Source organism: Eptesicus fuscus, chromosome 11, assembly GCF_027574615.1.
Source record: "Eptesicus fuscus isolate TK198812 chromosome 11, DD_ASM_mEF_20220401, whole genome shotgun sequence".
NCBI lineage: Eukaryota > Metazoa > Chordata > Mammalia > Chiroptera > Vespertilionidae > Eptesicus > Eptesicus fuscus.
In genome coordinates, this window is record NC_072483.1 from 51,627,054 (window position 1) to 51,771,232 (window position 144,179).

Genomic DNA, 144,179 nt, shown 5'->3' on the forward strand with positions numbered 1-144,179 from the left:
TGGACCCAAGATGGCCACCACAAGATGGCCAGCAGGAGAGGGCAGTTGGGAGGGACCAGGCCAGCAGAGGAGGGAAGTTGGGGGGGACCAGGCCTGCAGGGGAGGGCAGTTAGGGGTCACCAGGCTGGCAGAGGAAGGAAGTTGGGGTGACCGGGCCTGCAGGGAAGGGCAGTTTGGGGGGGACCCAGGCCTGCAGTGGAGAGCAGTTGTGGGGGACCAGGCCTGCAGGGGACGGCAGTTAGAGGTGACCAGGCCTTCAGGGGATGGCAGTTAGGGGCAAACAGGCTGGCAGGGGAGGAGTTAGGCATCAATCAGGCTGGCAGGGGAGTGGTTAGGGGGTGATCAGGCTGGCAGGCAAAAGCGGTTAGGGGCAATCAGGAAGGCAGGCAGGCGAGCAGTTGGGAGCCAGCAGTCCTAGATTGTGAGAGAGATGTCCCAGATTGGAAAGGGTGCAGACTGGGCTGAGGGACATTTCCCCGCCCCCCCCCCCCCCATGCACAAATTTCGTGCACTGGGCCTCTAGTTTTATTATAAATTAAAATCTAATAGAGTCAGGAATCAGAATTCCCACATTATTCTATAATACAATGAATCCTTTAATAGGTTCTATCTTTTACCAAGAATATGATTACAAGTTTTAAAATTAAGTATAAGAATTCAGGAAATAAAAGGGCCCTTTGCTGGCCATAAGATACATAACTATGTTTAAAAATACATTAGACTGATATTTTTAAAGCCAGGATTAGTTTTATATACTCTACCCATACTCAAAGAGGTATATTTATTTGACTACATAGTTCCTTTATGCAACTGCAAGAACAAAACCTCTATGTCCCCTTTGTTCTGAGGTAAGGCAATATGTACAATACACGACAGTACCACGTGACTGGAAAGGAAAGTGTGCTAAGAGATTATGGAGAGCTGGCTGGTTAGGGAATGCCTAAACAAAAATACAACACTTGAACTGGGCTTTGAAGGGTTGGTAAGCCTTCAATAAGACAAGGACAAAAGAAAAAGTTCCGGGTAGAATGGTAAAGGCAAAACCAGAAAATTTAAGAGAAAATTAAAATGTGCGTGTTTTCAGTCATCCTACCAAAAATGGATCTCCTCTCATCTGCTAAAGTCTAAGAATGTGGAAACAAACCAGATGCAGTCCATACTCGCAAAGCTCTCACAGGACCTGGGGAGCAGCAGCGCCAGCCCCGCAACAGTGTGTCTGCCTGAGGGTGCTCTGAGCAGCCAGGGAGCGAAGCTGGACCTATGTCACAGTTAGAGCGGTGCATGTTAAGAGAGCAGGGAAAGGGCCATCCCAGTAGGAGGAGCAGCATATGCAGACATATAGACATTTACCTGCAGCTTCTTAGGCTAACATATACCAAGCTCTTAACTATTTGCCAGGTACAGGTATTGAAATCTCACTGAATTCTCAGATACCCCTCTGAAGTAAATACTATCTCCACTTAACAGAAGAGGAAATTGAGACAGAGGAGTCCCAGGCCACTTGTCCCAGGCCACACAGCCAGAAGCTAGATTTCAACTCAGGGAGCCTACTTTCTTAACCGCAGTTTCATCACAGATAACCTATGTGGCAAGGGCAAGCAAATGTGGGAGATCTGCTCTTACCAATTCCATAGTTTGGAGAACAGTTATATTTTTCAAGTCCTAAAAGTTATCTGGAAGGCAGTCAGCCTCAAACATTAAGCATTCAGAACATTCTATGGGAGACACTACCACCTCTATCCTTGGGCCACTAGTATTTCTGGTTGGAAAGTGTGGTGGACTACTAGCATGTCTTCTGCCCTGAACCTCTTAAGAACTTCTCTCCCCAACCCCTTCCTCTTCAACCATGGGATCACAGTGAGGACTGCCACGTTCTTGTATGACCTCCTTGGCCACAATTGATGGATCTAGAGGTATGCTTGTCCAGGCTTGATTGAAGTAGAACTTGGAAATGACAATTGGTGAATCTAGTGAAAGGAGCTGTGAGATGCAAGACTTGGCATCATTGGCCACGTGTTCTCCGCCATATACAGGATGTTGCTGCAGTGGTTGAGGATGAAACCAACAGGCAGAGAGAAGCATCACTGAGAGTTGGAGAGAGCAGGAGTTCTGAGGGAATTTGAAAGTCTAGATCCTGTTGTAGGTCTAGCCACATGACTTCCCTGACTGCATTTAGATCACATGAGATAAACCTGTAGCCTTCCAAAGCCAGTTGGAGTCCTGCCACTTGCAGTCAAACAGGTCTGGAGTAACATACACTCAAATAAGTAATGCACATAAAAATACTCAAAAAATGTGTATAAAACAAGCTTCAAGCAAGAACCACTCTATCACAATGTAAACTGGCACATAAATATACATAAGGTTGAGTCTGATCAGGGAACTCTTTCCTAAAGGTAGTGATCAGCAACCAACAACTCCATTAATGCTGCCAAGGGTTCAATTTCACCCACAGTTCTTGAGACCTTCCCTCTCCTTTGAGCACATAGGACCACCTCGTTTCTAAGTCAAAATGGTACACACGATATGACTCCACGGTAAAGCAACTACTTTTTAAATAAATATGCCAGAATCTAAAGCCAAAATGTGTGCTTTTTCCTTCAAAGCCATCAGCCTAGGACTGTGCACTTGATCTGTGAGGCTGCCCTTTCTCAAACAGCACTGGAACTCCATTTTGGGGACGACCTTCACAGCTTACCACCTGTGCCTCTGAATACTCTTAACGGTACCAACCTTTGCCATTAGAGACCAGAGTAGACTTTTAGAATGAGCCAAAATAGTTAGAGCCAAGGTTGTTGATTAAAGTGAGTAATCAAACTTAGAAAACCACTTGGTATCAGAAATAACATTTGAATATAAATATGGAGATAGATTTTTCTTTCATTATTTACAAACTGCCTCTGACAGGTGATTTTGCTCATTTATGCACCGTGATAATTTTTAAATATAGTTTACCTGCAAAGTAAAAATTTTAAATCTGATTTCTACTACTTATCTAATCAGATCCATAAGTGAGGAGAAGGAAAACCTCTTCTCCCTAAGCCCAAGATCTTAGAATAAGAGCAAGAGGTGTGCCACCAAAACAATTTGGATGTATTATGTCCACCTGTTAAAAAAAATTAATTTGGGTTTTACAGAAACTTCCATTCCAACTTCAACAATACTGAATTACCTGGACTATCATTTCCACCCAAGGGGGCTTTCATTACATTGAGAGATGAAAAGTGACAATATCCAGAATTTTTTCCCCCCTCTAAATATGATCGTTTTCTCATACCATAGCAGTTAAAATATAATCAATGTTTTTCACTTTTTGCCTTTTAGGAAGTTTTGTATTCCTCTATAAGGTATTCTTTTGCCCACCCCATGAGGCCAGTAAGCCTACTGGGGACTCTCTAAGGGCCCAGAGACAAGGATAGAGGATTCTTTTAACTTTTTCAGAAATGTTAACCACTATGGAACACTTCCAAAATCTTTTTTACATATTTTCTGTCAAGTTACAGAACACAGGGGTTGCAAAGCAATCTCTCACATTTCCCAGAAAATAAATACATCCGATTTGGCAACTTACATCAGCGAGATTGTGCAAATATTATTTGTAGCAGTTATTTCTTAAATAAATAAATACAATCCCCGAAAATCTTTTTAAAACATCATTTCAAACGATACAAATAGAAATGTGACATGCATGGCATGGCTGTCTCTTTTACTTGTACTGCTTTCCTGTTTCATATTCTGAGCAAACAGAGAGGCTATTTTCCCCCAAGGGTTCAGGAGGGCATACAATTTCATTTCTTCAGAAAATTGTTTCTCAAGATTTCAATCTTCTTAGCTGAAGATGACAAAACATAATATCAGAAACACTTATGCTTTTTATCTACTATATTTTCAAAGCATAAATAAAAGCTAAGTATGCATTTAAGACAGGTGGATGCAAACTTAGGATTAAATCACATACATATTGCAAAATGGTTTTATAATGTAAATTTTAAAGCACTTACGAGAAGATCAATATAAAAACTAAGCCCTTTAAAATTATTTTGCATTGTCATTCTTATTTTACTCAGGTAGCATTCAATTTTCTAAATCTTGGGGTTAATGAAACAAGTAATAGAAAATTAAATTGGATTTTTAGGAAAAAGGATTCAAATGGACAGCATTCAGCTAAAGCTTCTTTTTCTATTGCTCTGCACCGTGGTAAGCACTATTTTGGATTTCAACCTCATTACACTTCTATTCATAAAGCATGGTATAAAAACTTTAAACCTCAAATGTTTTAAGAATAAAACAAATCATGCATCTATGAAAAGATGAGCATAATGGCTGTTCTGTAGCGTGCCTAGTGCACTTGTCGACTGGTCTTGCACAGCATTAGCTGAGCAATTCCCATTAGCATTAATATGCTCTTAAGTTTCTACTGTCCTATCATTTAAGCAATAATTTGAGGATCAATTCAATTTCATGGGAATTTCACTATTCCAGGCCGGCTTTGTGGCTTTGTGACATACAGAAATTTAGTTGTTGAGACACTTAAAGTTTCATAGTCTTCTGTGGAGTAACTGGACACATACATACATGTATATACCCATGATACACATGTCATTAAATTAATGTCATGGATGAAACCAGATACAAAATAAGGTAGCTTCAGAGATATGGATACCCATCAGCCTCTCACCTTTCTTCTCTCAGCTCCCAGCTTGTTTGCAGACACCATAGTAAATAGGTCATCCAGCAAAATACCAGGGTTGGTCCCTTAAGAGATTTAAGAGACACTTAAAGAATACTTGAGTCTCTATTCCATTCTGGTTGCTGCCTTGGGATAAGAAATTGCCTCTAGAAGGTCTCTGGTACGATACCAATATCTGATCTGAGAGAGTTATCAGGAACTCATTAGCAGAGTTCCCTACATGTAGTAGGTGTTCAATATATGCTTATTGAATTGAAATAGCACCCATGAGATCACCCATGTGATTTACCCAATTAGCAATGAGCAGAAGCATCAAAGGACAGAACAAGAGTCCTGAGTGCTGGGGTTTGGTGGGGGGATGGGGGAGAGGAAGGGCGAGAACAGAACATTTACATCCCACCTGAAAATTCATAATTCTCATGTTAACTGAAAAAGGTTTAGAAAGAGGCTTTGTTGTTTGCTGAGCAAACTATATTCTTAACACTAAAAGTTATCTCTAGTGGCTGCAAGAAGGTTCAGAGAAGTCACTATTAAAAGCTTAGGTAGCATTTTATAGATTCTCTTTCACTGGAACTAGGAGAGGCCCGAGGCATCAGAACATTACACTAAGACTGATAGGTTGTGAGACTTCTGAACTTGGATACTGATAAACCTACAAAATTTTCAGCAAGTCTCCTGGCTTATCTTGGAATCTCTTAGTGTTTTTCTCTTTATAGGTAATCCTGCTCCGACCTTAGTTTAGCTTCCCAGGACAAGCCCTGAAGATGATCAGTTATAACAACCACATAACATGCATAAAGAAAATGAAATAAGCCTATTCTACTATAAGCAATATATGTGTTTCAAAATATATTTGCTTTCTGCAAAATCACAGGACCTATAAGAAAAATAAAGTTAGCAGCAGACTACTCAAAATTTGAGCAATTTTTTAATAAAAACACCAACAAAAAGAATAATAAACCTAATAAAATATTTTCACAGTTTAAAAAAAAAGTCAAGTTAATGTCCTGATCTTAAAAAGACTGCTGTAAACAGAGGAATTTTTACCTTGGGGGGAAAAGGGTATATATTTTGCCACAATAAAAAAAAAAAAGCAGAGAGAGAGAGAGGATAGCTTGATTGATAGCTTGATGGAAGACATAAAAAGAAGCGTTGAGGCTGCTGGTTTTTGGAAACAAGAGCAAAATACCCAAAGATAAGAGAGAATAACACAATAAGACAAAGCACATGCTCAAACTGTTCACAGGACAGTCTATTCCTTAACTTAGTTTTCATATTTGTTCCATATTCTATGTTCTTCCACAGCTTGATGCATTCAACTGTTGTTTGGTGATGCTGGCCTCATTCTCTTATTGATCAGTTATATGAGAGCTAATTCATGCTACAGAAACATACTACAGACTCTACTGGAAAAGCTATTGCCCACATGTTGACGTGGTATTTTGTGAGAAAACATAAGACATCTAAGTGTCCTATATGCATTACTCCTTTAACAATCTAGAAGCAAAAACCTAATCCACATAACCTCCAAGACCAATCTAGCTCTTCCATTTTAGGAATATTCAATTCTGGAGGCTCCACAGCGATTTAATTTTTTAATGATAGGTAAATGATAATACCTGTAGACGATATAGATATAGTTGACAATAAATGTAGGTACTAACCAATGTCCAGTACCTCAAATACAAGAGGAAGTTTTCATAAAGATGGAATGATTTTGAAATTCCTACAAACAAGAGAGCTCAGTCAAACAAGAGGACAGCTAATCAAGTCTTCCATAGGGGATATCTATGCCTTTTGGGAAACAGGTGGCCAAGGTATATCATGGTTTTTAGGTCCAGGAAAAATCTCTTCATTTAAAGACACATTCACAGTAGTCAACACTTTCTACCCTTTGGGATTGTTTAATCAATAAATGTCCAATAGACTGTATTGTGCTCTATTGCGTTTCATCAAAAGAATTTACCCAGGCCTCTTTCTTTTAGGCCCTTCTCAATGCTAAGCAGTTCATCCTTTTAATCTGCTTTATTCAGCACAAAATATGAAACAAAATAAAGTCAGTGGCTGACTTCCATAACTGCCTTTTGTTTTACCTTGTTGGCCCCCTCCTGCCCTATTTGAATAGTACTGTATTCCCCTTCACATTCCATTCTTAGTAAGGTTATTTACCTTGCATACTCAATGAGACTCTACTATATATAATGAATTCTCTTCTCTGAGATATGTCTGAGAGGGCAGCCTATTCAACTACTAAAAGGATTAACCTTTTAACTGAGAGTGTTCTTAAGTCTGGACACAATTTTCATGCTGAGCTTTCAATTACTTAAAAGATGTCACAATAGCACACAGAGGTGTTTACATTTACATATACCAGTACATCAACTTTAAAAATAGCCCCTCATCAACTTTTCAAAATGGCTAGTAAAGAAATCACATTAGTTACTACATGTGTATTGCTCTTGCGTATGTGAGAAATAAAGGTGTACTAATAATGAAAACTGGGAAGTAAAACATATAGTTTTAATGCATTAGTATTACTATTAATTATGCGTGCTAATAAAATACATGGAGGTACAATCCATATAGACCCTTCAAGTTTCCTTTTAGCCAATAATTGTTCTTTTTCTCCTCACAAAACTTTTTAACATAAGTGATAACACTAACTACCTTCATTGCATCTTTTTGTATTCTAATCCCAGATGGGAAGGAGTAACAAACAGAGAAATAGCCAAAAGTCTAGTGGATGAGGAAAAAGCCAAAAGTCAAGTAGATGAGGAAAAAGCAAATGGCTTGGATATTCCACCATTTGGACAATAAATTTGGCTTTACCTCATCAATAGGGCTGTGGTAGAGGTGAGGGGGAGGTGGTTGGTGGTTGTGCAAAAAAAATTTCAGTTACTTATTTAGGCTACATAGGTCAAATGCTTATACTGCATCCAAAGTAATACGAAAAGGAATTTTCATAAATCTTTTTTCCTCTGAAATCCAGTTAACGTTTGCATTATGGCACAGCTCACCCTCAGATTCTCATGCACATCATTACCTAGTCTGCTTGATTAAATGTTTTACTGACCTAAAAAGGATTTGTTTATAGTGGTATCCAAGGCACTGGAGAGCAGATCTCTTAAGTCAAAACAATTTGGACTCGAGTCTCTGGAAAGGAGTAACCGAAAGGAGAATCTCCTCTTGGACATAAACCATCTTGTCCATGTCTCTTGCAAAAGTCCCAGGAAATTTTAGTCTATTTACTCATGTTCTGAAGCTTATGGATTATTCTAGAGAATTCAAATATTTACTGATACCCTACCAACTGCTACGTAATGGGAATAGAGCAAAAAGCAAAACATTCAGAAATTCCTGGCAACATGGATTGCTTTCTCCTAGGGGAAGGGGTACAATAAACAAAGATGTTAGATGGTAATAGCATTGCTATTGAATGTTAGTGATAATAGAGAAATTGTAGACAATTTTAATGGAGGAAAAAAGCACGAAAGGGATATTTTAAGGAGGGTGTTGTTAGGTCAGGGAAAGCAAGTTGATATTTGAGTAAAGAACCGTTGAAGTGACTGTAAGCAATAGGCTAGCCCACTTCCTCTTCATTCTCCTGGGAGGGCCTGATCGCACAGCCCCAAACTACTTCCTTACCTGCCTTACCAAACATCTGGCAATAATGTTTGACAGCAAAATGTGTTGGTAGAAGTTTATATAGAAAGCATACTCTTCGAGAATAGCACCATCACAATGCATGAATTACATACAATAAACAGGAGTCATGAAAACTATCCGGAAAAGCCTGAAGAACTAAGGGAATAGTTGATACCCACCCCAGTATCTATAGGAAGACATGCCAAGCACTGGTATGCAAGTGCTGAGTGCACACAGGATGATCACAAAGGAAGGAAGGCGAGAAGGGCCAGACAAGGCGGGGGACGAGTATGGGATCCTTTGTGGTGCCAGGGCCTCTAACCAAAGGTTAAGTAGAGAAAGGCAGCTGCTCATCAGTGCCTGAATGTCTAGGTAAAAACCAACAAGATGGGAACGGCCATACCCTTCCCTTCCTGGCTTCAATAGAAGACCTAGAAACACAAGGAAAACCAAAATGGAGGTTTCTTCATTCCATTCCAGAATCCCAAATTTCAGAGAAGATAAGCATCAATATCAAGGGCACAGTGTACTGCTAAGAAACAATTCAATTCAACAAATACGCACTGAAACCGTACCATTTGCCAAACCGTACCATTTGACAATACCTAAGTCACAATTAGTCCCTCAGGGAATGTACAGTCCAGAAAGAAGTCTACATCCTTTGCATAAACCAAACCAACGTTTAACATGTGCTCAGAAAAACATTTTGATAGACAATAAATACATTATTTTTCAGTGCTTTCACTGAAAATCTCATTGGAAAGACTAATTTTTTTAATATTTTTTACTGATTTCAGAGAGGAAGAGAAAGGGAGAGAGATGGAAACATCAATGATGAGAGAGAATCATTGATTGGCTTCCTTTATGCCTCCCACTGGGGATCAAGCCCGCAAGCCAGGATGTGCCCTTACCAGGAATCGAACCATGACCTCCTGGTTTATAGGTCGATGCTCAACCACTGAGCTACACAGGCTGGGCTGGAAAGACTAATTTTTAAATGGCACAGAATCAAAGAATTTAGATGCTGGCTTTATAAATTCACTTAGTATCAAGAACAGAAGTATAATTTATATACAGAGCAACTTATAATCATCTTTTCTGCTGTTGTCACAAATCAACTCAACTCTGCATGGTACCCCAAAAAACACAGCCAACAGTGAAAGTGGAGTGAATTTTTGTGCACACTGCACCCTACCAAGTGGAGGAGAAGCCAGCAAGCATTACAATATTCTTTTTCCAGCTTCTAAAATAACTAGAGGCCCGGTGCACAAACATTCATGCACTGGGGCGGGGGGGTGTCCCTCAGCCCGGGGAGCGGGCCTAAGCCATCAGTCGGACATCCTTAGCACTGCCACAGAAGCGGGAGAGGCTCCCGCCACCACCACTGCACTGGCCAGCCATGAGTTGGCTTCTGGCTGAGCTGTGCTCCCCCTGTGGAAGCGCACTGACCACCAAGGGGCAGCTCCTGCATTGAGCGTCTGCCCCCTGGTGATCAGTGTGCTTCATAGCAACCGGTCATTCTGCTGTTAGGGTCAATTTGCATATTACCCTTTTATTATATAGGATAGTTAACATCTCTAATAGTGTTTCACAAAATTAGTGCAACCTAAAGAGTGGTCATCTTACTAAAGGGGTTCTTCAAGATAGTCTTCAGAATATTTAAACAAAAATGTTGCTATGGGACATTTTTACAGGATATTTTAATCATTTAAAGTATTCAAGTTAAAGACAGTGTTGCTAACAAACAACCAACTTTAATAAATGAATAAGACTGGAGGTGGTGGGATACAGTGAAACATGTATGGATCAACCTAGGTTCAAATCCTCCCTTTGCCACTTACTGGCTGTGTGACCTTAGATGAGTTAATGAATTTGTATAAACTTCAGATTCCTTAACTATAGGATGGAGATGAAAATCACCCATTTCAAAGAATTCTTCTAAGGACCAAATGATATTGTGTATATGAGATGTCTTACAGCAGGTTGAGTATTTATGCTGTCAATTATTCTGTCCAGTAAGCCAGGACAAGTGGAACAGGGAAACTGAGACAGATAGCTGAACAAACTGGCAGAGCAATTTGCAGAGATACGGAAGGTCACCTACCTAGATAACAGCCAGGCCTCAGTTGTATTTCAGCTCCAGATCCAGAAAAGCAGCAAAACCAGGTGGGCAACACCAGGACCAGATGCAATGACTGACGACCCCCTGCCCTGACACTGACCAATCAGTGAGGATCGTGGCCCTGAAGAAGCACACCTAGAGGGCTAATTAATATTCTGCTGACACCCTCCCTGAGACCTCCCCTAAGAGTCTGGCCTTCTACCTTCGATAAAGACTTTGATAAAGCCTCAAGACAAAGACCTAGCCCCATGCTCTCCCTCTGGGGAGCAACCCCCACCATTCCCTTTTCCCTCCGATTCCTCCACCTCCTCCCCCGAAGGCATGCATCTCCCCTAAAGGACCCCATGAGGCTTGCAACCTGGGGAGCAATGGGCAGCAGCATGCAGGCTAGTCCCCTGAACCTGGTCCCAAGGCCCCCTTTCCTCTCTTCCCAGAGAGCTAGGGCAGCCCGGCCGAGGCTCTCCTGTTGCTGTGTCTATGCTAAGCCCTTTCTTGTTTTACTGTCCCCGGCTTTAATAAATGTTCCCTCAGGGTCACCTGGACTCACGCTGAGAAATTTTTCCTGCACAAAGTCAAGAACCCACACTCTACTGGTTGGTCCTAGGCAGACCCACCAAGGGCCAGGTCCCCTTTCTGGTAACATTGACTTCCCCAAGAGGGGACCAGTAAGCAATACCGTATTCTTTTTCAGTACATCAGAGTACCCCCAGATACTGGTATACATAAATTGGCCACAAGACAATGGTGGGCCAAACTGCACTAAAATGCATTACAGCATACTGCACTGTGATGATTTCTAAATGTTTATCAGAACCCAGATTTAGGGGATTATTGGGACATCCGTAAGAAGCAGTCTCAGTATGAACTTAGTTGTAAGATTTCCAAAGAAACATATTAAGGGGAAGATCAAAGATTATGATGATATACTGTGTATAACAAAGCAACTATTTATTATAAGACAAAACATTTGATTCATTCTTTTTGATTAAAGAAGTTAATGGGCTGTGTAGGCCTATAGATATGCTTATAAAAGAAGATGGAGAAAAGATGCAAATGTGGGGGGCTTTTATACCACTCTACAAGCTGTGAGCACTTTAAACTGCAATAAATAAATAAATTTAAGCTTCTCAGATTTCTTCCTAATTTTTAAGTTCCTATCATTCATAAACCATTCATCTTTCTTCTTTATTCCAAGGTGAGAAAGGTCTCTATATTTTTACTGCTCAGATACTCACTTTTTTTTCTCTTCATTTTAAATTTGAACTTAAGTCAACTTTTTCCCAAGACTCTGCACATATAAAAATGTTCTGAATTTGGGAATATCTGAACTATTAACTGAACTTAGAACACAGTGATTTTTTTTGTAAGTCATTATTCTAGATTTTTAATTTTTCCTTTAAAAATTAGCTTTGCTAAAAGTAATATAAATTCTTGATATTCAATTTGGAAAATATAGGGGATTTATAAAGATAAAAGTAACTCATATTCTACAATCCAAATATAATTAATTAAATTTTGTTGTATTTCTTTAAAAAAAAAAAAGATCTCATTGGCTTTATTAAACAATTCATGAGGGCAGCATCCCATCTAGCAACTAAAAGGGCCTCTGAGGAATTATACAAAATGGAAGGTTTTTACATGAAGAAGGACGGGGCAAGGGAGCTGTTACATACAAAAGGAAAGATTACTTTTAGGCCAGGACTCTCCTTTGGAGGGGAAGGTAATGGCAAGAAATTTTATCATGCAGATTGGGGGCAGGGGTGAGTGTCAGAGAGTCCACATGACAGATTACCTTCCTGGTGCTTGACCAGAAAATTCCCAACTGGTTCATTAAGATTACATTTCTGGGAAAGGCTGAAACAACAATTCGGTCAGGTAATTAAATCTAGGTTTGGTATCATGGCCTTTAGCACTAGTGCTACCATTGTGGGCCTACGGTTTCCTTCCTCTTTAACTAACGCTCCTTGTCTGTACCCCAGCCCCACAGGCCTTTTTTCAGTTGTGAAAACCCCCAGTGGCCACAGGCCCTATGCACAGTCAGTCCCCTCTATTTGGAACATCTACTCCCTCCCCTTTGCTTATTTGGCTCATTCATTCATTCATTCATTCATTCATGATTTAATCATTCAACAAATACCTATAGAGCACCAACTATGTGGCAGATATTTACGTGCTAGGGGCAGCACTGAATAAAGTTGAATTCCTGTTTACATGGGGAAAACAGGAAAACAAAATAATTGAACAAGTAAATAACTGAAAATAATAATGTCAGGAGTTGAATTTCTATGAAAATAAATAAAGCAGGTTAAAGGACTTGTGAGAGAAGAAGACACCATTGCAAGCGTACCCAAAGAAACTCGCTCCGGAGAGGTAACACCTGGGCAGGGCCCTGGAGTGAGTGAATGAACCACACAGATGAGCAGAGAACACAGCAAGTGCAAGCATGTTGAGGAGGGAACGCTCAAGGATTGTGTGAGGCCCCGCCAGGAACCCAATGTGACTGGAGTGGGGTGGGCAAAGGAAGGAGTGACAGAAAGTGAGAGCAGCGGGATAGCCAAGGGCAGATCAGGTACAGCCTTGGAGACAATGGTCCGGATTTAATTTACACGTGACGGAGAAGCCTGAGAGGGTTTTGAGCAATGGAGTGAAATGATCCATTGTGGAAGAATCCTCCTGCTATTGGAGAAGAGAGTGTAGGAGCGAGAGTGAAAATGGGAGGTCAGTTAGGAGGCTGCTGTGGTGGCCTGGTCGACAGCAGCAGGAGTGGAGGTAAAGGGATTTAGGACATGTGGTTAGAAGGTGTCGTTGGCAGGATTTTCTGATAGACTGAAGGTGAGAGTAGGATGACAGAGAGGTTTTGCCCTGATGGACCTGAGTTCTCAGCTCTAAGATTCTTCCTTAGGGAAGATCTTCTCTGGCATCCAGAGTAGGTGAGGTCTCCTGTAGAGCGGGGGTGCGTTACCCATCCTACATTTTCAGAATATAAAACTGTAACCTGCACATTCCTGTCTTTGTTAGGTATTTTGTGACCCACGCAAGTATTGGTTTGGGTGTGCTAATAAAATCTGCCAGCATTCAGAACCTCTAGTCGGCTCTGGCCTATTTTTTTTTTTTCCACATAAAGGAATGCTCACAACCAAAAATCACACCAAAAAGGTACTATTATTGGCTCCATTTGACTCTTGAGGAAACTGAGGCTGAAAAAGTTGAAGTAACCTGTCCAAGCTCACAGAGCTAGAAGAGAAGGGGCTGGGATTCAAACCCTGGTCCTACTTCAGCTAAAAGACAGCACTTGAGAGGAGGAGTCAGTTAAAGGATAAGCAGGAAGAAAAGATAGGACAAGTTCCTGAGTACACTACTCAACCAAAAATGTAGGCATAAATTTGTAATTTTGTTGTTGTTGTTGGTTTACAAGGGAGGACTTCCCTTAAGCAGCAGGTGAATTAAGAAGGCACAAATAAGGTTATTTTGAAACCAAAATAGGCAAAGCAACCCTGAGAAACCATTTTTGTTTTTAGCTAATACAGTAGTAAAATAAAAAACAAAACCCCAAAACCACCACCAGTGCTGCTGAAATGGTTGGAAAACGAGTTTCTGCCGCTTAGGGAGCAGCTGTATTTTTAATTCACGCTATCTGTCAGTTTGTAATTATACACTTGTGTGGTGATCTGATGAATGCCAGCCTCTTGTACTAGACTGAAAGCCACATGGAGGCAGGGTCTGTGCCTATTTTGCTCTTCTCATGCCCGTGAAGCCAAGCTCAGTGCCCTGCACCAGCAGAAACTCAATTTGTAATTGTTGCATAAAGGGATGTTGTCATGATTAACTTTTTGGAAAGCAATGGGGCAATATATAATAAGACCTATAAGATGTAATATTATTTGATTAGTACTCTCTTGTGGGAAAATATTCAACAAAAGAGAAAAGGAAGGTATGAAGGTACTCAGTTCTGCATTACCTGTGAAGGTAAACAAACAACTAATCACAGAGTCTATGTATGTGGATGGTAATATTCAAAGTAAAACAAAAGAGCATGTTCCCAAATGCAGTCATGCGCGTGTGCAGAAAGGAAACTGACATTTCTGTTGATGGGACGAAACCCTGGAACTGGTACCTGTTAGCAGGTTCTGGACCTGGGCCCTCCCTTGACTACACGGGGAGTTGGAGCCTGCTCTGGACTTCTGCCCCACCGCATCTTGTCTGTGGTCAGCCCAGGAAACACCCATGGCACAGGATGTCACTATTTGTTCCTCCAACCTTCAGTGATTGGTCTTCCCACCTTCATCTACTACCCAATCAGTTAGGGAGCGCTATCAATGGCAAAGTGACTCATCCATCCAACAAACTTTTGTTCAGTGCCTCCTGTGTGCCCGGTACTCTTCCAAGTGTTGGGCAGAGAAATGCACTAAACAGATATAGTCCTTCGCTCATGGAAGTTACATCTTAGCAGAAGAGACAAGACTGTTAATGACTAAACAAATGCATGATGTCAGGCTCCTCCCTCCAGTCTGTCGCCATACGGCAACAGCCTTCAGATTTTTTCCCTCCTCCAATCCCGGTGGCTGACAGTTGTATTTTAAATGGCAAATCAGAGCTGATATGTCCTGATTAATACCACCTCGGCTATTCAGGACATTGTTTAAATTTCTTATTATGCACATATAAGCCCTTCGGGACCCCCCTGCTTACCTCTCCAGCTTCCTCTCCAGGCACCCACACCACCTGCACACTGAGACCTGTCCAGGGCTGCCACCTTTCTTCCGCTCAAATGCTCTCCATCCACCAAACACCTGAAGAAAAGGGGGAGGGATTAGGAAGTACAAATTGGAAGTTGTAAAACAGCCACAGGGATGTACAGTACAGCATAGGGAATGTAGTCGATAATACTGTAATAACTATGTATGATGTCAGGGGTGTCACTCAGTAAGTTACATAAATATGTAACCTCTGTGCTGAGCATCTGAAACAAACCTAATATTTAATTATTAACTGGGGGGAGGGGAATAATAAAACATAAAAAATAAATAAAAATCAGAGAACAACAACAAACAAACAAACAACAACACTGGAGTGCCTACTGCCGGGCTGGGGGCCTTACGCTTCCGGAGAGTTTCCTTCTCTGCGCCCGTTCTGTGGACAAGGGCTGCGCCTCGTTCATCTCCGCCAAAGGCCAGGCGTCCAAGAATCATTCGTGGGGTGAATGTGAGACCTCGCAGGTGTCTGCACTTCCGTGGGCGGCTGGGTGGGCCCCTGAGGAAGGGAGAAGCGCCGCTCTAGGAGCCGCGCTCTGCTCCGTGGCCGGGAGGACTGGGGCGGCGGGGGGGGGGGATGGGGAGGGATGAAGGGCAAATTTGTTGTATCTCTTCCCAGGCTCTTTATATAGAGACACACACATATACACACATGTGTATCCTTGAGACCAGACCTATATATACTGTGTAGCCATATATCTACGTTTCTCTTAATATTAAGTCACGAGCACTTTCTCATATTATTAAAAATACTTAAATGCATTATTTAAACATTCTCCCATTCCTGAACATTTGGGTCATCTATTTTTTTTTTTTTTACTATCATAAATAATCATGTGATGAACCTCATTTTACAATGCACCAGGTTGAGACCTAAAAAGCAAGTTATACAAACTCAAACTCAAGGTATATTCTGAAGGAGAAATGGAAGAGGAGATACTTGGGAAAGGAGTGAGACCAGGTATCCAAGCCCTCAGCGTCCATTTGCCGGAGTAGCAGTGGGGGAGGCGGGGGAAGCTCATCACCACGTGACAGCTGCTCCGTGGTCTGTAAACAGTTACAGGTTCAAACCTCTTCCAGTGACCATGCCCAGGGCTTCAGGTGTTGCAGTGGATAGTAATTGACTCAGGAGTCTGATCACAGTTCAGGTGAGAGAAGCTACAAGAGGCAAGTAGGATCCCACACAGAGTACCTCCTTCAGACACGGTTTGGTTTAAGGATACAGCTGTGTACATATCAATTTATAAAGCATATGAGCTAAAAGGAATAACGACTAGAAGAAAACCTAAGAGAAAACAGTTAATGCATTACAGTGACAGAACACAGTGAAATAGCTTTTCAAATTTTTCTCTTAAAGTTGTGTTTTAGGATTCTTGTATTAAAAACCAAATGAGAAAAATAGCCAGGTGTTGGCAAAACAAACTAATTTTATGACATTATTGCATGAGCAGGAGGTTAATGGGGGTGGGGAGGTGGCAGGGACAATTAAAGAACAAGCTGGGGGTGATGAAGGAACAATATAATATCAAAATTCAGTAACAGATTTTGTGATTCCTTACAATACCACCATTTCATTTTTAAAATTCAACTTCACTAAAACCTGACAAGTTTTAAGCAATTCTCATGTCTAAAGTGATCATTGCTAAAGCTATCAGCACGTCTAAAAACGTGCAAGACTTGCCCTGGCCAGTGTGGTTCAATGGGTTGGAGCACCGTCCTGTGCACTTCTGAGTCGTGGGTTCGAGTCCAGGTCAGGGCACATACTCAGGTTGCGGGGACCTGGTTGGGGCACATGTGGGAGGCAACTAATCATGCTTCTCCCTCACGTGTGGGATCGATGTTTCTCCAATGTTTCCCGCATGTGCTCTCCCCCTCTCCCTTCCTCTCTCTCTTAAAATCAATTTAAAACACACACACACACACACACACACACACACACACACACACATATTCCCCGGGGAGGATTAATAAAATTAGTATATTTTTTTAAAAAAAAACACTAAGCAAAATCCACATGCTAAACTGTAGTTTCATTTTGATACTAATTTTGCCACTAGTATGACATTGCTGCTTTGTATCTGGCATATAGCTCCTGGCCATGGGGATCATTTGAAAGATTCTTTAATGCCCAAAGAAAAGATATGTACGATTCAATTGATTTTTTTTTACATCATTAAGCCAAATATTACAGTAATGCACACAATCTTTGATAGTTAGCCATTATCCTAGAAGAGAGCTACGGCATTCCTGCTCTACTGACTCATGGTCCCCCTTGAAAAGTAGATGAGAGCTAAGTATTCTCTTTCTGGAAAAATGTGCAGGCACACATACAAATTCTGCAGAAAATTTCCAAAGGCGCTTGGACTCCCTGACTCCCTTCGTAAACGTCTATACCAGAGAAATGGTGAACTAACTGACTGAGAGGTGTAGATGGAGATAAAGGAAGGATGAAAAATATAAAAGGGAGTTTTCCTTTCTGGACTCGGCCTAAACTTTTCCTGTTATTTACTTTTCACAGCAGCTCCGTGTACTACAGATTTTTTTTTTTTTAATATCCAGGAAATTAAGGTTCAGAAAGGTTATGTAACTTTCATACAAGGTCAGACTGCTGGAAAGTGGCAGAGTCAAAATGCAAATCTGCTCTCCTGACTTTTTAAGTCCAATGCACATTTCACTTTGCACTTCCTGTCAACTGACTGCTTTTTCATCTTGGGACTTCTCAAGGTAGAATTGAACTGTGAGGCTAAATGTACCTAGTAGACTGTGAGCTCCCTGAGAGTAGTGCTCATGTCTCAGTTATTTTATATCCCCAGAGCCTGATACATAGAAGGTACTCATTAAAGGAGACATGAATGTATAAATGAAAACACTGGTGCAGCAATCCCATAGACAGTGGCAGAAGTTATATGTAGCTGTGTGTTGCCACAACACTAAGGTCCTCCTTGTCTTCACTAAATATTCCTTTACATGACCACTGGATACAGATTTCAATGTATTTTATTTTTCAAATTGATTTCAGAGAGAAAGGAAGAGGGAGAGATAGAAAAATTAATGATGAGAATCATCTATTGGCTGCCTCCTGCACTGCCACCCTACTGGGGATCAAGCCAGAAACCCCAGCATGTATCATGACCAGGATCAAACTGTGACCTCCTGGTTCAAAGGTCGTGCTCAATCACTGAGCCACACAGGCCAGGCGATTTCAATATATTTTAAAACACACATGGTAAAACCCATGTTGAAAATAAATGCATAAATTAGGACTATTTATAAAGATACTTAATTTTTAAAATTTCATAATAAGAACTTAAATGCATTTTTGTTTTTGCAACCATTGCTCTGAAGATGAAAAGTAAAGCACCATTTCAATGTAGTAAAGGTAATTGCTGCATTTACTGCTCATGTCATGTTGATGTATCACTATGTATCAAAGGTCATCCTTCTGTACTCATACATTATCAAATTTGAAAGCACAATATTTGATTCTGACCAACCTTTAAACTGCCCACAATGTTTGTGAAAAATAGATGGAGTTCTACCTTGGGTTTTTTAAAAAAATGAACCTATGTTTCGGAAGCAGAAGGGTCAGGAAGCCAGTGGCAAGGTTAGATGTCAGCACTATGAATCTCATACTGTCGTAGCTTATCAATGAGGTCTAGCACAATGATCACAAGCTAACATTGCTGTATTAATGAAGACGAAGGTCTAAAAAATTAGATAGCACCGACCCTCTGACAGAGGGCAGTGCCTTGTGGGCAATAATGCAGAAATAAGGACATAAATCACTCTTTAGAGACAATAAAACCTATAATGCACAAATTGAATTGTTTACATGTGCATTGGAGGCACTGATAAAAACAGAAGTGTCAGCCATGGCCATGCCTCTTGTTAGTCACCTGGAAAACGGCAGCCTCAAATTCAGCCACTTGATTAGAAGGCAAGTCGTCTGCTTCCCACCTCTGCTCTTCCAACTCCAAGAACACAGCACTGCTGTCCTGACACCCAATTTAGTAGTCTGGTGCCATCCTGACCTAAAAGGAGGGCTGGACAGTCAGGCTTGCTGCAAAGTATTGCTTACAATTGTTTGCTGGGTGGATAAATTGGTCTTATCAGAATCTACTAAAACCTGAGCAGCTGCTGCATGTGGGGGTGGGAGGTGGTGGGGTGGGGTGGGGGGGAGAGGGAGGATGGACAGCAGAAAAGAGAAAATCCCCACTCTTCAGCAATGGTGGTGATTGTAATTAAATAAAGAACAAGTAATTTCATTAAGCCCAGCTACAGGAGATCATCTTATTGGAAAGAAGAAACATCATAGAAACATGCAAAAAGAATCCAGGGCTTCAAAAGCTAAAAGGAAAAAAAAAAAGTGCTGAAAACAATCCACAATGTCCACCCAAAACATGTTTCAAGCATATCAATTTTATTTCAGACTGCACTCAGTTTAGATTATTTTATAAAATTCACAGTATCCTATTCCGAAAATTCATGTATCCTTTGGCTGTGTGAACACTCATAATTGAGAATATGTTTTCCAAAATTTGATTCCTTTTTATTCCTAGAAAAAAAGACTTTTTAAAAAGCAAACCACTGTAACTTCATAAAATGTGTCAACTCTTGGCAGGCAGGCAAAGCCTATAGAATCCTTGCTATAGACAGTAAGGCACAGTTGCTTGTTTCATTTTTATTTTATTTAAAATATATATATATATTAAATAAATATATGTGTGTGTATATATATTAATTTGAGAGAGGGAGAGGGAGAGGGTGAGAGATAGAAACATCAATGATGAGAATCATTGATTGGCTGCCTCCTGCATCCCCCTACCTGGGATCAAGCCCACAACCTGGGCATGTGCCCTGACTGGGAATCAAATTGTGACCTCCTGGTTCAAAGGTCAATGCTCAACCATTGAGCCACACCGGCTGGGCACTTGTTTCATTTTTAGATAAAAATAATGATTAAACTAGGTGATTATAAGTCATAAAATATACCTCACTAATCCATGTTTTAATTATGCATGCCATGTACAGCATACATTGCCTTTTATTGGTTTTTTTTTTACAGCAATTACTCAACTTTAAGGTCTGAATTCTTATGGCCTATATACTGAAAGTGAAAATATTCTTAAATTTTACATATATACATATACATATATACATGTGTATATATATACATATACATATATACATGTATGTATATATATATATATAGTGTGTGTGTGTGTGTGTATCCAGACTCCACCAGGTAGTGTCAAAAAAGCAACTTTATCCAGAAAATTCCTAACTTAACGCCAGCTGTAACATTAATGGGTCAGATATGAGCTAATAAATAAGAAAAAAAGATTTTTAAATACCTCATTCCATAGGTAAGTAAAATGTAGGTTCAGAGAATGAGGAATGTAGGAATCTTCAAGAACAGGAGCTTGGCCCTGACCAGTTGCACAGTGGTTAGAGCACCGGCCTGTGCACCAAAGGGTCATGGTTTTGATTCCTGGTCAAGGGCACTCACCTGGGTAGCAGTTCCATCCCCAGTCTCTGTTGGGGAGACGGCAAGAGGCAATAAACTAATGTGTCTCTCTCACATCACTATTTCCCTCTCTCCCTTCCTCTCTCTAAAAATCAATGGAAAAAATATCCTTAGGTGACAAAACTAACAAAAAAAAGGGGAGTTTGTTAAACAAACTCAATTTATTTTATATATGATTTAAAACCTTACCCAAATGATGGATTCATGTGAATTAGGAAAGAGTTCCTACACTGTAATCTCACCCTAGCATATTGGCTCCTAGGTCATCTCCCGTTCAATATATTCAGTTATTGAACATCTATGTCAGGCACTAAGAATACAAAAACAAATGATTCCTCCCTACCCTCAATGTGCTAACAGTGTCCATACTCTCATATCTTGAGCTAGTCCTCACTTTCTAGTCCCAATTACTTTATGTGTAGGAGTTTCAGATAGAAGCACACCAACCACTAGTTAGTGCTGACCAAGTCAGTTCTACCACATATTTATACAAATCCACTCTCTAAACATGCATGTAGCAGACACCACGCCAGGCTAAAGTTTCATTTTAATTTGTGTTGTTTTGTTTGAGGAGAGCAAGAGAAAATAAAAATTGAAAAACATAGCCCTATCTTCAGTGTTTACAGTCTAATAAGGGAGGCTGACAATAACAAGAGGTCAGGACACTACAAGTTACATATAGTGTATCAAGTGCAAGGGGAACAAAAAGCAAGTAACTGCTTAGGAAAGCTGAGAAAGATATCACTCAGATTACAGATAAAGCTAGGTCTTAAAGGAGAGTTTAACAAGGATAGCATCATATGAGATCAGTGCTGAGCATCTCTCCGAAGTATGGAATACTCATCTGCGATCAGAGCATAAGGGAGAGTAGTGGAAGAGAAGTCTGGAAAAGTAATTCACATTCTGAAGGGCATCCTTACAAACCACCTAAGGAGTCTACCATCCTCAAATGAGCTTTAACATTTTTAATTTATGTTTTAGAAAGCTCCAACAATGCAGGTGATGGATCAATATTAAAAAGAAAGACAAAGGAGCCCATTGGAATTTGCCTCAATTACAAGTTAAAAGTTATCTGGCCCTTTCCCTACTGAATAATTGAACTAATAGGATATTTGCAAAATTCCCCAAACTCTAAAATCTTTACTAAACGACAGCAGTATTTCCCATTCTGTGTGTGCACGTGCATGCATACTATCTACTCAACAGATAATTTATTGTGTCTTCTAGATGCCAGACATTAGGAATGTAATGATGAACAAAAACAGATATGGCTCTGCCTTCATATTATGAAAGAATTTCAAGGGGAGGGTTATGAGTGGAGAGTCTGACAAGTGTTAGGCTAAGAGAAGACGGCCGATGAAGTAACACTTGAGTTATCACAAAAATATGAGAACCTAAAAGAGCATTAGTCTATGTCTTTCGGCTACCAAAGGAGAGAACTCATAGGTAGTGAAAAAGACAAGGACTTGACGATCCTAGGTTCCAATTCCATTTACAACATCCATAAATTAAGAGGTCTTGGGAAATTAATGTAATCCCTGCTTGAATAGAATTCCATCTCCTCACATGGTGATTGTGAGAACTCTAAGAGAATGTACTTGTAAAAGTACCCAGAGCACAGTGCCTGACCAAGAGTAGGTATCTAAAAAATGTTCATTTAATTCCACCCTTTCTTCACCCTTCAAAATCAGACTATGATAGAAATATTTATTTTCACAAAAGTAAATTATTTTTCCCAGTTTTCCTAAATCAAGTGCCAGGGATCTGGTAAAAGTCTTTGGCAGCTGAAAATTTGGCTTATTCTCATATAATCCTGGAATAAGAACTTAAAAAAAACTAATTTATGACGGAGATTTTTGAGAACACTTTTTAATCTTCTCAGAGTGCTTCCAACTTCTACCAAGTTTGCAGCCAAAGAAAAAAAAGGAAGGTATAAATATTTTTTAAATCTAGAGAAAAATACATAAAGCAGAAAATCTAGGTTTTAAAAAACATCAACTAAGATAGAACTATGTATGTAAATAGTGTTTTCTTCTCCTAAAGCCCATGAGTAGCATAAATTAATCCATATACAACAGGACCTCTGGAGGAGAAAGAATGAAAAATGGGCCCTGGCTGGTTTGGCTCAGTGGATAGAGCATCGGCCTGCAGAATGAAGGGTCCCTGGTTCGATTCCAGTCAAGGGCACATGCCTAGGTTGTGGGCTTGATCCCCAGTAGGGGGCGTGCAGGAGGCAGCCGATCAATGATTCCCTGTCATCAATGATGTTTCTATTTCTCTCTCCCCTCTCCCTTCCTCTCTGAAATCAATAAAAAATGTTTTTAAAAAAATGAAAAATGGCATCTAAGTTTCACACAAAGGCAAACTGATAAAGGGCAATTGGGGGCCACCTACTATCAGTAAATGCAACAATTTCTAAAAAGGCATTTTTAAATAGTATTAAAGTATAAAATGTGGATTAATTTCTGAGGAGGAAAGAAATTCAGCTGAGACAATAGTTTATAGACTGATACAATTTAATGTTTTAATCCGGTACTTAATTTTTATTCTTAAGTTTATATTCTAATAAAGTACTTTTCTGTATTTATATATTTATTACCTAAATTCAGAGCCTGAATATATTAACTTATTAACCAGGCAGAGTTTATACATTCAGATGAAATATTTTTGAAACAAGTCAAATTACAAACTGTAAAATTTAGCAGACCATCAATTCACAACCATCTGTTTTGCTTCATCTTTACATATTATTTTTAATAGCTCTTTGTAGCTCATAAACTATATCTAAATCGCATATAATTTTTGAAATGAATTAAAGTTATCCTAGATAATAACACTGCATTTTCTTCCAATTTTCTAAAGCAGCTCTGTTCTCCATAATTGTTTCACAATCTATCCATAATTCCATAAGTTATCACCATTCTTTGACCCATTGTCTAGCTGATTTGCACACAATTCAACAGGTGATATTGGAGAATAATATTGTAAAATAATATTACAAGGAAAAAAAATTTTTAGTTTTAAGAGTTAAGTAGCTGTCAGCTGGAAATAGAAGTAAACATGTTACATTTTAAATCTTAAACGCTAACACAAATACTGACAGTGTAAAATTGTTGTTTCAATATAAAACATCTTGCATTAAGAGAGTTTTGGCTTAGTTGACATGCTATTTATTCCTATGATCTTTTATAAGTCACTTAGTTTTTCTAACACTTAGCATACAGTATTTAATGAATTATTAAACCTCTCATCACACACACTCACACACACACATACACACACACACACACGAAGCTATTAACTCTGATTGTTATATTCTCTATAACAATATTGTGTCCAATGTATAAAATGAGAAAGATCCATTTCAAAAATAAAAGGCATAACTTAACAGCTAGCAAAATTTCTAAACTTGAGTTTTAACTGCAACTTTTTCAAGTCAACAACTATTTATTGAGTGTCCCTGGTCCCTGTGACTATGTGAGTGGGAAAATATTGCAGGCAGAGGAAGAACACAAGGAGTTTGGGGGATTAGAAACACTTTGCATATGCCCACCACAGAATATATTAATGTAGCAAAATTAAAAATGTGAATGTGGGAAGGGGAGAGGGGGGACAGTGGCAGTAGTTGTGGTAAGAAATGCCAGAGGTAATTAGCAAAATTACACAGGCTCTGTAGTAATCAGTAAATTCAGACCTCTTCCCAAGACCAGAGAGGAATCATTAAAGGGTTTAAGCAATGGTGTGGTGGTATGATTCAATTTCTAACTTTGAAAACTCCAGTGCACAGGATAGCAAGGCAAGACTGGAGACAAGAAAACCAGTTAAGAGACAGTTTTGAGATGATGAATTAGAAGGCAGTACAACAGTAATTAATAGGAAAACTTCTGCAGTTAGTTGCCTGCATTCGAATCCCAGATTTTCCACTTACCAACTTGCTGTTTCTACCTGTTTTCTCTTCTATAATCCAGAGATAAAAAATCTTCACAGGGTTATTGCCAAAGAACAAATAAAACAATACTCATAAACAGCATGTTGCCAGGCACAGAGTAAGAATGCTAATGTTTATTATTAATGTATTGTTAGTGGGCAGAGAAATGAGAATATTAACTGGAAGATGTTTAGGAGACAGAAACTGACAGTGAAGATATAGGACAAAGGGGAAAGGAATTAGACTCTAGTTCCTGGCTTGAATAATGGCTCTGTTTGATGAGATGAGAAACACAGGTGGTTTGAAAGTTTTGAAGGTTTGAAGGAGAAAATAGTGTTCATTTTTTGGTATGTTGATAGTGAGAGACATTCCAGCAAGCAGGTGAATGTAGTACTCTGAAGTGAAGGAAACAGATCAAGGCTGGAGGTCTGAGAATCTGAGCAACAGATGGTAATCTAATCCATGGAGGTTGGTGCGAGCCCCTGGAGAAAGGACATGTGGGATGAAGAAACGCTGGCACTAGGTAGAAGCTATGCAACAGCAACATTAAAGGAAGCCTGCAAAGGACACTGAGAAGGCGGGCCCGAGAATAAGAGAACAATAGTGTGAGCACTCAAAACCAGAAGAAAAAGAAGTGTTTCAAACAGAGGACAGTGCTCAGCAACGTCCATACTGCGAAGCAGCAAAATAAGGAGTTTTCACTGCATCTAGCAACAAATTATTCATTCACATAATAAATATGTGTCAGGCACCAGGCCCTGGAGATGCAGTAGTAAATAAGTCAACAAGAGCCTTGCACACATAGATTTTATGTTGAAGATATACAGTAAACTAGTAAACAAAATACTTATTTGAAATAGTAGAGATAAAGTGACATATATAAGAGAGAGTAAAAAGCACAGACCACTTTAGTGAGTTTGGGATAGCATCTCTCTGAGGGACTATCTAAACTGAGACCTAAAGCAGGAAAGGGCTCAGCATGGTCAAAGAATTGAAATAAGCTGCTGAGGCCACAGCATAACACTGGAGGAGGGATGGAGAGAAGCCAGACCATGTTTGTAGATTATGCTGAAGGCATAGTGAGAAAAGTTTAGATGATGACCTGTTAAGCATGTAAATAGGGAAGTTAAGGTCACTGTAGCTAATAGCACTTAGTTGTTTGCTTTTCCTCATTTACACTAGACTTAATAATCAGAAATAGGACATGTCACCACTCTTTCAACCATTAACTGTTTATTACAATATCAGAATAAACTTTTCTATTCTAAAGAATACTAATCCCCTTTTAAATTTCCATATTTATTTCGAAGATATTTCTCATAATATTTGCTTGATTCTATGACTAAATTATATTTCTCTGGGGTATTTTCAAGCAATGTACATCAGAATTTGAATATTTTATAACAGGAAGAATCAGCAAGGTGTTACTAAAACCTGATTAAATTCATCCAAAAAATTTCCATAGAGTTTATATTCTGTAATCTTAGGTTCCTATCTCCTTTATATATTTATATACATGTATATCATAGGTAAAAGTTGATGCAGAAAACATTGGCTTGATTCTGAGCAGCTGAATTATATGTTCATATTGTTTTTTCATTTATCTGCAAGAGGAAGAATTTATGGCCCTTTCCTATTTCATAAGGATATCAATAACATAAAATGCTATTTACTTGATATCTATTATCAGGCACTGAGGTAGGAACATTACATAAATTATGTTTAATCATCCTCATACTAAGACTGCAGAGGCAAAATTTAAGCCCAGTTCTGTAATCTCGAAAAATTGGGTCACTAAACCATGATGCTTCAGACTATTAACAGATTGAGTTTCTTAAAAATACCTATCCAATGTAAGTTATTAAATCATAAACATGAATTTTAAATAACAAATGTCATTTTATTAAATTTTTAATAAACTATGTACAACTTAGAAATATTTTCTATACACACCATTCCTATACATTTCTCCTTTTGTCATAACTTGATTTAAATTTTTTTAATAATGGAGAAGAGAGGTAAAAAACAGAAAAGATAACTACAGTGTTTAAGGTACCAGAATTACCATTCTGGGTCAAAATTTTTCTCAATCTTTAAAACACATATTAAATCCAATGAACTGCCTATTCTCATAGAACTTATGTATCTCTCAAAATTAAAAATTACAAATGGCCTATAGTTTTCCTGAATCAGAAAAACCTAATCTCTGATTAGAACCTCTAAATGTCAGTAGTTCCCTGAATTCAGAAGGTAACAAGTCTCAATAAAAGCATCATAATTTGCCCTCAGCAGTATCTACAGAGTTGTTGTATTATGAGCTCTTCCTACTAAGATTTTTTCAGGTAGCTAAGTCATCCAAGATTCTGTCTGAAGAAGTCTAGATATTTAACAAAAAGAAACTACTGCCAGATCTTTATTTTCCTTAACAAAATACACACAAGAGCACAAAATTCACTTATAATATCATTATTTTACAAGTATAAATAATGCTCAGAATTCAAGTTACAGTCAAGTGCAGAAATATTTCCTATGTTATGTAAACATAAGCTAATTATAATATTATGTGCCTTTGGCCCAGCTGCAAAATAAGAGACATCAAAAAGAAACACTGCACTTGACTCTTCAATTGCATTCTTACTGAGAATTCGTACCAATGCCTATATAGTTAAAACTTTTATACCGCTTAATGTAAATGACTAAATAGACATTTCCCCGCCCCTGGCAAATATCTTGAGAGTAAAACTTCTATCCATTTTTAATGATGAACTATTAAAAATCTTGAGTTTCATTCCTTAAAACAAACACTGTTAGAACTTATTCCTAACCAAAGTTCTTCCTATGTCAAAAATGGATATTATTTACAGGTCACACGTATAAAAAAACAAGAATGCTATCATGTTTGTTTACTTTTAGAATGCAAAAAAAAAAATTCTAAAAGCCAGTGTGGGTCTTTGTACATTCAAAAATATTTTACTTTACTGATATCACTTGCTTGTAGTTTTAATACCTAGTAGATACAATTTTGACATATTGAAATAGCTAGGCAATCTGAATTCAAATGATATCAAGCATATCCTTAGAGAGAGAAAAAAAGCACCACCTAAAAAGCAATAACTGACATCAACAAAACTACAGCTATCCAGTTGAAGGCATGTGGAAGCATTTACTACATCGTCATCAATGATTCTCCACTTAATTCAGGATTAGGAATAGAATCGGGAATAGCATCAGAAATAGAATCAGGAATAGAATCAGCTTTGGGAACTATTGATTTGGCTTCATTCACTGAGGTTTCCTCATTCTCAGTCTCTTCTTGCTTCTCTTCTGGTTCCTCTGTACCAGATGCTTTTTCAATCACTTCATTTGTCTGCTCTGTATTTGTTATTTTGTCCTCTGTCTGCTCTGTAGTGTTAACCAAAACATCTTGTTCTTCTAAAGATTCTGAAAAGACAAAGAGTTAAGACTTCAGGAGGACAAAAATGTTAAAATTGCTAAATAAGGTATATGAATTGGTACAACAGGAAAAAAAAACAATTTGGGGAAAACAAATCCATACTTTATCTAAAGTCCCATATTTTCATAAAATTTAGGAATTTTCATAATATTTAAGAATTTTCCTAAAGATGCATTTGAAAGTTGCATGTCCAATCAAGCAAAGCCCCAATAGAATTATGTGCTGTAAGACAAAAGCCCAGCAAACAAAAAAAATGTATTAAATCTCAGATTATGTTTCTTAAAGAAACTGTCTCCCTTGTGCCAGGCAATCCTGTGAGCAGTGTGTAAATATGTACCTTTGCGTGTATGTAGGTGGTGCTATTTCCCATACTGATTTACATCTCTATTATCCCAGGCCTTAGAAGGTCTATAGACCAAGACCTTACATCTCTATTATCCACCTTTTCCAAAGGCATTACAAGTCTCCCCTCATCCCTCTATACAAGACAAATCCTCAGGATTTAAACCTCTGGGTCAGAATATGCTATATACCTACAATGGTAGGGAGAGAAAGAAAAGGGTCTTTTGTTCCTGTCTCTAAAACGGAAACTAATTAAAGGTCTTGTTCCCCACATGAAAATTTGTTCCCTTTAAACTCTCTAGTAAGTTTCATTAAACTCAAATCTCTTAATAATAATTTAATAATAACAACAATTTTATTATATAAAGTCTCTATAATTCTTTATGTTTAAAGAATGGGATGGGAGAGGGAATGACCAGAGCAGTTTTTATAATAAATAGCAACTAATGTTTTTGCTAGGAAGATAAGGTTAAATCACATCAGCTAAACAAATAAGCAGATTTTCCTACCCTCATAGAAGATCCCTTATGACATACAACAAATGTTATTGATTCAACATTTATGGAGTAAAGACCAGTCTACATCAGTAAAAAGTTCTAGTTTAGTTCCTTATGTAGTACAAAGTGTGTGTGTGTGTGTGTGTGTGTGTGTGTGTGTGTGTGTGTGTGTGTGATATTTTAGAACAATTATTTCTATACAGATATTTTAGAGTCTAGTTTACAGAATTGTAAACTTTTTTCTAATTTTTATATATAGGATGAAGGGCCAAAATTATACAGTTAGGAACATCTGAGTTAATGAGGTTTTACTATATAAAAACTTCATATAACCACAAAAAAAGTAGTAAGGAATGGTTCTCAAATCATATTATATCAAATGTCACAAAAATGCTATTTTTATTTCAAAAGGAATTTAAAATGGCATTGCTGCATCACTTCAAATCTTACAAAAATCCAAAGTAAAAAGCCGTAGACTGACTGAGTTTGTTATTTGAATGTTCCAGTGCACAAAGGGAAAGCAAACACTGCAGATAAAATTCTACGGACATGTACAGATCATTCTGCTACCTGGGCAAGTAAGGCCTTCAATGGAAAACTTCAGGAGTCACCAACCATTTGTAATTCTACCCTCACAAAATTTATCAACAGAATTTTAAGTTATGGTTTTCCACAATACTTACTTGCCAAGAACTTTACAATTTGTTAAAATTTAGTAAGCATTCTGAATCAAACCAATAAAGCCAAACAAAATGAAAAAAGCTCGGAATCCACGACTCAATTCACCAAAACATGTTGAAGTGAACATAGGCCCACATAGTTTGTCAGATTCTGTCAGACAGACTGCCTCAGTACTAAACAAGGGAGGTATCAAAGTCTATAGTTTATCATGTTAAAGCTCTGTGATACAACTATTTTCAGAAACACATCACCACTCAAATCCATTTAATTTTAAAATTCTTGGATTTTAAAAATGTAGTTAATACAAACAACAGAACTACCATACTTAAAATTTTAAATGTCTATAAAGGTGAATTCTAAGAAATACCATGTGCTATTATAATTAGAAAAGGATATTATATACAAAAGATATTATATACTGTGTTGTATTTCACAGAATATATGAAAGACTAAAAAATTGGTAGATGATAGTGCTTAAAAATAATCAAAAAGCCTACTGACTACTCCCATGTTAATTTGCAGAAAAGTAATTTTAATAGCAGTAACACTACAAAAAAACTGGCATGTGCCATGATGCCTATAATACAGGTATTGGCTAGTGTAAATGACATAGATATTCAATGTTTGGATACCAATGCTATTTTATGAGAAGTCATCCAAAAAAGACTTAAGTGAACTAGGTGAGCAAGAACAGAGAAATACTTACCAGTTTATTAACTAAATCGTAGAGCTTTATAATATCACTAGAGGCCCAGTGCATGAAAATTCATGCACTGGAGGTGTGGTCCCTCAACCCAGCCTGCCCCCTCTCACAGTCCGGGAGCCCTCAGGGGCGGGAGGCAACCCGAAGATCAGGGGAAGGCGACACCCCCATCACACCTCTGCTGCTGCCACTGCCAGCAGTGCAAGCCTCAGCCAGCCCTGATTACCTGAGCCTCAGGCGGCCCTGGGCGGCTGGGCAGCCACCATCCAAGGTTTGCCTGCACCTCGGGCATCGGCTGGGCAGCCGCCATCCAAGGCTTGCCTGTGCCTCGGGCGTTGGCTGGGCAGCCACCATCTGAGGTGCAGGCAAGCCTCGGGTCGGCCCTGGGCGGCTGGGGGAGCTGAGGGGACTGGGGGACTCCAGAGGCAGTTGCATGGAGTGGCCAGACCCGCCTGGGGGCGGGCCCGGCTGTGCAGCACACCTGCCGCCCTGGCGGGGCTGAGGGGACTGGGCGCCACCATCTTGTGGCTGTGGGCGCCGCCATCTTTGAGGGCGTGGCAGTCAATTACCATATTCCCTCCTTATTGGCTGTGGGTGCCACCATCTTTGTGAGGGTGTGACAGTCAATTAGAATATTTCCTCTTTATTAGATAGGATTAAGTATATTCTAAAGCTACTGACTTTATTTCTATGAGATAGTATCATTTGCCTAGTCTAATAAAACAATAAATTTTTTCTGTGAAGTTGTAATTTAATGAGATGTCAACATTTGGGCATAAAATACTAAAAGAAAAACCAGCCTTTGGGGTCACACCAGTATAGACTAAAAATGAAACAAAATTATCTGAATGATCTAATTCCATCTATAAGAAATTTTAAAAATCAACTGTTGCCCCATCAGAGTGGCTCAATTGGTTGAGCATCGGCCCATGTACCAAAAGGCTGCCGGTTTAATTCCCAGTCAGGGCACATACCTGAATTGCTTATTTGATCCCCAGTCAGGGAGCTGAGGGAAGACAAATGACATCCCAACCCGCCCCCACTCCCCATCTCTAAGCATGTCTTTGGGTTAAGATTTAAAAAAAGAAAAATGGCATCTGTAATGCCAAGAAAGCAATATATTGCAATGTGATAAGACAAAAATGACCCATGAAATGTGTTCCTTTCCCCACTCGTACCCCTGCCCCATGCCCACCCCATTAATCTTAAGAGATAAACTTTTTCTACCAAATGTAAAAAAATGGCTTCCAGTTGTTTAGGAAAAGCCTTAACTAGACAACTCAAAATCATAAAACAGTGTAATTGTAAAACTAACACTACTGCCTCACCTATAAAGCACACACATGCAAAAACATATAAGAACATCAACTTATCTTTAGTTTTAGTCTAGCTCTTGAGAGAATTTTCTAAGAAAATTAAAGAATAGTCTAGCAAAACAATTTCATATATTTACTTTAAAAAATATATGAAATTTTCACAGGAAAATACATAATCCTATTTAGATTATACCTTTAAAAACCCCTTGTGCTGAGCATCAACCTATGAACTGGAGTTTACCATTCGATTCTCTGTCAGGGCACATGTCTGGGTTGCAGGCTCAATCCCCAGTAGGGTGATCAATGGTTCTCTCTCATCACTGATGTTTCTATCTCTCTCTCCCTTTCCCTTCCTCTCTGAAATATATATATATATTTTTTTCAAACCCTCGTATTTTGGTGAACTCATTTAGATTCTTTATATTTTATTCCTTTTCACAATAATAACAACAAATCTGCCTTGCTAACACAGCAGTACTCACTACAGTCTATAAACTTGCCCATATGAAATTTATTAAATTAAAATAGACCATTTGTCTTTGAACTTGCAGGTTTTAAACAAAGAAGTTTTTAAAAGATTTTTCTCTCTTAAAGAAACTGGCCAACTTATTTTAAGAAACAAAGACATGAATTTCACCCCAAACTCAACCCACAGGCTCAATGAATAAACTTCAATTAAATAATAACCACCTAGGAGCTGTTACATAGCTCATCCTATATAATAAAAGCTTAATATGTAAATTGTCCCCTCGGGTGGTGGTTCCACCTGGAGTTTGACCGCTCGCTATGATGTGGCTGACCACCAGGGGGCAGCGTGGAACATGGAGGGCATCGGCAACACAGCACTGGCAGCAGGCGACATTGGAGGCACTGCCAGCCCTGATGGACCCTAACGAGAGCGGGACCATGGCAGAGTGGAACTGGACTGCGGCGGGATGGTGGAACAGGTGAGCGGGTGGCACCAGGCCAAGGCGGGTGCAAGCAGGGGCCTGATCACCCCACAGATAGTGACCAGCGGTGGCAGCGGGGGAGCCCAGCCCTAATCAATCGCCCCGCAGGTGGGATGGTGGAGCAGGTGAGGGGGTGGTGCCAGGCCACAGCAGGGTGCCAGGCGGGGCTGTGAGGCTGGGGGCATGAGTTGGTGCCCAATCTCTGCAGGCCACCCCGAAAGACCCCACCCATGCACAAATTCGTGCACCAAACCTCTAGTATTCAATACACAAAATACTGCTTATTTACCATTGGTGAACAAATCCATTAGATGAGTAAGAATGTCATTATTAAGCAACTAGCATTCCCGTTGCAGGAAAAATCCTGCAATAGGGTTTCCTGCTGCACTCTACCCCGCCCCACCTACTATCCTCCCTTGTCCCCCGCCCTGCCTTCTCCACCAGCCCCCCTGCTTTTCTCCCTTCTCCGCCAGCCCGCCCGCTCTCCTTCCTTCTCCCCTGGCCCCGCCTCCGCTCCTCCCTTCTCCCCCGGCCCTGCCTGCGCTCCTCCCTTCTCCCCCGCCCCGCCTTCTCCGCCAGCCCGCCCACTCTCCTTCCTTCTCCCCCGGCCCCGCCTCCACTCCTCCCTTCTCCCCCGGCCCCGCCTCCGCTCCTCCCTTCTCCCCCGCCCCGCCTTCTCCGCCAGCCTGCCTGCTTTTCTCCCTTTTCCGCCAGCCTGCCTGCTCTCCTCCCTTCTCCCCCGGCCCTGCCTGCTCTCCTCCCTTCTTCCCCGGCCCTGCCTGCTCTCCTTCCTTCTCCCCCGGCCCCGCCTCCGCTCCTCCCTTCTCCTCCCTTCTGCAGCTCTTGGCTTCTTTCTATGCTGTCTTGATATGCAAATAAGCCACCATCTTTGTTGGGGTAATTTGCATACTTGTCCGGATTGGTTGGTGGGCGTGGTTTGGGCATAGCAAAGGTGCGGTCAATTTGCATATTTGTCTATTATTAGGCAGGATGCTATAAAACTTTTTTTTTTTTCAGTGAAGGTATTTTAGAAAAGAGAATCTGCAGGCCAAAAGATCTCTAGGAATAAAATAAACATGCAAACTGATACTACGGTTAAGTTTACATCTTGAGTAAACTGTACATAATTAAATATAAGTAAAGGTATAAGCTTTATACTAGTAGATCTAGTAAATATACAGAATTCAACAAAATTTACATTATCAAATAGTTCAATATCATAGAGCATAACAAACAATACTACAAATAGAATTTTCTCTAGATCAACAGAATCTAATAGTAACAGTATATTGCTTAAAAGAAAGGAAGAGCAGAAATCAGGTTATCAAGATAAATTTCTACATTATATAAATTTTACTTGTTATTTTTTATAGTATTGATTAGGTGCCATGAGTTTTATTAGCAAGTTATTTCCAGTTGAATAAGAGCTATTTTTTCCTAATGTAATTATATAAAATCTAGACAAATATAACTGAGCAATGAAAACAATAATATTTTTCAAATATGCTAGCCTAAAACCACTGTACTAGTATATTAACAATGTAAAAACTTCATACTCTCTTATCATAGCTAACAAAAAAATGCTATATGTCAGGTATTTTGGATTGCATATTTTTTAAAAGCAAAACTGATAAACCACTTTAATGTGGCTTAGCAGATTCAAGTATTACTGTACCATCCACTTAACCATAAAAGAAACTGAGGAACCTAAAAGCAATTCATTACTTTAGGATACCATACCTAGTATGCTCTTAGATACAAAGATAATCCATAGTCCTAATTTCTTGTGTTTCTTTAATATTCTATTACCAAAGCATTTTCTATAGACAATTCTAAAAATAAAAAATTCTAGGAATTCAAATGAGCAATTAATGGAAGAAGTTTCTTCTAGGTCTCCTTCTTTGATGAAAACTTTCCAAGATATCATATGTTGTTCTAAAGAGTGGTCCAAAAATTTCAAAAGCCTTGTGCCTCATCCTAAATGCAAAATCTTCCAGTAGCAGAATCAAGACACAACTTAATTTCAAAGTTTCACATCACAGATTTTTAAGAAGTCTATTAAGTCTAGATTATTCATATAAATGGTTTTAGAATATTCATTGAAAGAAAATTCAAATGGAAGAAAGTTACCTTTTCATTCCATCTGTAAATTCAATAACTGAATTTTGACTGCTTTTGCTGCTATCAAGGAACTATTGCAATACTTAAAAAATATAAAAATTATAGCAGAAAAGTTGTAGAAATCAGAAATCTAAGCCCTCAATTACATTGGCTGTCAGCATAGAGAATAGGTGATTAAGATAATATGATCTTAATAGTTCAATTTAATCATAAAGATATGCCTCCAGTGTTCAAAACAAATGCATCTTCTCTGTTCATCAAAAATACTTCCAGTCATTTACTAAAGGAATCCAGCTTGAAATTGATAACTGTATATCATAGTGTTGAGATATGAGTCTTGGAGAAAAGTTCAATCTTCTAGAAAGCCAAATAAGTAAAGGGTGCTCATTGCCATTTTAATGAATCCAAAGAGAAGTTTAAAAGTTACTACTCTAAAGACTATCTTAAACCAGATGCAAGTGTTGCTTCAGTTTCTAGCACTATGAAGTTACTAGACCCTGCCTCAAGTTTTGTCTTCACCTATTAATATTACCTTATTAGGGTTGAATATGAGCCAGTTAGACTTCACTCCAGAGATTTCAGACTGAAAATGAGACATCTGGGGTATTGCTCCTCCTAGATTAGATGAGAAGGAAAGGTATAGCTCGGTGCTGTTTGCTAACTATCTATATTGACCTTAGCAGAAAATATAAAGCATTAGGCTCATTATCATGATTTTATTTGTTGGCTGATTTTTCTTTTTCTTTTTGTCCCAACTATTGGCTTTCAAATATTCACTTTCGCTTTCATAAGCAAGGTTACTCATGGAAAGGACTTCAATGTTTCCTCTAGGCATCTTCAGTAAGAAAGTCTTTCATTTCCCAGTTCCAAGAGGGTGCATTGGTGAGGCAGATGATTTTCATGTGACAGCATGAAGCTCAGAGCATGACTTAAGCAAAAGAAAAAAATATATTATGTTTGGAGTTGATGTTGCAGACTTGGAGAAGATGAATGCATTGATTCACTCTTGGAAGTAACAGACCTCTTGTCATGCCTATCTATTCAAATTCCTTTTGGTATTTGTTATTAAGCCCAAAGCCAAGCCTGAGTCAACACATGTATTTTATTATTCAAATTTTTTAAAAAGATATACAAATTTTCATAATAAACTTCTGATATCTGAAAATTCCCTCTCGTATTATTTTTAAAGCAATTTTCCCCTCTCAATGCTTTTATAAAGAAGAAATCAAATACATGTAAATGATAATTCCTAGAAATTAAAAGGATGGAATATTGATTGCTAAATAAACTATGTAAGCTAAACTTCCAATATGAATTTTTTTCTCTATCAGCCATAGCACCAAAATATCATGGCCTGTATCATAATTTTAGCAATCTTCAGAATTCAGAGCTGCTTAACAAACAGCTCCTCACCTCATTATTAACAGCAATAAATAGTTGGTAATTAATATACAGCTCTTCCAACTCATCTTTTCCTTTTTTTTTTTTCATGAAACTTCCTCAAGAATTCCTAAAATAGAATTGCAAGATAAGGCCTAAAATCCAATGAATTCCGATGAACTCTGTTTCTCTAAAATAAGGTTGTTTACATCAAGGCATGTGTCAGCAATGTTAGTCTCACTGATCAAGATAAACTGTTTCAAAGGACTACCAGTCGTATCAACACAGTCAACTAAAGGATGCAAGGATGACTTTCCAATTCCAAGGTTTCCTGCTTGCAGCAACTTCTAGTTCAAGTGGTAAGCACAAACTTATTTTATCAATGTCAATTGCAATTTTTAAAAAATTGTATCTTATAGTTGCTCCATAATTATCATAATCTGCTTCATTTAAATAAATTGGAAAAAAATGATTCCATAAAAATATTACTAGTCAAATCTTCCAACAGTTATTAGAAGAGGTCACTCCATAAACAATGTTTGCCTAGCTATTGCTGGATGCTGCTTAACAAGTTATATTTTAAAACTAAAACACATCATACCAATTACACAGGAGGCTACAGTATCAGAGTGATAAGTGATATATGCATTCTGCAAAATCTGATAAATAAATCCATTCTTATTTAAAAGCATTATGCTGTTATTGTTAAATAGTAAACATTATTAAGAGACAAAACTTTTTAATTAACATATTCATACCTTCACTTATGTGGTTCTCTGATGAAATCACACTCCCTGAGGGCAAGGGGCCAACTGAACTTGAGCCCTCCACAGCCTGCCTCTTCTCAAAACTAAACTCTGGCAGTCTTGGAGCCTGAGGTCTGGTTTTTCTTGCAGGATTCAAGAAAAAACAGTAGGCACACCGAAAAGCTGCAGAGAATTTAAAAAAAATAAAACCACAAACCAAAGAAAACTCAAGGATTAGTCAGATAACTCACAAGATTACTTTTGCAAATAGTCAAAGAACTCTTCAAAAGTTATTTATCCCTAGTGAAATTACATGTGGTTTTAATAATATTATTGCAAGTGTTCTAACCAAAGCTAATTTTAAAGTATACTTTCTAATTATTATTAGAATATTAATTTTAAAGTAGAAAAGATAAGTTATACAGCAGGTTAACTAATAATTGCAAAACAATATTAATAATGACCTAAGTGTATTATAGAAATTACATTTCTAGTCACCAGAGTCATTAGGTATTTTTAAACCCAGAACCTTGCTCATTTACCCAAGAAAGTATAGTATATCATATATGAGAAACAATTAACTTAGGACAAAGTTTTTTAATAGTGGCTACACATGAGAATCATCTGAGGAGCTTTAAAACCAAGCTGATGCCCAGAACCCCACCCCATATCACTTAAAGCAGACTTTCTGTAGGTGGGCCCTGGGCATCATACTTTTTAAAAGCTATTCAGATTATTCTGATACACAGTGAAGTTTGAGAACAGCTGGCCTAGAGATTGTACATTGTTGTGAGAAAAATCTCATTTGTCTTTCCTGCTTTGCTGTGTTCTAAAATAAGGACAATAGCTTGAAAAATATATACAGAGACAGTACCAAAATTAAAATAACATTATATGGGAACAGGCATAGAATAAAAAATTTGAGCATAAAATATTTAAATCTAACTGCCTAATAATTCTTACCAATGTATTCAAATTCTTCTTTCAATGCCATGCCATTATGAGAAAAACACTGCTGACATATAAGGGCATACCTATACCAAAAGGAAAAATAGACTAATTACAAATGCAAACAAAGCCCATGGGAATGGCAACTTTAGCCATCATAGCTAACTTATATTTTAACATAACTAAATATGTCATAACAAACTACATGTTCTTAGTAAACAATAAACAATAACAGTCAAAATTTCAACCATTTTAAAATATAATTTATGCATCAAATTAAAAAAAAAACTAAGCAATCAGTCAAATGAATACAACTTTTTTAAGTTAGCAGAAACATTTGGTAACAGAACACTTCAGTGTTTCCTAAAGTATCTGGGGATGATAGTCTCAAAATGTGTAGTCAGATAAGATTGGAAAAGATGGAACTTCGAGATTCACAATGAGAAGTTTTGTAGTAAAGAAACTAATTTTGTTCAGTTCAACCCAAAGATTAATTTCTGTACACCATAATTCCTGTATTTATCCTAGTTAAATTAAACATCTTCCTCACTTTCTATTTATAGACTCATTCTATTCTTTGTGTATGTACTTAACAAAATATTTGGCCATATTAAATGACATTCTGTTTTGAATAACATGCAATTTATTATGTTAACTTTATCTAGTCCCTTTATTAAATTGATAACATTAACCAATAACCTTGTCAAATATCTACTCTACTATCCTAAAAAAAATTCTTAAGTCTATACTTCGACAATTGCTATATCATAACTCTCTTCCTAAAATTATTGTAAGGATCAAAAAAAATAATTGAAAGAACATTCTGAAAACTGTAAGTGCCAAATACATATAAATTGTCCTCAATGTTATTAAAATTATCACCATCACCAAGTCTAGCACTGACATCTATAAAATTCCATTTCTTATAACCTATCAAGTTTTCACTATTTGTATGCTCTTCAATTTTAAAAGTTTTAGTGAAAAGAATCAATTTCTCTAAAAATAACTGTAGAGTAGTATTATAATATAGTAGGGCTGCAATGTATATATATATTTCAGTATTTTACTTCCATACTTTATCCAAACTCCTACTGAAAAAAAAGAAAAAACTGAATACATACTCTTTTGCAGGGCTATGAAATATTCCATTATGTTTTAAAATAAGGAAAAAGGAGCTACAAAACTACAGAAATCTAGTGCATGCACACACAACATACACACCATGATCAATAAACGTTTTCTTCATTTTCATTTTTTTACCACCCTAGTAAACATTACCTGTTTTGTGGACCATCACCAACTAAATATTCAACAACTCTATCCAAAGCACTTCGTTCTCGGGGGAGAATGGGTCTAGCTAAAGGTGGACCTGGAGGATGAAGACCTGGTAAATAAATAAACACAAAAAAATTATACGTATAAAATACATATAAATTTTAATTCAGTTTACCAAGAACTACCTATGCTTTTTAGAATTTAAATGATTTTAATAAAACAAAAATAACATTGAATATTATAAATCTCTGTAAAGCATTGCATTCAACATATATAATCTATTAAGACATGAAATGATGTTAGGTTCTGTACAAACTAATTTTTAAAATGTCCAGATTCTTAAAAGCTTATGTAATAATAAATTACAGAATTCCACTTTGGACCATTGTAGTCACAGGGGTCATATTTACCTTCCCAACTAAAATATTATGCAAAATATATGATGCAACAGTTTTAAAGACAATGGATAATAGGCAATGTAGGATAAAGATTTCTGACAGACAAAAAGCAAATAAGATGAGCCCTACAATTGCCCCAGCTTGTTGTCTAGAAAGAATTTCCAGGCAACAGCTCAGGGAGGGTAATCTCAGGTGAAGTGAACCCGTCTCCCTGAGATGAGGAGTCAAAGCAGGAACTTTGGGGAAGGCAAAGCAGCTTGAGTTCACAGGAAAGAGTAGAAGAGAATGCAGAGAGCAAAGATTTACAGACTATTCAACAGAGTACTGATTGACACATGCATATGAGGAAACTACCTGAGGACAGAAAAAACTGCTCCAAAGTATTTAAAGGTAACAGTAGCTCACACGGGGCCAAAAATATTGCATGTTTCCATCAGTCAGAGTGGAAAACTTCATAACGCACAGGTCACTGATCAAGTATTCAGAGGAGTTTTGTATAGGAATATAAAAATATCCCATATCCAAATAAGCAGAAAAATGCAACCCATCATGAGAAAAATCAATCAAAAATGACCTTGAAATGACAGTGGTAATAGGATTAGTAGACAAATATGTTAAGACACTTATGACTACATTCCATATGCTTCAGAATCTAGAGGAGACATTCAATGTTAAGTAAAGGCACAGAAAAACTTTAAAAGACCCAAACTGAACTTCTGCAGATGAAAACTATGTCTAGGATAAAAATCCAGAGATGATATGAATAACAGTTTGCATATTACAGAAAAAAAATATTAGTAATTATAAAGATACTAGCATTCCTGTTGCAGGAAAAATCCTGCAATAGGGTTTCCTGCTGCACTCTACCCCGCCGTGCCTGCTCTCCTCCCTTGTCCCCCGCCCCGCCTTCTCCGCCAGCCAGCCTGCTTTTCCCTTCTCCCCTGGGGCCCACACCTCCGCTCCTCCCTTCTCCCCCAGCCTGCCTGCTTTTCTCCCTTCTCCCCCGCTCCGCCTTCTCCTCCAGCCTGCCTGCTCTCCTCCCTTCTCCCCCGGCCCCACCTCCGCTCCTCCCTTCTCCTCCCCCCCGCTTGCTTGCTTCTCCACAGCTTTGCTCCCTTCTGCAGCTCTTGGCTTCTTTCTATGCTGTCTTGATATGCAAATTAGCGCCATCTTTGTTGGGGTAATTTACATAGTCGTCCTGATTGGCTGGTGGGCGTGGCTTGGCTGGTGGGCGTGGCTTGGTCATAGCGAAGGTGTGGTCAATTTGCATATTTGTCTATTATTAGGTAGGATAGCAATTGAAACCATACAAAACAAAACACAAAGACTAAAAATATTTTTAAATGAAAAAATCATCAGTGAGCTATAGAACCTCAAGCAGTCTACTCTAACATACATATAATTGGAGTCCAGAAGAAGAGAAAAAGGGAAAAGAAAGTAATATTTGAATAAATAATGCACCAAAATTTTCCAACTTTGATGAAAACTATAAACCCATAGATCAAATATCAACAAACCTTAAGCACAAGAAGCATAATTTTGCAATAAGACACAACATATTCAAATTGTTTAAAAGTAGTGATAAAAAGAACATCTTAAAAGCAGTCAGAAAAAGATACATTATTTATAGAAAACAGAGATAGGAATGACAGCACATTTCTTATCAGAAAAATAAGCCAGAAGACAATGAAACAATATGTTAGAAATTCTGAGGGAAAACTATTAAATTAGAATTCCATATTAGTGAAAAAAGTCTTTTAAAAATTAAGGCAAAGATGAAGACTTTTTCAGACATACAAACTGAAAAAATTCATCACTAGAAGAATTTCATTACAAGAAATGTTAAAAGAAGTCCTTCAAGCAGAAGGAAAATGACACCAGATGAAAAGAGGAGTACCAGAAATGCTTACCATGTGGGCAGAAATATAAAACTTCCACTTTTAAATCTTTTAAAAGATAATTGGTGGTATAAAGGAAAAATTAATTTTTTAAAAATATGTTTTTATTGATCTCAGAGAGAGGAAGCTAGAGGGGGAGAGAGATAGAAACATCTATGAGAGAGGAACATTAATCAGCTGCCTCCTGCAAGCCCCCCCTACCAAGAATGGAACAGTGACCTCCTGGTCGATGCTCAACCACTGAGCCATGCCGGCTGGGCAGGAAAAAAAAATTTGTTGTGCGGTTTATACCATATGTAGAAATGAAATGTATGACAACAGCAGCACAAAGGCTAAGAAAGGAAAAATGTAAGTATACTGTTGTTAGAGTCTTAAACTATATATGAACTGGTACCCTACCATGTGTAAGTTGTGATATATCAAAGATATATACTGTAAACCCCAAAACATCTCATCGATATTTCTCTCTCTCCCTCTAGCTTCCTCTCTCTGAGATCAATAAAAACATATTTTTAAAAAAATATTTTTTTCCTTTATACCATTCAGTTTGTATGTCTGAAAAAGTCTTCATCTTTGCCTTCTTTTTTAAAAGACTTTTTTCACTAATATGGAATTCTAGTACTAAAATTACACACAAAAGCAATATAGCTAATAAGGCAACAAAATGTATAAAATGGAATCATAAAAAAAATAATCCAGCTCAGCTAGTGTGGCTCAGTGGTTGAATGTAGACCTATGAACCAGGAGGTCAGGGTTCAATTCCCAGTCAGGGCACATGCCTGGGTAGAGGGCTCAGTCCCCAGTAGGGGGTGTGCAGAAAGCAGCTGATCAATGATTCTTTCTCATCATTGATGTTTCTATCTCTCTCTCCCTCTCCCTTTCTCTCTGAAATCAATAAAATTAAATTAAATTAATTTTTAAAAATACTAATAATCCAAAAGAAGGCAGAATATAAGAAGAAAGGTAGCAGAACAGATAAGGCAAATAGGAAAAAATAGCACAACAGAACATTTAACTCAAACCTATACATACCAATTATTATATTAAATGTATGTGGCCTGAACATCCTCATTATGAGGCAAAGACTGACAGAATGAACAAGAAAGCAAGGACCAACACAAGCTACTTACAAAAAAAAAAAAGACATTTTAAATATAAAGACCAAATAAGTTAAAAGTAAATGGTAGAAAAACATATATATACACACACACATATATTAACACCAATAAAAAGAAATCTACAGTAGTTGTATTAATATCAAGCACAGTAGATTTTAGAACAAAGAATATTCTCAGGAATAAAAAAAAAGTAATTTCATAATCACAAAAAAGTCAATTCATCAAGTGGGCATAGCAATCCTAAATATATATGTGCATCATAATAGAGCTTTAAAACACATAAAGCAAAAATTATAGAACTATAAAAAGAAATAAACAAATACACAATTATAGTTGGAGATTTCAACAGCCTTCTCTCAATAGCTGGCAGGACAGCAAATAATATAGTGTTGATAAAGAACAACATTATCTACTACCAACTTGATCTAGTTGACATTTATAGCCACTCTACCCAACAGGAACAGCATACAGTATTGCATTGCTTAATGACGGAGATATGTTCTGAAAAATGCAGCATTAGGCAATTTCATCATTGTGCAAATATCAAATTCACACTTATACAAACCTAGACAGTATATAACCTACTATACACCTAAGCCATCCTATATAATAAGAGAGGGATATGCTAATTATCTGTTTACGCCCTGAGGCGTAACGACCAACTGCATAATGACCAGATCAGGGATCTGCAGGAGGGTGGGGCAGCGAACTACAAGCGGTTGGCCGAGAGCTACAGGAGGGGGCAGGGCAGCAAGCTATGAGGGGGGGTAAAAGAGGGAGGGGGCGGGGGGGAGCTACAGAAGGGCGGCAGCAACCTACTGGTGCACGGATTCATGAGCAGGGCTACTAGTATAGTATAATACTGCCTATTGATCCCAGGCTACAAACCTGTACAGCACATTACTATACTGGACACCGTAAGTAATCATAACACAACTAGAGGCCCAGTGGACAAAATTCATGCATGGGGGGCGGGGGAGGGAGGTCCCTCAGCCCAGCCTGCATCCTCTCACAATCCGGGACCTCTCAGGGGATGTTGGGCCTAAACCAGCAGTCAGACATCCCTCTCACAATCCGGGATGCTGCATGCACCAGTGACCATACTTTTCATCCAGGTGAAAGGCATCTTGCTGTTGTATGGGCAGCTACATTTTTTGCCCTGATTATGAAAAGTAGTACATAACATGATCCTTCTGAGGCAGTAGTACCATTTTCCCCATCTTAAGGGTGTAAAAACTGAAGCAGAGAAAAGTTAATTGGCTTTGTCAGACAGTTATAAGTGTCAGAATCAGGGCTGACCACAAAATGTACAAGCCAGAGTCCATGCATGTCATCGCTGCATCATCCTGTTTTTTCAGTTAGAGTAGCCTTGCCAGGTTTTAATTTTTAAATCTAAGAGACTGTTTCCAATATATAGGGTAGGGTCCCTAGGCCTGGCCAGCGATCAGGGCCATCTGTGGGGCAACTGGCGGGTGGGGCAATTGGGGGCACCCACTGGTACCCGCTTTGGCTGGCGGCCTGGCACCGCCTGCTGGCCGGCCCCACCCCCCAATCGCCTCCCTCTTTTGGTGGGGGGGGGGGGGGAGATGCTCAACACAGTGCATTCGGTCGATTTGCATATTAGGGTTTTATTATATAGGATGGTACTTGTGTATCCAAACACAGAAAGATTAAAAATGGTACACTTGTATAGGGCACTTACCATGAATGGAGCTTGCAGGACTGGAAGTTGCTCTGGCTGAGTCAGTGAGTGAATGGTAAGTGAATGTGAAGGCCTAGAACATTGCTACACACTACTGTAGGCTTTATAAACAATGTTCCACAAGCCCTCCCCCTGTTTTCTTCCAACAGCGTCAGAAATAGACCACTGAAGCTGTCAATGTTTCTCCATGAACAGGGATGTGGGCTGAACTAATTAGAAACATGGAAGAGAAACTGGCTGGATAAGGCATAGATCAGCATAGTAGTGACTTAGGAGGGAGTGAAAGGTAGCCTGAGATTCAGTAAAAATAAGAAATCGGATGAAGACATAAATCAGTGGTTCTCAACCTTTCTAATGCCGCGACCCTTTAATACAGTTCCTCATGTTGTGGGGACCCCCAACCATAAAATTATTTTCGTTGCTACTTCATAACTGTAATTTTGCTACTGTTATGAATCGTAATGTAAATATCTGTGTTTTCCGATGGTCTTAGGCGACCCTGCTAGCAGTTCTCAACCTGTGGGTCACGACCCACAGGTTGAGAACTGCTAGCAGGGTCGCCTAAGACCAATGGAAAACACAGATATTTACATTACAATTCATAACAGTAGCAAAATTACAGTTATGAAGTAGCAACGAAAATAATTTTATGGTTGGGGGTCACCACAACATGAGGAACTGTATTAAAGGGTCGCGGCATTAGAAAGGTTGAGAACCACTGACATAAATGAACATAAAGAATTGTCATGGCAATGTGGTTTTTGGCTACATGTTGTGGTAGTCGTCAGATTAAGAAACTTTGTAGTATTCATGAAAAAATAGAGTTTAACATGGAGAGGGTGCAGAATTGAAGAAATACCTTTACTTTGGAAATACGCTTTTGGATCCATTGACCCTGTCTGGCACAAAGGGCTCTCTCTGGCATTGAACTGAAAATATATGCAAAGTTCAGGGACAGGCTGGCTCCACACTACTTCAGAAAGCTTTTAATAAAGTGGCAGCAGCACTTAATACTTTTTAAGGTAGCACCTGTGGACCTGTCCTTTTACAGGATCGTAGTTCTTCAACAAAGAATTTACAGCAATGTTCTCTGAACACTATCAGCTAGATCTGGGAGGGCTGTGGTGCCCTCTGAATATAGAGTGCTGGGGGAAACAGCTCCTCTATGCTGATACAGGTGAATGGCTGAGTGGTTGGGATATAATCTATGCACTCAAAATTGAGGTTCTGAGAGTGAGAGGGAATTTATTGCTAAGCCCAACAGATATTGTTCCTGTCAAAGAAAAAATTCCTCCTGAACCACATATCCTTCCATTTCTTACAGGAAATTCATCTCCATTAAAATCTTATGGGACCACCATCATATGTGTATGAGGTCCATCACTCACCAAAACATCGTATGTGGCATATGACTATATATTCTTTTCAAGTGGAAAAAAAAAAATTTACCAAAACAGATGATATTCAAAGACATAGGACAAATCCCAATACATTTAAGAAGATTCAAATAATACAAAGTATGTTTTCTGGCCATAACAGATCCAAATTAAAAATAAGCCACAAGCCAAAACCGGTTTGGCTCAGTGGATAGAGCGTCGGCCTGCGGACTCAAGGGTCCCAGGTTCGATTCCGGTCAAGGGCATGTACCTTGGTTGCGGGCTCATCCCCAGTAGGGGGTGTACAGGAGGCAGCTGATCGATGTTTCTCTCTCATCGATGTTTCTAACTCTCTATCCCTCTCTCTTCCTCTCTGTAAAAAAAAAAATCAATAAAATATATTTAAAAAATAAAAATAAAATAAAAATAAGCCACAGAAAAATCTCCAAGTATTTGGAGACGAAATAATTCAGGGTTCAAAGGGAAATTAGAAAGTATTTTTAAATAAATAAAAAACTTTAAAACATCAAATTATGATATGCAACTAAGAGAAAAATGTTATAACACTAAATACCTATAACACCAAACACCTACAAAAGAAGATAAGATAGGTCTAAAATCCATGAATTCAGCTTCCACCTTAAGAAACTAAAAGCAAAAAGCAAATAAAATCCAATGTGAACAGAATAAAAGAAATAACAAAGATCAGAGAGAAAACAAATAAATTGGAAAATACAAAAATAATATAGAAAAGCTAGTTCTTTGAGAAGATCAATAAAACTGGTAAACTTCTAGCCAGACTTACCAGAAAAAGAAAGAAGGAAAATACATAATACCAATATCAGGAATGAGAGAAATGACATAAATCCAAATTGTACAGTTATTAAAAAATATAATAAGAGTATATTATGAATAAGTTTATGCCAAATAATTTTATAAGTTAAATGACAGACAGAATGACTGAAAAACTACAAAATTACCACAACTTGCTCAACAAGAAATAGATAACGATTCAATTTGCTAAAATTTTGTTAAGAATTTTTACATTGCCCTGACTGGTTTGGCTCAGTGGATAGAGGGTCGGCCTGTGGACTGAGAGGTCCCAGGTTCGATTCCGGTCAAGGGCGTGTACCTTGGTTGTGGGCATATCCCCAGTAGGAGGTGTGCAGGAGGCAGCTGGTCGATGTTTCTCTCTCATCAATGTTTCTAACTCTCTATCCCTCTCCCTTCCTCTCTGTAAAAAAATCAATAAAATATTTAAAAAAAAAAAAGAAAAAGAATTTTTACATCTGCGCTAGCTGGTTTGGCTCAGTGGATAAAGCGTTGGCCTGCGGACTGAAGGGTCCCAGGTTCAATTCCAGCCAAGGGCACATGCTTGGGTTTTGGGCTCGATCCCCAGTGAGGAATGTGCAGGAGGCAGCTGATCAATGATTCTCTCTCATCATTGATGTTTCTATCTCTCTTTCCCTCTCCTTTCCTCTCTGAAATCAATAAAAATATATATTTTTGAAATCAATAAAAATATATTTTTTAAAGAAAAGAATTTTTACATCTATGTTCATAAAGGATATCAGTCTGTCATTTTTCTTTTAAAAAAATTAAAATTTTAATTATAAAAGCCGAAACCGGTTTGGCTCAGTGGATAGAGCGTCGGGCTGCGGACTGAAAGGTCCCAGGTTCGATTCCGGTCAAGGGCATGTACCTTGGTTGTGGGCACATCCCCAGTAGGGGGTATGCAGGAGGCAGCTGATCGATGTTTCTCTCTCATCGATGTTTCTAACTCTCTACCCCTCTCCCTTCCTCTCTGTAAGAAATCAATAAAATATATATTTTTTTAAAAATCAATGGAAAAAATATCCTCAGGTGAGAATTAACAACAAAAAAGTCATTAAAAAAATTTTTTTTAATTAAAAAAAAACCAAACTCCTACAAATAAAACACCAGGCCAAGATGTTTCAACCTATAAATTCTAAAAAACATTTAAGAAAGAAATGATATCAATTATATACAAACTTGTCCATAAACTGAAGGAAATACTACTCATATAAGGACAGCATTACACTGACATAAGAAAAAAAATACTATTAACTGATATTTCTAATGTAAATATTTTTAACAAAATTTTAGCAAACTGTACTCAACAATATGTGTGTGTGTGTGTGTGTGTATGTGTGTGTATAAAATAAAACATCATGACCAAATGAGATTTATCCCAAGAAAGCAAGGTCATTTAACATTTAAAAATTAATGTATTTCACTAAATGAACGGATATTTTTTTAAAAATAAAATAAAATCCCATATAAGCATCTCAATTGATGCAGAAAAAGCATTTGACAAAATTCATAATCTATTACTAATAAAAACCTTCAGCTAACTAGGAATAGAGAGGTACTCCTCAACCTGATAAACACTATTTACAAAAAATAAATGATAGCTAATATCATGCTTTCCTCCTAAGATCAGCAATAAGGCAAGGATGTCTGTTCTCATCACTTCTATTCAGCATTGTACTAATAAAGGTTCTAGCAAGTGTTAATAAGACAAGAAAAAGAAATAAAAGAAATCAAGTAGAAAGGATGAAGTAGAATTGTATTCACAATTATGTAGAAAATACTATGAAATCTATAAAAAAAAAACTATTGGAATGAATTTAGCAAGATTATCTATATTAGAAAAACACAGTGGCCCTAATACCGTAACGACCAAAGACCGGCATGGGTGGGCGGGGCTGTGTGCGTGGCGAGGCGTGGGTGGGTGGGTGGGGCTGCGAGTACAGAGAGGCCGTGCAGGTGGGCAGGGCTGAGTGATTTCGCGCCCTGGACTTCTAGTAGAATATAAAATTAATATACAAAACTCAATTGTATTTTTATATATATTAAAAATGAACAACTGAACATAGTTTTTAAAAATACAATTTATAATTTGATCAAAAATATAAAATAGATGTACTAGTACATTTAACAAAATTATGTGCAAAACCTATATACTGATCATTATAAAACATTACTGAGAGAAACTAAAGATCTAAATAAATGGAGAAATATACTGTGTTCGTGTAATAAATTAGGTAATACCAGAAGAGAGGAATGGAGAGTAGGGAGTGGAAGAATAACCTAGAATTTAGTTAATGATCCTATCTAATAAAGAGGGAATATGCTAATTGACCCTCACACCATCACAAAGGTGGTGGTGCCCACAGCCAATAAGGAGGGAATATGCTGACTGCCCCGCTCTCAAAGATGGCGGCGCCCACAGCCAATAAGGATGGAATATGCTAATTGTTGCCCTGCCCTCAAAGATGGAGGCACCCACAGCCACAAGATGGTGGCGCCCAGTCTCCTCAGCCCCACCGGGGCGGCAGGAGCACGGCATGGCTGGGCCCGCCCCCAGGTGGGTCCAGCCACTCCGCATGCCTGCCTCTGGAGTCCCCAGTCCCCTCAGGCCCCTCAGCCACCCAGGGCCGGCCCAAGGCACAGGCAAGCCTTGGATGGCTGCTGCCCAGCCGACGCCTGAGGTGCAGGCAAGCCTCAGATGTTGGCTGCCCAGCTGCCCAAGGCCACGCGAGGCTCAGGTAACCAGGGCCAGCCGAGGCTTGTGCTGCCGGCAGTGGCAGCAGCAGAAGTGTGATGGGGCGTCGCCTTCCCCTGATCGCCGGGTCACCTCCCGCCCCTGAGGGCTCCCAGACTGTGAGAAGGGTCAGGCCAGGCTGAGGGATGCCCCCTCCAGTGCATGAATTTTCATGCACCGGGCCTCTAGTTTATTTATATCATATAAAAACAATAACAAGAATAAAGAGTTACACAAACATTATGAATTGTTACTCCACAATCTCTCAAAAGTGAAAGAAAATTGTCTACAGGAAATACTCTGAAAAAGACAACACAGAAGAAGGCACTGAGAAGAAAGTGGGAGGATAAAGTAAGATGTGATGTTTGCCTTTGTAAAACAAAGAAGGATGAACATAAGAATAATAGGAGCAGCAATGGAGATTTACAGGGAGACCTCATAGAAGCCTTTGAAACAAAATGAGGCTTTGTTGGAACAAGCCTTGGAATACAAGGATGCAAGCTTTACAAATTGACTATGACAAAAACTTTAAAGCAGTCAAGATAGGCTTACGGTAGGAGTATTATATTAATACTTTAAAGAATAAGAGATTTGCTTTGTAAATAATCACAAACCTAAAAACTATTACCAACTTAAAAATAAGCAAATGATGCCAAAATTATAACTATTAGTAAATAAAATTTAGGTTCTAGAAAAATTAGTATTACAAATCAAGTAATTTTTCTGGCTTTATCATATAAGTTATTTGTTTACTTGTACTAACAACATTCAATCATTATCATAACAAAATAAACATTAATGCAGACATTAAGTGTTAACTCTTATAAAATTTTCAACTTGAATAAGCATGCCAAATGAGATTAGAAAGCATTTAAGCCAACTTAACTTTTGCTGGAATATTTTACTTCTACATGTTTAAAATGAAAATGTCCATAATGGAATCTGAATACATAAAACAACAGATTTCATAAAAATATCTTAAAATCCTTACATACTTAGTAACTTTTAAAATAATGCATATTCATCTTCATACTATTAAGGATAACAGTAATTAATACAAACATCAAGTGCAATCATTGTAGGAATACTGGTCATTTTTATATAGCTTGGCAAATTATCAAGTACCTGCTGCTTATTAATTTTCAAACATATGGGTGCCCTGTGGTAATACACATTAAATTGATTCTCTTCCACAAATATGGCATAATGAAAAAAATGAATTATTAATCTTCTCTATAAGAAATCACTTAACTCATTCATATTTTTGGCAATGTTCAACTTAAATACAGTCTTTTACACAGAAGCTAATTTAAAACTTTGGTAAAGTGTTATATTGACATGATCATGAAATTTAGGCCATTATTCCTTCTAACCCTATTCTGAAATGTGCAATACAGTTTTTACTTTATGTAAGTTGCTAAACTTGTATTTCTTTAAAACTAATTAAATATACAACTATATATAATACATGCATTCTCACCAAAACAGTTATTTCATTAAACAACTAAGAACTTTACACAACATGGGTATCTCAAATCAGTCAGATAACAACTGAAAGATAAATAATTTTCAATCAATTTCATTTTTCTCAATTTCACAAAATATATGGCTACCTTAAGGAACATAATTATATGTCAAGTTTCAAAGTATTTTTTCAATAACTGTTTTGAAAAATATGTTTGAATATATTTCATTTACAGCCAGATTTCTTAATGTTTATAAATTAACAGTTTTCTAGTTTTCTAAAATGTTATGCTGCTTTTTTTGAAGGAAGAGCAGGAAAAACTATCTACTGTAATATTAACATTTAGATTGCTTATTGATTTTATTACATAAGTGTCCTGAATACCTGATATCAACTACTGACTAGCCTCAAAATCATTATAAATTATGTTAGTAATTAGTCATAAAAATACCAAAATAATCTAAATTAGAATTAAATATCCTAAAATAGTATAATTTACAATCAAAGTCAAGAACCTGACATGGAAATCTACATAAAATAATGTGACTTGCTAAAGCAATGAACTTCCAAGTCCCAATCACACCCCAAAATAAAATTGCAGGGTAATATAATACGTTACACTCCAAAAATGGGATCTTCCCTAGTGATCCTCCACACTAAAAAAGGAGAATCTGCCCGATCAGTGTGGCTCACTGGTTGAGCATCAACCTATGAAACGGGGTCAGGGTTCAATTCCCATCAGAATACATGCCAGCTTGCAGACTCATTCCCCAGTAGAGGGTGTGCAGGAGGCAGCCGATTATTGATTTTTCTCTCAACATAGATGTTTCTATCTCTCTCTTCCTCTCCCTTCCTCTCAGAATCAATAAAAACATTTAAAAAAAAGAGAGAATCCAAAGGAATGAAATAATAGTGAAGAAAATATGCTAATTTAATGGGACTTCATGCTAAAGTATCTGTCACAAAATACTAAGGTTCTTTGGCTTAAAAAAAGAATACTTTAATACCAGTCCATATTAACAATAGTAGTATTGTACACCACAATAACGGAATATTCTTCCTGAAATATGTTAATTGTCCTGTTTAAAAATATATGTGAAGGGTGTAGCAAAAAGTATAAATACATTCCAAAAGTGTTCTCTTCTATCCCCATTTTAAATAAATCTGGAGCCATTCTAAAGGTGAATATAAAAAGATATGCTATACTGTTGACTACAGAATACTACAAAGTTTTATCGCCATTTAAACAAAGAAGCCATAACAGTTAAATGAGCTCAAGAAATAGATTTCAGTATCACAAGGTGCCAGCTGTAAAGAGTTATGGCTAATTGAATATGGAACTCCTGCTTAATCAGATAACTGCTCTGCTATTTCCAAATGAAATGCCATTTCCATACTGTCTGAAAATGGCCCGTTTTATTGGTAACCAGAGAAAACAATATAAACTGTAAATAACATTAAGTGCTCTGTTTACCCATTCCAGGCACAGAAGTAGCAGGGGATCCAAGACGTCTTGGTAACACATTTGACGATGGGGCTGGAGTAACAGTTCTTTCTGGGGGCCCACCAGGGGCTGAAGTGTCCTTTGTTGGACCAGGAGATACTGGAACTTGTGGAGGAGGGCCCTGGTTAGACCTTACTGGTGTTGGAGAAAGGTTTCTTTGAGCTGCAGTTCGCTGACGAATCTCTGAGAAAAAGAATAAAAAAGTATAAATTACATTTAATTTCCAATATACCACATTAGCTAATACCACAAGTATTATTTACATTTAATTTAATTTTGTGACACCAAAAGGCATCTGTAGGGCCAAAACTGCTTGTAATAAGAAATCTATAAAATGTAACATTGAAAACTGACTATAACAAAGTACTCCATTTCTGAACCTATAAGTCAACTGCATATATTTACACAACAAGCCTTGATCTCAATCCATCTACTAATATCACTTTTCAAAATAAATCCAAGTAAAATAAAATCATCACCCACTGTGTCGTGTCTTTTACAGAGTGATCCTTCCTAATTTATAATGAAGAAAGGAAAGTTTACCAGAATTTAGTGAAAATTGCAAGTTTTTCAAGATAAAAACAATGGTAACTCGAAGAAATTAGTGAATAAGTATATTCTGGTACTATCAAATAATTTATGAGGTAATTAATTTAAGTAGTCATAGAAATGTTGCAAAAGTATTCGTTACTATTAGGTGCCATGCCTATTCTCCTTTACACTACTGCTATTTTTTTAGTAAATTTCTTTTTGCCAATACATTCAATAAAAAAAAAAAAACTTCCGCCGAAACCGGTTTGGCTCAGTGGATAGAGCGCCAGTCTGCGGACTGAAAGGTCCCAGGTTCGATTCCGGTCTAAGGGCATGTACATTGGTTGCGGGCACATCCCCAGTAGGGGGTGTGCAGGAGGCAGCTGGTCGATGTTTCTCTCTCATTGATGTTTCTAGCTCTCTATCCCTTTCCCTTCCTCTCTGTAAAAAATCAACAAAATATATTAAAAAAAAAAAAAAACTTCCTACTCAGCATAAATAATGTATCACCATAAATAAATCTTATATTTAGTTGCAGAAATTAAAAGATTTCTGTAACGGGTTGGCAAATGTGCCATATCCAGGCTGCTGCCTCTTTTTGTAGTTTTACTGAAACACAATAATGCTCTTTTGTTTACATACTGTCAGTGGCTGCTTTAAAAGAGCTGAGTAGTTGTAACAGAGACCATATGGCTCTCAAAGCCGTCCTATCCTATTTAATAAAAGAGTAATATGCAAATTGACCATTACTCCAACACACAAGATGGCTGCCCCCATGTGGTCAAAGATGGCTGCACCCATGTGGACACAAGATGGCCGCCACAAGATTGCCAGCAGGGGAGGGCAGTTGGGAGGGACCAGGCCTGCAAGGGAGGGCAGTTGGGGGCGATCAAGCCTGCAGGGGAGGGCAGTTAGGGGTGACCAGGCAGGCAGAAGAGGGAAGTTGGGGGCAACTGGGCCTGCAGGGAAGGGCAGTTTGGGGGAACCCAGACCTGCAGGGGAGGGCAGTTAGGGGCAAACAGGCTGGCAAAGGAGCAGTAAGGCATCAATCAGGCTGGCAGGGGAGTGGTTAGGGGGTGATCAGGCTGGCAGGCAAAAGCGGTTAGGGGCAATCAGGAAAGCAGGCAGGCAAGCAATTGGGAGCCAGCAGTCCTGGATTGTGAGAGGGATGTCCAACTGCCCATTTAGGGCTGATCCTACTGGGATCAGGCCTAAACGGGCAGTCGGACATCCCTCGAGGGGTCCCAGATTGGAGAGGGTGCAGGCTGGGCTGAGGGACACCCCCCCCCCCCGTGCACAAATTTCATGCACCGGGCCTTTAGTCCTATATAATAAAAGGCTAATATGCAAATCAACTGAACGGTGGACCGACTGGTCGCTATGACGCGCACTGACTACCAGGGGCCAGACGCTCAACACAGGAGCTGCCCCCTGGTGGTCAGTGCGCTCCCACAGGGGGAGCGCCACTCAGTCAGAAGCCGGGCTCACGGCTGGCGAGCACAGCCGTGGTGGCGGGAGCCTCTCCCTTCTCTGTGGCAACACTAAGGATGTCCGACTGCCAGCTTAGGCCCACTGGAACTGGCCTAAGCTATCATTTGGACATTCCCCGAGGGCTCCCAGACTGCGAGAGGGCCCAGGCCAGGCTGAGGGACCCCCCGCAAGTGCATGAATTTCATGCACCAGGCCTCTAGTTTATTACACTTACTATCTGGCCCGTTACAGAAAGTTTTATGATCCCCCTAACTCAATAGCATAAAATTCAATTCTATCCCCATTCCCACCAATACCTTACTTGAATGGTGATGGTAACATCTCAAGTAAAGAAGAATGTATAGATTTTTAATTCTACATATCACATTAAGTTATTATAAATCTTGAACTAGGCTGAAACTAAAGAAGTTAAATTTTAATTGGCATTATTGGTAAAAATGCACACTCCCACAAGCAAAATACTTTAGATTTGGACTTTGACAGTTAAAGATTTTCACAAAAAGTTAATTGCAATCAAGAGTACAGCTCTAGCATCAGATTTCAGTTTACTACAATTAACTATACTAGTTAAGAACCTGGGCCCTCTGGTCACAAAGGTTTGGTTAGAATCCTGGCTGTTGCTACATTACCTCAGATGGGTTAACTTCACTAAGTCTATGTTTAACTCACAAAATTATTATGAAGATTAAAAAAGATAATATCTATAAATTAATAGCTCACACTTATTGGATTACATATTATTTGAGATGACATGTTTTCACGCAATTAACTATTTTCAAATGACCAGTTAACTATAATTATTGGAGTCAACTAATTTTCCATTGATTCTTAATGTAGTCTCTAATCCAGCCCCTACAATAATAAATTATAAGCATGTCATCATTATATAAATAGAACTATCTTTATATTTGGCTATTTTCCATGCAATTTACATAGAAAGTTTCAGATTTTACCTGGATTTACTATATCCTAATATCTCCTGCAAATTATTTGATCACTTAATAATTACAAGGAATTCACAAGGAACACCTTAAAAGGTAGTTACACATTAGGAAAGCCATTAAATGCTACAAAAGGTACTGAGATCAATAAACTCATATTAAGATTTGGTCATTTAAATTAATTTTCAAAAACAAGGCATCAAATATTATAAATCATTTTTAGCCAATTTTCAGATAAAAACACAACTTAAAAAATGACATTTCTTCCAGATAAAGTTTAACATTTATTATGTTATATTCAAAGTAGCTATTATCTTTTTCCTTCTTGAAGAGAGACCTAAGGCTGCTTCCTCTGAATGTGCATTTACCCTGTAAAAATTAACCAAAGCACATTTTTAACATCACTCATGTGCTACTAAAAGGTGAGGTTTATAACTAACTGGTAAGCAAAGAACACCATGTCTAACATTCCATAAAAGAGACTTAGCATAATAGTTTCTAAATTTAAATTTAGGCAGACAAAGGGGGGAAATGATATACAAGAGTCAGGAAAGGGAGAAAAATAGTATCATCATTTTTAAAAAATAAAAAAGCAGGTAATAAAGACAGTGTAGTGATTACTAGAGGGAAAGGGGGTGAGGAAGATAAAGGGGGTATAGGGGGATAAATGTTGAGGGAAGGAGACTGAAGTTTGGGTGGTGAACACACAATACAATATGTAGATGATGTATTATAGGATTGTACAACTGAAACCTATATAATTTTATTAACCTATGTCATCCCAATTCAATAAGAGTTAAAATGTCAATAGTTAAAAATAGCTAGTGATACAATCTAAATCTACATTTGGTAAAGTGTTATGAAATATTCTGGTAAGGCTTGATTTAAAATATCTAAGATTTGCCCTGGTCAGTATGGCTCAGTTGGTTAGAATGTCATCCCGTACACCAAAATGTGGCGGGCTCAATTCCTGGTCAGGGCACATAGCCAGGTTGCAAGTTCAATCCCGGTTGGGATGCATACAAGAGGCAACCAAGCAATCAATGTTTCTCTCTCACACTGATGTTTCTCTCTCTCTCCTCCCCCCCCCCCCCCCCCGCTCAAATCAATTTTAAAAAATAAAATGCCTAAGATTTCTCAACTTTTAGCCACTCACAAATGGCTTGTGTTATTACTACGCCAAATAGTTTCTAGTACTCAAAAAAGTAGTGATATTGGTTATATTAAATGTTTCCTGCATTTAAATATAAAGTAGCCATCCCCAAAAAGATTTACCAAGCATTCCACCTCAATCTGGCATAGTATTATAACAGGTATTCCATAAGGTCAATTCTAGACTGGAGGATGTTTTAACATCCTTATCAATGACCAATCAGGGATTCAATAAAAATCACATTCACTGAATATGAGGACATGTCCACATTTTTAAAATTATAATGAAACAAATCAACATAAGATTTTAAACTACTATATTATGATACAAAAGAAAGGTTTAAAATAATGATAGGATAGTTGCTAAAGCATAAACTCTGGGATCACTGTTTTAACTTAAATTTTAGCTCCTCCCCATTTATTAGATGTGCATGCAGCCTTTTCCAAGTTGATAGCATCTCTCAGTACAGCTTCCTCCTAATGAGAATATTTACCTTATGGTTTTTGTAAAGATTAAAGAAACTAATGCAAAGAACTTAGCCACAGCACAGAAAATTATTAAATAAGCAATAACTATTAGAAGTAGTATACATCCAAAGATTCCAGAGATTACAATAAATCAATAGTTAAGCAATCTACAATTTCTAAATTAATTACTGAAATAAAATACAGATTAATTTACAAATTAAATATTTTCCTAAATTTATTTGTGAACTTATTTAAAGTGTAAATTCATAATTTATATAAAAACTTAAATCTATAACCCTAGCTTTGTATTAAATAATTCTTGAGATAAACGTGCTATAATAAAATAATTACCTCTCAATTTCATCAGATTTTTAAATACTACTTCTTTACATATTGATAAAAATTCTGCATTTGTTTTGGTATTAAGCTGTAGTAGGAAGAACACTATATAATATTTAGGAGGTGTGAATTTTCATCCTAGCTGATATCACCTGTGAACTAAAAAGTATTTTATGCACTCTGGGTTTCAAATTTCTTTAAACAGTGTTGGCAAATCTACAAACACAATCCTCATATTTTCTTTAACTGGCCAAAGGCTTTCTGAATTTTTGTGACCAGTTCTGGGCCTCAAAAAAACAAAACAGCCCTAACCGGTTTGGCTCAGTGGATAGAGCGTCAGCCTGTGGACTCAAGGGTCCCAGGTTCGATTCCAGTCAAGGGCATGTACCTTGGTTGCGGGCACATCCCCAGTAGGGGGTGTGCAGGAGGCAGCTGATTGATGTTTCTCTCTCATCTAACTCTCTCTCCCTCTCACTTTCTCTCTGTAAAAAATCAATAAAATATATATTTAAAAAAAAAAAAACCCACAAAATTTAGTAAATTTTAGTAATGAGAAAAAAAATTTAAGCCTATGAATGACTCACATGCATGTGGAAACTTAAATTTAGGGTGAATTTGGCTCTGTATAAATATGTTTGAGATATATTTAGATGGGGTATGAGGGTATATCTTCAGGAGAGTTTCTATTTTTCAATTTATATAAATTCAGGTTTCATTGTTTAAATTTATATACATACTAGAGGCCTGATGCACAAAATTCGTGCAAGAGTAGGCCTTCCTTCCCCTGGCTGCCAGCACCAGCTTCCCTCTGGCATCCAGGACCCGGGCTTCCCTCATAGACCTGGCTACCTCCAGAAGGTCTTCCGGGAGGATGTCCGATCTAATTAGATATTACACTTTTATTATTATAGATAGCCCTAGCTAGTTTGGCCCAGTGGGTAGAGTGTTGGACTGAAGCGTCCTGAGTTGGATTCTGATCAAGGGCACCTGCCTCAGTTGCAGGCTAGATCCCAAGGCCCTGGTCAGGGTGTGTTCAGAGGCAAGCAATCGATGTGAGACACATCGATATTTCTCTCTGTGTGTCTCTCCCCCTCTCTTCCACTCTAAAAATCAATGGAAAAATATCCTCAGGTGAGGATTGACAAAAATAAATAAATAGGTAGATAGGTAGGTAGATTAAATAAACAAATAAATAAATGTATCCTATCTAATAAAAGAGTAATATGCAAATTGATCATACCTCTGCTACACCCACAAGCCACACCCACCAGCCAATCAGGAGTGAATATGCAAATAAACCCAACCAAGATGGCTGCGGCCACGGAGAGCAGGAGAGAGGCTTGAGTTTCCCCAGCAATGGAGGAAGCCAAGCTTTCCACCTGCCCTTGCCGGCCTAGGCTTCCACTCAATGCTACGAAGTTTCAATGACAGGAGATAAATAAATCCCAACAAAAATGGCGGCAGCCACAGAGCTGGAGAGAGCAGGAGGCTAGGGTTGCCTCCGGCGATGGAGGAAGCCAAGCTTCTGCAGCCCTGGCCGGCCTAGGCCTCCACTCCAGGCTACAAAGTTTCAATTACAGAAGATACATAAGTCCCAAACAGAAATGGCTGCCGCCTCGGAGCAAGCAAGAGGTTTGCTCCGCTTCAGGCTACAAAGTTTCAATTGTAGAAGGTAAATATATCCCACATACCAGGGCCTCCGCTTGGGTCGCTGGGGGCGTGGCCAGCCTGCTAACCACCACAGGCCCCTTGCCCAGGCTGCTCCACGCCCCAAGGGAACCCCCACCCTGATCCAGGACACCCTTCAGGGCAAACCAGCTGGCCCCCACCCATGTACCAGGCCTCTATCCTATCTAATAAAAGAGTAATATGCAGATTTGCCATCACTCCAACACACAAGATGGCTGCCCCCATGTGGTCAAAGATCTTGCCCCCATGTGGACACAAGATGGCCACCACAAGATGGCCAGCAGGGGAGAGTAGTTGGGAGGGACAAGACCTGCAAGGGAGGGCAGTTGTGGGTGATCGGGCCAGCAGGGAAGGGCAGTTGGGAGGGACCAGGCCTGCAAGGGAGGGCAGTTGGGAGCAATCAAGCCTGCCCAGGAGGGCAGTTAGGGGTGACCAGGCCGGCAGAGGAGGGAAGTTGGGGGCGACCGGGCCTGCAGGGAAGAGCAATTGGGGGGGACCCAGGCCTGCAGGGGAGGGCAGTTAGGGGGGACCAGGCCTGCAGGGGAGGGCAGTTAGGGGTGACCAGGCCTGCAGGGGAGGGCAGTTAGGGGCAAACAGGCTGGTAAAGGAGCAGTTAGGCATCAATCAGGCTGGCAGGGAAGTGGTTAGGGGGTGATCAGGCTGGCAGGCAGAAGCGGTTAGGGGCAATCAGGAAGGCAGGCAAGCGAGCAGTTGGGAGCCAGCAGTTCTGGTTTGTGAGAGGGATGTTCAACTGCCCATTTAGGGCCGATCCTACTGGGATTGGGCCTAAACGGGCAGTTGGACATCCCTCGAGGGGTCCCAGATTGGAGAGGGTGCAGGCTGGGCTGAAGGACTCCCCCCTCCCCCATGCACGAATTTCGTGCACCGGGCCTCTAGTATACATATAATTCCTTTAAATAACCGAAATAATAAAGAACATGAATATGACATCTCTTCCTTTTACTTTCAAATTTTTCTAAAGTCTACATTCACTATATCATATTCAAATCCAAATCATACCAAGATCCTTTAACCCTTTGCACTCGCTTGCTTTTTTCTCGAGCTGCTACCGATGCTAACCGTGTAGAGTCACACTCGACATCCGAGTGCAAAAGGTTAAATACAGCTTCTACCCCACTTCTGTACTGAAATTATTTTCTCAATAGGTTGATGGCTTTTTATTAACAGAAATGACTCCAAAATCTTCCTTCCCATAGAGGAAAAGCTTTTTGAAAAAAGAAAAACTTCCCCAACATTTCACTCCTCAACACAACACAATCAGATTTTTGTGCTCCTTCATAGCTTCCACAGTATCACCCACCACTGAAAGTACCATTGTTTTGGTCATATCACCATTATTGTCATTAGCGTAGCTGCTCTTTACCGATCCCTATTATCTGCTAGGAACTCACATTAAGTACTTAATGTGAGTTTACTAATCCCATCTAATAAAGAGGGGATATGCTAATTGACCCTCATGCCATCACAAAGATGATGGCGCCCATGGCCAATAAGGAGGGAATATGCTAATTGACTGCCCCGCCCTCAAAGATGGCAGCGCCCACAGCCAATAAGGTGGGAAATATGCTAACTGACTGCCCCACCCTCAAAGATGGCAGCGCCCACACCCAATAAGGCATGAATATGCTAATTGACTGCCACACCCTCAAAGATGGCGGCGCCCACAGCCACAAGATGTCAGCTCCCAGTCCCCTCAGCCCTGCCAGGATGGCAGGCGCACAGCAAGGCTAGCCTGCCCCCATGTGGGCCGGGCCGCTCCGCGCGCCTGCCTCCAGGATCCCCCAGTCCCCTAAACCCCCAGCCACCCAGGGCTGGACCGAGGCGCAGGCAAACCTCTGATGGAAGCTGCCCAGCCGCCCAAGGCCGGCTCAATGCACAGGTAAGCCTTGGATGACTGCTACCCAGCCGCCCAGGGCCGGCCCGAGGCTCAGGTAATCAGGGCCAGCCGAGGCTTGCGCTGCTGGCAGTGGCAGCAGCAGAAGTGCGATGGAGCATCATCTTCCCGATTGCTGGGTTGCCTCCCACTCCTGAGGACTCCTGGACTGTGCGAGGGGGCCGGCCAGGCTGAGAAACACCCCCCTCCAGTGCATGAATTTTCATGCACCGGGCCTCTAGCTTATATAATATTTACACAATATTATGTACTAGTTAATTCTTTGAGATAGTTCCTATCCTCAGTTTTCAAAAGAAACCAAAGCTCAGAAGCTAAGTAACTTGCCAAGAATCTCACAGCTCAGAGATGGAGCCAAGATTCAAATCCCAGTTTTTATGACAACTAGAGGCCCGGTGCATGAAATTCTTGCACGAGGGGGTCCCCTCAGCCCAGCCTGCACCCTCTCCAATCCGGGACCCCAGGATCAGGCCTAAACCAGCAGTCAGACATCCATCTCACAATCCTGGACCACTGGCTCCTAATCGCTCACCTGCCTGCCTGCCTCGTCGCCCCTAACTGCCTCCCCCCGCCAACCTGATCGCCCCTCACTGCCTCTGTGTGCTGATCTGATCACCCCTAACTGCCCCCATTGCTGGCCTGGTCGCCCCTAACTGCCCCCCCTGCCGGCCTGGTCACCCCCAACTGACCCCCTGCTGGCTTGGTCACCCCCAAATGCCCCACCCCTGCTGGCCTGGTTGCCTCACGCAGCCTGCTTGTTCAGTCGTTTGGTTGTCCCTCACTAACACCCCTGCTGGCCTGGTTGCCCCAGACAGCCTGCTTGTTCAGTCGTTTGGTCGTCCCTCACTAACCCCCCTGCCGGCCTGGTCGTAGGCAGCCATCTTGTGAGAGCATGAGGGTCAATTTGCATATTACCTCTTTATTATATAGGATGCCCTCACTCTGTTATATAACCTGTCAGCTACTATTGCCTCACTTGTATTCTACTTACTTGACTTTTTGCAGACTATGACAGTGGAAGCCTTCTCTATTATAACTCTGCTCATTGCTTCTGTCTTTTTCCTGGGCTCTTCTTTTTTCATTTATCCTTACACATTAATGTTCCCTGGAGTTCTGCCATAGATCCTCCTACTCTATTTTCTCATCCTAGGAAGTTTTACTCAATCCCATGGTTTCAATAAGTATGTTGCCTATACTTCCCAATGATTCCTAATCTGTATCTACAACCTCAACCTTTTTCCTGAGCTCCATTAGAAATAATCAACTTCCTATAAACCACACCACTTAAATGTAATTCCCATTCAACAGATCCAAAAGCAAATACATTATCTTTTACACAACCTACTACTCCAATTCTTATGTTCCTTATCTTGCTTAAAACACTAACATCTAACCAGTTACCCAAGCCAAAAACCTAGGCAATATTATGACTTCTCCTCCCACTCCCCACTTCCAAAATCTGATTGCCATTGAGTCCTGTCAATCTACTCTTAAACCTGAATTCTCTAAATCTCTTCCTTTTTCAACTCCTTCACTACAACTTTATCTAGTGCAGGCCTTTATATCTTACATATGTTAGATGATATCCAAATTGATCTCCATGTCTCAGCCTTGCTCTCTCCAATCCATTCTCCATGTTAAAAAAAAAAAAAAAAGTGTTCTTTCTAAAATGCAAACTTGATCTGAAAGTTCACCAAGGTTGTCCCATTTGGTAAATTACTATTTCATAACATTTAAAAAAAATTCATGAATTAAAAATAGGTTTCCTTTTATTTTCTTAAGCTCAACACATTTATTAAGCAGCCACTATAAGGAAGGCACTACTAAATGGGACTCAGAGCTGCATTTAGAGGTGGCATGCAAAGATAATACAAAATACACATATGCAAGGTAAGTGCCATAAAAAAAGAACCAACAAAGTACCATGGAGAGTTCAAGAAGGGGAAGATATAAACTCAGTGAAGGGATGAAGAAAGGGTTTATAATAATGGTGGCATTTAAGATGAACACTGAAAATGGATGCGAATAGAAATGCCTTTGGTTAACTGTATTAAGGTACATGTGGCAGTTTCAAGAACCCAAAATTCTTTGATTTGCCTCCCATCAAATGGAGGAAGGATGTAAATGTCCCCTCCCTTGAATCTGTGCTGTTACTGTTTGACCACAAAAATATAGGTGTACCAGTTTCTAGGACTACTTTCTGTTTCTTGAGCTGTGTGCTCTTAGAACCCAAACACCATGTTAGCAGCAAGCCCAAGTGACCCATTAGAGAGGTCCAGGTGGAGACAAACCAACAGCCAGTTACCAACATGTTAGCCTTGTGAGTTAAGCCATCTTGGTAATAGATCCTTCAGCTCCAGTTAGATAGCTCTAACTGATGTGAGGCAGGGATGAGCTGTTTCTACCAAACCTTGCCAAAATTACAAATTCATGAGCAAAACAAATGAATGCTGTTTTCAGCCACTAAGTTTGTAACAATAGATAACTATAACAGTATAGATATGACACTTAAGAACACCCAAAAAAGAAAATTCGCTATTTTATAAGGTGTTTTCCAGATTTTCTTAATCAAATGTACATCCTCCCAAAAAAACAGCAAAATATAAAGTGCCATTCCATTTGCTCTCAAAAAAGATTAATGATTTATACTTTAATCTTCCCTATATGCCACGAAGTAAGTAAACTCTAAACTCCTACTTAAATAAGAAGTTGTAATCTATTTGCTAGAGCCATTAAATTTTTCTGCAATACTTATTGATTTCAAATTTACCTATGGCAGGATACAATTGACTTTTCTTTTGTTAATTTCATTAAGAGAGATGTAGTGCTATATACACACAGGTAAAGAGAATGTAGAGGTGGCTTCCTTTTTGAAACAAATATAGAAGGGTCTGTTAAGAATTTATTTTAGCTACAGATGGCATCCTCCAATATTCTTTTTTTTTAAATATATTTTGTTGATTTTTTACAGAGAGGAAGAGAGAGGGATAGAGAGTTAGAAACATCGATGAGAGAGAAACATCGATCAGCTGCCTCCTGCACACCCCCTACTGGGAATGTGCCCGCAACCAAGGTACATGCCCTTTACCGGAATCGAACCTGGGACCCTTCAGTCCGCAGGCCGACGCTGTATCCACTGAGCCAAACCGGTTTCGGCCTCCAATATTCTTATCAGCCTCTCTACTTCAGTCATTCACTCCTATCTATGGTCATCATCTAGTCCTTGTCATTAAGGATAACTGCACTTCTCTCAAGTTCAATCATCACACTCTCAAAACACGCTTAACTTTCCAGCTTATTTTGTAAAGGGTCAGACAGTAAACATTTTATATTTTGTTGACCATATGTGGTTTCTGTTGCATAGCTTGTTCTTATTTATTTTTTAGAACACTTTAAAAATATAAAACCAATTCTAAGCTCAAGAGCCATATAAGAGAGATTTGGGCCCAGATTTGCAGGCTGTAGTTTGAGAACCTTATTTTAATACTACCAATACCTCTGACTGTCCATTATTCCCCTCTCATTGTCCTTATTTGCCTCATGATCATCTTAGATTTCATAATACAGTGTTATATCCTTCCCTTTTTGTATACAACTTCACTTCCCTGCTCCTTTATCACTTTATCCAATCCATTAGGCAAAATCTTAGTCCTGGTTAAAGCCAACTCTCTGCCTACTCCATGCCTGGTACCCATACAGCTAAACACAACTAGAAAAGACACATGCTTTAAATGCATGACCATTTACTTCAAGTGGATGTTAGTGTCCCCCGGCATTCCTACATTTTCCTAATCTATTTACTTTCATACTCTGATAGAGAATTACTTTATACTTTCTCTTCATAACTCCAACATCTTCCTCATCCATGCATTCTCATTAAGAAAACAGGTGAAACACAAATGCTTCTGCCTCCAGCTACCTATTTTTCCACTCCCTTTTACTCAAAATAATTGTTTCCGCCTGTTCAATTGTCTCCAACTTCTCTACTCCCATACTTTCTTAAACCCACCCTAATCAGGCTTTTGCCCCCATTCTTCAAGGTCACCAAGGAACTCAACATTACTAAAAATCAATGGTCAATGATTGACCCTCAATTTGTTTGGCAGTAGTTTTTGTAACAGATGACCACTACCTTGAAACACTCTTTTCAATTAGCATCCAGGACTCCACCTCTCCTGGGTTTCCTATCTTACTGACCACCTCTTTACAGTTTCTTTTTCTGGTTCATCTTCATTATTCCCAACAGCTGAATGTTAGCATACCCTAGGGTGGCCTTAGTCCTTTTCTTTCTCCACATTTAACATCGGTGGTAATCACATCCAGTCTCATGGTTTTAATACCATCCACATACTAGTAACACCCAAATTTATATCTCCAGCCCAGATAATTCCTGTTTGCCAGACTCATACTCAACTGTTTCCTTAATATCGCCACTTGGATGTTTGTCTAACAGGCATTTCAAACATATTATGTCCAAAATTAACTCTGTTCTTTACCACCTTAACTCTAAAAAGCAGTTAATTACATAGACCTAGTAGAGCCAGGAATACTGGAACAATACACTCCAGAATAAATCTTTTTAAAGATTATCAGCTTCTTAAAGTAAAAAACCATATTATAATCATCTGTTTATTCTCCATGGTGCCTGCACATAAGTTATTTAATACACTCTTTTAAATGAACACTTCATTTATATGTAGCTAAATGTTAATTCTCCAGAAAGGAATATTTGAAAGCAGAATATTCTAAAGCAGAGAGACCACCAACAGTAAGTTTTATTGTTGTTGTTTTTAGCAATGGTTTTTCTATAATTATGACACGACATTAGAAGGAAAAAAATGTATTTGAATATCAAAGCTTCTAAGTAAAGATAAGTTTGGCTTCTTGAAGAAACTTATGTTGCCTAAATATTAATAAATACTTAAGAATGTCAGTAAAGGGAATCATATATCTGTACTTTTTAAGTAAGAGTGAAAAGGTCATATTTTTTAAATAACTGCTAGCAACAGATTTTTTTTAAGTAACTGCAAAATATCACATTTTAAAAATGTATTCACTAAGATTATTTAAAAAGTATTTTTTGAAAAGTTAGTCCCAGTTATACAAAATACTGTAAAAATATAGAAACATAGCCTATAGACCAAAAAAAAAAAAAAAGTTTTTATAATTATTAGGAAAAAGTTTAAGTAGAAAATTTAAACTGATTATGAAAGTAGGAGTTTCATTGAAAGTATTGATGCCTATTTATTTTAATCATATGTAAACTTTTACATTTATCAAAAGAGCAAGCTAATGTTTCTAAAAACCAAAATCCTATTTATGGAATTATGGGAGAGGATGGAATTCTTCCCAATTAGAAAACCTAAAACTATTATAGCTTATTTAGTATACAGAGTCTTTGGGGACATTTATAAAAGAATTGACTTCTCAAAGTTCTATATGTCATCCCAACTTTATAATCAGACTACAATTCTGATGATTTATAAGAATAAATGTTAAAAAATTTTAAATAGTACAGTCTATATTGCAACAAAAGCCTTACAAACTATATTGAGAACCAAGAGGAAAGCCAATGCAAACTCAAAAATATCTTTTCACATGGCAGTCTTGGAAAAACTTTATGCAACCACTTAAAATAATGACTTTTAAAGTTTACATAATAATTAATAACATAATAGTGATGATTTCACTAATAATCTGGCAATATAACCTCCAAAAGAGTTAATGTTATTAGAAAGCAGTAATTCAATTTTTTCCTCATTTCTAAATTATTTTCTCTTCCTAAATAAAAGTGCTATTTCAGAAGAAACTTCAAATTTGACAAAAACCTTCATTAAACTTAATCTCAAAAAATAATAAAAATGTAAAAATTTTCTTAAAAATAGATGTTCCAAGAAATCCTTACTTAGAGGAGAAAAAATAATTTTAAAATATTGTTTAAATTACTTAGATTTCAAAAAATTAAACCAATTGTATATTTAGTCTCAATAGAAAACATCTGTCAACATAATCCTATAAAATCAAAATGAGATAAACATACTGCCATCATTCCAAGTCATACCCCAAATTACCAAATAAAAATTAACACAAAAGCATTCTACATAAGTTTTTATACACCTCTAACACATTTTTGAACTCACTTGGGGAAATATGGATCTTTCCAACAGCAGCAGCAGTTTCTACAAAGTTATTTACCTTGTCCGGGTCTTGTAGTTACATCTGGTCCAGCAGATGGCGGCTCAAACTCCTGTCAATTACAATAATGTTATTACAGTGATCTATTACAATGTGCAATTTATAATAAAATAGTAGTGGTATCACAGCCTTACCTTTGCTTTCTTTGAGTCTGGATCAAACCTTTCAAGAATTAATTTAGCTGTTTTATAAGTTTCTTTTTCCATGACTTCTTCAAGCTGCAAACAAAAACTTCCATAAATTCCACATTTTAAAACACACACAACTTATTTTATAAGTCCCATTCAAAAAGTGTTCAAGTATAGGCTTAAAATAAACAGCACATAATATATCCAGATAGCATGAAAGACTTCCTACATTCAAATAATTAAAATCCAGATTTTAAAATGACTTCTAACCTCTAATATGTTACTTGTATTTAACAGTTTTACTGCAAGGAAATACCAAATATTGCTAATTGTTTACATATAATGAGGAGAATAATTACATGCACCAACTTCAATAATGGAATGTGCAAAAATCTATCAGCCATCATTATTGGAAGTTATTAGACATGACAAGCAAATGACAGGCAATTCCTTAGATTTATTTCCTCATAGCACTTAATGCTATTAATTTAAAGAAGGTCGTTAGCCAAGAGCTTTACAAAATAAAATCTCTGTGCCAATTAACTGCTGTCAGCATCGATTTTAGATTATTTATTAGCAGAAGCAATTAGCTTGCTGCAAATGCAGTGAACACTCACTAAACTGGGAGAACAGCCATGGAATTTGCTCAAGTTACTTTAAAAGCTAAAGCTCCCCCACTTTATACTTAGAATCAAATAACTTTAAAGAGAAAAAAAACATGAACATTCTAATAATTAAAGTTAAAATTTTACTGAGTTCTATGCTCACACTAGAGACTGTAATTAAAATACTTCATTATTATAGCATTTTATTTACAATGCACTCAAGTCACTTTATGGGTTAATACTGGGTTTAATTTTAAAGTAATTACTAGTAAAGTATCATTTTAGCAGTTATGGTCCAATATCAAAAAAAGTTTAAGTTTAGTACAAGACAGTCATAGTTATAACAAATAGCTAATGTGTGGAATAAAATGCTCTTGCAAACATTGTAACAGGACCTTTTCCTTCTCAGTGACCACTGATAGCACCTTGGATTTATTAAATGTCATATTCCAAAGGACTTTTATTTTAATATGCAACACAGAACACACATACCAAATTAAAAATAGTTAAAAATATGTTGCCAGAATAGTAATTAATAGATTCCTCATGAAAAACTCAATTTAACATTTAAGCAGCTAAGTGCTTAGATGAATGATTTATTAACCTAGGTTTAGTGAAACTAAAACATTTTCCTAATTATTTCAAAATTATAATAAATTCTCAAAGCAGGGAAATTTAATCTTCTAATGTAAAGGAAATATCACTTTAGAGTTGGGGAAAAGTTGGTAATGAGGTTAGAGAAAGGATATATGATAGAATATATCCCCAAATAAACATAATCTATATAGAATATCAAATAACTGAATCCCTAATCTCTACAAATTAATGTTTGATGTTTTAGACAAGTGTTGTAGCAATATAACTTTATGTAGTGATAGAAATGATTTATATATAGATAACTACCAATGAAATTGAAGCAATAATCAAATATCTATCGTCCAGCAAACAAAAGCTCTGGTCCAGAAAGCTTTATAGGGGAGTTCTACCAAACATTCAAAGAAGAACTAAAACCTATCTCCTCAGACTATTCCAAAAAATTCAAGAGGAAGGCACACTTCCAACCTCTTTCTATGAAGTCAGCATTACCCTAATTCCAAAACCATATAAAGACATCACAAAGAAAGAGAACTACAGGCCAATATCCCTCATGAACATAGATACTAAAATCCTCAACAAAATTCTAGCAAATCGGATCTAGCATCACATTAGAAAGATCTTACATCATGACCAAGTGGGATTTATTCCGGGGAGGCAAGGATGGTACAATATCCGCAAATCAATGTGACACATCAAATTGAGAAACAAAAATCACATAATCATGTCAATCGATGCAGAAAAAAACATTTGACAAAATCCAACACCCTTTCTTGATAAAAACTCTCAGCAAAGTGGGAATAGAGGGATCATACCTCAACATAATAAAAGCATTATGTGATAAATCTACAGCCAACATCATACTCAATGGGCAAAAACTAAAAGCATTTCCCCTAAGAACAGGAACAAGACAGGATGCCCACTTTCACCACTCCTGTTAGACATAGTACTGGAAGTGCTAGCTATAGCGATCAGACAAAAAGAAGAAATAAAAAGCATCCAAATTGGAAAAGAAGAAGTAAAACTGTCGTTAGTCACAGATGACTAATATTGTACATAGAAAACCCTAAAGACTCCATCAAAAAACTACTAAACTTAATAAATGAATTCAGCAATGTAGCAGGATACAAAATTAACACCCAGAAATCTATGGCTTTTTTATACACCAATAATGAACTCACAGAAAGAGCAACTAAAAAAAAACAATTCCATTTACCACTGCACCAAAAAAAAATTAAGATACCTAGGAATAAACTTAACTAAGGAGGTAAAAGACCTATACGTGGAAAACTACAGGACACTGAAAAAAGAGATAGAGGAAGATATAAACAAATGGAAGAACATACCGTGTTCATGGACTGGTAGAATCAACATCATTAAAATGTCCATAGTACCCAAAGCAATTTATAGATTCAATGCAATCCTCATTAAAATACCAACAGCATATTTCACAGATCTAGAACAAACTCTCCAAAAATTCATTTGGAATAAAAAAAGACCCCGAATAGCCACAGCAATCCTGAGAAAGAAAAACAAAGTTGGAGGGATCACAATACCAGATATATCAAGCTATATTACAAAGCCACTGTTCTCAAAACTGCCAGGTACTAGCAAAAGAACAGTCATAACAGAGAACCCAGAAATCAACCCAAGCTATTATGCTCAATTAATATTTGACAAAGGAGGCAAGAGCATACAATGGAGTCAAGACAGTCTTTTCAATAAATGGTGCTGGGAAAATTGGTCAGATACATGCAAAAAAAAATGAAACTATATCACCAACTTACACCATACACAAAAACAAACTCAAAATGGTTAAAGGACTTAAATGTAAGATGGGAAACCATAAAAATGCTACAAGACTCCATAGGCAGCAAAATAGTAGACATATGTCATAGCAATATCTTTACAGACATAGCTCCTAGGGCAATGGAGACTAAGGAGAAAATAAACAAATAAACTTTGAAGTCAGAAAAGATTTGGGTCCAAAGCACATCTCCATTCTTAATCATCTAGAAAGACTTTAAGCAAGTGTGTTTCCTAAAAGAAAACACTAACACAAAATAAATGTCAAAAACATTTTAATTTTGAGCCTGGCTAGTGTCGCTCAGTGGTTGAGCATCAACTCATTGAACCAAGAGGTCACTATTCCATTCCTGGTCAGGGTACATGCCTGGGCTGCAGGCTCAATCCCCAGTAGGGGGCGTGCAGGAGGCAGCCAATCAATGATACTCTCATCATTGATGTTTCTCTCTCTCCCTCTCCCGTCCTCTCTATCAATTTAAAAAATTAAAAATGGAGGATTAAACTTTAAAATTTATTTTTAATTTTGAAAGATGATTCTACACATATTTGATATTTAAGTTATCATTATTGAAATGAAATTTTAAAATATACAAATTATTAATTGCCCTAGCCAATATTCTTGATTTCTGTTTCATGACAAATATCCCAAATGTAGAAAAATTTCTTTCATTTTGCATTGGCTTAGGTCAAATTATTAAGAATGTGCTCAAAGGCATCTTCAATTCAGAACATTAGGGTACATGTTGCGACATTTAAACTCATCTTTTTACAACAATGAAAATATTGTCTGTTTACCCTGACTTGGGTTTTGCTATTGAAATCAATATTGTATTGACTAATTCAGATTTTACATCATTTTCTGATTTCATATAGGAGTATTTCACAATAATAGTCACAACTTTTCTCTCTCTGCACTTTTTTGTTAAAGTATTTACAGAGATCTGTAGCCTATGGTGAATATTCAAACACTGCAAGATGCCAGCAAACATTATTGGATAATATAAAAATGTAATATTTGAAAGATCTAATGAAGTTAACAACCTTACACAGAATCACATGCTGAAATTGCCAATTTAAGGACATCCTTTATTTCCAAATTTATTTCATGAAATATCATTTGCAGGATTTTGTATAAAGTGCACTAAATAGAGCTTACTAATATTTATTTGTGAGAACAACTCACCATTAATAATAAGACAGGCCCATAAAACATAGTTATAACATGGACACAAGAGCAAGACTGACTAATTAGATTATTCCACTTCTCTTGTACATGGTCCTGTTCCCAGAAATGTCCACATTAACTTACAGCTCAGAATGTAAGCATTTCGTGACATTAGTGGATTCTTTTGAACCAGTAATATTTGTAGTTGAGAATTATAACACTTTTTTCCATGTTTCCAATTTCTCAACTGATTTTTTTCAGGATTTGGTAAATTTCCTGAGAAATGCCAGAAAGAAGTTACACATAGAAATGCTATCTTGGAAAACACATGGCATTTTCATGAAGCCATTTAAAGAGGTCATTTTGACTCATGTGTTCTATCTTGATTTTGAATTGTTTTGATAGGATGCTCATGGATGCAGAGGGATTATATACTGAACAATGCTTTAAAAAAAATTTTAAAGACCACAAAATATGTGAGTGGCAAAATATACACATCCAGACTTGGCAGTTTTTTAGATAACTGAAGTTTAATTCCTAGCTTTATTTTAATAAGCAAATATTTACATTAAGTTCTTAGATTTAAAACACTATTAAGATGTTACTCATCTTCCTAAGTAATTTAACTTTTTAGTAATTTAACTTTTTAATCAATTGATAATTCATGTTCACTGTTAAAAATTATACTTTTACAAATTACACATTACATTATAAATCTAATCATATTAAAGAGATGCATTCCCTAAGAAAACCACCTTTAATAAAATATCAAGTAGTAAATATAGTGTATTAATTTTGTTAATAAAAGAGAAGGTTGAGCTAAGACCGGTTTGGCTCAGTGGATGGAGCATCGGCCTGTGGACTCAAGGGTCCCGGGTTCGGTTCCGGTCGAGGGCATGTGCCTTGGTTGCGGGCGCATCCCCAGTGGGGGGTGTGCAGGAGGCAGCTGATCGATGTTTCTCTCATCGATGTTTCTAGCTCTCTATCCCTCTCTCTTCCTCTCTGTAAAAAATCAATAAGATATATTTTAAAAAAAAAGAGAGAGAGAGAGAAGGTTGAGGAGTTGGATAATTTTAGACTGATAGTCATTTTCCTGCAGACATTTCAACAATAAAAGTATTTTTAAAGCTATAGATGTAGAGCGGAAACTTAAACATCAATGAACAAGATCAGTTTTGATTATTTAGCTTTTGCTCAAACTAATGTCCCTTCTTTTTCTTCTCAGAACCAGCACAATCATTAGCTAGCCCTGGCCTACTACTATTTCACCCTTAACAAACCTATTGTTCTAAACAAAGTGTAAAGGTACTCACACAAAGCAGCTTTGTTAAGTGCTCCAGCCATAAAGGCCAGAGACTAGTTCCCAGTAGCAACAGTATTATTACCAGCAACATTCAAGTCAATGTAAACTGTGTTCCCTAATTAATAAAGAGTTACAACAGCCAACTTATTTTTCTAATAAAATGAGTTACAACAGCCAACTTGTTTTTCTTTAATCATACTATAAGAAAAATGCCATACTGAACTATTCTGTTAATACTAATGCTTTATAATCCATTTCAATATTCAACTATTGAACCCTGAAATGAATTTTCCAATTGTCAGGCCTAAATGAAGCACCTTTTATGTTTTGAGTCCTTCAATGGCTATTAAAGAATTAGTAAATAGCTTGCCTTGCCCTTTCATAGAATTTTCCAAGTTTGCTCCAAGATTGTTTTCCAGTGATGTGATGCCATTAATATGGGAATGGTTTCTCATCATTTGAAATTTTTTATTTTCTTCTGTGTTTTTTTTCTCTTTTTTTCTTTTGTCTTCCTTGTCTTTTCTACTTTAATCAATACTTCTCCATTTTAGTACATACAGGGCTTGGCTCTGACCACCACAACCCGCTCCTTTTTATCATATCAGAAAACTATATCAATCATATCACAACTTCTAATTACTGAGAACCATCATTATTTCCTCACTTTGGTTTTTTTCTCAATTAAAGTTTATATTCAATATTATTTTGTATTAGTTTCAGGTGTACAGCATAGTGGTTAGACAATCACTTTACAAAGTGTTCCCCCTAGTATTTCCAGTACACATCTGGCACAATATATAGTTATTACATTATTGACTATATTTCCTATGCTGCAATTTACATCTCCATGACTAATTTGTTACTACCAATCGGTACTTCTCAATCCCTTCACCTTTTTCACCCAGCCCCCCAACTCCCCTCCCCTCAGTCAACTATCAGTCTGTTCTATGTATCTATGATTCCATTTCTGTTTTATTTGTTCATTTACATTGTTCTTTAGATTCCACATAAGTGAAGTATTTCCTCACTTTGAATTCTAGCTGCTCCATAATGTACAAAATGCCAGAAACATAATACAATATAATGAAAATATTTCTGTTTCAATTTAAGACCATGAAAAATGTTAATGCAATTTTGATAAATACCTCATAGAACATTGAAGAAACACTAAACAAAACAGATAAGAAAGCCTTTTGAACTTAGTTTCTTTATTTTTCAGGTACTTAAAACCCTCAAGACCAATGTCTTTTACTACTAATTCACAGAACAATTTTTAACATTAATCTTAACCATATTAATTTTACTTATTTCATACATAATTGTTACATATTACATTTAGACTAAAATATATTCATCATTTGCATCTAATTAACATGATAGTACTATCAATTACCATTTTCATACTTCAAAAATAATTACATGAATAAAGTACATGTAAATTCAAGTCAAAAGCTAAGTTCAATTAACTTATTAGAGACTACTAATATATAAACCTCAAAATATCTAGGGCCCTTTCTCTCACTCTTAGCCCTCCTTCTAACATATCCGAAGGATGCATTTAACTGGCCCCACAATAGCTACCCAAGTAATCTGAGTTGCTGACAAAAAATGAAAGAAACCAAAAGGGGAAAAATCTCTCTTTCCCCCTTTCTTAAGTCTTTTCATGTTAAATTTGTCTTTTACAATCAATCTTCTTGATTCCCTCTCTTACCCTTATCATGTCAAGAAAACTTAAGAACTGACATATGTAAATGTTTGGTCCTTTTTTGCCCCTAATCAATAATCAATCTAGACACCACTTTTTCATCCCTTTGCCTTATTTAGTCCTCTAATATGATTCATTTACTTACTTCTCATCTTCCATATAGATTCTCAGGATCTCAAAAGTCCATTTAGCTACTTTTTCCTGTCAATCATCATTAACTAGCAAAAATATTCATAATTTAGCTTCATCATTAAAATGCTATCTAAAATCATATTTGTTTCTTAGAAGAGTCATTACTTACAACATATAAACATTATTCAGTTCTTTATTAGTTTTACATAAATTAACTTTAAGTAAAAGTTAACTTACTATTTTTTTCTTCTGGGATTTTAAATCATCCAATGCTTCATCTAGAAAAAGAGATTTAAATCAAAGCTAAGTGAGATATTAAAATACTTAAACAAAAAATCCTGCCAAATGATAAATATTAAGCAACTGCAAGAAAACTTTCTCATTTTAGTATTTCTCACTGATATGTACAGATAAAAATGACTGCAATCTTTACCCATATATATTTCATATTTTGCCTATATTATACACTGAGTGGCCAGATTATTATGATCTCTGAACGCATAATAATCTAGCAACTCAGTGTATATACATATATATATTTGAGACCCGGTGCATGAATTCGTGCATGGGTGGGGTCCGGCCAGCCTGGCCAGGGGGAGGGGACATGGGCAGTTGGCCAGCCTGTCTGCTGGTCAAACTCCTGGTCGAAGGGACAATTTGCATATTAGTCTTTTATTATATAGGGTATACACTGAGTGGCCAGATTATTATGCGTTCAGAGATAATAATAATCTGGCCACTTAGTGTATATTACAAGCTACTTAAGTATAGAGAAAAATTGCCTTAACACAGACTACAACACTTTTCCAAATTTAAAAATATATTATTCAGTTTTCAGAAACATTACTGTTACTTCTCCTTCCTTTCGTTATCCCACCCAAATTTATAAAATTAATACCAAATCTTTTTATATATTGCTAATAAAAATGTTCTCTTTGTTTACAAGGAAATAAGTGCATAATATATTTTACTAAGTTATTCAACCTTCAAGGTATTGAGCACTAATAAAGAAAATATTTTGAAAATCTATAGTATTATACCTGAGGAGGGACTTGGAAAGGAAGAGAACTCTCTTCACTTTTCAAAATTAAACTTTTCTAAGATTAGTCTGCTTTAGGTTGGCATGGTAAAGAATCAATTCAAATGAATTATGAATGTCGATGTCTGCTTTACAAATGTATTTTAGGTTCCTAGTTTTTCTCTAGAAATACTGTCAACATCTGCTTTACAAATTAATTTTAGGTTTTGAATTTTTATCTAAAAATATTTAATTAATACAAAGAGGAATACTATTCCAGCTTGGGAAAAAAAAGGAGTTATACCTTGATTTAAACATTTAAATTGTTAATTTTTAATTAAATTTAAAAATAACATTCTCTCTTCATTCAAGTTCTGGGATAGCAAACATCTGAATATCCAATTTAAAACATATTATTGAAAGGAATTTTAGGGATAAAATAGACAGGTTTAGGGAGTCTTAGGAATAAAGAGTGTCCATGGGGGAGGAATGCATAGGTGAGGCCTTGGAGCCGCCCGAAGGCATACAATCACAGAGAATAGAAAGGTGCCACGGGATGAGGGGAGAGGAAGACACACATTCACAGAGGATCAAGAAAAATCAAGTGTGGGGAAAAAGGAAACATACTTTCACAGAGGATAGAGAAATGCCAACAAATGCTGGAAAAGGTAAACATGTTCACAGGAGATAGAGAGATGTTACAAGATAAGAGAGAGAGAAAAGGGGGGCACCACATGGGTTTTGGACTTTGAAGCTGATATTCTGCAAAGACTGACCAATTTAAAAGCACAGAGTCATAAAATCAGGAGGGGTCCAATTAGAAGGGAGCATGAAGAGACAAAAAAACTACAGCATTTATAAGCCTTAGAAAAAAAGGAGCTTAGTGGGTTACCCCCTTGGGACCCTCTCCCTACATGGGAGTTTGTATCTGCTTCCAATAAATTTCCACCCTTTTCACCTATCACCTTTTGTCCATGGCTTCATTCTTCGAATCCATCTGGACAAGTACCCGGGAAAGAAATCACCCTTGCATCCTGCTCAGGAAATCAACCCGAATCATTATTTTTATTTTCTTCTTGATATTTGCCTTTTATCATGTCAGCACTGTACATGATAAATTAACCACTTCTGACTGAAGATAAGTGAAAGCTCCTCAATTATACAGTTAAATGAATTTTGAAATATTGGAATATCCTTTATAGTTGTGTGAGCTCAGGGGGGGAAATTGCTAAAACTGTAGTTTGAGCTCAAATAATGTATCTGCTACAAATTTGTGTGTAATGGAGATCTTGCTTCTTGTTTTAGCTTTTCATAGCACTTTTTTAGAAAATTACTTTTTGTCATTATGTTATTTGTTTTCTAAATGTCTTTATGGCAGTATAGGTTTCACATATAGGATTGGGATTGTTTGTCTTGAAATCTTAGCTTAACTCATTAAGAACCATTATCAAGTCTGTAGCAAAAACTAATTTCCAAAGCCAATGGTTGAAGGTGGTTCCTCTCAGAAAAATTTCAATATGGGCTCTGAGCTCAAAATAGCAAATAAAACTTTACCACTGCTAAACCATCAAACTGTTGTGTGGTAGAATAGGTCAAGATATTCATCTTCTACTTCTTTTTTTTTAAAATATATTTTATTGATTTTTTACAGAGAGGAAGGGAAAGGGATAGAGAGCTAGAAACATCGATGAGAGAAAAACATCGACCAGCTGCCTCCTGCACACCCCCTACTGGGGATGTGCCCGCAACCAATGTACATGCCCTTGACCGGAATTGAACATGGGACCTTTCAATCCGCAGACCGACGCTCTATCCACTGAACCAAACCCGTTTCGGCCATCTTCTACTTCTGATAAAAGTTCACATATCTGATTATGGTTAAGTCTATAAGAGCAAATGAAGCTCCCCATTGACAATACTAGTTCAATAACATGTAAATTCAAATATAATCTGTAAGTACCTGCTGTTAAACAGTACAGTGAATAACCATATAATTCAAACACCTTAGAGTTTCACGAACTTTTTCTGTTTCACACATATTTTTACTACCAAAAGTTGCATCTTAGCAGATTCCACTTCAGGTTGTACTGAGTTCATGTGTGTGTTTTTTCAACTTAACAAATATTCTCTCCAGGAGTTGTTCTACAGACTCTTCATAGAGGCTAATTCTTGAGTCATCTCAAGCTTAGCAATGACTCCTTAAGTAAACTACAATTGAGTAGTATATGTAACATCTGTCAATTCATCAAGAGCTGAGGAAGATCACTTGAAATCATTTGCCTTGTTTTTAAACTGACTATGTTACTTCCAATGTTCTCAATTTTTCAAGCAACTGTTCTTGCCAAATATTACTAGTCAAATAAATATATTTTCTCTGAATACATTTCTTCAGCTACAGCAAACACACACAATTTAATTAATTTACCATTGGTAAGTGGCTTTCTTTGCTTACTTTGGTAGACATTCCATTTTCACCTTTTATTTTTACGAAGAAATTTTACTATGATGAGATATTCCATTTTAAATGTTCTAATTTTCTGACAATTGCTTTTCTGTGAGTTGGGAATATCATGATAAGTATTTAGTATAGTTATGTCAATGTATATTTGTATTCTTTTAGCACAACTATAATGTCAGTGCATAATAAACACAATGCTTTACAATAAAATCTACACTCCCTTGTGCCCTAAAAGTGCAACATTCAAAGTCCAATTTTCTGTTCTTGTTTTTACATGATGAATACTATGCACTGGTAACAAAAAAATAAAATTGTCACAATACAGAAATACAGGTGGCACTTGAAATGCTGTCAAATTATAACTATGTCACTGTGATTTTTCATGCATGCTGCAACAAGTCTGAAGTGTTGAGAGCACCAGTACAGTCTGTCATAACTACTCAATTCTGCCATTATAAAATGAAAGCAGCTATACACAACACAAATGAATGGGCATGGCTGTATTTCAATAAAAACAGAGATTTGAATTCCATACAAATTTAACATGCTACAAAATATTATTCTTTTGAATTTTTTCAATGATTTAAAAATGTTCAAACCCAACTAAAGGACTTGTATGCATGCATATAAGCATAACCAATGGACACAGACACTAGGGGGTGAGGGCATGTGCTGGGCAGTGGGAGTGGCCAGGGAGGGGTCAATGGGGAGAAGGGAGACATATGTAATACTTTCAACAATAAAGAATTAAAAAAAAAAATGTTCAAACCATTCCTAGATCATGAGCTATACAAGGACCTAGCTCACAGGCTGTAGTTGCCAACCCTTAATGTAATCTATACTTTCCAACTTGTAAAACAAAGGAAATAAAACAAACAAAAAAAGGCAAGCACATGACAAATAGCTTCAGATTATATATATATATATATATATATATATATATATAGCCTGACTTTATGCTTAAAAAAATGTGTAAGACTGCAAGACAAGGAGGCATCGACCAGACTGTCGGGCCTCAGAGGGAGGGTAGGGGAGGGTGGGGGTAGCGGGGAGAGATCAACCAAAGGACTTGTGTGCATGCATACGAGCCTAACCAATGGTTAAGGACAACAGGGGGGTGGGGGCATCCATGGGGAGGGGTGTGGGATGGGAATGGGGGGATGAGGACAAATATATGACACCTTAATCAATAAAGAAATTTAAAATAAATAAATAAATAAATAAATAAATAAATAAAAAATAAATAAAATAGGGAAATTGTTAGTAAGCCAGTCACAGTTTATCCAGAAAAAAGAACAATAGTACCTGTGAAGTTGATAACTGCTTTTAGGTGAATATTTTTTAAACCATTAACCCATCAGAATGGGAGCATATTTGTTAATTATTAGAAAATAATATTTGTACATTTTTAAAAACATTTTCACATGACAGTTTCCTAATAAAACTCTGTATTTTTGTTTTAAGAATTTTATAAAATAATTAATATTTTTAAAAAAATAAAAAAATGAAGACTGCAAGACAATCTTTTATAAAGCCTATATTAAATGTATATGCAATACCTATTCAAATGAATTAGTAAAAATTTTTTAAACAAAAGGATCTCTAAAATAAATTTTTAAAGCATAATCTTTTTATATAATAACCATGTCCTGATGTGCCTCTTTCTCTTTCATTCACACATTTGAATAAAAGAGAAAAAAGCATATATGGCAAACTCAATATCTGGTGAAATAAAAATGTTTAAATAAAAAATTTCACACATTTGATTTCCTTAGAAAAGTGTTTCCAAGGACTTACTGTATTTTTCACCATTTTGCTAGTTCCATAAAGTCAGAAAGCATATTTGTTTTAAACTTCTTACTATCCTCCCAGAAGCTACTATATTACTAAATACCACTGGAAACAATACAATAAACTTAATTTCCTTAATCTGATTTTAAAAAGTATCAATATTTTTTTAACCATATCAAATAGCCTACTTAATGGTTAATCAGGAACTAGACAAGTTTACCTGCTATCCCACTTCAATATTATACTGGGTCTTAACCCATTAACTAAGGCAAGAAACATTTTAAAAGAGTAAGAATTGAAAAAGAAAAGTTAGTGCCATCAGGCCACATGTGTATAACACTTAACAGTATTTGTATGCTTTTACATGTATTTTTGTTCAGTACTTGGCAATAGTCCTGCCAAAACAAATATTTCTTTCCATTTTATAAATTAAGAAACTTGAGGTTCAGATAATTTAAATTTATTTGGAGGATAAAAAGATGACTAGTATGTCTGGAGGAAAAATGAAAAAAGGAGAGTGGAAGGAGATAAAGTTAGAGAAATGGCATACTAGGTGTACCAGTTAATAATGCGGACTTTTTCAATAGATGGAGTTACACATAAGTTGATATATATGTGATTTGATATGTATGCTATTTTGTTGTATTGACAGCAAGCTTCAAAACTTCATGTGTCAAATTTTCTGAAGGTGTTAAGATCATAGATATTTTTACACTTAAAAATGTCGAATTTTGTGCCAAAAAAAGAGCATTTGTGGAAAGTTTTAATTCATTACTTTATTTTGAAGAAAAGTGCTGCTGAATACTTGAGGAAGCTTATGGTGAACATGCTCCATCTCAAAATACTTGTGAACGCTGGTTTAAACGCTTTAAAAGTAATGATTTCAATGTGAAAGACAAAGAATGGCCAGGTCAACAGAAAAAGTTTGAAGACCAACAATTACAAGCATTATTAGATTAAGATGTGTGTCAAACTGAAAAACAACTTGCAGAAAGATTAAACATTGCTCAGCAAACAATTTCCAATTGTTTACAAGCAATGGGAAAGATTTTACAGGAAGGAAAATGGGTGCCACATCAACTGAACGAAAGACCAATGGAAAACCGCAAAGTCAGCAATGAAATGTTGCTTCAACGGCACAAAAGAAAGTCTTTTTTGCATCGAATTGTGACTGGTGATGAAAAGTAGATTTATTTTGAGAATCCCAAATGCACAAAATCATGGGTTGGTCCAGGTCAACCATCAACATCAACTGCAAGGCCAAATCGCTTTGGAAAGAAGACAATGCTCTGCGTTGGGTGGGATCAGGAAGGTGTGGTGAATTATGAGCTTCAAAAACCAGGTGAAATCGTTAATACTGATCGATACCAACAACAAAAAATCAATTTGAACCACGCTTTGATCGTGAAAGACCAGAATTTGCCAGAAGACATGGCAAAGTAATTTTGCTTCATGATGACGCACCATCACATACTTCAAAACCAGTTAAAGACATGTTAAAAGATCTTGCCTGGGAAGTATTAACCCACCCGCCATATACACCAGACCTTGCTCCTTCAGATTACCACTTGTTCCGATCGATGGCACACGCACTTTCTGAGCAGTACTTCAAACCGTACGAAGAAGTGGAAAATTGGGTCTCTAAATGGTTTGCCTCAAAACAAGAAAAGTTCTATTGGGATGGTATCCACAAATTACCTGAAAGATGGGGGAAAAGTGTAGCTAGCGATGGACATTACTTTGAATAAAGTACTTTTGATGTTTCTCTTGAAATTACCGTGTTTTGATTATAAAATCCGCATTATTAACCGATAGACCAGAAAGTTGAGGTAAGAATTCAAATTTTACTTTGGTTGCCATAAGAAGCCATTAGAAATTTTAGAGACACAAGATCTGATTTAAAATAGACTGGTTATATAGCCCTGGCCAGGTGGCTCAGTTAATTGGAGTGTTGTCCCACTTCAATTGCAAGTTCGATTCTCAGGCTGGGCACATACCTAGGTTGCAGGTTCAATCCCCAGTCAGGGAGTGTGTGGGAGGCAACCGATCCATGTTTCTCTCTCACATCAATGTATCTCTGCTTTTTCTTTCTAGATGATTGCATTGAGGCAGAATTAAATGCCAATAGAGAATATCCAACAGAAACAGGTGATGCAAAAGAGAGGATAATTCTAGGAAAGGGTAATTATAAGAGCAAAGTTCTTGAGATGGCCAGAGAGCATCTAGAATCCAGGGCATAAATGGAGGCTTAGCCACATACATGATCAAAGTCATTCTTCCAGAATTTCATGAAGGATGACAACATACTTAGTAATAGATGGAGCTAACAATATGTTCGGTGGCAGAGGTAGCTCCCATCTGTTTACATCTATTTTCTCCATAAACTGAGACTATCAGGCGAGAGTGGCCAGGTAGATTTTTGTGTGGTTTTGTTTGTGGCTTCTGAATTTTTATTCGGTTGGTTAGTTTGTTAGTTGGTTGGTTTTATTTTGGCTTGGTTCTGCAGTTTTGGCAGAGAGGTAGGTATTAGAAATTTGAGGAAAAATACAATCTCAAACAATGCTCTCAAAAAGGAAAACCGTGAATCTACTAGGGAACTATAAAATAAGACTGTGCAATGTTGAGTGTACATTGGTGTTTGCAATAAGTCTGGTCAACATGTTGTATGATTTTCCTCTAACAAATTTAGCTTTTCTGATGCAGGCATAGATTAAGCATATAAATGTTTTTAACTAGGACAGGGTTTTGGCAGTCACTGATTAAGCATATAATTATGTTTAAAGAGGGTATGGTTTTCCCAGACAAGTAGACTGGGAAAGAGATCAAATGAATCAGGAGAGCCTGCAAGGAATGGTCAGGGCTAGACCACAGAACCTCAACTGTGTTCAAATAATAAGCAAGTAGGGCAGTTTGAAAGTCATATAATATATCTGTATGACCCTTATCTGGATCCTGAGTCAAACACACGAAATATTTTTAAAGCAAATTATATTTATGAGATAACTAGAAATTTAATACTCTCATATTTAAAAATATTAAGAATTCTTTTCAAAGAAACAAACAAACAAAACAAAACCAAAAAAACCTCACAGATTCAGACAAGATTGGTGGTTTCCAGGGGGGAAGTAGATGGGGGAGGATCAAATATATGGTGATGATGGAAACTAGACTATTGGTAGCTAGCAAACTATAGTGTATACAGATATCAAATTACAATGTTGTACACTTGAAACTTATGTAATGTTATTACCCTATGTTAACCTCAGGATTTTTAAAAATTCTTTTTCAGCTGTTATAATGTATTGTGTTAATTATTTTAAAAGTCTGTTATGGATAGATATACTTGGGATATACTTCAGAATAATACAGAAGGTAGATAAGTGGGGGTAAAAATGAAACAAGATTGACCATGAGTTAAAGACTGTTTAGGTTGTATGATAGCTATAAGAGGGTTCATTATATTATTCAGTCTACTTTTATATATGTTTGAAATTTTCTATAATGAAAAGTAAAAACAAAAAAACAAAACACACAGAAAAAGAAAAGTTAAAACAAGAAAAAATAAGTCACATAAATTTTATTAAAAATTAAATTGGCACCGAGACCGGTTTGGCTCAGTGGATAGAGCATCAGCCTGCAGACTGAAAGGTCGCAGGTTCGATTCCAGTCAAGGGCATGTACCTTGGTTGCGGGCACATCCCCAGTGGGGGGTGTGCAGGAGGCAGCTGATCGATGTTTCTCTCTCATCGATGTTTCTAACTCTCTATCTCTCTCCCTTCCTCTCTATAAAAAAATCAATAAAATATATATTTTTAAAAAATTTTAAATTGGCATATCTTTGGTTAATTATAGCTCATAGTTTTAAGATCTGAAAATCCTTAAAATCTGTACACATACAGAACAAATACAGACTATTTTATCATAATTTGCATATTTCAATAAAAACAAAAGCCTAGGGGCTGTGAGGTTACAGAGAATGGTGCAATTAATAAAATAAATAAAAAGATATATAACTGTATTTTACTCCATAATAACATAAGATTTCTATAAAGATTAATTTAACAAATATAATTTCTCTTGATTTAAATAAATGAATTATTTTGTTTTGTGTAAATGAAAATTCTAAATGAACAAGACAGAAATAACACAAATGAAAAGTGGAACCATCTTGATCATTCATAACCTTTCTTATGCTTCACAGTAAACAACTCTTCAATATTTACCATGTTTGTCATTTCCATATAACATTTCATAACCTGCCATTTAATTACAAACCAATGCACTATGAGTTTTCTAAAGTATTTATACAAACTTAGAAATTCAACTTACTATTTCTTTCTGTTCTCTTGGAAAAGAAGAATATAAGCACTGTTCTTATGCTCCAGATGCTATAGAGGTGGCAAAATTCAGAAACAAAAATCATTAGAATAAGTAAATTAGAAGCAAAATCATTAGAATAAGTAAATTTAATTTTAAAATTAAAACGAATACACATTTTCATTAGAGTTAGGTTCATTGTTTCCTTTTCTTTCAGAGACATCAGAAGTATACCTGTGCTTTCAAAAGAGTTCTCAATCTAAAATCCATGGGCCTTCTGAGGCTTTTCTGAATTGCAAAATTGCCTTTGTGTAAATAAATGCATTTCTCTGGAGAGATCACTGCTTTCATCATTCTCAAAGAGGTCAATGAACCCCACAAAAGATTAGGAACAAAATTTAGAATCCCTTCGTACTAAGTAAGTATCAACTCCAAGAATATATTTATCCTATGCATTAAGGGAAAAACATGTTTTTTAAAATCCAGAGCATTATACAAAAGTAAGTAGCTACTCTTTCCCTATTATTTAACATTGGAGGGATCTTCTCAACTAATAGAATAAGCTATGTGGAGGGAAATAAAGTCAAATAAACATTGATGAGTAAATTTAGCTAAATACTTCCTTCCAAAGATTTTATGAGGATAATTGTTTAAACCCTGCATTAGGAAGCCAGTAAATAATATTACAAGTACTGAAAAGAAAATCAAAGAATGATCCTAATCACAAATTTGTCAAGGTCATCTTTTAAATTTAATGTAAACATAGCAAAATATCTTTCTCCATAGAACATGGCAGACTAAGTATACAAACATTATTCATCATTTTATAAAAGAAATATTGTATCTGAATATGAATTCAAATAAGTATGGCACTGAGTTCATTACCCTAAAATATTATTGCTATTCTTGGGAGTCAGCCTGCAAGACAATCACAAGTGTACTCTATCTCCTGGTATTCACATCTTTGTGTAGTCCTCTCTCATCAGTGTTGATCTGTGTGACCAATAGCACATGGCAGGAGGGATAGTATGTCACAACAAGATTACCTTATAAAAGACTACAGCTTGCATCTTGGACCTCCTTTTCCACTCACTATCTTTCTCTCTCTCTTGGATTACTCATTCTGAGAGAAGCCAGCTGCTATGACATGAGGATATTCAAGGAACTCTATAGAAATGCCCTTGTGGCAAGGAACAGAGGTCTCTGGCAAACAGCCAGTGAGGAGCTGAAGCCTGCCAACAACTACATGTGTGAGCTTAGAAGTAAATTCTCCAGCCTTAGTTAAGCCTTTAGATAACTATAGCCCCAGCCAGCAGCTTAAATGAAATTTGTACACTCTGTATATGAATAAAAGACCCTGAGCCAGAACCACCTAACTAAGCTGCTCCCACATTCCTGCCCCTCAAGAACTATAAAAGATAATAAATATTTGTTGATTTAAGCTAATAAATTCTGGGGCAATTTGTTACACAGCAACAGATAACTAATACTTGTTTTTTATATTGTTATTTACTTTTATGATCTGAAAACACGAAATAACCAGCACCAGATTCCCACATGGTACTTGAACAGCTACCTAAACACTAAAAAATCCCTGAATATTATCCTTATCAAGGAAAGGACGATGAGAGAAGAGGTTAAACATAAGGCTCATAACCTCAAGGATCCCACAACAGTAGAAAAATCCCATGATATTCCTCCACTTCAAACAAATTGAAATAGTGGCAAGCTGAGAGATGAATTAGAAAAAAAGTACAGGGAACAAAAACAGAGAACACAAGAGAAGAAATCACAGAGATAGTGCCTGGAATTCTATAGTAAATCAGTAAATTTTCTTAAATGAGTAGATACTTTTTTAAAAACATATGTAATTTTTGCCCTGGCCGGTGTGGCTCAGTTGACTGAGCATCGTCCAATGTACCAAAAAGTTGCCGGTTCGATTCCCAGTCAGGGCACATGCCCAGGTTGCAAATTTGATAGCTGGTCGGGGTGCATACAACCAATTAACGTTCTTCTCTCACTTAGATGTTTCTTTCTCTCCCTCTCTCTCTCTCTCTCTCTCTCTCTCTCTCTCTCTCTCTCTCTCTCTCTCTTTCTCTCCACCTTCCTCTCTCCCTAAAATCAATAAAAACGTATTTTAAAAAAACAAACATGTAATTTTCAAAGTATATAAACTACAAGAATTAAAATAGACTCCCTTACTTCAAAATAAAACTCATTAATTCACCATCATAGGCAATAAATTCTCCCTTTGGTTTTGATCAGAACTACTGCAGGAGAAAGTGAGCTATCAAATTTCCATGTGTCAAGTCTTCAAGACTTGAAAGTGTAGAACATGTAAGTTATTCTTTAAGGCTAAATTAAATGAAATTCATGGCATTTAAAAATTAAATTTAGAAAAATAATTAAAGTCCATCAGGAATCTATGTTTTATTTATCCCAAGAAAGGTTTTTCTCTCCAAATTAAATATAATTTTTGAAAATGTGGCAACATATTTTCTGGAGACATTGAAGATACCATTACTGACTCCTACTTTGAGAACAGTGACAATCAAAATTTCCCCTTCCTCTTCAAGAAATAATCCAAAAAACAAAAATTCCTTTTCTGGTAAAACTAAGATATCGCTAAAACCCAACCCTCAAAATATGTGGAAGGGCTCCCAAAAGCAATGGAAATCATGCAGGGACTCAAAAGAGTTGAAGCAGAGAAGAAAAATTGCTTATCTCACAAAGAGGTAGCAAGAGAAACTTCTCAAAGTATAATAAAGCCTTGTTTATCACAATAAAAATAAGACATACATGCTATAGGCAGAAACTTCTTAGTTTGGTCCCATCAATGACACAGAGAAGGCGGGGCTTAAAGAGAAATCATTCATTCATTCTGCCAAACTTAAGTGCTCTCTTTCCAACAACCACATAAGCCCTATCCAATTTATTAAAATGATTTTAGGTGAGATTTCAATACTATATAAAACTAAAAATTAAAAATATATAGGTCTCAATATTTAAAACTATATTGACTATTTTGTCTGTTTATTTAACTATCAAAGGTTTTGCAAGACTAACCTTCAAATTCAGACAGAAAAAGAATGATTTATTTTGATATAAGGCAGGCATCAAGCTTTACATTTAAATTTAACTTTTATTTTTCAGTATAACTCAACACCATTTCCCCCCAATGATTTGAAATGTCATCTCTATGTATATCCTATATAATAAAAGAGACACATGTAAATTGACCGTACCTCCGCTACACTCACCAGCCAATCAGGAGTATGCAAATTAGCCTGACAAAGATGTGGGGTTAATTTGCATACACAGGCGCCAGGCGGAGAACTGGTGGAGAGTAGAGCGGCTTGGGGAACTTGGCTCCCCAAGCTACCAGACGGAGAGCAGAGAGGGAGAGCTGGCGGCTTGGAGGACTTGGCAGAGCAGGAGGCCGTGGGACGGAGACAGAGCAGGAAAGGGAAACCAAGAGTGTGGGGAGCACCAGGAATTCTGGGAATAATTCTGGTGGCAGCCCCAGGACCGGAAGCGGAAGCCCAGAGTGCAGGGAGCACCAGGAATGCTGGGTATCATAGTTCTGGTGGCAGACAGATCTCCTAGACACTAGAGCAAAGTGAGCCTGGAGCAAGATACTGTTGCGGTGGGGGATGGAGGGAAAGCAAAGGTCAGAGACATAAGTAAAATCAGAGTGTACAGGTAAAATTAAAGGGAAGATATCCTAAAACTTCCAGGAAATCTCCACCAATGAAACAAAGAAAAAAAAAAGCCTCTATTATTCTGTGAGCAACAAACCAAACTGGGTTGGGGTCTTCAGACAATTCACTCATATGATTGCAAAGACAGACAGAAACTCCCGGATTGGAGAGGGCTCCCCTGAGGGCTCCCAGATTGGAGAGGGTGCAGGTCGGGCTGAGGGACCCACCCCCCGTGCATGAATCTTCATGCACCGGGCCCCTAGTCTTACCTAATAATAGACAAACATGTAAATCGATCGTACCTCCGCTACACTCACAGCCAATCAGGAGTGAGTATGCAAATTAACCCAACAAAGATGGAAGGTTAATTTGCATATGCAGGCATGGAGCAACCAGCCGGGGTGGGATGCCTGCTATGAGGGGGAGGGAGGGGGGCAGGGGGAGCTACAGGAGTGGTGTTCCGGCCTAGAGCGAGGACTTGGCGGCTCCCGGGCGGCCCAAGAGTGGGGACTTGGAGGCTCCCAGGTGGACGGGAGCAAAGACAGGGGAAGGAAGGCCTATTCTTGCATGAATATCATGCAATGGGCCTCTAGTATATATATAAAAAGAGATAATGTGCAAATTAGGACACCGTAATGGGTCACAACTGGACAGAAGGAGGTTGCGCGCACAGGTGAGGCCCAGAGTGGAAACGGAGACAGAGACAGGGGGGCCTGCCCGAGCCGGTGCGGCGGCTCGGGCGGCCCCGGAGTGGACATAGGCAGGAGGCCCGGGGAACGCTGCAAGTCAGGCGCAGGTCCCGCCCCCCCGCAGTGCCCGTCTGGCCTGACTCCCGTGGCGGCTGGCGCTGCACAAGTCAGGCGTGGGTCCCGGCCTGCCCGCAGTGCCAGAGAAGCAGGGTTTCAGATAAGGGGATGCAGCAGTCCACTGCTATCTTGAGTTTGTGGTTTCCAAGAAAACAGCCAGAAGGGATGATAAACCCTCTGCAAACGGCAAACGGCTCAGCCAGGGCCTATCTAAGCAGGGGCTTCATTTAAATCGAGCCTTTCCCACAGTGAATGACCCCAACACTCCCTGGATCAGGCAGGTTCCTGTGGAGCGCAATCTGCACACAATACAGGGCCCCAGTTCCGTTCAGGCGATCTCATGCACATTAGCTCAGGGCAGTGGGGAAGGAAGGGAAAAGGTATCAATGGCATCACGACCACAACCGGTCACCAGGAGGTGCATGGAGCACCTCTTGGCCTGGTGACCCACGGGGTGCCTCCTCACACGGCAGGAGGCGGGGTGCCGCTTTGCGTGATTTCAATCGCACACTGGGCCTCTAGTCATATATAAAAACCATACATAAAAAATCCTTTGGGGATTTATTTCTGGATTCTTTGTCTCTTTGGTCTGTGTCTCTATTTATACATTGTACCAAACTTTTAATTAATAAAGTTTTATAATGAATTTGATGCCTCGTAGACCTCTGCTTCTCATTCTTCTCCTTTTTTAGAATTTCCAAGACTATTTTTGGGTGCTTATTTTTTCATTAAAGTATTGTTGTTATTTTTATTATGATCACACATTTTTAGATTAATTCAGGGAAAACTGATCTCATAACAATATTGAGTCTTCAAATCAAAGAATGGGATGTGTCTCTTAATTATGTCTCAGTACATAATACTTTAAGTATAAAATTCTATCAAGTGAATATCTATCAATATTCAAGTATTATCAATATTGCAAAGGGAATACTTGCAAAATGATTTTCTTACCTACCAAAGTAAATACAGTTGACTTCTGACAACACAGGTTTGAATTATGTGGGTCCACTTATATGTGGAATTTTTTTTCAATAAATGTTATTTTCTCTTCCTTATAATTTTCTTAATACCATTTTCTTTTCTCTAGCTCACTTTAAAAAAACAGTACAATACACATAACACACAAAATATGTATTAATCAACTATTTATGTTATTGTTAAGGCTTCCTGGAAATAGTAGGCTATTAGTAATTAAAACTTTGGGAAGTCAAAAGCTATATGTGGATTGCTAGCTGCATAGGAGTGTGGAGGGGGGGTCATTGCCCCTAACCCCACCTGGTTCAAGAGTCAACTGTATTCTCCTTGAGTAAAAATATCAGAAAATGTTCACAGATATCTTCTCCTTTAAAAGCCAACTATAATTGATGAGAGATACTTTGTATTCTTATTAGAGTGCCATGAAACAAATATTTAACTTTCTTCAAAAGGCTACAAATGATCACTTCTTAGCCTTTTGGCTGAGATCAAGCAAAGTACCTGTTTTTATCAGTGTAAAAAGCTACAATTTATGTTTTTCAACCTTCTAGCTGGGTTGAGAAAATATGTTACTAGCTAGTTGGAAGAAGGAGGAGTGTGAAAGTGGAATAAAAATTATACAATATTAAAGCCCTATCCTCAAATGGCTTTCAATTTAGTACAACAGCAATTTTCAAAAAGTATGCCACAGCATACTGGTATGGCACAAGAATTTGTAAAACATGCAATACCTGAGCACTGACCTCTCCCCTTACACTGTCAAATAAAAAATGTCAACAGCCAACACAATAATAGCGGTAAATCAGTATTATACCTGTTTAATTTTTTGTTTTTTTGTCAGATTGGCTAAAGATTATTCTTTGGTGTGTCTCGTAATTTTAGTAATTAGTTTATGTGTGCCATGAGATGAAAAAGGTTGAAAATCACTGTGACAGAAAAACAAGAAAACATACGAAACAGGAATAGGACCACTTTCCTCAGTTCTTTTGCTTACAATCCCCTCCCTCACTCCAATAACCCCATTTAAGAGGCAAAAAGAAGGGTGAAAAAACACAGGGAAAATAATCCTATGGGAGGGTCAACATTTTATGCTAACTGGTTTCTGAAAGGATCTTACAGCGAATGAAACTTCTAGAAAGTTATAATCTGTAAGAATAGGGTATCTAGGAGTAAAAGTCTATAAGGTTGCTTGTAGAGTCTGTCAAGATAGAGACAAAGCTTCACGGTTGTTCACTCTTAGAAAATGAACCAACTCTCAAGGTAATGCATATCTGCCAGCATAATGTAGAAATACAAAAATTTAACTGTAACCTCTTCCACCTCACTAAGCATAGCCTTAATACTCCTATGAAATAAGTTCAGCATACTATAATTTCAATTTTAGTACGAGTTGCAAAGATCAGAGACATATAAATATATTATTGAATCTGAAAGGCAGAAAAACAATAGGTTGAAATCACAGCAAGTTCCTCCATATTACAACCTGAAAAGATATAATTAAACCTCAAAGCATCTTATAAAATACTAGAGGCCCAGTGCACAAAATTCGTGCATGGAGGGGGGGGGTGTCCCTCAGCCCAGCCTGTACCCTCTCCAATCTGGGACCCTCGAGGGATGTCTAACTGCCCGTTTAGGCCCGATCCTAAACAGGCAGTTGGACATCCCTCTCACAATCCAGGACAGCTGGCTCCCAACTGATCACCTGCCTGCCTTCCTGATTGCCCTTAACCGCTTCTGCCTGCCAGCCTGATCACCCCCTAACCACTCCCATGCCAGCCTGATTGATGTCTAACTGCTCCCCAGCCAGCCTGTTTGCCCCCAACTTCCCTCCTCTGCCAGCTTGGTCACCCCTAACTGCCCTCCCCTGCAGGGTTGATCACCTCCAACTGCCCTCCCTTGCAGGCCTGGTGCCTCCCAACTGCCCTCCCCTGCTGGCCATCTTGTGTCCACATGGGGGCAGCTATATTGTGTGTTGCAGTGATGGTCAATCTGCATATTACTCTTTTATTAGATAGGATAGAGGCCTGGTGCATGGATGGGGGTTGACTGGTTTGCCCTGAAGGGTGGGGGTTCCCTTGGGGTGTGGGGCGGCCTGAGCGAGGGGCCTGTGGTGGTTTGCAGGCTGGCCACACCCCCTGGCAACCCAAAAGGAGGCCCTGGTATCTGGAATTTATTTACCTTCTACAATTGAAACTTTGTAGCCTGGAGCAAAGCCAAGGCTGATGCTCGCTCCTCGCTCCTCGGCCAGCAGCGATTTCTGTTGGAGTTAATTCACCTTCTATAATTGAAACTTTGTAGCCTTGAGTGGAGGCTTAGGCCGGCAACAGGAGGTGTGGAAAGCTTGGCTTCTTTTGTTACCGTGGAAACCTAAGCCTCCCTCCCACTCTCACTGGCTGTAGCCATCTTGGTTGGGTTTATTTGCATATTTGCTCCTGATTGGCTGGTAGGCGTGGCTTAGGCGTAGCGAAGGTGCAGTCAATTTGCATATTACTCTATTATTAGGTAGGATACTAGCCCTGCACACGAATCCGTGCACCAGTAGCTCGCCAGTAGCTCGCTGCCGCCCTCCAGTAGCTCTCCGCCCGCTGCCCTGCCCTACTGTAGCTCAACCCCTGATCCCCCTCATAGCTTGCTGCCCTACCCCCTCCTTTAGCTCACTGCCCCACCCTCCTGCTGATCTGTGATCGGGTCATTATGTGGTCGGTCATTACACTTCACAACGTAATGACCATTTGCATATCACCTCTTTATTATATAGGATTAGTAATCCTATATAATAAAGAGGTGATATGCAAATTGACCATCACTCCAACACACAAGATGGCTGCCCCCATGTGGACACAAGATGGCCGCCACAAGATGGCCAGCAGGGGAGGGCAGTTGGGGGCGATCAGGCCAGCAGGGGAGGTCAGTTGGAGGGAACCAGGATGGCAGGGAAGGGCAGTTGGAGGGAACCAGGCTGGCAAGGGAGGGCAGTTAGGGGTGACTGGGCCAGCAGGGGAGGACAGTTGGGGGCGACCAGGCCTGCAAGGGAAGACAGTTGGGGGCGATCAGGCCTGCAGGAGAGGGCAGTTGGGGGCAACCAGGCTGGCAAGGGAGGGCAGTTGGGGGTGACCAGGCCGGCAGGGGAGGGCAGTTAGGGGCAATCAGGCAATCGGGCAGGCAGGTAGGCGAGTGGTTGGGAGCCAGCAGTCCTGGATTGTGAGAGGGATGTCTGACTGCCCGTTTAGGCCCGATCCCGGTGGTATTGGGCCTAAACGGGCAGTCGGACATCCATCAAGGGGTCCCAGATTGCAGAGGGTGCAGGCTGGGCTGAGGGACACACACACACCCCGCTCCCCGTGCACAAATTTCGTGCACCAGGCCTCTAGTCTATCATAAAAGACCATTTTGAAACAGTTATGATTATGCAATATATGCTTAGCCTTGAATCCATGACTTCTCAGTCCAGTAAAAGTATTTGGAAAACCTGGACTGAAGAGATAGCAGTCACATTTTGCACTTATTGAATGGACTTCTAAGCTGTGCAATCAATGAAGACAGTGATAAGTAAAGCAATACATTTTATTGTTCCTTTTGCCTCCATTTCTTTAAACAAACCCTGGTCCAGACCTCAAAACTTTTATTTCCAAAGGATACGAGTCCAGGGATAAGCTTGAGCAATACTAACACTACACACAAAAGAAAATGTCCTTTGGTAAGTCTTCCTTCTATCTAGCACAACATCCACTTTCACGTTGTTGTATTTTATTTCATGCTTTTTTGATTGTCATCAATCAGAAGGACAATTCTATTCTTTGTTGGGTAACTGGTTTATGCTTCCAAGGGAGAAAAGTTCACTGAAATAGAAGCTGCAGCAGTTGAGAACCAGGTCACTGACATGAATGAGACAAAGTGAGAAATGGCTCTGAAGCTTAACCAGCCAAGAAATACTAGATGCAGGTGATGCAGAACAGTCAGGGGACAAAGTAAGAATAATAAAGCTTCATACTCAAAATAGTAGAAAGATCAAAATGAAGAAAAACAAACATTTTTAAAGAATTGAAATTTTTCTACTTTTAAAAACAATTAGTATATGATTTGCAAAAAAAAAGTCTTCTGAATCGTAACAGCAGATCCAGTAAATCACAGTGTGTGGGTAGCCATTAAAATTAGTATAGTAATGCTAATTCCCTTTCTAAATTTCTTTTCTCCCATCTTTTTATGAAAAAAAAACAAGGAAAACGAGAGAAAGTAGCACAGCATTATAAAGTCTGCTACTAGACCTAAAGTAAGAAACAATCCAAAAGATTTCCAAAGGAAAATAAAATGGCAAGATATTTACTAGTATTCTGTAATACATATGCACTCTATTTTTGGTTCTTTTTTCTACCTACAAAGTTAAAATTTTATGAGCTCCAGGAGTTCCAATTTGAAAATATACCTTGCACTAAAGACTAAAGAGACAAAAAAAAATTATTATAGTAATCCCTAAGAAAAAAATCCTATCCTTGCCCTAACTGGTTTGGCTCGGTAGATAGAGCATCGGCCTTCGGACTGAAGGGTTCCAGGTTCAATTTCAGTCAAGGGCATGTATCTTGGTTGCGGCACATCCCCAGTAGGGGGTGTGCAGGAAGCAGCTAATGGATGTTTCTCTCTCATTGATGTTTCTAGCTCTCTATCCCTCTCCCTTCCTCTCTGTAAAAAATCAATAAAATATATTTAAAAAAAGATCCTATCCTTCCTCCATGTCAAACCAAAAAAACTAGAATCACCACCTTGATTCCTCCTTTTCCCTTACCTCTTACTTTTTCCCATCAAACTATCTCAGTTTTACTTCCAAAACATTTACAAGTCATCTACGCATCTCCAACTGCCACTAGGCAATCCAACTCATCTTCCATTTTTAGATTACCTCTATAATAGTCTCCTCCCCGTTTCTACTCTTGTCCTCCTCTTAATCTCTACAAAGCAGCACTCATGATCCTTTTAACTTAAATTGCAAGCCATTCTTCCACTAAAACCTTTACAAGCTTCCCATTTCACCCAAAATGAAATTCAAACTTTTATCCATGATTCTCCATGATCTAGATCTTACCTTGATTCTGAAAGTTTACTTCCTCTCTATTACAAATGCCAGACATACCTATTTTTTTGACCCTTAAATAAGTCGTGCTATCTCTTACTTTACAGATTTTGCATTTTTTATTCTCTCTTCTTATACAGAGAATTACTAGAGAGATCTCTCAACTCTTGAATTTTGATGTTGTTTTTAGGACTTAAAGAACACATTGGGCCCAGCTGGTGTGGTTCAATGGTTGAGTGCTAATCTGTGAACTAGTAGGTCACGGTTAGATTCCCACTCAGGGCACATGCCCAGGTTGTGAGCTCAATCCCCAGGAGGGGGTTGTGCATGAGGCAGCCAATCAATGGTTCTCTCTCATCACTGTTTCTATCTCTCTCTGAAATCAATAAAAACATATTTACAAACAAACAAATAAATAAATGAAACAGAGAGATTATCCTAGTGGGTCTAATATAATCTGTTAAACCGTTAAAAGCAGAGGTTTCTACACCCAAGGGCAGAATACAGCAGAAGAGTCAGAAAGATATACAGCAGAAGTTGAAAGAAGATTCTCCCCACAGAGACTCTAGATAAGATCCCAGACCAGCTAATAACCTTGACTTAACACCTGTAAGACCCTACACAGGGAACCAGTCAAGCCATCTGTTCTCACCTTCACAACTGTAATACAACAAATGGGTGTTGTTTTAAGCCACTAAGTTTGTGGCAACAATGAATACAAAGGCCGTTTCCTGACCTTCACGTCCTCCCCAGATTGTGTGAGGGCCCCCATTAATCCTCCCATAGCATTTGGCACTTCTTTTTCATAATATTCATCATACTTAGTACTTAATTTAATGTATGCTGTCTAAACTCTACAGTCAAAAATTCTGTATTTCTTGTGTACCATACACCATTATAATCCAATGTCTATGCAATTGGTACCCATAAAGGTGTACTGACTGAATGGACAAATTTTTTATTCAATTCTCCAATCACAATACATCTTCTATAGTGGACTATATTATAAAATATTTCTATCATAAGGGCCAATTGTTTTATAGCAGTGATTAAAAAGAGGGGAAAACAAGTAGGATGAATGGAATATATTCAGAATCATTGGGGCAGTTGTTTTTTTGTTTGTTTGTTTTACAAACCCTCCCTCACTTGCCACTACCCACAATTTGAAATGCCCACTCCATGCCCAGTACACATAGGGAAGCATGACCTCTATTAGGGAATCACAAAAGATTGCCATAGAGTCCTTCTTACTAATGTGAGTGGGTCATATTCCTCAAGTATGTTGAACTATAAGAAAAGACTTAAAACATCATTTTACTTTTTTAAAGAAATATTTTTCAAAATGCAAAAACAAAGCATATTTATTCAATCTGAGACATTGTTTTTTTCTAATTAAAAAAAAGACTAAATATATTAAAACTGTCTAATCAGAAAGAGAAAACGTCAATAAAAAGAACAATTTACTTACATCAATGGGAAAGTAAAAAATGGGAGTGTCATGGCAAGTCTTGCTGTAAGTTCATCGGGAAGATACCACAAGTATACAATTAAACATGTAAACAAATAGAGAATTGAGGAGTAAAGAATTAATCTTCCAACCCATAATTTTTGTAGTCTCTGATTTTTTTCCCTAAATTCTTCCAATGCTTGAATTTCCTGTTAAGAAAAAATTATTTTATACTATTTAATCTCAAATTTCATAAACATGTTGACAAAAATTTTTCCCATGATAGAGATTATATAGAAAGAACTCTTACATTTCAATGAAATATAATATCTTAATATTTTAAAACAGAACATAATATGAAAAACTAAAATTAAAAATAAATAAAAATACCTATTCTGACAAATCACTTTTTTAAATGCAATATATTAAGATACCATTTTTAACCTATCAAAAATTAGCAAAAATTGGAGGTATGAAACTAGCATCAATAAATAGTATTAAATCAAACAAATAGTAATTCTCCTGTATAAGGTCTATAAAATATTCGGCTATAAAAAGAATTAATAAATATTGAAACAGTGATCTATACTATATTCTTTCAATCCATTCATCACTCTCAGTATTCCCATGAAATAGCCATTTTTAATAATCATAGAAAGCATAAAAAGCTGTGAAGTTTGCAGACTAACAAAAATTGTTGCAGACTATTTTATAATCTACTTTATCGTATCTGTAACATTGATTTACACAATGCTATATACATCTAATTCCATTAGAACAGGCTCTATCGCTTGGCACAATCTTAAATCAGTGATAGACTGGATTTTTTTGAGATTATGTAACATCAGAGTTTTCATGCTTATTCTCTATCATCTCTAAATTCCCATACCAGATGCAGTCTCCAAAATAATATATACTAAAATAATATTTACATAATACCTAAAATGGATTTAAAACACTCCAGAGACAAAGAACTTACCTTATCTATACTTTCCAGAACTTCTACAGTTGAAGGTTTTGTCTGTTACAGAAACAGAAATGAGACACAGCATTAAAACTCGTTATTACAAATTTAGAAACACCTTGATTTATATAATCATAAAAGAACACTTTAACCCAAAATTGTTTTTTCAAATGCTGTCAAACAATATATATTCCTTAGATTTAAATAAAAATTATAATTATAAACAAGACTATATAAGATTAAATAAGCATTTTCCACTTAATGTCTTTTTAGTCCTATAAGTACCTTTTTTTTTTTTAATATATTTTATTAATTTTTTACAGAGAGGAAGAGAGGGATAGAGAGTCAGAAACATCGATGAGAGAGAAACATCGATCAGCTGCCTCTTGCACACCCCCCACCGGGGATGTGCCCACAACCAAGGTACATGTCCTTGACTGGAATCGAACCCGGGACCCCTGAGTCCGCAGGCCGACGCTCTATCCACTGAGCCAAACCGGTTTCGCTATAAGTACCTTTAACTGATAGCTCAATTTTTACCATTCTTAAACCCAACAGAACATATTTTTATCAAGAGAAACAAATTTTCCTCCAAGAAAATTTTTCTTAGATATTATTATTTTTAAAAATTCATATATTAAAAATTCAAGTCTAAAATTAGTCTGATTTTCTATTGCTAAAACTTCACTTAGGACTCTGGAGGTCAAAATCATTCTGAATTCCTAAAGTACTTTTCTGACGACCAGATTTTAAAAGGGCATCTAAAAATACTTTCATTAAAGCAGAGCTTGTTTGTTAAAGGTGTTTTTAATACCACCTAGAATAAAAACCAGCCAAAATGACTCATACAACACTGGAGAAAATGTTTACCAATTATATACTGAACAATCTAAGTGGGTAATGAATATCAACTCATTGTCGTTCCCACAAGAGTTGCTAACATTAGGTTGAACCATATAAAATTGCTATTTATGTAAGTCAAAGCTGTTGAAAATTGGCAATTTCATATGGTCCAACTTAACACAAGAGACAAAAGAATAGATAAATTTGATCTTCTGTAAAAAGGTTTCTAAAGGGGGCCAGGGGTCAATATAATGCCAATCCAAAACAGAGCAGTTCCAGCAATAGTTCAAAACTAAATTCTGTACCAAGTAGTACCAGACTCAATTATTATGGTAAAAAGGAGTCTAAAATAAGCGAAGTAATTTTTCCTAGGCTATATTACCTCCTCTTATATTAGAGAAAAACATTTATCAATGTATTTTATATTTTCTAGCTCTAAAGTTGAGCTATTTCCTCTAAAGACTTAACCAATTAAAATCAGACTGCATTTTTAAATCTGTTTAACCTATATTTCCTGAAAGTATATTTAGTGTGACTCCAGTAAATATTTGCGACAAGTTTTAAGCAAAGAAATACAACCTGTAAAAATTTAAGTACTGTATAAAATACTAATTTCAACTATTTTTCAAAAAAGATTGAAATTTAGGTATTATGAGAAGAAAACAAGATAACTACTCGTACATGAATACATAGAGAAATAAAAACAATTCATAAGTCAGAATGAAATAATTGTTAAACAGAGACATTAGATACCTATATAGCAAGTAGAACTCTAAAGTCCAAATAAAAAACTAATTTGTAAGAGAAGAAAGAAAAATTAAAGTCAGGGATAATATCAAACTACTATTCAACTCTACATCACAAAGGAGACTTTCACAAATAGCTTTTTTGGACACTTTCATATCAGACTAAAAAACTGACTGTAAAGAAAAGTAACTTACCCTCCATCGGGAAAATAATCCACCCATCTTTTAATTGTAGAAACTGGGCACAATGATAAATATCATCAATTGTCCAAAGAAATTCACAGCTAGAAATAAAACAAGCACTTAAAAAAGTTTAAGTTACAACACATAGCCTACCCACTATAAAATTTAGATGTAGTACTCCTTAAAAATACTAAAGAAGATTAATTTCTTTGTACTCCACTTAGGTGAAATTTTAATTTAGACAGTCTTGGGATAGAGTCCATCTTTTAAAAAATCCTTCTTCCAAGCCAGGACATATTTAAAAGTGAAGATAAAGCTGGAAAAGCTTTTTAATAGCAAGGCATTTTAGAAGTGTATATTCATACTACTTTGCAATTCTCTGTTCTTTAAAGTAAATAAAAATAAAGTAAATATTGTTCTTGTCAGAAAAGTTTTAATCTATTATTTTCATTCTACATGACTAAACATAACTTTTTCTTTCAGCTGTCTCCAACTAGTTATTTGAAATTAAGGGTATTTTACAATGTTTAGGATAATATCACCTTACAACTAATAATATAGAAATCCAACTGGATTTGAATAAGAAAACAAGGGTTTCAAGGCTACCTGTGACCTTGAGTAAATCATTTCATGTTTCTGAACCTTAATTTTCTTTTCTGTAAGTTAGAGTTAATAATGCTATCACTTTTCACAGAATAGCCTTCATTGTTACCATTTTACAAGAAAATTAAGTGAAAGAGGTTTAGTGATCTGTCCAATAGCTCAGAAAAAACATGGCCAAAAGCCACTCTATCTTCAGAATTCTCATCTGTTCACTACTGTTTAAAACCCAAATAAACATTTCTTTCTAAAACTGTGTCTAAGTCACCCTCAAGTTAGTTGATCTTCATGTCAGCTATCTGTATATCCTCTTCATTTAGTTGTTTTTCTATTACTCTGAAATGTATTATATTACCATATGCTTGAAAATATATCAGCAATTATATTCTAAATCAATTTACCAGTCAATAATTATACAAATTTTTATTCTTTTAAGTTGAACCAGTGAAAGTACACTTTCAAACTTATATATATTTTACCAGGTTATAGTTACATACTGCCAATGTATAAAACTATTTCATTTCCATAAAAATAAAAAGTTAGGTCATGATTCTTAACATTTTTTAAACCATATATGTAATAAAAAATAATAATAATAATGCCAGTACCAAGAAAGTACTCTCTGCAACACTACTAATAGGTTAGAATTAGCATAAGCTATACCTATCTTGGACTTTTTTGGTTAGAGAAGTAACAAAGAGCCTAACTATAAAATACTTTCACTTACAGAATAACTTTTATAGACAAAAATAACTATAATCTGTCCCAAATTTGAAGTTTATAAATATAACAAATGTTATAAGCCATATTTAAGTTGCAATCTAAATATTATTAATCCTTCAATATTAACTCAGTATTCCAATTTCTAAATACAGTTGTAGGAAATCCAGGAACTTTAATGAATAAAAGTATAAATTTCTGAGTTAAGACATTAAATAGACCTTAAAACCTTAAGATGCTAAAAAATAATCAAGAAAGATGACTGGGGAGGGGAGATTCAGATGAACCACTTTAAGTTGGTATTTTCAAAGTATACATCATCCCATTATTTTGAAACTAATGTATGGTTATCTGGTTTTATACAACACTGACCTACACATTTTGATTTGTAACAGACTTACATGCCAAGTTAAGTTTGTAGCCACCACAAATCAGAATTTTAATATTTGAAAGTAATAAACAACAATGATAGTATCAGTTAAACACTTGCTAAGCACTTACTCTCTAGCAGGCCCTAAAATAAATGCTTTATTACATGAATGTTATCATTTAGATACTACTATTGCTCCATTTTATAAATGAGGAAACTGAGGCTAGGGAAGTGAAGTAATTTATTAAGGCCCCAAAGATATTAGAACCAGACACATTTTAGTTTTGATTTTTTTAAAGCAACCAGTTATTCCCAATAACACAAAATCAGAAATAAGTCTAGTTTATATATGAGATTGAAATATTTATATGTAAAATACATGAAAGCACCTGTGCCATTCTCAAATAGCTGGTAAACAGAGATACTGAAGTGGAAAATGAGTTATAAACACAGGAGACAGTGTTAGTATAGTATATCATGTAGCCCAATTCCTTCATTTGATTAACTTTGAATGCATAAATCTGTGTGGAAGAGATGCTAATGGTTTGCCAAAATCATGCAACTCCAGCTAAAAGCAGAACTGACACTAGAAACCTGCAAGCACTTCCTTTGTTTATTGTATATCACTTTTAAAGTAAGTGTAATGTTAAATATATGCATAAAATTGCAATTAATAACGGATTTTGACATCAATTATTTGCTTGGATAATTGTTTTGGAATTAATGAAACAAACTATGGCTTAGCCTTCAAGATCCCTGAAGCAGAGGATTGTGCTTTTCAATTTGTCCTGTAAAACATTAGAGTAACAGTCATTAAATGCCATATCTATGTTTCAGGTTCATAATCAAAGAACCAGTAAACCCTCATTATTCCAGCAATTTTCCTATCAATTTCTGGTATTTGTTAAAGAAGCTGACTTACTATAATGCACATGTAATGTTATAAAGATATAAAAGCATAACAAAGTTAAATAAATCAACTATTTCTCTATAGCTTTAATTTCATACCTCTTCTATTTTCAAACACTTTTTCCTCCTTGCCACCCAAACATCTTAATTCCAATTCCTGTGACCCATTACTTACTACAAAGCCTTGGGCAAATAAGTTATCCTCAGTTACTCAATATCTTCATCTTCAAAAGAGGGATAGTTAAGGACCCTCTTAAATGTTTAAAGGCTTAAATGACATAATGCCTTCTAAACAATTTATAACAGTGCCTGACCCACATTAATTTCTCAATACAAATTGTTGTTTTAACTGCTATGATCACTGCTAGCCCATCTCTGCTTCCTTTCAACACATGGAAATTACATTGGAACCAAATAACTAGCATTTCTTTCTGAAGCATAAATCAATCTGCTTGTCCTTGAGTGGACAGATGGCTCAATTTCAAGTGGCTTATCCCCAAGAACTCTTCCATGAACATGTACAGAGAGTCTCTTTCCACTCTGATATCATAATGGGACTTGACATGACCTTAAAAGCTAGGTGCATCTAACATGTTTTCAATGAATAATAATGCCCCCATTGTACTTGATGTTTTTTTCTATTAACTGCAATTCACAGTCAGGTCTGGATGTCAAAATTTTAAATCTTGGGGCATGTTATTTTTAGATTTTCAGCTCATTTCAAGTCATATTAAAATAATGGAGTAGAAAAAGTTTAGGTTCAAAATATGACTCAAGCACATACTAGCTATGTGATCTTGGGTAAATTAAACTCTAAGCCTCAGTTTCTGCATTTGTAAAGTGGCAAAAATATCTATACTTCACAGAATTATTGTATGAATTAAATGAAATTATATATCACTTGGTACAGTATCCAACAAAATTTAAGTGCATTGTAGCCATTGTTATTACTATTACCAGAAAACACATGTAGTACACAGTACTTCTAATATGAACACATTTCTTTCTAACTTTTTATAAAGAACCTGTTTCATGATTTTAAAATTGAAAAATAAAATTGCAGTTTGCTTTTTACTGAAATTGTATTGCTCTCATCTTTAGTATAAAAATAAAGCAAAATACTCTGCAGATTCTTCCATTAAAATAACATATAGGCCTTTAACAGCAAAGTTTAGTTTTATGTTTACCAAGTTTAAAACGTAAGTAGAAACTACTCAATCACTATCAACAGAACCTCTGTAACACATTGTATTATTCAATTTAAGATTAAAAGTGGTTTGTTCCAAAACTCTAACTTTCAAGTACATAATTGAAAAGGCAATTCTGAAATATCCCAAACTGCCACACTTATTGCTTAAAAATAAAATTATTGAAAAGAAGTACACCTCCAAAAGCACTTTTACTATATGATGATTACGTTCTGGTCTTCATGGGAGGTCAATGTTCATTCTGAACTAAACACTACCAAAAATGATTATGTGATTAGAAAGTTTTTTATATGAAGTTATGCTAGCCAATAATGTCTTCCTCTTCATATATACCTTTTCAATTTAACAATATATAAACACTATATAAAATTCTAATTTTAAATGCATCACTCGTATTTTTTTAAATGTGTTCAAAATCAACTTGGTCCTCCTAAAACGGAACTATGGGGACAGCTGAGGATAAGAGATTAGCACTCCCTGCCAGTTTGGACACAAGACTGAAATCCAGCCTATTCACATCCACACAAACGCCTGTGGAATAGGGTTAGTTTTGTCAATGGTGACACCCAGGCCACAGAGAAAGGAGAAAACAGTTGACACTAGGCACTGCAGGCCAGAAGCTAATTAGGAAAAGCAGAACATGGAAAAGTTAGTGAGTCACAGGTTTTACTTAGTACTGTGAGGGGACCATCAGCAAAACCGAGTTCGCCAATCCCAATTCTCTCCCAACCCCCATACACCCTGTTACAGAATTAAAACTACTGATGTGGGTTCGATTTGCTCTTCTTTCCGCCAAGCTTACGACAACGAAGCACTCCTGCCCTTCCCTCCACCCGCTCCGTGGCCCATCATTCCTCAAATTTAAGGACGACAGCTGTTCGCAGGCTTCTCTACTCGGTACCTAGTCCACGCCCACACGCCTGGGCCGAGCCGAATGACACTGACAGTTTTCGGTCCCTCCCGCTCTTCCCAACTCCGGACGCCTCCGAACAACTCGGACAGACCCGGGCAGGACACTGGAAGCCACCGCGTGGCGGAGGGCCTTCTGACCCTTCGCCTCCACGTACGTAGGTGGGCCGAAGAGCCGATGCTCAGCTCAGCTCACCTCGGGCACCGCCACCCCGCCCCACCCCACCCCACCCGCGCCGAGAGCAGGGCTGGGCACCACCTCCCCGAGGGGGGAAGGCAGGGGTCTCCCGCATTCCAGAACCACCGCGGCCATTGTGCGGGGAAATCCACGGGCCCGGGTGGCGAGGCTGGGTCGGCGCGCAGCAGGGAGTGGATCTGCCCGGCCGCCTCCGCGGAGCGCTTAGGCCCCTCGGCAGGGGCGGGGGCGGCGAGGAGGGCGAGCGCGACAGCCAGGAGCGCGTTCCCCAGGAAAAAAAAAAAAAAGCTCAGCGCGCCTTCCCGCTGCCAAGCCCTCCACAGTGCCCCCATGTTAAGCGCTTTACCTTCAAGAAGCGGGCACAGCCCGGCGCCGGCGTCCACCTCGGCCAGCTTCAGGCAGCCACCGCGCAGCCCGCCTCCGGAGCAAGCCGCGGCCGCCACTGACAGAGAGAGAGCGGCCCGGCCAACTCCTTCCCATCAAACCCCGCGCTCCCGCCGCCGGCCAATCGGCGCCGCGGCCGGTGCGCGCCGCTCCGTCACGTGACTGGGAGCGGGCGGGCCGTTGGGGAGGGCGAGCGGGCGGTTGGCCTGAGCGCGCCTCCGCCGGTGACTTCACAGCCAAAGCGGGTGCTGGTCATCGCGACTCAGAGGTGTGATGCTGTTGATTTTGACTCTTACCCATATAGCTAGTTCTCCCTTTCCCTCTGCCGCCTCCTTTGCTTTCAAAGCCCGTTCCGCAAAACTCCTCGGAGAAAGAAAATGCCCGAAAGTGGTCCTAGACCCTCACGGGAGAGGAGTGGGGTTGAAGGTGGAGGTGGGTGCGGATGGAAGGTAACCCTCCCTGCACAGTCCCCCCTGGTCGCCGTCATCCAGCGGGTAGCAGAGCAAGTTACTGCTACACGTAATGGAAGAGACCAGCTCCCCCCCCCCCCCCAAAAAAAAAAGCGGTGCCAAAACGGCCAGGAGAGCCTGAGGCTCCTATCACCAAGGACGTCCAAGAGTCACTTGAGAACTGCACGCTGACCTCACCCGGGTGTGGTAAGCTTCCGATGCCACGTGAGGTTGATTGCAAAATGGAGATGACAACGTAAGCCGAGTTTTTCTTTCTTGAAACCCTTACCTCAAAAACACTCCTTTCTAAGGTCCTCATACCTGGGCCCAAACGAAGTTAACCACCCAGGCCTCCGTTTGCCTCAGTTTTGAAACATTGCCTAGCGGGCATTCAGTTTCCTCGTCCCATGGGAATGACAGTCCTAAATCACCAGATCCTTGAACCACACAAGCTAACCTGGAGAAGGGTAGAGAAACGGCAGCAACAGCTTTTGTCGTGTATTACCCCCCCTGTGACATGTATTTTTGACCCCGTGTTCAAACATGTTCATGGGATTGTTCTATTGGGTACACATTCTAAAAGTAAAAAAAAAGTGGCGCTGATTTTTAGAGGGTAATTGTTTTAACATGCAAACAAGCAAGAAAAGAAACTGAACGTGGTATCTACATGGTAAGAATCATTTATTTTGGAAGCTACCAGATAACCCTCTGTGGAGTTCCTTGTCCTCGCTGCGAAAAATCTTGAGTAACGGAATGAAGGAAAGGGAACCAAAGTTTACTTGTTGTGTACTGTGGGTCGGGCACTTTGTAAATCTAGAAGAACATGAAAACAGTTCACCTAGTTTAATATAGAAATTAAGCATTTTGTGTTTCAACCTTTGCTATTTCAACGTGTTTTTTTAAAGGCCTGTGCTGTTATGCAAGTGCTACATCTCACCTCAGGAAGATCTCTTTTCTAAAAGAATAGGTAGGGAATGTTTTCCACTTGCTAAAGATTTATTCTCTAGTTTTAATTGAACCATCAGAGTCTATTTGCAAAGGGGAAGGAAACAGGAAGTGGGAAACAGAAGAGTTAGCTGGATGAGATTCCAAAAACCTAATCCAGCCACAAAATTCTCTAGGTAATTGCTCTAGAAGAGCAGAGATTTGGCCTGGCAAGGAGAGGGACAGAAGTACTGAATCATTTTAATCCTCCCCACAAATGAGGAAACTGAAAAGTAGATTTTATTGTTGAAGGTAACACTGTACCCACTGCCTCCTTTATATCAAATGGCAACAATGTTAGGCACAGTGAGGGAAGACATTACAAGCTGAGAAATCGACATGTGCACTATATGGCTGGACTACAAGCTACAGGGGTCCTTCTAAATATTGAGGACAAGACCTTGTGTTAAGTGCTGAGGATACTGAGATAAATAAAATAGCTGCCCTAAAGCAACTGACACTAGTGAAAGAAACCTTCAAGAAAACAAAACAAAAAATAAGTACTGTGATAGAGACAAATGTTCAAAAGGTTCAAAAATAATAAGCTAGAGGTTATGTGGGAAAGCCAATGAAAGAGGTGCTTAGTTGCGTCCAAATATTAGAGTTATTGCCTACTAATTCTAAAATGATGCTGCAATAGATTCTCAGGAAGTGAAACTGCAAGAGCACCAGAAAAGATGCGAAAGGAAACTATTCTAGCCAAAGGAATTCTAAAAGGTGAGCCACGTGTATTTAGAGAAATAAATGAAAGTTGCAAGAGATAGGTGCTATGAGGCTTACAGTGGAGTCATTCATTGACCTGGTCAGAAAGTTTAGGAAAGGCCTCTTTGAGGAAGTCACTCTGGAATGGAGATCTAAAGGATGAATAACTGAAGAACAGAGAAAAGGAAACAGAACATCTTACGTAAAGGCATTTTGTCAGGAGGGAACATTATAAAGCCTGATGGATTGAAAGTAGGCCATTGTGGCCTAGTAGGCCATAGGTTGCAGGGAGAGGGTGCTACAGTGTGAAGCACATAGACCACACTAAGCAAGGCCTCACTGGCCATACTGAGAACCTTCATCTTTTTCTTGAGAACAAAGTGGGGAGGGAATTTGATCAGAACTGTGTTTTGAAAAGATCATTCCAACTGCAATGTGAGAATATGAACAGGGCCAGCATTGGACCAATTAGGATTTATGATGGTGGTTAGTGTTGGTAGTAGTCAAGTGGGTTGGGGTGGGAACCAGGAGATGAAGACAAGTAGGGGTATGGATGAAAAAAAAAAAGAAAGAAGGCCACATGCTACCTGACTAGTTCAGGGAAGGCCTGTATGGCGGTTTTGCAAACTCAAAGACCTAAAGTAACCACAAGGATGGTCTGAAATTAAAAATTTAACTAAAAGTTTATAGTAGGTAGTCATTTCCTAGGCCACTATTTTCCCTGACAAAGATCAACTTCGATCTTTACTGAGCCTATTGTCTTTCTGCATCTAAGATAGCATACCTGTGAAATGTCTGGGTAACTTGTAATTTCCCTTTTTCAAGACTCCTTAGTAACAACTAGCTGGAGACCACAAATTCCCCCCATTGTTATTGTTATCATGTTAATTGTCAACTGTCAACTATTCTGTATCCACCTATAGAAAAGAAGCATGTGTCACCCTGACCGGTTTGGCTCAGTGGATAGAGTGTTGGCCTGCGGACTGAATGGTCCTGGGTTTGATTCCAGTCAAGGGCATGTACCTTGGTTGCAGGGACATCCCCAGTGGGGGGTGTGCAGGAGGCAGCTGATTGATGTTTCTAACTCTCTATCCCTCTCCCTTCCTCTCTGCAAAAAAATCAACAAAATATTTTTTTTTTTAAAAAAAGAAGCATGTGTCCATTTCACTTTTTATCAAATCCCAGAGGTTCTCTCCCCTCTTCCCCCTCCCCTGCTTTGCTTTCTCCCATCTCCCTAATCGATCACCAATGGATTTCTTATAACCCACTTATGGCTCCTCCTTTGATGGTAATTTATAAAAACAAGGTAAAAACCTGCCATTCTCCAGAGCATTATCCCAATACGTTGAGGTTTTGCTTCCTGGCAATTGTTGACAGTTTGGCTCAAATAAACACAAAAATTCTTAACAGGTTTGAATGTTTTTGTTTGTTTGTTTGTTTTACATTAACAGGGGAAAATGGAACAATTTAGAAAAGAAAATGTTAGCTTTTGATGATGAATTTAGATTTGGTGGGGCTGAATGGGGATTGAAGGAGAGGGAGGAGTCAGATGACAGTATTTCTGTCAGGCACAGTGAGTGGATAGTAATGCTACTATCACTGAGATGTGGCAACACAAATAGAGTTGGGTTTTGGGGAAGGGGGTGATTTCAATTGAGTTTAAGATGTTTTTGTGACTGCAAGGAGAGATGCCACATAAACAGATTATGAGTCTTCAGCCCTGAGGAGAAATCTGTACTGGAGAAAAATATATAGTTTGTAATCTGTTCTTTTCCATGAGGTACTGATTTTTTCAAAATGCAATTATTATAAACAGATGTTTTTAAGTACATTGCAGAAAAACAGAAAATAAAAAGTAGTCTCGAGCAGTTTCCCAGACTTCCCTGTGAATCACCTGGGGTCTTTGTTTAAAAAAAATAAACTCTCAGACCCCTTCTCTGGAAATTCTGATTCTACATGTCTGGTATGGGGCCCATAAATTCGGATTTTTAACAAGTGCTGCTGATGGGAGTTTCCCTGGGCAATGGTACTCCAGTACCAGAGGCCACCTGCATAAGAGTTACCCACAGTGCTTACTAAAATACAGATACTTGGGCCCTGCAGACTAAAATCTCTAGGGGTATAATAGAAGGGAGGAATGGAGAGAGGAAGATTGTACAGTACCAGGTGGTCCACAACTTCACCTTCCATCTTTGACAGAAGCGTCTTAGGCTCACTATCAGGAAGTTCGGAGGAAAGCTGGTGTCCTTTGCTAGATGATGCATATGTAGGCAGTAGGCAGCCCTCAAAAGCTGCTCTGATAACAGCTTTCCTGGCTTCTAGCCCAAGCCTCCTTTCCTGTCCACTGAAATGGCACTCAGCCCACTCTGATGCTGTTTTTCCACTGCTCCCATCGAATCTATCCTTCCCTCCCTGGCTTCCAATCTTCTTCAGTGTTATGCTCCATATACTCCTCCCAGTTCAGGATTTTTTTAGCTAATCTGGTCATGGCTGGGAGGGAAACAGGATCAAATGCTATGTTTCACTCTCAGCAAAGCTTCTCTTTTTTTGGTGGTGGTATTGAGAACCTACTTTGAAAGTGTTTTTTGTTTTTAAAGACTGAACTGTGTGTTCTCTTTGTAATCTTGCTATAACAACTCTAAGTCTCTATGAGGCACTGTATATGCTTCTAACTAGAGAACGAATCAGGAAGAATGGGAGAAAAAGATTAGAATTATTTTTTGTGATTGTTAGTATAGCAAACATAGTGAAAAGTTCATAAAACAGGAGTGCGAAACTTAAAGACTATAACTTAAACACTCATGTAACTCCACTGGGTCAAAAAGTAGAACATTACCAACATCCCAAAAGGTCCCAATGTGCTCCTTCACTTATAAACCTCAAGTGCCCAGAAATAACCACTATAATGATTATCGAATTATTTACTTTGTTTGTAGTTTTACTGCCTAATTGCTCATTTTTAAACAATATAGTTTATGCCTGTTTTTTTTTAACTCTACATAAATGGAATTATAGAGTTAGTTTTTTATACATATTAAAATTATTTAATCAATGTTATGTCTTTAAGATTCAGCCATGGGATGTGGCTGTGGTTTATTCGTCTTCATTGCTTAGATTACTATATTGCATGGATATACCATAATTTACTTATCTACTCTATTATTGATGGACATATAGGCTATATCAACCTGTAGGCTATATAAACAATGCTGTTGTGAGTGAGTGTGTGTGTGTTGTGTGTGTGTGTGTATGTGTGTGTGTGTCTGTCCTGGAGCACCTAAACAGATTTCTATAGAATTTTTAGCTTGGAATGGAATTATTGGTTCATAGGGCATGTTTATCTTCAGCTCTACAAGACTATGCAAGAATTTTTCAAAATGATTGTACCAATTTATATAACCAACAATCTGTAATAATAAAATCATAATATGCAAGTCAACTGAATGGCTGAACAGCAGAATGACCATCTGTACAACCACGCTATGACACACTGGCGCCAGGCCAGCCAAGGCGGGTGCAATGCGGTTGGTCAGGAGGTCCCGCCATCACCCCACGATTGCCCCAAAGAAGGAGGCCCAGGCCACCCTCTGCAGAGTGATCAATCGGGAGGCTCTGCAATCGCTCCAAAGAGGGAGGCCCAGGCTACCCAACCAGGGGCACTGCAGCGGGTGGGTGGGGCCTCCCTCTGTGGGGTGATCGATTAAGGGGGGGTGGGGGCTCCACGATCAATCACCCTGCTGAGGGAGGCCCAAGTCCCCGGCCGGTGCTGCTGCAATGGGTAGGTGGGGCCTCCCTCTGCAGGGCAATCAATCAGGGAGCTCCCAGACTGCGAGAGGGTGCAGGCCTGGCTGAGGGACTGCCCCCCTCCAGTGCATGAATTTCATGCACCAGGCCTCTATTAACATATAAAAGTTTCTGTTGCTCCACATTCTCACCAACACTTGAATTGTCTGGATTTTTAATTTTTGTTGGTCTAAAGGATGTGTACTGCTAACTTATTGTGACACTATTTTGGATTTCTCTGATTATTAATGAAGAATAGAATCTTTTGCCCTAGCTGGTTTGGCTCAGTGGATAGAGCGTCAGCCTGTGGACTGAAGGGTCCCAGGTTCAGTTCTAGTCAAGGGCACATGCCTGGATTGTGGGCTTGATCCCCAGTGGGGGGTCTACAGGAGGCAGCTGATCAATGATTCTCATCTTTGCTATTTCTAACTCCCTCTCCCTTCTTCTCTGAAATCAATTAAAAAAATTTTTTATTTTAAAGAATAGAATCTTTTCATATGATCATGGGCTCATTGTTCAGGTGTTTTCCCATTTTTATATTGGGTTGTTTGTCTTTTATCTATTTGTATTAATTGATTATATAGTGTCCTACAGATATTATTTCCCACTCTGTGCCTTGCCTTTTCACTCTCTTAATAATGTCCTTTGATGAAAAGAAATATTTTTTAAACCTTTATTGTTGAAAATATTACCTATGTCCCCTATTTTCCCCCATTAACCCCCTCCAGCCTACTCTTGCCCCCACCCCAGGCCTTCATCACCCTATTGTCTGTGTCCATGGGTGATACATATATGCATACAAGGTCTTTGGTTGGTTATCTGCCACCCACCTTCCCTCCAAGAAAAGAAATTTTTAACTGAGTCACATTTACCACTCTTTCCTTTATGATTAGTGATGTCTGTATCTTGTTTAAGAGATATTTTCCTACCCTAAGGGCATATGTCTTCTAAAATTTTATTGTTTTGCTTTTCAAACTTAGTTCTAAGGAGACCTGAAGTTAACTTTTTTATGTATGAAGAAAGTGAGACATCTGTAGTCCTCACACCCCTCCACCTCCCTCCAATGTGGAAATTTAAACCAGCACCATTTATTGACAAGCATACACATGACAAGCAGACCTTTCTCCTGCAGTGCTATCTTGGTAATAAACCAAGTAGTCATATTGTGTGGATTTGTTTCTGACCTTGCTATTCTGTTTGATTCCTGGTCAGGGCACATGCCTGGGTTGTGGACTCAATCCCCAGTGTGAATATTTCTCTCTTTTCCGCATCCACCGCGGCTAGAGAGCGGTCCAGTTCCTGAGAAGGGGCTGCTGGGGATTGAGAAAATGAAAGAAAGAGACAGACACAGAGATGGAAGGAAAAAGCTGGGGCCCGGTGGGACCACTGTCCTCTGATGGAGAGACAGGGACCCAGAGCCAATACAGCGTGTTTATTTTATACAGCAAAAACCAGGAAGTTTTACTAAAAGTCAAGACAAAGGAGATTATGTGCATTCTTGGGTGGGCCTGAGTCATATTCATTCCTGATGCTTGGCTGGATTTAAATAACAAAACCCACCCCCTGGTACCTGGGCTTAAGGTCAAGCTGACAACACTCCTCTCTCTGACAAAGTGTGTTTCCAGGACGTGGCTCTGCCAACGCCACTGGATTCAGCTGACAATAATTAAAGAAATTCCCATTTGCCTTCTCAGGCACTCTCTACACCCCAATAGGGGGCATGCAGGAGATAGTCAACGGATGATATTCATCATTGATGTTTCTATCTCTCTCTCCATTTCTCTCTGAAATATATATATTGATTTGACCCATTGTTGCTGACTGACAATGAAGGAAAAGGATCATAATCCAAGGAATGTAGGCAGGCTCTAAAGCTGAGAATGCCTCCTATCTGATAACTAGCAAGCAATTGGAAAACTCAGTCATACAACTATATGGGAAACTGCCCATTGTCTTCACTAGCAGAGAGGTGTGGATAAGGAACCCAGAAGGCTGGTGACCCTTGAGCTCTGGCAAAGGTCAGGACTGTACACCCACTGTTTAGTCCAGACAATGGTAGCTGAAGCAACTTCCCCAACAGACAGTTATGTAAATCATTACTGATAAGATAGTCTGCCTGTTACTGGAAATTGCCTGCCTAAGGGCTATAGGTATATTCCAAATTGAATAAAAGGATGGCAAGGCCTGAGCCCAACCAGAGCCCCTCCTCTTGAGTTGGGCTCCTGCCTGTTCCCCCAATATTTCCAAATTATTATTTCTTGTCTCATCTCATTTGCGTGCAGCCCCTCTTCCAGAGCTCGAACCCTGAACCACACAGGACGTTGGACTTTCCCAGCAACCTAAACATCCTAGAAACAGATTCTCCCTTGGAGTCTCCAGAAAAGTACATAGATAGCCTGCTGGTTCCTTGATTTCAGCCTTGTGAAATCAAGGAATCACCCTTTTGTCTATGCCCATGGGTTATGCACATATGCATACAAGGTCTTTGAGCAGAGAACCAGCTGAGCCAAATTGCCTGGATTTCTGATCCACAGAACTGTTAGATAATAAATGAGTGCTGTTTTAAGATACTTAAGTTGTGGCAATGTGTTATGGCAGAAAAGAAAACTAATACCTTTCATACACATCTTTCTTGTTAAGCAAAAATATGTTTGGTGGCTCATCAAATAAGCCTTTAAGTACAATGATACCAGGAAGGTCACACTACTCAAATCCTATAGCTGAGATTGTTTCATCTTTTAGAATTCAGACTAAAAATGCACATACACTGAGTGGCCAGATTATTATGATCTCTGAACGCATAATAATCTGGCCACTCAGTATATAATTATATATATATATATATATATATATATATATATATATACATATATATATTAGAGGCCCGTTGCATGAATTCGTGCATGGGTGGGGACCAGCCAGCCTGGCCAGGGGGAGGGGACATGGGCGGTTGGCCGGCCTGCCTGCCGGTAAACTCCTAGTCGAGGGGACAATTTGCATCTTAACCTTTTATTATATAGGATATACACTGAGTGGCCAGATTATTATGTGTTCAGAGATCATAATAATCTGGCCACTCAGTGTATATTGCCCTGGCCAAGTGGCTCAGTTGATGGGAGCATCATCCTAAACACCAAAATGTTGCAGGTTTGACTCCTGGTTCAGGTGTGTACAGGAAGCAACTGATGGATGTTTCTCTCTCTCTCCTCCTCTCTCTCTAAAAATCAATAAAAACATATCCTCAGGAAAAGATTAAAGAAAATTCACATATATCTAAGTGAGGTGGCACTTAAAGCTATTCTCAGCTACCTCCAGAAGGTAGGTTGAGTAGACAAGACAAGAGAGTATGTGGGAGAAGAGGAACAAATCAGGGAAAAGACAGCACCAAAGTCAAGAGCTCAAAGTGCAGCAGAATGAGCAGTGTGGCTCCTCAACCTCTCTGCTTGCCCACTTCAGTATAAACTCATCCATCACACTTTCCTGAAGCAAATGTGTGCTAAATTTGGTTCGTAGGTTCCAATAAAAAAAAAAAAAGTAGGAAATAAAGTCTAGACTTCTGTGAAATAACTTTAAAAATATCAATGTATTATATATACTTTTTTTTCCTTTTATTTCAGAGAGGAAGGGGGAGAGAGAGAAATATCAATGATGAGAGAATCATTGATCAGCTGCCTCCTGCATGGCCCCCACTAGGGATCAAGCCCGAAACCTGGACATAAGCCCTTGACTGGAATTGAACCCAGGAACCTTCAGTCCGCAGGCCAACTCTCTATCCACTGAGCCAAGCCAGCTAGGGCTATCAATGTATTTTGATACTGACATTTGTCCAGTCTAACATTGAAGATTCCTATTGTCATAAATAATGCATAATCCCAAAGACCATTTGTACCTGAAAGGCATGATTTAAAATTAGATCACAAGGTATTCTGTCATGTGCACAATTCCATGTGAAGTCAATCTAATTATTGGTGAAAAAAGAACATTTCCTTCTTACAACGAAAAAAAAAAAAACTTTTCTTGTTCTGGAATATATATAAATTAAGCAGGTTAAAATACATTATTGGCTTGGTGCCCAGTAATTCCAAAAGATGGCAATCTAATGCTACCTAAAAAATAATGATACCCATGACTAATCAGGTAGCTGGTGAAACTTGAATCTTCTCTTGTATGCTTGTAAAGCTTACACATAAAATAAGAAAGATGTAGCTTTATCTAAGTCATACTAAGATTTATTGTTAATAAAAGTCATAAGAGTACATGGTATAAAAACAAAGCATAAAATATGGAAGACAAATTTTCTGCCCTGAGGAGTTTAGTAAAACATGTGTAGGCAATAGCTAACAGGAAAAAAAAAATTAAGACATGGTGATTTACAAAGTGATCACCAATGGAAGACTGGGTACTAAAAAAAGTCCTATAAAAAGAAAGAATTGGAAAATGCCAAGGCTTTAGATAGAAGGAGACTGTGAATGCTCAAAGAATGAAAAAGAGATGAGAGAAGTGAAAGACGAAGTTATAAGAGATTAGAACAGAGGAAGATGAAAGGTAAATGAAAATGCTTGGTGCTGTGAGATACAACCCAATACATGAGAAAGAAGGTAGGATTGATTTGCTTGACAAACCTCTGAAATTAGATGACTAGAAATTCTAACTATGCAATTCATTTCTTATAAACTTAAGATCTACTTTTCCAAACAGTAGGTATTAAATCAAATCTCTTGTTCAAGCCACATTATTCTATCTATATCATATGTATACAAATTCCATACAAATCTGTATGCATCTGAATTGTGAACAACTTTAAAAAGTTAAGGATATTTTTAGCTATAGTGTAATAGGAACTTCACTTTAGAAGATATAATCAAAAACACTAGTTTTCTTTATATATACATATGTTCTAGAAAAGTCCCAATGCTAAAGCAGTACTGAATCAGACCCAATATTTCTCTACAAGATAGAGACCAACTTCCTATGCAGTGCATACAGAGCCCAAACCATCTCTAGGCACTACCTTTTGTGGACACAGTGGCTATAAAGACTTCTCTTTATTCCCCAGGTAGATGATACTCAGAGAATTATCAGGTTTTTTTTTTAAAAAAAAGGTTGTTGCTCAGCTCAGTGTGGCTGGCTCAGTGGTAGAGCTTCAGCCCAAGCACCAAAGGGTCTCAGGTTCAATTCCCAATCAAGGGCATGTACCTGGGTTGCAGGCCAGGGCGAGTTCAGGAGGCAACCAATTAATGTTGTTTCTCTTTTCCTCCCCCCTTCCCTCCCTTCCACTCTCTCTAAAAATCAATGGACATGTCCATGAACACAGACCCACAGACCTGGACATGGGGCGAGGGAGAGATGGGGGGGGCGGGGAGGGGGAGGAGAAAGAGGGGGAGGAGAAAAGAAAAGGGAGACATCTGTAATATGCTCAACAATAAAAATAAAAATAATCAATGAAAAAAATATCCTCAGGTGAGGATTAACAAATAAAAAAAAATAGTGAAATGCTTTTTTTGTGTCTATTGAAATCATCACATGATTTTTCTTCTTTACTGAATAGATATGATGATTGATATTGATTTTCAAATCTTAAATCCTGTACAAAACTGTAACCATAGCTCTCACTGAGTTCTGCACATCCTTCTAGTGAATAACCAAACCTGAATGTGGTTTTGAGAACCCTTCTGAACTTGCAGTTGGTGTCAGAAACCTTAAGTGGACTTGGCAGTCTAGAGAACTGTACCCTCAAACTTTACAGTTTAGCTAATTCTAGGTAGCATGCAATTCGTCTATGTAGGCTCAAAACACAAATTTCATCTCTCTTTCTAAAGGTGATGGTTTCAATGTTACTTCAGGGTTTTTTGTTTTGTTTTGATTGGTTGGTTGAATGATTAGCTAGGCTGTTTTGTATTTGTCTTATGTTCCATTTATAGGTTAGTCTGAGTTTTGAGATTTGTAGTTCCAATCTCAAAGCCTTTGCTATGTTAACTCTGTGTCTCCCACTGTGATAAAATAAAAATACATATTTGGTCTTTATCCCCAGGTCCTGGCACAGAACTCCTAAAACCCTTACAATCTCCTATATAAAAGTGCCTTTGGAATGCTAAGAGATGACTGTTGCCTGAGGGTCTCCTAGATAGTTTCAGGATAGGACTTAATCACTAGAACCGTGGTTGGCAAACTGCAGCTTGCGAGCCACATTTGGCTCTTTGGCCCCTTGAGTGTGGCTCTTCCACAAAATACCACGGCCTGGGCGAGTCTATTTTGAAGAAGTGGCGTTAGAAGAAGTTTAAGTTTAAAAAATTTGGCTCTCAAAAGAAATTTCAATCGTTGTACTGTTGATATTTGGCTCTGTTGACTAATGAGTTTGCCGACCACTGCAATAGAAAGACCAACCTTGATTAGAAGCTTAGAACTTTTCAGCTCCATCCCCCAAACTCCAGGAAGGAGAGAGAGGAGGATGATTACCAATGGTTCAGGCCAGGCCTCTGTAAGCCATAAATAGGAATTATCTGAGTTTTAGCTTTCTGCAGTATGGATGTCCCATCTCTGCCACGGGCCCACCCTCAGCTTAAGAACATAAGCAGAAAACTCTCTAGGTTTATTCCTTTCCCCAGTCTGCCTGCTTTTCTTAACTTATCCAAGTCCTCTGATAGTTGCTTTTTGTATTTTGTCTTGAGTTTTCAGTTGTAATTAGCAGAGAGATAGGCTTCAGTGGGCTTATTCCATCTAGGCCACATCAGAAGTTCAACCTGCATACTTTCTAATTGCCTCTTTGTATGACAATGATTTTGTAATGTCATTTTCTATAAAGAATAGAAAGATAATTTAGTCTTTTGGTTGATTAAAAATGCATTATTTACAGTTTAGGAAAATATTTCAGCTTTGTATTAATATTATGTAAGTTTTTAGAATGGCTATCAAATGTGGGAAGAATACTATCAGGTTGTTAGATTTTTTTCACATTTGTACTATCACTGTAGATGTCAGGGCTTTTCAAATTTCCTTATGCAATAATTAATCTGAAATCTTATTTAAACAATGAAAGTTATTACCCATCCGTGATGTCCTTGTTGAAATGGCATATTATGTGTTTTATATTACTTTTTTCAAACGGATTATTTTATGTCAAATCAACCAGTACTTTGAATCCTTTTTCAATGTGTTTATTTATATGGCTCCCTCCTCTCATTAAGTTGATTAGCAAACAATCCAAGAGCCTATTCATTACTTCTATTTGAAATGTATCTCTTCTAGTAAATTCCTTCTTTTGGTGATGATTTGAAATCATTCTAGTTAAAATTCTTCTTGATATCAAAATACTTTCTATTGATTTAAGTACATATCTTTTTCACTTTTGTGTCATATTCCATTAATTTTTATCTGAATTTTTTCTCAGTTCTTTACAAATAAATTTAAACATGACAAACGATTATCCCCTTCATATAATTCAAACAATGTGATTGCAGTTTCTTAAGTATCCTATAGAAATGTTTCAAAGTATCTTTCTGAATTGCAGTTAAAACATTGTATTTGATTTTTATCATCTCTCTGAATAAGCTTTTTGCTTTTTTGTGTTGCGGTTTTTCTTCTAAATCTTTGAAAAATGTTTTTTGGAGTCCATAAACTGTCCTTGACCCATGTTGCAAGACTTCAACAACTTATAATAGACAACGCGTTATATTACACTTAGACTTTTTTTAAATCCAAGTTAATATATGTATGTAAAATACTCCATTTATGAGAGGAACCTGAAAGGAAAATAACTGTCGTAAAATGCCAACGTGGTTAACAACTGTGGAGGCAGCTTTTTCTCTTACCAGATTAAAGAAATGAGCTGCACATGGTGTACATCCTGCACACTTATTAATATCTTTAAAGAGTGCTAGGAGCCCTTTTCCTCACCTTTCATAGCAGCCATGTTGTTGGACAACACTCCATGAATGTTTTCAACCACAGGTTACTATTGTCCAAAAGTTATTCCACATTGTTGAATAAAGCCACAGGCTGGGTTCAGTCAGTGAAAAAGTTTAAAACTATACAGTTTTCAGTCACAGCAGTAGAGCACAATAATGGCCATCTAATCAGTGTTGGATACATCCGGCATAGAATCTACAATAATGAAGCAATATTTGGTGTCTGGTTTATTTATTTGTTAACCCTTTTGTTATTTGTAAGTCTTCTGGTTTTCCGGTTCATTAACTGTTCCTTTTTTTTTTCTTTTTCATTTTGTGTATTTTTCCAAGTTCTCATGCAAAAATTAGTTAAATTTAACAATCATTTCTAGGAATATACCATTAAATTTGGTTTTTGAATCAGGATTGCCATTTTCATCATGACCTCTGAAGATTCTCTTAAAAATGCAATAACCTCAACTACTCTATTGAGCACTTCAAAATAATGTGGGATGTTCTTTCTTAGCTGTTTTTTATTTGTGTGTAATCTTAAAAAAGGTAGTTTTCTTGTGCTCAAAGAATAGTCGCAGCTTTTTCAATATATTCATTAAGTGTGAAAAACTATCCAGTAGAAGTAATGTCTGTCTTGTTGGAAATAATTTACAAACAAAACAATATTTATGACCTCCTTTTTTATTGTCTTGGAATAGACTAGCTAGAATCTAAGAGTATGACTATTTAAAATATTTTTAAATCTTTTTGAGAAATATCTCTTTTGCCCATTTCATATTCTGTTGATTCTATATAAATATTATTGGAATCACAAGTTTGCAGGAAAAAAGTCTTTAATTTAAAGTATTAAATGACATTATTACTTTTTGTAACAGACCTTAATGAAACCATAGTCCTTATTAAAGTCAAGGAAGTCATCAACATGAAGCTGCTGCCAACCTTTGTTGACTATACAAATTGTATTTTGCTTTGCTATTTTCCATTTCTTCTGCTTTTTCATTTCCTCTTTAGGAGTATCCTAGATAATCTTTATCTTTCCTGTTGTCACTTTAACCACCTATATTTTTCTTGGCCCTCATGAATGCTTTCTTTTCTCCATGATTTTGACACTTTCAGTTCATACTTTAATATAAGGTAGTTTTTGAAGCTTTTGTGAGTCTTTAGTTTAAATTTTTGGCTTCCAAAGGATACTTTCTTTCCACTGTATTTGAATGTTAGAATGATCAATAAGCCTGATTTTTTAAAAAATTCTGAAACTAAAGCATGCAAAGGAGCAATTCAAATGCATTTTTTAAAATTTGAATTTATATTATGAGCTGGAAAATTGTGTAACTAAACTACTCTTATTACATATATTGGTTTATTGATGAATATATACAGGAGTTTTGTCACTGGAATACTTGTCTGCACTGAGTTGGTAACAACTTTGCATGCCAAGTCCCCTGAACCACCAAATTTTGTCAGGATAAGATGAATCAGTTAGCCTAAGATACTTTTTAATACATTGGGATGAGAAAAATTCACAGAATGTCCATTGTTTCAGAGTTGCTACAGGTACATGCCCTACAAACACCAGAATTCTGATAAACGCTATTTTGCACAATTCCCACCAAAAAAACAAACATGTGAATCATATATAATTGCATACACTTCATTATCAAGTACATTCCTGATAGGAAATAACTTTTAATTTCACTAGATATTAATGGGAACTCAATCCTTCATTTACATTTTACTCATCTGATTGAATGAATTTCCCACAGACTAGCTTCCAGCTCCATACATTGCAAATCTTGTTTCTGCTCCACTAATAAACAATTTTCACTATCCAGGTACCACTCGTTTTGTGATAGTCTCTGGCCTTGCACCTTTATACCATCGTATAAAGTGGATTGGCAGAATGGACAATTGGAATATGCCTAGAAGTTATCTTACCCAGAGAGGGCTAGCTATCACCACAGGAGTGGCTGTAAACCATGTAAATATATCCCACGAAACCCCAAATAGCCTTTCTCCAAATCAACTGCTCCTAAGCTGGATCCTAAAAATGCCTGAGCAATTGCAAAGCCACCTAACCCAAGTATGATGGAGGGAAAGCCAAAAGGGAAAGACATAGCAATCTTCTCTGATTGGAATTAAATTATTTTACTAGGGCAAATTTTGCAAAAATATATGACCTTGTGAACATGTTAGAATCCCTGTGAAGAAGCTTTGCAACAGGTTCTTCCCAGGATTCGTGACACACAGACCTCCTTCGCTTCATGGTAAATCTGTCTCTGGACATTACTTCCAGGCTTTATCCACAATTCCCCACACTGCCTGGAATGCCATATCCCTTTTTCTGCTCCTGGCAATCCCTACTCTTCTTTCGGGGCTTGATTCAAATGTCAATAGTTCCCTGAGAAAGAACTTAGTGTATTGGAAAGAATTTGGGCTTTAATAAAAAACAGATCTAGGTTTTAATTATGTCTGAGTCATATGCCATTTGTGTGTCACAAGCAAATTACTAACTTCTTTGAATCTTGATTTCTTCATAATATATGGATATATATATATACACACACACATATATATACATATACTTTGCTAACTTGTAAGAATTTTTTAGAATTTAGCATTTCATCAATTCTATTTTTTCTAATTTTAATATCTCTCCATAGACTATTAAGAACATTGAGAAAATGGTCCTTGAGAGACTTTATTTATTTCTCTTCTTTTAACATTTTACTATGTGGGTGATCAACAGAATTGGAACTAGGATGAAATGAGCGAGGTATTTGCCTCAAGTCTAAAATATAGGAGGGGTTATCAAAAAACTCAATAATCAATATAAATAGTATTTAATTCAATATTATCCAAAATCTATAATGAACAAAATATCAAAATTTTATATAATGACAGGATCAGTTTTACTAATTTTTTTCTTTTGCTCTAGGATCTAAGATGGCTCACCTTAGTAGAGGTGCTCAAAACTTAATGAAAAAATTGGGAATATTATTTCTCTTTATATTTATTAATAGCAAATTTGAATTATTCTCTTTATATTCCATTGTTTTGACAGATGCCATCTTTCAATACCTCCAAAAGTAATTTTTCTAGCATTAAAACTTAACCCTCCACAACAGATGAATATGAGCAAATTATCTTGGTTTTATCTTACAAACATTATTTGTGCTATTAAAAAGTGCTTGCTATTTTGGGAATCTTTTAATAATTTCTATTAGAGATAACTTCACTCTAGAATGATCTACTCCATGTTTTCTTCCATTGAAGTTATTTAAATTTCACTCTCAACCTTTTGAAAAATGGCTCATTTCAGAGAACTTCAGAGATCTTATGCTTCCTGTAGTAACTTTACCTATATATCAGTAAGTTGTTCTTATTTTCCATCTACGTTATTTAGATAAACATATTTATGGCCATTTCTCTGAGATAATGGAGATATTCTACTTGAGATGTGCTCTGAATGTGTAGTCTTACACACCGTTGGTGGGAGTACTTGTTTAAGTTCAAATTGGTACTTGTTTAAGGTCAATTTTTAAAAAATACCAAATTTGAAATATGCATGACACATATTATCTTAATAACTAAAAATGATCATTTTAAAAAGAAGTAGTGTGTTGTTTTTTCCACTCTATCCTTCTAGGTGAAAGAGTATAGCTTCAAAGACCTCATACTTTAAGGATGAAGGAGAAAATAATGAAAACCTGTGACTTTTACATAGGATGTTGTTTTTAAATTGCTTTGAGGTGTGTTTTCATATTGTAAATATTAATAACCCACTCAGAAAGTGTGGCAGAGTCTTAAAAACTTTGGAATTGCCTATAATTTTATATTAAATGTAAATATTATAATATTCCTCAAACTAAAAATAAATGAGTGCTTATACTTATTCCTAATATTTCTATTTTTAATTATTTTGTTTATTTTTTGAATGGGTAATACGTACATATGACACAAAATGTAAAAAAGGGCATACAGTGAAAATTAAGTCCCTCTCCTACCCTGTCCTCAGGACTCATGGTTCCCCTGCCTATAGGCAGCCACTGTTGCCAGTTCTTGGGTAGCTTTTCAGATACATTGTGTAAATATGTAACTCTCTCTCTTTAAATTTTTGTTAATTTTTATTTTGCACAAAGAGTAGTTCACTCTATACACTATTCTGCATATACCTTAAGAATTAATTCTCAATCTTTTTAGTGGCTGCATTACATTCAATTGAAAGAATGTAGCATTCTTCCTCTAGTCTTCTACTGATGAATATTCAAGTTGTGTCTGATCTTTTACAATTACAAACAAGGCCCTGATGGGTTTGGCTCAGGGGATAGAGCGTCAGCCTGCGGACTGAAGGGTCCCAGGTTCGATTCCAGTCAAGGGCATGTACCTTGGTTGTGGGTACATCCCCAGTAGGGGGTGTGCAGGAGTCAGCTGATTGATGTTTCTCTCTCATTGATGTTTCTAACTCTCTATCCCTTTCCCTTCTTCTCTGTAAAAAATCAATAAAATATATTTTTAAAAATTACAAACAAGGCAGCAATTTATAACCTTATACATGTGCCATTTCTTTATGTGTCAATATTTACTCATAAGAAAGGATTTCTAGAAGTGGAAATGCTGGGTTAAAGAATTTATGCAATTGTAATTTCAATAGATATTGTCAAACTTCCCTCTATAGAAGCTGTACTAAATCCCAGTCCCATCAGTAATGTATGCCTTTTCTAATCCTGGACAACACAGAGAATGATCACGTTTAAAAGGTTTTTGTTTTTGACAGTGTAATAAGCTTTTAAAAATAATATCTCATTATAGTTTGTATTTTTCCAATTATGAGGGAGATTGAACGTGACTTTGTTCAAGAGCAACATTTACTTTCCAGATTCATTACATAAAGAGTGGTCAATACTTTCATAGATGGATAGATGATAAATAGATAGATAGATAGATAGATAGATAGATAGATAGATAGATAGACTCTTAGAATATAAAAGCAGGGGTTTCCACCTTTTCTGGAAGAATTCCATCTTTGGACTTGTAACAAATGAATAAAGTTTCACTAGTATTATCTATTAGTATAGTTAGAAATCCCCTCACTATATAAATCCCCAATTGTAATTGTTTCACAATTCCATGCCAAAATGCAAAATACATATACCAATAAAAAGTTTTTCTTCAGAACTAAAGCTGTGATATTATTTAGTAATAAAAAACCAAATTTCTAAGACTTAGAAAATCTCTCTTCTAAATTTCACTTCTAAAAAGTGAAAGTTTGTCTTTAATCAAATAAGCACAATATTGCTGTTCTATATGACCATTGATGAGTAATTTAACCATAGTATAAATTTTAATGCAGTATCCATAAATAGCATTTTTACATTGTCGCTAGATTTATAACACTAATGTAAATAAATATTATAAATGAATATCAAAGGTATTATTTCTCTATGTTCTATCATTTCACTGTTGACATTAAATCATTATATTTCCATTATTACTATCAAAGTTAAATTTTACTAAATAAAACCTAGCACTTGAAATGTATAAAAAAATCTCAAGACTTTTCCAGTTAGTTTGTATTGACCATACGGAAATTACTTAGTATCTTAGAGTTCTAAGTACAAAATATGCTTCTTAATATCATTAATTTGAGAAATTAATCTTTCTATTCCTACATCCCACCCTACACCATCAGCCTCACCCAGAGAAATAACTCAAGTTACAGATAAGAGATGCCAATTAATCAGTCCTGCTGGTCACTGGAGTGAAAGATGTCGCTGCCAGGTTCCCTGTTACCCTGTAGAGGAGCACAGACTCCTGAAATTGAAAGGGAGCCAGCTCAAGGAATCATTTAATCCAGACCTCTCTCTTCCTGCAAGTCTCTGCCTGAAATGTCTAAGACAGATGGTTTGTCCTTAAAATTCACTAGGGACAGAGATTCTACAGTATTACTCTGGAGCCTTTTCTAATGTTTAATCACTATTACTGTCAGGTCAGTTTAAGCTCTTTCCTGCTAGTTTTTCCTCTGCAGACATGGAAAACAGTTGGTCAGCAACCTCTTTATAATCACCTTTCTGAGACACAAAGACAGTTACCAAGGTGCCCTTCAACCCTTTTATTTTCGAGATTATATCATTTATCTTCTGTCCATTTTTAATATATCAATATTTATCTTATTAATCATTTGTATTTCTTTTCATTAAACTCTTTCCATTTGTTCTATGTCACTCCTAACAATATTACAGCAAGTTCTTTCATTGTAATTTTAAAAATTTTAATTGTTGTAGGGCAAGGTAGCCGCACTTTCATTTATTCACTAAATAAGTACTCACTGGATATTTTGTGCCAACAAGAAAAAGGTAGGCACATTTCCTGCTCTCCTATAATATATATTCTAATAGAAGAAATCAGGAATAAACAAAAATGGATCTGTAATATAATGTTATGATAAAATAGGCATCTTATATTAATTGGCAAAAGGCTAGGTTGCTGTGCTAGAGAACCAACAATATTATTCAGTGGTTTGAAGAAGAGGTTTGTTTGTTTACCTAACAGTCCAGTGTGATTGCTCTGGATCATCAAGGAGTTCAGCTCCATGAAGTCTTTCAGGGACTCCAATCCTTCTATCATGTTTCATCATCAAATCTTAAATTTTTGATGTTGTTGTTAATCCTCACCAGGGGATATTTTTCCATTGACTTTTAGAAAGAGTAGAAGGGAGAAAGAAAGACACAGAGAGAGAGACATCAATCTGAGAGAGACACATCGGTTGGTTGCCTCCCACATGCACCCTGACCAGGGCCAGGGATGGAGCCTGCACCTCAGGTATGTGCCCTTGACCAGAATCAAACCGGGACCCTTCAGTCTGCAGGCCCACACTCTATCACTGAGCCAAACCGACTAGGGCTCATCATCAAATCTTAGATTATTGCCATTACTTCTATAGTATAAAGTGGGTCACCCTGAGTCCCAGCCAGCAGGGAGGAAAAAGACAGTATGGATGAAGTTATCCCAGGCCCTGAAGAGGCACACATCTCTTACACTCCGTGCCATGAAATTGAAGAGAAGGCAGTTACAGGGCCACGCCTGGCAAGAGAGGCTGCAATAATAGTCTAACCATGTGACCAGGAAGAAGAAAATGAATTTTGGGGGACCAAATGGTATGTTGCAAACACTATCAGTGTTTATCCCCAATATCCTCAGATCCCTTTTTACCTTTGTGTGTTTCTGCTTTCAACAGCAAACACTGAGCTATTTTTCAAAAGATGCTCTGAGGACACTGGAGCTCACTTTGCCAACACTGGAAAGTGCCAGCTAACTCTCTTACCCTCTGGTCAAGATAATTCTGAGCCACAACTTACCTTCCAGAGTTCCCATGCAGGCAAAGGTTGAAGCTACCCTCAATAGGAGTTGGCTTGAGATGCATCCTTGCTTGGCTGTATTTTCTTTTCTGCCCTGCTTTCCGCATCCCCTTATTGGTTTTTCCCCAGGAGTATTTTCTTATTTCACTTGCACATGAATCCTCATTTGATGGTCTGCTTCTAGGAAACCTAATCTAAGACTCAAGGTAAAGGATTAAAGATGCTGGATCATTTTTAATGGCTTCACATATAAGATCATACTCATCCATACATTAGCTCACAACTATCACCACTACTATGGGGGAAAAACAACAACACCGAATGTATATTTTTATTATTTTGCTAGGGTCACATTCATATGTGTAAATTTAGCTTTTGTGCTGTAGATATGTACAACCTATTGCAAAAGAGATGCCTCTGCATCTTATTCTATTTTATCAGATTAAGCTTCATAAAAATAATCTAATTAGAATTTTGCCGATATAGTTAAGTGAATGAAGAAAATGGGCAACAAAAGTGCTCAGCGAAACTGAGCACTGGGTAACCCAACAGGGACTCCAGAATACAGGATGTCATGGAATGAAAAGTGACCTCTTTCTATTGGCCAAATATGTTGCATGTAGTTGTTTTGAACAAGGACACTGGCCACTGAACTATGAAGGAGAAGAGTGTGGGGAGGGAGGATTCCAGAAGAAGCATTTGGCAAAAGATTCACTGATTTAATTTTGACTTCACTAACCGTAACCATCTATAATTCTCTTCTGTGATCCTAATTACTAAGTTAACACAGAAGTTTATGTCATGCAGTATTTTTACAATAATATTGAAGTATGTAAATGTTAGACTTATTTGTGTGTTGCAGAATTACTATGTTTTGTATAAATAATTGACTCAGTAAGATAAAATTTTTTAAAAATGAGTTTTTAATTTAAAGTACCACCTTTGATCAATACAAAAATCAGGAAATACAGGTAATACTTAAAGTAAAATTAACTTACATTGAGATTGCTGTTCTACAAATTTTACCCTGTCAGGTCCTGCAGACTTCTCTCAGAGACCTTTGTGGCTCTGATCACAGCTACAATTGTACATTTATTTTTGTGCTTATTTGATTAATGTGTGTCTTCAATACTGAACTGTAAATCTATGAGGGTTATTTTTTATCATCGTTGTATCTCCAGCATCAAATACAGTTCCTTGACATTGTATATATGTATTTCATTGACCAAAAACATTACTAAATATATAAATGTGGGGTAATTTACATTACATTTCAAATAATAGAATCTTTCCCATCTAAAGTACATAGCACAAGTATTATTATTTATTAATCTGTAAATTATAGTAAATGGATAATACAAATAATTCTTGTTCATAAAAAATGCAAATAAATTATATCCAGTAGAATGCAATTGATTATTGCTCTATGCCAGTGATTTTTATCCAGTGTGCAGCGGCATACTGGTGTGCTGCAAGAATTTTTAAAACATGCAATACCGGACTATTTACTCATGGCACTGATCTCTTTTCCCTTAGATTGTCAAATTAAAAAATGACAACAGCCAACATAACAATAGCCATTCAGTGTGACTGAATTAAAATCATTAATTTTAATTTAATTTAATCTTTCTAGTCCTACATCCCACCCTACACCATTAGCCTCACCCAGAGAAATAAATTTCATTTGGTAAACATGATGTATTTAAGCTTGTATTTCTCTGAAGGAGAAGACAACTTTATGTGCTCTTCTTGCATCCAGTCTTGGACTCCTCTCTCATAATTTTTGGTGTGCCACCGAATTGTAATAATTAGTTTAGGTGTGCCATGAGATGAAAAAGGTTGGAAATCGCTGCTCTATGCATAGATCAGTTTTGCATTTATTTGTAAATGTATTTTAACTTTTCATATTGCCCAAATGCATGCAGTTCTTTGGATTCTCTTTGATTTGCTTACAATAATACTCCACTGGTTCCCTCATTATTCAACACATTAAATAAAATATTTTATGTGTGTTCTTTTATATTCACATGAGTCATTTTACCTTCTTCTAGAAAATATTATTTAACCTTAATAACAATTTGAAAATATCTTAAATAATGTTAATAGTTTACCTACGTACAGAAAAATATATTGAGAATGAAATACACAAGGTTCTCTTTGCTATACCTGAGCATAATAAACAAATGCAGAAACTGAGTATCTTCATAACACTTTTTAAAAGAATTTTACTAGTCAAGCAACAGAGATTTATAAAAGAACTATTCATACATGTTTTGCCTTCTATCTTTATTACTGATTCATGTAACCACAAAGGACTAGCACTGCACTGTATCAGTGGGGCCTGCTCCAGCTTCCTGGGATTTGCCATACTAGGGAAATATTTTTATACAGACCATCCATGTGAATATTTCAAAATGTTTCTGTTTGCACTTAAATTCATTCTTTCCTTTTCTGTTTTCTTTGGTTGTTATTATTTCATTCCATTTTACGTGCTTTATAACTGAATAATTGAAAAAAGAGATAGCTCAAGCATTGGCATTTCAACTTCATACATGTTTCAAAGAGTGCAAAAGGTTGTGTTTCAGGGGGGTAATAAAATTACATATGATTTTTTTCAAACAAATGCCACGAACTGTATCTGCTAATAAGTTTTGCCCAGCTTGGAAACCAAACTCAGCCACGTAGTATGAGAATGCCAGATATACGACAATAAATATTTTTGGCATAGTTTCAAAGCTACATAATGCCAGACATAGACATGTAAAAGTAATGGCAAGAACTACAAAGATTATAAAAGAAATAAAGTCACAGTTCGTAATTCATATGATTATGTTCAATAGCAGGCTTAGACAGCTTTTCACATAATAAGATCCACATGTAAAAGCATCAGCTTATTTTACTCAAAAAAAGATAACAAATATTAAAATGGCTTTTAAAAGTAAAATTTTGTTGAGAGCTTGTAAATGTATTTTTGCAAGCTGAAGGAGAATAACTTAAATTGTTTTTTGTTTCTATTTAGATACCCAATGTTTGCTTCCCTTTTTTGTCGTGCAGAAAAAAAGAAGAAAGAAAAGGCAATTTCAAAGACAGGACCATCTTTTAAATATTGTCACTATAATCTATATATTAAAACTGGAGTTCAGTAATAACACCATTCCCCTAAAGTTAAATAAATTGTGCATTGCATTTAGAAAAAAAGATGAAGGAAATGTAGTTGTCAGATATTCAAACCTTGATGTGACTACTGGGTACAGATTACAAGGCTCAAAGCCAAAGTGAATAAAATAGACCAAAACAATTGCATTGCATCCTCTTTTGCAAGGTGAATATATATAAGACTTGTTTTTAAGCACAGGTATTCTAGCAATATTTTGTGCTACTTGAAATAATTTATTTTACACCCAGAGAAATCAAGCTAAACTGAGTTTGTGATTGGGTTTGATTTCCAGAGATAAAAGAAGCACACTTTTGTGTTTTCCTTCTGCTTAATTTATGGATTAGAAGTGGTTAGCCATCAGGGTGGGCTAATGAAAAGCAAGACTAAGGGGAAATGCTAGTGAAAGAAGGATGGAAGAAACTGTAGAATCTGAGATAAACTGTCAGTCCCTTAGGCAAGATAAGCCAGAACACCACAGTGCCAAGAACAACTAGCTCGGGTTTCAGGTCTCAGTGACCAGCAATACTGTGAATTGAGGTTCATTTTTTAAAAAGGATTTGCCAGGATTGAAAATTATAATTTAGAAGGTGGACTGAAAATAGTCACTTTCTAAGATTTTATATTAAATGCAATAAAATGGTTGTTAATACTCTAGGTCTATATTGTGTTGATTTTTTTGTTGTTGTTGTTTAAAATATAAAAATGTTTTGTTTGTTTTCAACCTACTGAAATTTATAATGTAAGATAAGTTATGTGAAATCTCTTATCTATCAACTATTATAAAAGAAAACATAATGCTTTGCAAACATTTTTCTTATTCCAAGTTTTGCATGAAAATGTTAAATACCCCTCTAGCAATGCCCTGTTTGTATTGAATACATGTTTAATGCATTGGAGGTGATACACATTTTTACTTAGATGTGGGTGAAAATGTTTGTGTTTTTTTTTTTTTTACAAAAGGACACTTTCAGATTGAGTTCCATGCCCATTTACACGTGGATCCCTTTAATGGATGTTGAGTCTTGATTTAGAACTTTTAGTAGGCTCGTTTACATTTTGCAAATCTCTACCTTTGAAATAAAAACGCAGTGATCCACCCATCTGTAGACAATTAAGACCAGCAGCCAAGTATAAAAGGGTGGAGAACTTTTAATGGGTGTTTATAGATTGGAAGCACCGACCCCCTTTTAAATGAAAGAGGTCTAAGAAGAAATAGTAAGTGTTAAGGATAACCATGAAATTCATTTAACCCCCCAAGCAGAAGATCTGTTATCAAAGAATTGGCAGGGCTCTATTCCTTCCAACTTAAGGTTCTTAGCTTAAGTACTTAGCAAAAGTACTTAGAAAAGAAATACCTTATTTAGAAGTGTTTTGATTATAATTTTTTAGCTGCTTTAAGGTCAAAACACAAGCCCACAGGAAGACCAACAGTAAGGTATGTGATATAAAAACAAATATTTCCATAAAATCTTTGCCCTAGCAAAAAGAGAAATTCTTAGTAGGTTTAAGGTGGGAATTTAGGGAATAGTATTTTTTTTACAGGAAATACTGGTTAGGCGTTTTATATAGGGGGTTCTGCATTTGTGAAGGGATAATTTGCTCTAAAATATGTGGGCAACCAGCCTAAATTCTCTAATTGAGTAGTTTGCTCATAACCCCAGGCCATTAGGTGAATGTAAACTGTTACAGGCTTAGTAAGAAAATAGTCCCATTAGGATTTTTGTATTTGTATGTGGTTGTGGGTTAGAGTAACTGTTTCCAAAATCGTGGATTAATGAAAAGCTCTTTTTTCTGAGTTTGCAAATACCAGCTTTGAAATGCTCAGTTAAATTAAGCCAAGGATTCTTTTTTTCGTTGTTGTTGTGTGTGTTTTTACAGTTAAAAAAATTTTTACAAGATCAAGTCTCAACTGTAAGTTCCATTGTAAGTTATCGAAGGAAAATTAGATATATTTAATTGACTGGTTGTTAATAATAAAGGAAAACAGACATATTTTCTTTGATACTTTCATTCAAATACTCTGTTCATGACAACTGCCAAGGTGCACAGAAAATGGGTATGACTTTTAGAAGATAAAGAGACATGCAGAAACTCAAGAAGTACCATATACATGAATTTCACTTGGTAAACATGATGTATTTAAGCTTGTATTTCTCTGAAGGAGAAGACAACTTTATGTGCTCTTCTTGCATCTAGTCTTGGACTCCTCTCTCATAATGGAACTCTTCAGTTGAACAGTCTATTTCCTTTTCTGTTCTCTGATTCCTGTTAACTCATCACATTGTATTTCTTACTAAGTGTACTTGCACATCCCAGAGTTAGGCAATGGATGGACCCTAAATAGATGCATATTATTCCTTAAATCAATAACTGTAAGTGTAGAAGAAATTCAAAGGAGGAAAATATCTGACCAAATATATCAGATAAATTTAATAGAGATTAAAATTAAGATAATTCATGTGTGTTTTTTTCATGTCTCCAGTTCTCCTTTGAAGTTGACTCTAGTACTAATAAAGTCATGGCTAGTGTTACATCAAATCTTTTAAAAATTGACTTACACAAGAACTTTTCTTAGTAATTAAATAAATAAGAAACATAAATAAATAAGTTAGAGCCCAACAACAATCTTTTACTCCATCTAGGGCAGTGCTAGGTGTTTTCATAGGTTGTTTAACTTTTTACTCTGTCAGGTTTTCTGTTTTAAAATTTCTTATTTCAAAATATAGTAAAGCAATCCCATAAATATGCATTTGCCTAAACAATTTAGTTGACTAAATAAGAATAATGTGATATGGAAGGAAATATCTTTTTTAAAAATAAAATTCGGAAAGCACATAAAGCAGAATTTTTCTGAAGTGATTTGTGAGAAGTGGAGAATTAAACTTATATACACAGAATATGTGAGGAAAGAAGGACTTTAAAGAGGCCTTGCTCTACTGTGAAGTATATCTAAACTCTATACTTTGAAAGAATGTATAAAGATTTCCAGAACAGTCCAATAGCTTTGAACAGCTTTCTAGAAAACTTTCTAAAAGACATAACAGACAGAATGTATTTATTCTCTTCTTTGGATTGAGATTGAAACTAGAATGCTTGAATAATAAATTTTGGACAAGTCAAGAGATGAGATTTGCTAAAAGGATTAGTGATAAAGGAAATACAAATTGACTGTGGTACTAATGAAATGGAGAAGAATTTATCTTCAAAATTCTTCCCTTAATTTCTCATTTTCAAAAAGAATAAAATAATACTATAGAGAAAAAAGGAAGGGATTAGTCAGATTTTTTCACATACCACCTTACCTATATTTTAAATACCAGCATACATATGAATTGTGTTTAGAACAGAATGAAAATGGAGAACAAGCCCACTTGGAGTGACCAAAAGACACAGGGAAATGCTACTGACAGCTGAGACCTAACAGAGGAAAAGAAAACTCCATAAATATAAACATAAAATTAGAAAGTATCTGCATGTAAATATGATTTGAGCGAATCCTAGATGACTTCTCAGAAGAGATAAAGGTAGCATTTTAAATGAATAAATGTCCCATCTCTCCTAGTTCCACCTTGGACATGCAATGCCTTTATCATTTTTTTTTAGATAAATAAGAAAGAAAAAAATGCAAGCCTGTTATGACACAATATCTATTTTATGAGAAAGAAAATATTTACTCTAATATTAAGTCTAAATATTTGCTCTTTCAAATTTACTAAAATATGGTTTTAAATGGGTTCCTGGTAGTTAACTGTAGAAGCCAGGTAAGGAGATTTCATTATAGCATTCTCTCTTTTGCATATGCTTGAAAATTTTCCGTAATAAACATTCTTAAAAATGAAAAAGCGGATTCCTTAAGATTTGGAGAGTAGATAAATTGGCATTTGCCAAGTTCATATTTAGTAATCAAAACCCGGAAAATATTGTGGAATTTCTTCTCTAGGAAAGACTTGTTGGGAAAAGAGATAGCGTGTTGGGTGTCTACTCTGTCGAGTGACAACGTAACAAGAAAGTGGAATGAAGCAGGAAGGGAAGTCAGAAGGGAGGGACAAGCAGCTGTTTTCAGCTTGGTGGCTATTTTAATATTACAAGACTTTGTTCTTCTGATGCTTCACCACCTCATTAACCTCTGTGTCATTTTGAAGTATTTTGCCATGCTCTGATGATTCGAGACTTGCTCACTAACAACACAACAAGTAGAATCGTGGTGAATTAATTTTCAATTAGTTCTCATTAATGAACTTCATTGTTATGGGTCTAATTGCTGTCCTAACTTCGGAAAATTTAGCAAGCACTTTGATGGGGTAGTGGGGAGAGCAGCTATAAGAGTCAGGAATATCGTGAGCCCTTTTCAGAAGAACTTACTTCAACCATTGTCCAAAACAAAACAAAAATTATGTCTAAATTATAAATCAAACACATCCAGTAGAACCCATGCGTCTTTTCTGGGGTCTTCAGAGGTAAGTTTTATTTCCAGCTGTACCTGGTGTTTATCTTGTCCCCCAAAAACAGGCTCAAGAAGGGAAAAGATTAGATTTAAGAAGAAAGGGGCTCTGGGCAAGGCATTTTCTCCTCCTATGCCTTGAAAAAGGTTTAGTCCAGATCGTCTAGATCCAACTAATATGAGTCTATAATACTTGGCAAATAATCCCAAATGAATCTAATACAGAAAGACAAACTACATAGTAAAATCAATGTTCTTGGGTTGCTTAATGAAGGACTAAGAGCCTGAGTAACGTGCCCACAAACCAAAACCTCTAGCAGTTTCTCAGGAAGAGTGTGATGTTCTTGTGCCAAGACAAGAAGGTTTCTATGCTCCTTCCATTTCAATTTTTAAAAACCTACGACTGAGATGGGTGAGATACTCACCACCCACAGACTAAGCCTTCACCTTCATAAAATTTAGTGAACATTTTTTGTCCTTATGATTTTTTTCCATGAAAAACTGAGTTGGTTGATAAATTAATCCTTTGGTGTTTGCTCTTGGGGAGACACACATTTTAACATACACTATGATTTTAGAATTAGAAAAAAAGGTATTTAATAAACAAAGAGCATTTCTTAGTTTATGGTGTGAATTCTTCCTTTCACACAGAAATGATAATTTCAGTGTTTTTCCACTAGATATTTATTGAGTGCCGATTTATTCATAACATGAGACTTTCAGGATCATGTCTTTAAAAAATTAAAATAAAACTAGAATATGGGAGATCCTGTTCTGATGAAACTATAAAGTAGTTTAGATACAAAAAAAGGAATGCATGAAACTGTAGAATAGTGACAAAGCAACAGATAAGTAAGTACAAAATAATGCAGTAGAAGTTCTAAGGGGACGTTTCAGGCACGTAAAACAGAGTCAGTTATGATGGCCAAACCTTTGCTGGTGATTTATTGGCTTTATGTACTTCCTTCATCAGAAACAGTTTCACTGCATTGCTGATCAATTTCTTTTGAAAACAAACTCAGATTTTTAAGTCTTTTTAAATGAGTGGTATTTTATAGACAGAAGAATTTCCTGGCATTCAGTTCTTTGACACAGAAAGGTGTAAGAATAACATTGGGGATTTTCTATGGTGATGTAAAGACAATGACTTCCTTGTAAATCAGCAAGAAACTGGAAATGTGAAACACTTTATTATGTCAGTCACTTTTAAAGATCTGGAAAGAAACTATGCAGATTAGATACAATCTGTAAAAATATCAAAAGAACGATAGATAATAAAACTGTACATTTTTAATGAACAGGAACAAAACTCAGAAGAAATAAGTGGCCCATTAGTTAAGTCAGTGAATTAGGAAAATTTGTCAAAACATTTAGAGATAATTGATCTTTAATAAATGTATGTGTTTTTAACAAAATATTGTCTAAATGGTTACAAACTTAAGATCTGGAGTCTGGGGACGGCATAGAAGAAAGAGCTCAGGTTTGAGAAATAGACAGACTTGAATTAATCCCACTTCTGACATTCATGAACAGGTTCTTGGACAAGTTTCTTAACTTCTCTGAGTCTCAGTTTCATTATTGGTAAAGTGCAAAAACAATAATGCCACCATTATAAAGATTTTTGAGAGGACTAAATGGTAAGCACTCAATAAAAAGGAACTATTGCTATGATATGTACTCAGCTGAACATTTGGAAGTAAGCAAGACTCTCTAGGAGGATAAGGAAAGTTATCTGACAATGTCATCTCATTAGTGAAATCAATATAATATTGTTATTAAAAACCATCAGGAAACTTGGAGACGTAACCAAGTAAGAATTATGTGACTGCCATAACTTAGGCTGCATGGTGGCCAGTTCAAAAAAGTTGATGTCAGTTTTCAAATCTCAACCTATGGCACAAAAATCAAGCATTTAATATTATTTCACCTCTATAATTACACTGACACACCAGATTGTTGGATCCTACCTTTTGTCCTAAACTATCCTGAGTTAAAAATCAACGGTGTGGCTCAGCTGGTTGAACAGAGTGCCGTTTGATTCCCAGTCAGCGCACATGCCCAGGTTTCCTGTTCCATCCCCAGTTGGAGTCCGTGCCGGAGGCAACCATCGATGTCGATGTTTCTCTCTTCCCTCCCTTCCTCTTTCTCTGAAATCAATAGAAACAATTTTTAAAATCAACAATAACATACATGTCCTGTTTCTTCCCATGAATAAAACATAAGTGTATGTATGTATGTGGTTTTATTAGGTCAGCTGGAAAAATAAGCTGCCCTGCAGCCAGGCACCTGTTTTCTACATATTCCAATACGTGAAATGTCACTCCCTTAAAAGAACCACGGAGAAACTGGCCTCTCCGTGCATTGTCCCAACTCAACATAATAATTCTTTTTCTTGCATGTCTTTGCAAAACATTAAAGACCTTCTCAGTATCTCTCGTCTTAGTCATAATGTTCTTATAAGATGATTTTATTACTTTAATTCTTTTTTAGACACAGTCACACCATAGTAACTGAAATTCAGATAGTATTACTTTAAAAAATGAGAAAGAATTGAATAAAATTTTAATTCTGATCCTGCAAGATACTTGTAAAATAAGCCATTTTACCTGTGGTAACACGAATAACATGTTATTGCCCCCATGGTAGCCTAAGAAAATGTCAACTACTTTGTTTTCTTTTTTGAAAATAAAACAATAATACATGTACATAGTTTCAAAAATTGAAGAGTTCAAAAGAATCTGCTCCTCTCACTAATCTCCCAATTAAACTTGGTTCTTAAATTGGAGTCACTATTCACTCATGGACTTTATTTTCTTATTTTTTTAATTCTTTTATTTTTTCACTTATGGACTTTCTAAATGCAATTTTATATTGATGTATCTGACACCATGATAGATAGATAGATAGATAGATAGAGAGATAGATAGATAGATAGATAGATAGATAGATAGATAGATAGATAGATAGATAGATAGATAGATATAGATAGATAGATAGATAGATAGATAAACTTTTACTCCTATCATAATATATGTAGTATGTATTGTTATACTTAATATTATAATATTAGTTTAAAGTTCTAGAACCATTTCACTTAAGTTACTGTTTATATGAAGTCAAAAGTAGAATTAAAGCACATAACATAAGCACCTATCTAGCCAGAGCTAAATAACCCGGATTCTTTGTAGTCAGACAATGATACTTTATGTTCCTGGATGGTCCTTCACTCTGCAAGATGCAAATGCCTTCTGAAGCACAGAGCAGTCATTTGTCTTAGTCTTGATGTTGAAGTCATCTTATTATATTTTATTTCCTTGAAATGTCTGATCCAGAACTAAAAGTTTCATATGTGTGGCAATTTATTTTGTTGTTTAGAATATTAATTACACTACTTCATTATCCTTAGATTCTTTAAAAGAAGCTCCCTTTAAGTTTAACATGGAAATAAAAGGACGTGTGGAGAAAAGGAAAAATAATATTTACCTATATGGCATTATGATTAAAAATTCTGTTTGTCTTCATTCTTGAGTGCATCAGTATTAATATTGCCTTAACATATATGAAGCAATTTTCCCTTTTTTTCCTACTACATATAACCAAATATCTACATGTTGTCTTAGTAGATTTTGATTCCATAAACACAATTCCATTAACTTCATATAAATGTATTTCAAATGATTAAAGTGCAGCTATTTAGATATTTTATACAAGGAAAAATACTTTTAGTAAATAGAAGTAATTGTGCTCAGATATCATAAGTGTGTTACATCAAACATTTATGGTACTCAGTTTTATAAGTTAATAATTTAATACCATTTACTTATTTTACATAATTTAAGTAATTTCTTCAGAGCGAGTTACCTCTATTTTCTACAGCCATTTTCGTAATTATGCATTGTACATGGTATGAATAACCACCTTAAAACCTCTTGCTCTGATTATTATTTGGAAGGTAAATAATTAACACAGAAAACTGTTTTTAGAAGTTCCTATAATATTTTATGTACTAGAGGCCCAGTGCATGAATTCGTGCATGGGTGGGGTCCCTCTGGGTGGCCTGCAGGGATCGGGCCGAAACCCACAGTCCAATGCCACCTGCAGCTCCTACCTGCCGCTCCGCTCATCCCAGCCCCACTGTGCCTGCTGCGGGCTTGCACCCAATCAGTCCCAATCAGGAGAGGCTCACGATGCCACAGCAGCACTCGTCAGCCATGAGCCCTGTGTCTGGCGCCCTCCCAAGGGGAGTGGCCTGTGGGATCGGGCTGAAACCCGCTCTCCAACATCCCCTGAGGGATCCCGGATTGCAAGAGGGTGCAGGCCAGGCTGAGGGACCTCACCAGTGCACAATCGGGCTGGAGAGAGACCACAGTAGGGCTCCAGGGCATGTCCGGCTCATCTCACTCAGTCCCGATCAGCAAGCTAACCTACTGGTCAGAGCATCGGCCCTCTGGTGGTCAGTGCATGTCATAGCGAGCGGTTGAGCAGCCTTAGCATATCATTAGCATATTACGCTTTGATTGGTTGTTCGGTTGTTCTGCTGTTCGGTCTATTGGCATATTACCCTTTTATCATATAGGATGCTTTGCTTTGATTTTTTTAAATGTTTTGAGCACACTAAGTTGTTCTATTATTAACTATTAATTTTTTAGATTTATATGCATCAATAGAATATTTCTATTTTGACAGAAACCAAAGGAAGCAAGGAAATGCACAATTAAACCAGAATGATATTATGTCATCCAATACTCAGATACCACAGGGTATGTTAAGAGATTCTGTTGTATTCATGATGACATGTGGTAGCCTTCCAAAATTAACAGAGTATTTTGCTGTCTACTGGCTTGTATCACAGTCTAAATAGTTTTGTGTTTGGTTTCATTCCAGAGGGAGGGCCTTAAAATATCTTCTTGTTCTGATAAGCACCGTTTGTTGTTGTTGTTAATCCTCACCTAAGGACACTTTGATTTTTAGAGAGAGTGAAAGGGCAGGGGAGAAACATCGATGTGAGAGAGACACATCAATTGGTGGCCTTCTGCACACGCCTCGACTCAGGACTAGGGATTGGGCCTGAAACAGAGGTACATGCCCTTGACCAGAATCAAACCTGAGACCCTTCGGTCCTCAGGGCCATGGTCTAACAGGGGTCCTCAAACTTTTTAAACAGGGGGCCAGTTCACTGTCCCTCAGACCGTTGCAGGGCCGGACTATAGTTTAAAAAAAAACTATGAACAAATTCCTATGCACACTGCACATACCTTATTTTGAAGTAAAAAAACAAAACGGCAAAAAACACCCGCATGTGGCCTGCGGGCCATAGTTTGAGGACGCCTGGAACCACTGAGCAACTGGCTAGGGCTTGATAAGCACTTTTTAGAATTTATGAAGCATTAACCTCTTTTAGTTATGTGATTCTAGTTAAGAAAATACTCAGAAATCACATTTCTTCTGTTTTCCTTATAGTTCTCTCCTCCACTCTACCTATCCTCTCCTTGTTCCTTGGGGTAATTTCTTTGTTTTCTTCCTCTCAGCCAAACTGAATTTTTAAAAAGATATTTTTTTAAAATAGATTAGGGAAGATATATACTTACTAGTATATGGTTGTGATACCTGTGTTTCATGCCTGACCTAATAGGTTTTGCGTTTGTTCCCCTTGACCTTTCACACGTGCTGTGGCTTCTCCAATTTTGTTCAAGACTCACAGGGTTAGCATTGCTGAGCACACCCTTGACTCCCACAGTGGTATTGGAGTCACTGTCACTTCACTTCAGCTTTATAAAATATTTAGTTTATGCCCAGAATGTGTTCACTGTATCAATCAGATTTCAATCTGATTTCAAAACATGGAATGTATTTCTAAATTCTAAGGAAGAACATGGAGTCTCATCTCAAATTCCACAGAGCCAGGTCAGTATGTGGCACTGTTTTAAAATGAAATGAAGGTTTTTAGAGTCGCATAAACTCAACTTCAATGTTCGTGTATACACTTTGTAAATATTAATTAGGACACTCTGTGTCTCCCATAAACCGCAGTGGGGCCTCCTTCTCCAAGCCTCCAACCACTGCCATCTGGGTCTGAGGAACCCCTGGGTCATTTATTCTGCTAGGTGTCAAATTTTTGTTGAGGGCGTTATATTTAGATTTCTGAAAGAGGTGGCAGTAATACTTAGCTCTATGCCCCTCACTTACCCACAAAGGAGCCAAAGAGCAATACACATTTTGAGATCAATTACTCTCTCTTTAGTTTAGAAGGACCTTAGTGACTCAATCTTCAAGACCAGTCATTTTGGTGAGAGATTCCAGCCATGCCAAACTCCTTCTTCACACAGTGTCACACGACAAAGCACAGGCACAAGTTCACCAGGCAAGGGATAGCTGGAGTGTTGTTAGTTGCCTTTAGCTGACTTTCTCCTCCTGGAGCAGAGGGACGACTCAAACATAGCATGTTTAAGATCACAGGCACTGGGGTTAGCCGGTCCTGGTTCAGATTTCACACATTGCTAACTGTGTGACTTTGGGCAAGTTAATTAAGCTTAACTTTCTCCTCTATAAAATAGCAAATAACCACATGTACTTCATAGGGCTTCAATGTGATAATGTATGTAATGTGTCTAGCACATGGTGAAAACTCAGTAAGTGTTGATTATTATTATTTCATTCATTTATTCAACAAACACTGAACACCTAACTGAAATGCATTTTATGGATGGAGAAACTGAGGCACAGGAATCTGGCGCAATTATCCAAAGTTACTGTTGAGATAGAACAAATGTCCTAATGTTGCTTTTTTTGTCTCACTAGGCTAAGCCAGTTTTCTTAATGCGATGTTAAAAACCCAACTTAGATTTATGAAACAGCCAGGAGCTTCTCAAAAAGTAAAACATTTTAAAGACAAGCCCATTTCGTGTTTTGGTTTTGTGTAAGGTATAATGATTTCCAATATATATGTGATACACACACACACACACACACACACACACACACACACAATGCCAACAAATATTTTTTTAAATTTTTAATCCTCACCCAAGGAGATAGATATAGATATAGATATAGATATAGATATATATAGATATATACTAGTATATATACATAAATTGAAATAGAGGTAGGATTTCAAATATTATATAAATCATATATAAATTATATATAATATAAAAATATAAATTATATATAAATATAAATTATATATATATAAATATATACTTTTTTTTGAGAGAGAGAGTGGGAAGGAGAGGGAGAGACAGAAACATCAATGTGAGAGAGACACATCAATTGGTTGCCTCCCCACCGTACGTGGGATAGGGCCTGAAAGTGAGGTAAGTGTCCTTGACCACAATTGAACCCAGGACCCTTCAGTCTAAAGGCTGATGCTCTATATGCTGAGCAAAACCAGCCAGGGCCCAACAAATATTTTAACCACACAAAAATCTATCTCATTGCTTTACCTGTATCTTGCACAATCTAAAAAATATATATTACTGTCAACTAAAGGCCTGGGGTTTCTATTTCTTTATTGTACATATTGTCTTCATTTCTCCATATAATGATATTCTTATACATTTTAATCAATACTATATAATATAGCAAATAATAAAAACAAACAATGGGTGAGGAGCAGGAGGAGAAAGGATCTCTTTCCATTGATGATTTATTTTTTCAAATGAGTGCTTATTCCCAGAGATTGCCTAACAAAGTGAAATTATTATACTAAATAGATTAACCCACATTCACCCTACCAAATGCTGATTAGACCCACCTTCCCTGACATAAATATGTCAAAGTGTTAAAAAACTTGATTTTTTTCTAAATTCCTCTAATTGAAAACTGTACCAAACTTAATAAGAAAATAAATTTTGAAACAGCCAGGAGTCAAAATGTATATTTTGAATGACAGCAGTCCTACTGGCTAATAATGATTTCTTTGGCCTATATAAAGACCTCCTTATCATTCCATGATTGTGCATTTCTAATGCAGATAATTTATTACTGTATAAGAAAAGCAAGACAGTCCTGGTCTGTGTAAGTGCATTTAAAATTTACTCTGCTGTGAGATGTAACCTTGATAATAAAATGAATATTATTACAAATGACAAGACTTTTTATGCAAAACTGGAATTTGACAGTGTCATTTACAATAACAGTGGGTCTTTTTTTAAAATATATATTTTATTGATTTTTTACAGAGAGGAAAGAAGAGGGATAGAGAGTTAGAAACATCGATCAGCTCCCTCCTGCCACCCCCTATTGGGGATGTTCCCACAACCAAGGTACATGCCCTTGACTGGAATTGAACCTGGGACCCTTCAGTCCACAGGCCGATGCTCTATCCGCTGAGCCAGACCGGTTAGGGCAACAGTGAGTCTTTTAATCCATGTCCCTTATCTGTTGTATATGATACTTATCAGCTCACATTATAACAGCTCTGAGCTTACTATTCACTTTTATGTTCCCCCTCCCCTGCTATAACAATTTTGAAGCTGATCAAAATATTTCTCCTTATTGAATAGGAGATGAGATGAATAATCCATTGATTCATTTCATGTACTTTTATGGAATGCCTCTTACGTGCCAGCCAGGGACCTGTGCGAAGGAAAACCCATAGTCCCTGCTGTCATATAGCTTAGAGTCTAGTGGAGGAACCAACCTTCTAACAAATAATCGCACAAAGAAGTATATAACTTAAAGGTGATTAAGTGTTATGAAGAAACATTATAGGGCACCATGATGAGCTAGAGCAGGGAGACTAATTCAGTTTGGTAGATCAGGGAAAGCCTTTCTGCAGACTTCACTTTTAAGGTGAGAACTACAGAAACAGTGAGTTGGCTGGGCAATCTAGTGGAGAAATAGACTAGACTTTGTGATGACCTTCCTCCTCCCCCTTCATCCCACATACCCCTTGCACACATAGTATATTAACCACCGATTTGGACTGGTATGGAGAGCCTGCCCTCATTTCAAGGACTGGGCCCCTGATTGCTACAATCAGATCTCCTTGTCAGAGTGATTGGTTCAGAGATGGACTGGCCTAAGCCAATTAGTATATGACAGACTTCAGGTCAAAGTAATTGATTCTCAGTGGGTATGTGACCTAAGTTGAATTAATCAGAATGATGGCCAGGGCTTCCTTTTGAAGGAAGGGAAAGAGCTGTTTTCTCTTCCTGGATGTGAACAAGGACATGCAGCTTGGGAGCTAGTGGCAGCCATCTCTCTACCAGAAGAAAACCCAGCCTGAAAAATAAAGCCAACATACAGAAGAGAACTAGCATAATCACAGTGAGACAGAGCCCTGATGGCATCATGAACTGAAGGCTAAACCAACCACTGGTCCATCCAACTTGAGTTTTTTGTTAATGGCTACCAAAAGCATTCTGTTACAGGCAAAGAGGATTCTGGACAGAGAAAACAGTCCATGTGAAAACACTAAAGCAGGAAGAGTGTGATACAATGTTGGATACTTCTTGTTTCCAAAATAGATCCCTTCCTTTGTCCCCTAAGAACATTAGACCCCTAGTCAACTCCGGTTTAAGTATTTCCTCTTTCTCCATAAAGTCTTCTCTAACCATTCTTACCCATAAGAGTGATACCCTTCCTCCTTACTGACTCTAGCCAACTTTTTCCAATTACAATTTCTATATCTGCTATATGACTTGACTTCCCCCCTCTAACCTGTTCTCCAATGTAGTTTTGCATTTGCACGCCTTTTCACAGCATATTTCATATTTCCTCAACCTTAAATGAACTTCTTACACCATCTATTGAAATTCTACAGACCCTTCAAACATCTCCCTGTAGATAATTAGGGTTTCCTTTTGCTGGTGGAAGGGAGAGGAAGCCAACCTCTCCTGGAAAACCTTTCCTAATCCCCCAGGAGGACATAAGCATGTCTGTTTCTTCCACTAGATCGTCCTTTCTTGAGGACAGGGATCACCTTTTATTCAACTTTGAGTTCCCACTGCATTACTACAACAGAGACACTGTTTATTGAGTGAATAATTGAATGGATGGATGAATAAATAGATGGACAGATTCCTCTAAATATATTTTTATATGTGTGGAAGTTTTTAGAGAAAAGAACCATATCTAGTTTTTTAATCCTCTTAGTACATAGCAGAATACACATGCATATTGTAGGAACTAATAAAAATATTTAATAAATGAAAATGCTTACATATGAGATGCTAGAATTTCAAATCAGAAGTATAAGAATTTAAGTAAATTTGTGGTTGATGTTTTTCTTTTTAAACTGGAAGCTATAGAAGGTCATTTAGCCACATTCCTTTAATATTAAGAGTTAAGCACATTCTTTGTTTATGACATAAGTCATCAGAGCTATTACTAAAGTCTCTGATACACAAAGATAGAAAGCTAATAGAAACCAGAAGTGTTGTTCATTTGTTTAAGCACTGGATTTTGGTGAATTGAATTTAAATGGCAAATAGTTTCAACTATAAATACTTGTCTAAAAGAACTAAAGACCAATGTTTATGCATCTCTATAAAATACTCTTTTGAAATGGCAAATACACTTTTACACTGAGAATGTCTTTCAATGGGTCACACTGGAAACTTAATTGTTTTATCATTTTTTTTAGAGTGAGGAGCCTCATATTTTTGATAGGTTAAGATTTTTTTTGTGTCACTCATACAATGTTTGGAAGAAATATAATTGGTACAGATTTTTTGCATGACAATTTGACATTATCTATCAAAATGTAAAATATGTATAATATTTGTCCTATTGAATCCACATTTAGGAACCCATCCCAAATAAAAACTCACACTAGAACACAAAGAAATATGTACAAAAAAAAGTTTGATGTAATATTATTATTCAATCTCAACTCAAGGGAAGAAATGGAATGGTCAGTTCTCCTTGGAAGAGGGGAAAGAGATTCAAAGAGGAATAACTTGAGCCAAGCCTTCAGGGGTAATTTGGCACATAATGAAGGTAAGGCACAGGCAGTGAAGAGTAAAAAAAAGTATCTCCAGTTGTCCATCACCCTGGTGTCTAACATTTACACATAAAGTTATTGATGTAATTAAGTTGGAACCTTTGTTTAGTTAATTCTGTGACAGCAGTGTGAACCACTTTCCTAAAAGGGTTTGGCTTATGAAAACAAATGGCTCAAGAAACAATGATAATACAACTAATAACAACAGCTACCATTTATGAGGTGCTACCACAAGCCAGCACTGTGCTAGGCACATGATATTCATGAGTTCAGTAATTTCTCATCACATGTGCAAGCTGCCTCAGGATATTCAAGGACTATAATGTGACAAATCATTTGGATTTGTTCTATGTGGTCCTGGGTTAGAACTAGAATCAATGGGTGGAAGCCATAGAAAAGACAGATTTCAATCAACCAGGGGAATAGTTACCAAAGATGGACCGAATGACTGCTGGACATAATACGCTTTTTACTTTTTAACTCTTAATACTTTCCTTTGTAATAGGTAGTTTTTACCCCAAACTATTTAAAGACTAAGAACAAGAGGCAAAGGCAGAATTTAAAGAATTCTGATTCTTGCCAAAACCG

The 144,179-nt window shown here is 37.3% G+C and overlaps 1 protein-coding gene across 4 annotated transcripts; it reads right to left on the bottom strand.

The window, feature by feature from the left end:
• Positions 1-26,538: 26,538 nt before the first annotated feature.
• LNPK (lunapark, ER junction formation factor) lies at positions 26,539-103,979 on the bottom strand. 4 transcript variants are annotated; one of them, XM_028140922.2, is made up of 14 exons: positions 103,837-103,979; positions 98,591-98,679; positions 96,822-96,863; positions 95,864-96,051; positions 83,858-83,916; positions 74,499-74,539; positions 66,958-67,041; positions 66,824-66,875; positions 52,076-52,288; positions 39,080-39,185; positions 37,817-37,887; positions 36,866-37,036; positions 35,260-35,342; positions 28,012-28,104 (listed from the first exon to the last, which is right to left on the bottom strand). In XM_028140922.2, exons 2-14 carry the CDS (start codon positions 98,615-98,617, stop codon positions 28,096-28,098), a joined length of 1,146 nt encoding a protein of 381 aa, XP_027996723.1. In that variant the 5' UTR covers positions 98,618-98,679; positions 103,837-103,979; the 3' UTR covers positions 28,012-28,095. The 4 variants fall into 4 exon arrangements, with proteins under 4 accessions (XP_008136755.1, XP_054579437.1, XP_027996723.1 ...); XM_008138533.3 differs by lacking the exon at positions 35,260-35,342 and having other exon boundaries at positions 26,539-28,104; positions 103,837-103,970; XM_054723461.1 differs by lacking the exons at positions 28,012-28,104; positions 35,260-35,342 and adding an exon at positions 35,363-35,655.
• Positions 103,980-144,179: the final 40,200 nt, after the last annotated feature.

Excerpts from the sequence above, each read along its gene's own strand:
- LNPK (XM_008138533.3), bottom strand. The coding sequence starts at position 98,617 with ATGGGTGGATTATTTTCCCGATGGAGG. Across the intron at positions 83,917-95,863 it reads TTTTTTACTTTCCCATTGAT|CATCTGGAGCATAAGAACAG; the intron begins GTAAGTAAATTG and ends CCACCTCTATAG. Across the intron at positions 52,289-66,823 it reads AACTACAAGACCCGGACAAG|AGATTCGTCAGCGAACTGCA; the intron begins GTAAATAACTTT and ends TCTTTTTCTCAG.